Source organism: Oncorhynchus clarkii, chromosome 7 (assembly GCF_045791955.1).
Source record: "Oncorhynchus clarkii lewisi isolate Uvic-CL-2024 chromosome 7, UVic_Ocla_1.0, whole genome shotgun sequence".
In the NCBI taxonomy this organism is placed as follows: Eukaryota; Metazoa; Chordata; class Actinopteri; order Salmoniformes; family Salmonidae; genus Oncorhynchus; species Oncorhynchus clarkii.
The window spans coordinates 67230872-67362678 of NC_092153.1; the positions used below are offsets into that span (position 1 = coordinate 67230872).

Below are 131807 nucleotides of genomic sequence, written 5' to 3' on the forward strand. Positions count from 1 at the left end.
GATTTTTAAAATGCTTTTCGGCGAAAGCATGAGAAGGTATTATCTGATAGCATGCACCACCTGAAAATGCCTGAATGCGACGTAAACAAAGACTCTGCTTATCCGACGCAGCACAAAACGCAGAAATAAAATATAAAACATTCATTACCTTTGACGAGCTTCTTTCTTGGCACTCCTATATGCCCCATAAACATCACTATTGGGTCTTTTTTTCGTTTAAATCGGTCCATATATACCCAAAATAGCTTTCTATGGAAGCTGTGTCATTCAGAAAAAAACATCGTTTTTTAACGCTGCATCATTTTTTTAAATTAAAAAAGTCGACGATAAACTTTCACAAAACACTTCGAAATCCTTTTGTAATCCAACTTTAGGTATTAGTAAACGTTTATAATCTATCAAAATGATTACAGGGCGATGTATATTCAATAGCTCCTCGTCTGCAAATCAATGGCTGCCATTGTCCACATTTACAGCGTCCTGGTGGAGACTGGAAGAAACGGATGCCAGATACTTGGATTTTCCAACAAAAAATTCAATTGAAAATGACGACAATGGCGACATCGTGTGGAATTTGTATGAATTGCATGCAGGTCGATATTAAATTTTGTCCTCTTTTAACAACCCATGAAAGTGACTTATGGAAATTATTTTTAGCTTTCAGAGAGCAGTTTTTCTTGCGTTTTTCAATGAAACACACGATCTGTTATAGTCACAGCCGTGATTTAACCAGTTTTAGAAACTTCAGAGTGTTTTCTATCCACACATACTAATCATATGCATATACTATATTCCTGGCATGAGTAGCAGGACGCTGAAAAGTTGCGCGATTTTTAACAGAATGTTCGAAAAAGGAGGGGGTAGAAGTAAGAGGTTTTAAGTAGCAGCTGTCAGAGCAGCTCACATATTACTGCACCTGTACATAGCCCACCTATAATTTAGCCCAAACAACTACCTCTTTCCGTACTGTATTTAATTTACTTATTTATTTTGCTCCTTTGCACCCCATTATTTTTATTTCTACTTTGCACATTCTTCCACTGCAAATCTACCATTCCAGTGTTTTAATTGCTATATTGTATTTACTTTGCCACCATGGCCTTTTTTGCCTTTACCTCCCTTATCTCACCTCATTTGCTCACATCGTATATAGACTTGTTTATACTGTACTATTGACTGTATGTTTGTTTTACTCCATGTGTAACTCTGTGTCGTTGTGTCAAACTGCTTTGCTTTATCTTGTCCAGGTCGCAATTGTAAATGAGAACTTGGTCTCAACTTGTCTACCTGGTTAAATAAAGGTGAAATAAAAAAAATAAAAACTAAATGTTGAAGTAGGATAAAAGAAAACAGAATAGAACACTAAGTTAGTGGTGCGCGCTTAGTAATATTTGGTTTAAGAATAGAATAGAAAGGAATAAAATACGTAAAACCGTAAGTTAAACACAGTATTTAAAAACAATATCTATTTGGCATTCATGTAATGTGTTAGTAACTTATCTGAACAGAGTTTTCCTGCACTGCTTTTGTCCTTATCAAAACTGAAAAGTCCTCTGTCAGATTTGTCCTTGATAAATATGCATGTCCTAATGTTGCAGTGCTACGTGCAGAGAAGCAGCAGAGAGCACACAATGCTTCTCTCTCTCTTTCTCTGGGGAAGGAAGAAAGAGAGAGACACATTTGTCATGATAGGACGACTGATTCATGCATGTGTGCATGCTTTCTGGTATAAACAACTCATTTTGTGTCTGAATGAGATTGTATCTTCCTGACCTACAGAATGAGACTTGAGTGCCAAGGTCTGAATTCAAATCTGCAGTACTTCTAACGGTCTGGCTCAGTTCAATGCCAGCTAAGCTATGGAGAGGAAAGCCACACACATACACACTCACACAGTGCCAGATAAGCCACTGAGAGGACAGCAGGGTTCTCTAATGCAGATTTCATTAACCTATCGCTGCGCACCTCCGCGGGTCTCCCCACAACCACCTGGCCAGGCCAAGACTGACCACAATGCAGTGCTCCAATCTGCTAACAGCTAACAGCATGCTAGCATACAAGGGGATCACTGAAAGAGAGGCCATATGGCCCAAAACATTGTGAGGGACTCCGATAAGATGGTCGGATGGACCAACACACATATAATGTACACAGAAACAAAGAAGCACATATACAGCCAGTATGTGACTGGGGTTTGGGCACCTGCTTGTGTAAGTGGTAAACACACACACAGTTTCTGGATTTGACTCTCAGACTGGAATCAAACACAGAGGATATGTGAGGTAATGGTGGTGAACCATCTAGCATGTACCTACTCACTACCCTGGGGAGCAGGGATAATGTTTGACTTGCTCGAGTTCAGATATCAGCCATCAACATTCAAAAGCCATTCAGCAGAGACTAGAGAAGTTCTGACACCAGTAGAGAACAACACTGTTCAGAAAATGAAACAGCAGCACTTGGTGGTGAAACATGTGTACTGCAACACAGAGATAAATCCTCATCAACAATAAGATCACAAGACCAACAACCACTCGACCCTGGTCGTTGCCAAATTCCAAATTAACTCCTAGTCCCTACTCACTATGTGTATAGATCTGACCTGATTTGGTAGGTGTTAGCAATATGGGATTAGCTCCACCTTGCCCTCTGACAACTACTGTTGCTACGGAGTTTATAGACCGACATGACATATCTGGGGTTATAGGAACTGTGACTGATTTGGACTCTTACATGTCTTTAAAGCCTGACAACACATCTGCCATTGTCTCCAAATCATCACACGCATCTCTCCTTCTGTTGTTAATCAGAGGAAACCCACAGCCTGCCGTCAAACAGACCACATCCGAATTCAAGGGTTCGATTTCCCTTGTTGATGAGGCATTGTTTGTGTGTGTGTGTGTATGTGTGTGTGTGTGTCTGTGTGCATGTGTATTCATATGTGAAAGGGTCCTCTTGATCTATAGGCTAAGAGAAGGACTGACAAAATGTATCCATAAAGGGGTTGATGACAGATCCATATCCCCACACTAAAGACGGTCTCTCCATAGCTAGAAGAGAGCCCAGCTCCAGTTCACAGTCCTGGCTGGCTACCATTCAAACCTGGCATCTTTCATTCATAACCAAAATAATATGGCAGAGGATCAGTTGAGTTGAGAAGCAGGGAATATAATCTTATTCTGATGGGTCTGTCTGTATGTTTGTAAAAAAACTAGAAGCTATGTATGTGGTCAGGCGAAATTAGTGGGGACAGAATCTTCTCTAGCCTACAGGAATAATGTTGAACTCAAATCTCTTCTTGACTTTTTTACTGGACTGATGTCTAAGTAATTCAGTTAGTTCAGACCAGGATCCTTCGTCCCTTACTTTCTGACTCCCAATTCAGACCAGGATCCTTCGTCCCTTACTTTCTGACTCCCAATTCAGACCAGGATCCTTCGTCCCTTAATTTCTGACTCCCAATTCAGACCAGGATCCTTCCTTAATAGACCAAAAGCAAAATGTTGGCATCTTATTAGATAAAGATATTATCATGTTAATTCCATCTGTCTGTCTGTTTGTTGTAAGGGCTATAGAGGGAAACATCTGTCTGTCTGTCTGTCTGTCTGGCTGTCTGTCTGTCTGTCTGTCTGTCTGTCTGTTGTAAGGGCTATAGAGGGAAACATCTGTCTGTCTGTCTGTCATAAGGGCTATAGAAGGAAACATCTGTCTGTCTGTCGTAAGGCCTATAGAGGGAAACATCTGTCTGTCTGTCTGTCATAGGGGCTATAGAGGGAAACATCTGTCTGTCTGTCTGTTGTAAGGGCTATAGAGGGAAACATGTCTGTCTGTCTGTCTGTCTGTCTGTCTGTCTGTCTGTCTGTCTGTCTGTTGTAAGGGCTATAGAGGGAAACATATGTCTGTCTGTCTGTTGTAAGGGCTATAGAGGGAAACATCTGTCTGTCTGTCTGTTGTAAGGGCTATAGAGGGAAACATCTGTCTGTCTGTCTGTTGTAAGAGCTATAGAGGGAAACATCTGTCTGTCTGTCTGTTGTAAGGGCTATAGAGGGGAAACATCTGTCTGTCTGTCTGTTGTAAGGGCTATAGAGGGAAACATCTGTCTGTCTGTCTGTCGTAAGGGCTATAGAGGGAAACATCTGTCTGTCTGTCTGTTGTAAGGGCTATAGAGGGAAACATCTGTCTGTCTGTCTGTTGTAAGGGCTATAGAGAGAAACATCTGTCTGTCTGTCTGTTGTAAGGGCTATAGAGGGGAACATCTGTCTGTCTGTCTGTCTGTTGTAAGGGCTATAGAGGGAAACATCTGTCTGTCTGTCTGTCTGTTGTAAGGGCTATAGAAGGAAACATCTGTCTGTCTGTCTGTCTGTCTGTCTGTCTGTCTGTCTGTCTGTCTGTCTGTCTGTCTGTCTGTTGTAAGGGCTATAGAAGGAAACATCTGTCTGTCTGTCTGTTGTAAGGGCTATAGAGGGAAACATCTGTCTACTAATGTTGCTATCTCCATTGTGGTCCAAATCCATGCTCCTTTAGTAATTCTATTCAATAGGAATTTGTCAGTGTGCCAGTCAGTCAGTGAATGTGAAGGGGGTCTTAGTTATAGTTCCAGATGACATGTGCCCAGTTCTGCTGCTGTATTTAAGCTGTGCCAGAGACTGCCTGCTGGGAGTTTAGTTTATTAGGATCCCCATTAACTACTTCATAGGCAGCAGCTACGCTTACTGGGGTCCACATAAGATGTACAAATACATGACAGTACAGAGTACAGAACAGTAATAGACAAGAACAATGTAAGATACTCCATTAAAGGATATGTTTTCATTCTTACCACCAAATCTTTTGATGTAAATGGCATGTTATAGAAGGTTCCAGACACCTTTTGGTGATTTAACATTTTTGATAAAACCTACTCCAAACAGCAAATCACTTCCTTATCCTTGTTGTGTAGGGGCCCCAAAAAACTTGAACAAAGGCTCCAAAAACACCCAAATACATCATTTTAGTATAGTGATGCAGGTCTTTAGATGTTGTACTCATGAAATTGAGACATTCTTTATCCCCAATGGTATTTTCCATTTTGCGCGCCTCTAGCCATTTCCCTTATCCAGCTGTTCCATTGTGTAGCCTGCTGCTACAGATAACTGTCAAAATAAAGGACATTTTTAAGGTTAGGGTTAAGTTCAGGCTTTAACTCCAAATCTTATGGTTAGGCATTATTAACTCTGAATGGTTAAGGTAAGGGTTAAGGTTTGGAACAGGCTTAAAAAATAAATCACAAAAACGACTTTCTATTGCAACCTTTAGCACTTGAGGCAGATTGAAACGTCCATCTGCCATCCCCAAAGCCTTAGCAAAACCAAAACCTACATGAACGTAACAACACTCACTGTTGCCCCTAGTGGCCGTTTTCCACATCTTCTGATGGCCACAGACATGGATGGAATGCTGACTTGTGACAACACTGTATATGTATATATAAAGTGAGGGAAAAAAGTGTTTGATCCCCTGCTGATTTTGTACGTTTGCCCACTGACAAAGAAATGATCCGTCTATAATTTTAATAGTAGGTTCATTTGAACAGTGAGAGACAGAATAACAACCAAAAAATCCAGAAAAACACATGTCAAAAATGTTATAAATTTATTTGCATTTTAATGAGGGAAATAAGTATTTGACCCCCCTGCAATAATGACTTAGTACCTGGTGGCAAAACCCTTGTTGGCAATCACAGAGGTCAGACGTTTCTTGTAGTTGGCCACCAGGTTTGCACACATCTCAGGAGGGATTTTGTACCACTCCTCTTTGCAGATCTTATCCAAGGCATCAAGGTTTCGAGGCTGACGTTTGGCAACTCGAACCTTCAGCTCCCTCCACAGATTTTCTATGGGATTACGGTCTGAAGACTGGCTAGGCCACTCCAGGACCTTAATGTGCTTCTTCTTGAAACCACTCTTTTGTTGCCTTGGCCGTGTGTTTTGGGTCATTGTCATGCTGGAATACCCATCCATGACCCATTTTCAATGCCCTGGCTGAGGGAAGGAGGTTCTCACCCATGATTTGACGGTACATGGCCCCCGTCAATCGTCTCTTTGATGCGGTGAAGTTGTCCTGTCTCCTTGGCAGAAAAACACCCCCAAAGCATAATGTTTCCACCTCCATGTTTGACGGGGGGGGGGTGATGTTCTTGGGATCATAGGCAGCATTCCTCCTCCTCCAAACATGGCGAGTTGAGTTGATGCCAAAGAGCTCCATTTTGGTCTCATCTGACCACAACACTTTCACCCAGTTGTCCTCTGAATCATTCAGATGTTCATTGGCAAACTTCAGACGGGCATGTATATGTGCTTTCTTGAGCAGGGGAACCTTGCGGGTGCTGCAGGATTTCAGTCCTTCATGGAGTAGTGTGTTACCAATTGTTTTCTTGGTGACTATGGTCCCAGCTGCCTTGAGATCATTGACAAGATCCTCCCGTGTAGTTCTGGGCTGATTCCTCACCGTTCTCATTATCATTGCAAATCCACGAGGTGAGATCTTGCATGGAGCCCCAGGCCGAGGGAGATCAGTTCATTAGTGTTTCTTCCATTTGCGAATAATCGCACCAACTGTTGTCACCTTCTCACCAAGCTGCTTGTCGATGGTCTTGTAGCCCATTCCAGCCTTGTGTAGGTCTACAATCTTGTCCCTGACATCCTTGGAGAGCTCTTTGGTCTAGGCCACGGTGGAGAGTTTGGAATCTGATTGATTGATTGCTTCTGTGGACAGGTGTCTTTTATACAGGTAACAAACTGAGATTAGGAGCACTCCCTTTAAGAGTGTGCTCCTAATCTCAGCTCGTTACCTGTATAAAAGACACCTGGGAGCCAGAAATCTTTCTGATTCAGAGGGGGTCAAGTACTTATTTCCCTCATTAAAATGCAAATCAATTTATAACATTTTTGACATGCGGATTTTGTTGTTGTTACCTCTCACTGTTCAAATAAACCTACCATTAAAATTATAGACTGATCATTTCTTTGTCAGTGGGCAAACGTACAAAATCAGCAGGGGATCAAATACTTTTTTCACTCGCTGTAGATGTCTCAAGGGAGCGTTGAGGGAGTGTGCAATTGGCATGCTGACTGCAGGAATGTCCAAAAGAGCTGTTTAAGAGTATTTAATGTTAATTTCTCTACCATGAGTAGCCTCCAATGTCGTTTTATTTGGCAGTATGTCCAACTGGCCTCACAACTGCAGACCACCTGTAACCATGCCAGCCCAGGACCTCCACATCCGGCTTCTTCACCTGCGAGATTGTCAGAGATCAGCCACCCAGACAGCTGATGAAACTGAGGACTATTTCTGTCTGTAATAAAGCTCTTTTGTGGGGAAAAACTGATTCTGATTTGCTGGGCCCGGCTCCCCAGTGGGTGGACCTGGCTCCCAGGCCCACCCATGGCTATGCCCCTGCCCGGTCATGTGAAATCCATAGATTAGGGCCTCATGAATGTATTACAATTGACTGATTCCTTATATGAACTGTAAATCAGTCAAATTGTTGAAATTGTTGCATGTTGCGTTTATATTCTTGCTCAATAATAATTCCGGCACCGACAGAGATGGCCGCCTCGCTTCACGTTCCTAGGAAACTATGCAGTATTTGTTTTTTTTACGTGTTATTTCTTACATTGGTACCCCAGGTAATCTTAGGTTTCATACATACAGTCGGGAAGAACTACTGTCAACTCAACGTCAACGTCAACTCACCATCAGTACGACCAGGAATATGACTTTCCCGAAGCGGATCCTGTGTTCTGCCTTTCACCCAGGACAAAGGAATGGATCCCAGCCTGCGACCCAAAACAAAGACGTCGTAAAAGAGGGAAACGAAGCGGTCTTCTGGTCAGGCTCCGGAGACGGGCACATCGCACACCACTCCCTAGCATACTACTCGCCAATGTCCAGTCTCTTGACAACAAGGTTGATGAAATCCGAGCAAGGGTAGCATTCCAGAGAGACATCAGAGACTGTAACGTTCTTTGCTTCACGGAAACATAGCTCACTCGAGAGACACTAATGGAATCGGTGCAGCCAGCTGGTTTCTTCACGCATCGCGCTGACAGAAACAAACATCTTTCTGGTAAGAAGAGGGGTGGGGGCGTATGCCTTATGATTAACGAGACGTGGTGTGATCGCAACAAAATACAGGAACTCAAGTCCTTCTGTTCACCTGACTTAGAATTCCTCACAATCACATGTCGACCGCATTATCTACCAAGGGAATTCTCTTCGATTATAATCACAGCCGTACATATTCCCCCCCAAGCAGACACATCGATGGCCCTGAACGAACTTTATTTGACTCTTTGCAAACTGGAAACCACATATCCTGAGGCTGCATTCATTGTAGCTGGGGATTTTAACAAGGCTAATCTGAAAACAAGACTCCCTAAATTGTATCAGCATATCGATTGTGCAACCAGGGCTGGTAAATCCTTGGATCATTGCTATTCTAACTTCCGCGACGCATATAAGGCCCTCCCCCGCCCTCCTTTCGGAAAAGCTGACCACGACTCCATTTTGTTGCTCCCTGCCTACAGACAGAAGCTAAAACAAGAAGCTCCCGCGCTCAGGTCTGTTCAACGCTGGTCCGACCAATCTGATTCCACGCTTCAAGACTGCTTCGATCAGGTGGACTGGGATATGTTCCGCATTGCTTCCAACAACAACATTGACGAATATGCTGATTCGGTGAGCGAGTTCATTAGAACGTGCATTGACGATGTAGTTCCAATAGCAACGATTAAAACATTCCCAAACCAGAAACCGTGGATTGATAGCAGCAATCGTGTGAAACTGAAAGCGCGAACCACTGCTTTTAACCAGGGCAAGGCATTTAAACGTGTTAACCCTCGCAAGGCTGCAGGCCCAGACGGCATCCCCAGCCGCGTCCTAAGAGCATGCGCAGACTAGCTGGCTGGTGTGTTTACGGACATATTCAATCAATCCTTATCCCAGTCTGCTGTTCCCACATGCTTCAAGAGGGTCACCATTGTCCCTGTTCCCAAGAAAGCTAAGGTAACTGAGCTAAACGACTACCGCCCCGTAGCACTCACTTCCGTCATCATGAAGTGCTTTGAGAGACTAGTCAAGGACCATATCACCTCCAGCATACCTGACACCCTAGACCCACTCCAATTTGCTTACCGCCCAAATATGTCCAATCTCAACGCAATCTCAACCACACTGCACACTGCCCTAACCCATCTGGACAGCTCAGCATTTAACACCATAGTACCCTCCAAAATCGTCATCAAGCTCGATACCCTGGGTCTCGACCCCGCCCTGTGCAACTGGGTACTGGACTTCCTGACGGGCCGCCCCCAGTTGGTGAGGGTAGGTAACAACATCTCCACCCCGCTGATCCTCAACACTGGGGCCCCACAAGGGTGCGTTCTGAGCCCTCTCATGTACTCCCTGTTCACCAACGACTGCGTGGCCATGCACACCTCCAACTCAATCATCAAGTTTGCGGACGACACTACAGTGGTATGCTTGATTACCAACAACGACGAGACGACCTACAGGGAGGAGGTGACTGCCCTCGGAGTGTGGTGTCAGGAAAATAACCTCACACTCAACGTCAACAAAACAAAGGAGATGATTGTGGACTTCAGGAAACAGCAGAGGGAGCACCCCCCTATCCACATCCCCCTATCCACAGAACTTGTTCTCAACTTGCCTACCTGGTTAAATAAAGGTTAAATAAAAAAATTAAATAAAAAACATCGATGGGACAGTAGTGGAGAGGGTAGTAAGTTTTAAGTTACACATCACAGACAAACTGAATTGGTCCACCCACACAGACAGCACCGTGAAGAAGGCGCAGCAGCACCTCTTCAACCTCAGGATGCAGAAGAAATTCGGCTTGTCACCAAAAGCACTCACAAACTTCTACAGATGCACAATCGAGAGCATCCTGTCGGGCTGTATCACCGTCTGGTACGGCAACTGCTCCGCTTACAACCGTAAGGCTCTCCAGAGGGCAGTGAGGTTTGCACAACGCATCACCGGGGGCAAACTACCTGCCCTCCAGGACACCTACACCACCCGATGTCACAGGAAGGCCATAAAGATCATCAAGGACATCAACCACCCGAGCCACTGCCTGTTCACCCCGCTATCATCCAGAAGGCGAGGTCAGTACAGGTGCATCAAAGCTGGGACCGAGAGACTGAAAAACAGCTTCTATCTCAAGGCCATCAGAATGTTAAACAGCCACCACTAACATTGAGTGGCTGCTGCCAACTCACTGACTCAACTCCAGCCACTTTAATAATGGGAATTGATGGAAATTGATGGACAATATATCACTAGCCACTTTAAACAATGCTACTTAATATAATGTTTACATACCCTATATTACTCATCTCATATGTATATGTATATACTGTACTCTATATCATCTACTGCATCTTTTTGTAATACATGTATCACTAGCCACTTTAAACTATGCCACTTTGTTTACATACCCTACATTACTCATCTCATATGTAAATACTGTACTCGATACCATCTACTGCATCTTGCCTATACCGTTCTGTACCATCACTCATTCATATAACTTTATGTACATATTCTTTATCCCTTTACACTTGTGTGTATAAGGTAGTAGTTTATGAATTGTTAGGTTAGATTACTCGTTGGTTATTACTGCATTGTCGGAACTAGAAGCACAAGCATTTCGCTACACTCGCATTAACATCTGCTAACCATGTGTATGTGACAAATAAATTTGATTTGATTTGTTTTGTGTGCAGTTAAAGCAGCAATCAGCAGTAGAAACAATAACAAAGTGGCCTCCCCACCCCTGGTCAACAGCTGAGGAATGGAGCTGGAGAAATGTAATCACTCTCAAATTCATAGACAGAGCTATGGATGCAAGGATTGACCATCAATGATATCAAAATTATAGTTTTAACCATGTTTTGAAGCTATATAGTGTTTGTTTATATTTTCTTTGTTAACAAACATTGGCGTAAACAAGCGTATATTTGGGGTTCTGATGGGGTACGACAGTTGATGCATTTCTAAGTAATATTCTTCCAGAATCAATGGGTAAGTGGAGCAGCGGTCTAAGGCACTGCATCACAGTGCGAGAGGTGTCACTACAGACCAGGGTCTGATCCCGGGCTGTATCACAACCGGCCGTGATCAGGAGTCCCATAGGGCGGCGTGCAACTGGCCCGGCGGCGTCCGGGTTAGGGGAGGGTTTGGTCAGGGAGGCTTTACTTTGTTCATTGCGCTCTAGCGACTCCTTGTGGCGGGCCAGGTGCCTGCAGGCTGCCCTCGGTCGTCAGGTGAACGGTGTTAAGCATGCGGGTGTTAAGAAGCGGTTTGGCGGGCCATGTTTAGGAGGACGTATGTCCCGAGCCCGTTGGGGAGTTGAGACAAGATCAATGAGACAAGATCAAAATGGGATATGACAAAATCAAGGAGAAAAAGAGGGGCAAAATACTTTAAAAAATACATTATAATAATCAATGCAATCATGTCATTCATTTAGAAGTCCAAAAAGGGATGTAGCAACTGCTGATTGCCCCTTTAAGGGCAAGGCCAGCTGCTTCGTTTTGAGCCAGTTGCAGCTTTGTCAGGTCTACCTTTACTGCACCTTAACATATTACCAGACATTAATCCAGATGTATTTAAGACCCGTTTATTGTTAATTAACCATTAAATGTGTAGGCCTAGCTAATTTGTCTTTACAGAGAGGCCTAGCGGATGTATGAATCACAATCAGAATGCTGAATAGAAGAGCTATGGGCCGTGCGTAGCTCGTTTGGTGACATGACGTGATTCAGATAACCAAACGAAACCCCTGAATTATCTCTGCATGACCAGCCTCCCCAAAGACTCTATGTGGCGACAACACTCACATCCACTTCGAGGAGTGCTATCATCCTTCTATCTGTAGCATAAGTTACAGTACCAGCCACCCGCCCGCAGCTGCCGGCCTAACAAAACATCCATGCTGACAATCATTAAATAGCTATTGTCTCCTTCAATATTGTGTCAAACATCACAACTACCTATAAAGACATAAATGTGACTGGTGTGTGGAAATAAACGACTGTATACTGACCCTGTTTATAATCTGCGCAGAGCAGCAAAAAAGAACCCACCGCAGCATCATCCATCCATGCGCAGCGCATTAGGCTCGGCAACGTGAGAAGGCTGCACCCGGTCAAGAACGACTGCAGATGGCTGTACCGAAAACATCTACCATCTTTACCGAAGCTGCGGCATCCCTTCACAGCATAATTTAATCTCGACATCTTCAAATATTCATAAACCCGTTAGCCACTAGGCAATATGACACTATGCGAAAGTATGACCTATTATTAGAAGCCTGTTAGAGGAATGCTGTTGCTTACTTACCTGAGTGCCTGTGGCGTGACCGCAGATATTTCGCTGTTCCCTCTCTTTTCTCCGCTGTGTGTGTCAGCTCTGCAGTAGCATGTGTGAAAGTGTGTGCTTGTGCTCGTTATTTCGTGTAATGCGGTACAGGTCTCTCTCACTCTCTCTCTCCCTGTTCCTCCTCTCTCGCTATCCGTGAAGTCGCAATCACATCTTCGGCTGGTGCGCGCTCCCGGTCAGTGGGTCGATGTGAGTACATGGCGCGGGCGTCCTGGGGTAGCGCTGGACAGGTGTTGAGGGGCGGGGAAGGAGAAAAGAGAGGTTGACTGGTGACAGTAAAGACTGCTGGTGCGGTGCTATTTCTTTAAGGAGAGGTGGAAGTTACAGAGGAGTTATTGTTTTCTTAAATTTGATTGTTTTCTGGTACTCATATGTATTGAGTTACAGACAGAGAGCTGTGGATTACTCCATGCAGCCACCATATCTGTTCCCTCATTGCCCCAAACCCATTCTATCTCTCACAAAGCTCTTCTGTCAAAAAGACAGTGTGGTCTTTGACAGCCAGAAGAATCCATATATCAGCCACACACTGGCACTTCTCGGTGTGTGTGTGTGTGTGTGTGTGTGTGTGTGTGTGTGTGTGTGTGTGTGTGTGTGTGTGTGAGTGAGTGAGTGAGTGAGTGTGTGAAGATGAAGAAGAAGAAGAGACGCCTTCAGGAACGCTTAGCGGAACACAAGTATGCCATACGGGTAGGTAATGAAGACTACCCCATGGCTAAGCACTACAAGTCCCTACACCATGGCAACCCTGCCTCCCTACAAGCTATGGGTATTGATCATGTTCCGGCCTATTGGAAAAGGGGACCTTCTTAAACAGTTAAACCAAAGGGAAAGTTTGGGGATTTACAAACTACAGGCCACTAAATACCCTGGTTTAAATGAAGATATGGATTTACAAACTACAGGCCACTAAATACCCTGGTTTAAATGAAGATATGGATTTACAAACTACAGGCCACTAAATACCCTGGTTTAAATTAAGATATGGATTTACAAACTACAGGTCACTAAATACCCTGGTTTAAATGAAGATATGGATTTACAAACTACAGGTCACTAAATACCCTGGTTTAAATGAAGATATGGATTTACAAACTACAGGCCACTAAATACCCTGGTTTAAATGAAGATATGGATTTACAAACTACAGGCCACTAAGTACCCTGGTTTGAATGAAGATATGGATTTACAAACTACAGGCCACTAAATACCCTGGTTTAAATGAAGATATGGATTTACAAACTACAGGTCACTAAATACCCTGGTTTAAATGAAGATATGGATTTCTCACCCTTCCTGTAGGGTCGTGATGGGTCCATTTGCTGTCATCTAGTGGACATTTTGCTCAACTGCTCTCAGCTATGGTTCGACTGTTGTTCATGTTTTGCTGTGTTCTAGTGTACTATGGAATATATAGCTTTCTTATTCTTGACACCTCTCCCAGGCATATTTAAGGTTAGAACTACCTGTTAGTGTTCTGATACTTCTAGTTTGGAGTTGTATTTTTATGACAACATTGCAGTATTTCACCTTTTAATGTGTATAGTATTGCTTACTAGGTGTGTCCAATCAATTGTGAAACCACTCCTTCTTCCAATTAGTGCTAATTGAAAAGCTGTTCAAAAGAGGACAATGTATTCCTTCATTTTGGTTCTCCCTGACGAAGGCCATGCAGCCGTAACGCGTCGGTTTTTAAAAACGTTGTTTCTATTGAACATGCCATACTAATAAAGGCATTTTAATCAATTATATGAAGAGTGCCTTGGTCCTCCTTTCTTTTTGATGAGTAAATCAACTTTGTATGGCCTAACCGACATTGACACACAGTGTTAGTGGTGGCTGGGGGCAGACAGAGAATTACCCTTTCCTCCATACTCCCTCCCATCTTTCAAGAATTCCAAATCTGCCTTTTTTGATTATGGTGGCAGCCATGGGGGGCTGTGGTGGGTGGTGAGGGGTTCCTGGTGGAGCTTTAAGCCCTAAAAGCTTTCGCTACTGGAGGCCTTTGGTCTGTCGTTAATCTGATACCCCTTACAAAGGATGGGTCTCTCTCTCTCTCTCTCTCTCTCTCTCTCTCTCTCTCTCTCTCTCTCTCTCTCTCAATTTCAATTTAAGGGGCTTTATTGGCATGGGAAACATATGTTTACACTGAAAAAGCAAGTGAAATGTATAATAAACAAAAGTTCTAAAAGATTAAAGATGTTTTTCTCTCTCTCATCTATCTCCTGCTTTTGCTTTCTCCCTCTCTTGCTATCTCTGTTTCTTTCTCTCTATCATTCTGACACCTCAATTAGGAAAATGTGAAGAAGTCCAGCTGAACGCAAATGAAAAAAGTGAGGCACAGAAGAACGAGTCTGTTCTGATGTTTAATTATTCTCAAAGTTCATCTGAGCTTTATGTTGATGTTGAACTGGTAATATTAGAAAGGTAGACGGGGAGAAATAGAGAGGAGGAGGTGAGGGAAAGGAGATGGAGAGATAGAGAGAAGGAGCAAAAGAGAGGGGGAGGAGAGTCATGGGTGGGATACATTGAGAGTGAAAGGAAAAGCTGACAGAGAGGAGTTGTTGGATCAGATTTTAAGACATCATTAACCGGTTAACCTACTTTTACTCACTGGTTTCCCCAACATCTGTACAGTAGCTATAGCACAGTATGTGGTCTCCTTATCTCCCCATATGCGTTGTGGTTTACACCCCCTCATGCTTCTTGACTTAAACTGCTAAATCGTAAACCCAAAATATAAATATTTGCAAATAACATGCAAACTCTTTCTCTGTGTGTGTGTGTGTGTGTGTGTGTGTGTGTGTGTGTGTGTGTGTGTGTGTGTGTGTGTGTGTGTGTGTGTGTGTGTGTGTGTGTGCGTGTTTGGGGGTCTTATTGTAATCTTCAAACGTGAACTCTACATGTTGAAAAAGGGAGCTCATCTAAATGAATATGTTACCATAAGCTTTGCTATACACACCCAGTTCTGTCTTTCAAATGCATTCGTAGAGGACTAAGTGGACACGTACATAATAATATATTGTATCTACTGTACATGTTTCCTGTTGAAGATTTGACTCCTTTCGGTTAATATTTTACTGCTCACTGGAAGTTCTTACGGTACCTCTGCATTCTATACGGTTCTCTCTGCAATGTAAGACCCAGATGCAGACATGTCGAATTGACAATGGTTTAATATTCCAACAGGGGGAGTCAATAGACAGGTCAAGGCAGTCAGGGGTTAGTAAACCAGAGGTGGGGCAACGGTACCAGATGGCAGGCAGGCTCAGGGTCAGAGTAAGCAGAGGTCAACAATCCAGAGGTGGGGAAAAGGTACAGGTTGGCGGGCAGGCTCAGGGTCAGGGGCAGGCAGAGTGGTCAGGCAGGCGGGCTCAGGGTCAGGGGCAGGCAGAGTGGTCAGGCAGGCGGGCTCAGGGACAGGACAGGCTAGGGTCAAAACCGGGAGGGCAAGAAAAAAAAAGACTGGGAAAAGCAGGAGATGATAACAAAAACGCTGGTTGACTTGACAAGCAAGACGAACTGGCAACGGACAAACAGAGAACACCGGTATAAATACACAGGGGATATGGGGAAGAAGGGTGACATCTGGAGGGAGGTGGAGACAATCACAAGGACAGGTGAAACAGATCAGGGTGTGACACTTTCAAATGGTTAGAACTGTAGCTAAAGGACATTCAACATGTTGAACGGCCATAACGCTGACATACTATGTGATAAATATAGAAATATGATATAAATGCGCTAAATAAACTCAGCAAAAAAAAAAATGACCCTTTTTCAGGACACTGCCTTTCAAAGTTAATTCATAAAAATACAAATAACATCACAGATTTTCATTTTAAAGGGTTTAAACACTGTTTCCCATAAACAATTCATGAACATGCACCTGTGGAATGGCCGTTAAGAAACTAGAGGTTTACAGATGGTAGGTAATTAAGGTCACTAAAGAGGCCTTTCTACCTGCTCATCTGCATGAATGTGCCTTAGGCATGCTCCAAGGAGGCATGATGACTGCAGATGTTGCCAGGGAAAGAAATTGCAATGTCCGTACTGTGAGATGGCTAAGACAGCGCTACAGGGAGTCAGGACGAACAGCTGATCGTCCTCGCAGTGGCAGACCACGTGTAACAACACCTGCACAGGATTGGTAAATCAGAACATCACACCTGCGGGACAGGTACAGGATGGCAACAACAACTGCCTGAGTTACACCAGGAACGCACAATCCCTCCATCAATGCTCAGACTGTCCGCAATAGGCTGAGAGAGGCTTGACTGAGGGCTTGTAGACCTGTTGTAAGGCAGGTCTTCACCAGACATCACCGGCAACAACGTCGCCTATGGGCACAAACTCACCGTCCTTGGACTAGACAGGACTGGCAAAAAGTGCTCTTCACTGACGAGTCGCGGTTTTGTCTCACCAGGGGTGATGGTCGGATTCGCGTTTATCGTCAAAGGAATGAGCGTTACACCGAGGCCTGTACTCTGGAGCGGGATCGATTTGGAGGTGGAGGGTCCGTCATTGTCTGGGGCGGTGTGTCACAGCATCATCGGACTGAGCTTGTTGTCATTGCAGGCAATCTCAACGCTGTGCATTAACAGGGAAGACATCCTCCTCCCTCATGTGGTACCCTTCCTGCAGGCTCATCCTGACATGACCCTCCAGCATGACAATGCCACCAGCCATACTGCTCGTTCTGTGCGTGATTTCCTGCAAGACAGGAATGTCAGTGTTCTGCCATTGCCAGCGAAGATCCCGCATCTCAATCCCATTGAGCACGTCTGGAACCTGTTGGATCAGAGGGTGAGGGCTAGGGCCATTCCCCCCAGAAATTTCCGGGAACTTGCAGGTACCTTGGTGGAAGAGTTGGGTAACATCTCACAGCAAGAACTGGCAAATCTGGTGCAGTCCATGAGGAGGAGATGCACTGCAGTACTTTTTGCAGCTGGTGGCCACACCAGATACTGACTGTTACTTTTGATTTTGACCCCCCCATCCCCTTTGTTCATGGACACATTATTCCATTTCTGTTAGTCACATGTCTGTGGAACTTGTTCAGTTTTTGTCTCAGTTATTGAATCTTCTTTTGTTCATACAAATATTTGCACATGTTAAGTTTGCTGAAAATAAACGCAGGTGACAGTGAGAGGACGTTTCTTTTTTTGCTGAGTTTATGTGATGAAAGTTCAAAAGTAACAGAGATTAACATGCACAAATCCTAATCTAGAACCAGAATGGTAGATGGCAGAAGAGTGAACAAAAAAAACAGGTAGAATTCATTAGCAGATCAATTAAATCCACTCATCTAATTAGTATTCAACCCCTTTGATATTGTAAACATATTAAGTCCTTTAGAAATGTTTCATAAACAATCAGTATACTTTAGCTGTCAGATCACAGGGTGTGAGATTATATTATATCCACAGATCTGTTAAGAAATACAGATTTATTTGAGGAAAAAAATAGCTATGTCTATTTTTTTAATTTTTATGGATCACGTGTTGATTGTTTTGTATTGCTAGGTATTACTGCACTGTTGCTGCTAGAAACAGAAGCATTTCGCTGCACCTGCGATAACATCTTAAAATCTGTGCATGTGACCAATAAACTTTGCTTTGATTTGAAATACTGATTGATGCACAATCTTATCCAGACCAATTTGTTACAGTATTATCCAAATTACAGTCAATATGTAACATTCTCAGAAATGTTTTTTTTTTTTAAGAAAAAAAATAATTATGGGGTATTGTGTGTAGATTGAGGAGGGAAAAAACGATTTAATCCATTTTAGAATAAGGCTGTAACGTAACAAAATGTTGAAAAAGTCAAGGGGTCTGAACACTTTCCGAATGCACCATTTACCGTGTCGGATCATATCCAGCCCATGCTCTTCTGGCACAAACTTCTCTCCCATCTTTCCTGTATAACTCCACCCCTGTCACGACTTCTCCCGAAGTCGTTGCCTCTCCTTGTTCGGGCGGTGCTCAGCGGTCAACGTCACCTGGTCTTCTAGCCATCATTGATCCATTTTTCATTATCCATCGGTTTTGTCTTGTCTTCCTACGCACCTGGTTTCAATCCTATTCATTACCTGTTGTGTATTTAACCCTCTGTTTCCCCTCATGTCTTTTTCAGAGATTGTTTTATGTCAGTGTTGTTTTATGGTTGTATAGGTGCGCGACAGGTCCTCGTACCAATGTTTATTTATGTATGTACATATTAGTGTTTGGAGCATGTTAAGTGGGCATTTATTAAAAGACTCCATTTACACTCCGTTTGACTCTCCTGCGCCTGAATTCCCTGCCACCTATACACACGACTCTGACAACCCCCAAGAGATGACAGATTATTGCATGCCAGACTCTATCTTCACACTGTGCCCAACAGCCTGAGGGTGAGGTTTGGACCAAAATAGTGGGCTGCACAGCTCTAGGTCTCGTGGCAACCATGCTCCTGCTGATTTTAATTGGATAACTATTTTGATCCTGAGGCTCAGATCAATCCTCTTCTCTAATTGGGTGTTAATAAGAGAGGAAGAAATATTGTGTCACGCAATATTGATATAAAGACTATTCATTTCCTCGATTGCTTCATATTATGTCAGAACACATCTAATTAACAACCCAATCCTCATCACCCAGACTTCTCCCGTCGGTCTGCAGGTTACCAAAAGTGTTCCCACCCCATATCATCCTCTCTTCGTCCCCCCTCATTGAATCTTTGTCCTGCTCCTGATCTCCCATTGCCATTGTGGTTCACCAATAGATCTAGGACTGAATCTTTCAGATACTACATACCGTTCTTCTAGCAGTAGAGAGAATACATTCTTGCACCTTTCCTCAGTCTATTGTTAATTATCCGGACTCATACACAAAGAGCTATTTGAGAATAAGTGACCCATTCATACTCAAGTGAATATATATCGAAAAATATGATGTGACTCTCCGCCAATAATTACATATAGAGGATTCTAAATGAAAACCAAAAGCCGCCTCATGGGACTCCCGGTGGCTGCTGGCACAGGTATCGAAGCTGCATCTGTAGCAACGCATTTTGTACTGCGCCACTCGGAGGCCCCATCCACAAAGTATCAAAATAAAGAGAGGTGTTGGTAAAGGTATATTGTCCTGCTAATAGACCATAATGGGCTATTATAATACTGTACATGGTGTCCAGGTCAGGATAACCAAAACATTTCTTTATTAAATATTATCAAAATAACATTGGTATTCCACCTTTCCAGAAATAAGTCCTTGTTATGGGCCCCCTTCAGCTAGTTAGCTGGCAACTAGCTGACTAGCTAGTGGGGGTTCCGGTTCTAAAGTATAAAAATAGCAGATCCATACCACATTGTGTGAGGCGGGTTGCAGGAGAGTATATTCAGTCCATAGCTGGAAAGTGAGATTAAAATATATCCGAAATATATACGGGGAAAAAATTAGGACAATTATTATTTACACGGGACAAGACGGGACAAGACAAAACACACGTCCGACTGCTACGCCATCTTGGATTAGAGTGGCCTATGATAGAAAAGGTAGATCAATTAAGAATTAAAAGTGACTCCAACACACAAATGCTGCGTACACATTTTAAGAATCTAGCAAAACTAACCGCTTTCTTGGCCACCATGCGTTTTTTCTGTATGGCCTGTTGTCCAGCACTTTGTACACTGATCTCCACAGATGGTTGTCGGCATGGTTGTACTGTATACTCTGCAAAAACACATTCATGTTTTTAGTACACAATTATTTTTATTTTTATTGAACCTTTATTTAATTATCGATTTTATTACACAGTATGCCTACACATTGATAGGCTATATCGATTTTATTACACAGTGTGCCTACACATTGATAGGCTATATCGATTTTATTACACAGTATGCCTACACATTGATAGGCTATATCGATTTTATTACACAGTGTGCCTACACATTGATAGGCTATATCGATTTTATTACACAGTGTGCCTACACATTGATAGGCTATATCTATTTTATTACACAGTGTGCCTACACATTGATAGGCTATATCGATTTTATTACACAGTATGCCTACACATTGATAGGCTATATCGATTTTATTACACAGTGTGCCTACACATTGATAGGCTATATCGATTTTATTACACAGTGTGCCTACACATTGATAGGCTATATCTATTTTATTACACAGTATGCCTACACATTGATAGGCTATATCGATTTTATTACACAGTATGCCTACACATTGATAGGCTATATCGATTTTATTACACAGTGTGCCTACACATTGATAGGCTATATACATTTCTATTTTAGAAAATGCACTGAAACCAAAATATATTTAGTTTTGGTGATCCTCTCAGCTCCGGCTTATTTTCAAGTCCTCTCGTGGTTATGGTCCTAACGCTGGAATGGGTAGCACCATAGAAAGAAGCTGGCTTGATGAAAACAATGTCCATTTTGTCTGTTCTCTTAGATCGCAATGTCATTTTTTTTAGATAAACAGCTCGTTTTTGTTTAACTGCGTTAAGGGTGGTGTTTGGGGCAGGTGAGGTTTACTGGAAAGGTATGACTTTCACACCTATGGTAGCCAGGCTATAAAGAGTCTAGTGTCCTGTTAATCGGGCTACAAGTGTTTGAAAACCTCTTTTCAAAATGCCCCCAGCTGTCCATCACCACTGTAAATAAAAACACAGCATCTTGTTTACATCTTGTTTACATTCTTTAATGTAACCACAATGTCACAAATAATCAGTATCTACCTTTCCAATTACTTTTATAGTTTGGCATTTACAAATGTGTGCTTTTCATGTCATTTTTCATTCAATCCAAATCTGATTTAAGTGCAACTTTTAAGTGACGCCTTTAGTGCGAGGTCTAATGCTTTAATATTTAATCATATCTGCCCTCCGAATTCATATCAAAAGGGCATTTTTAGCGCCATTATTAGTCACATTGTTTTAGTTTGAACGTGCAGACTGGCACTAAGAACTGCGGGAAGTTTCCTTAGTAAGCTCCATTATTAGTGCAACACCCCTTAAAGTGTTGCTCTGTGCTACCCAGCGGGGCTGGGTGGGGGTCCACCCCTCCTCCCCCTTCCTCCTCCTCCCTTCCCCAGGGGCTAGGTCCATCTTCTGTGCGAGGCTCTGTGGCCCATCCCATGCCCCCTGCCCTCCTGCCTTGAACCTCACGTGCCCACTGCTATTTCAGTGGATACAGCTGGAGAACTGCAAGGCAATCCCATGGTGAGCCACTCAGGAGCCACGACCAATATGATCATTATCAAATCAAATCAAATGTATTTATATAGCCCTTCGTACATCAGCTGATATCGCAAAGTGCTGTACAGAAACCCAGCCTAAAACCCCAAACAGCAAGCAATGCAGGTGTCGAAGCATTATATATTGTCCTGCTAATAACAGGGTTAATATATGTGTGAATATCCAAGGGGCTTTTATATCATTCTAAATTAATTATAATAATACTTGCTTTGTTTAAAAAGTAACAATATTTTGGAGATTATTTTGTTTTCAAATTAAGTAAAATGATCGAGAAAAATACCATTCTTGAACAAGGGGTGAGACATTGTTACTAATTTGTAAATTAAGCCAGTTTGTTATTTAGAATGATTTATTTCTGTTTTTAGAGGGAGAGAATCCAAAAACCTACAATCATCTCATGGGTTTCCCAGTTGAGGCTTGGCATGGATATTGAACCAGCATACAATACTACAGAGACACAGTAGTGCCTTGGGATACAAAAGGATAATCAGTGCTCTAACACCCCTTGCGCTGGTCTGGAGCAATAAAGTTGTGACTCGGGGTACCGTACTAAACCACAAATGACCTCTAAGTCTCACAGCATAATTGCAGTGGAGCAACCACTGTAGGGACACCCCATCCTCTCCTGGAAGTTTTCACTATGCTAAATCTTAATCAGCAACACAAAAGTTTTAATTACAGACCAAATAAAACATGATACATTCTGTTCACCGGGAGTCCACTGTCCACCCTCCATTCATTAATCATTTGTGTTTTCATCCATCCCGATGTCTACAGCATATTCTATTACCAATCTCCATTGGACATTCCCTATTTGCTTCACAATTCCTTAATGTCTACTATTTTAAGATTAATTTGCACTGAATCAGAACAGATCAACTTTTTTGGCCCATTGTAGTGGAAGCAGTTTTATGCAAACCCATTTATTTAGCCTGTACCACCCTCCAGACACGGAGTCATTCCTCTCACCACAGAGTCTAATGATTCACTCCAGTACATGACTGGTCTCTTTTCCCCCATGATTTTGTATAACCACTGCACTACAATGCCCTTCTTACTCATGAACAACATTTATTAAGGTCATTTTAGGTTTGGTAACCCCAATGCTGATGCTTGACAGAATTGATTTTTTAAACTCTACAATTACAATTGTTTCTTTAACTCTACAAACAATTCCTCACAATATTATCTCCACTCTAATTTCTCATGATTGTGTATGTGAGTGTGTGTGTGTGTGTGTGTGTGATAGTTCATGTGTGTGTGTTTTGTGAGTGTGTGTGTACATCACCTGGTGGACGGCTAGTGATGGCTGTTGGCCTGCTAATAGAAGCTGTTCAACAGTCTGATGGTCTGGTAATAGAAGCTGTTCAACAGTCTGATAGTCTGGTAATAGAAGCTGTTCAACAGTCTGATAGTCTGGTAATAGAAGCTGTTCAACAGTCTGATAGTCTGCTAATAGAAGCTGTTCAACAGTCTGATAGTCTGGTAATAGAAGCTGTTCAACAGTCTGATGGTCTGGTAATAGAAGCTGTTCAACAGTCTGATAGTAATAGAAGTTGTTCAACAGTCTGATAGTCTGCTAATAGAAGCTGTTCAACAGTCTGATGGTCTGGTAATAGAAGCTGTTCAACAGTCTGATGGTCTGGTAATATAGGCTGTTCAACAGTCTGATAGTCTGCTAATAGAAGCTGTTCAACAGTCTGATGGTCTGGTAATATAGGCTGTTCAACAGTCGGTCTGGTAATATAGGCTGTTCAACAGTCTGATAGTCTGCTAATAGAAGCTGTTCAACAGTCTGGTAGTCTGCGAATAGAAGCTGTTCAACAGTCTGATGGTAATAGAAGCTGTTCAACAGTCTGATGGTAATAGAAGCTGTTCAACAGTCTGATGGTCTGGTGATAGAAGCTGTTCAACAGTCTGATGGTCTGGTAATAGAAGCTGTTCAACAGTCTGATGGTCTGGTAATAGAAGCTGTTCAACAGTCTGATGGTAATAGAAGCTGTTCAACAGTCTGATGGTCTGGTAATAGAAGCTGTTCAACAGTCTGATGGTCTGGTAATAGAAGCTGTTCAACAGTCTGATGGTCTGGTAATAGAAGCTGTTCAACAGTCTGATGGTCTGGTAATAGAAGCTGTTCAACAGTCTGATGGTAATAGAAGCTGTTCAACAGTCTGATGGTAATAGAAGCTGTTCAACAGTCTGATGGTCTGGTGATAGAAGCTGTTCAACAGTCTGATGGTCTGGTAATAGAAGCTGTTCAACAGTCTGATGGTCTGGTAATAGAAGCTGTTCAACAGTCTGATAGTCTGGTAATAGAAGCTGTTCAACAGTCTGATAGTCTGCTAATAGAAGCTGTTCAACAGTCTGATAGTAATAGAAGCTGTTCAACAGTCTGATGGTCTGGTAATAGAAGCTGTTCAACAGTCTGATGGTCTGGTGATAGAAGCTGTTCAACAGTCTGATGGTCTGGTAATAGAAGCTGTTCAACAGTCTGATAGTCTGGTAATAGAAGCTGTTCAACAGTCTGATGGTCTGGTAATAGAAGCTGTTCAACAGTCTGATGGTCTGGTAATAAAAGCTGTTCAACAGTCTGATGGTAATAGAAGCTGTTCAACAGTCTGATGGTCTGGTAATAGAAGCTGTTCAACAGTCTGATGGTCTGGTAATAGAAGCTGTTCAACAGTCTGATAGTCTGGTAATAGAAGCTGTTCAACAGTCTGATGGTCTGGTGATAGAAGCTGTTCAACAGTCTGATGGTAATAGAAGCTGTTCAACAGTCTGATGGTGATAGAAGCTGTTCAACAGTCTGATGGTCTGGTAATAGAAGCTGTTCAACAGTCTGATAGTAATAGAAGCTGTTCAACAGTCTGATGGTCTGGTGATAGAAGCTGTTCAACAGTCTGATGGTCTGGTAATAGAAGCTGTTCAACAGTCTGATGGTCTGGTAATAGAAGCTGTTCAACAGTCTGATAGTCTGGTAATAGAAGCTGTTCAACAGTCTGATGGTCTGGTAATAGAAGCTGTTCAACAGTCTGATGGTAATAGAAGCTGTTCAACAGTCTGATAGTCTGCTAATAGAAGCTGTTCAACAGTCTGATAGTCTGCTAATAGAAGCTGTTCAACAGTCTGATGGTCTGGTAATAGAAGCTGTTCAACAGTCTGATAGTCTGGTAATAGAAGCTGTTCAACAGTCTGATGGTCTGGTAATAGAAGCTGTTCAACAGTCTGATGGTCTGGTGATAGAAGCTGTTCAACAGTCTGATGGTCTGGTGATAGAAGCTGTTCAACAGTCTGATGGTCTGGTAATAGAAGCTGTTCAACAGTCTGATGGTCTGGTGATAGAAGCTGTTCAACAGTCTGATAGTAATAGAAGCTGTTCAACAGTCTGATGGTCTGGTGATAGAAGCTGTTCAACAGTCTGATGGTCTGGTGATAGAAGCTATTCAACAGTCTGATGGTAATAGAAGCTGTTCAACAGTCTGATGGTAATAGAAGCTGTTCAACAGTCTGATGGTCTGGTAATAGAAGCTGTTCAACAGTCTGATGGTCTGGTAATAGAAGCTGTTCAACAGTCTGATGGTAATAGAAGCTGTTCAACAGTCTGATGGTCTGGTGATAGAAGCTGTTCAACAGTCTGATGGTCTGGTAATAGAAGCTGTTCAACAGTCTGATAGTCTGCTAATAGAAGCTGTTCATCAGTCTGATAGTCTGGTAATAGAAGCTGTTCAACAGTCTGATGGTTTGGTAATATAAGCTGTTCAACAGTCTGATAGTCTGCTAATAGAAGCTGTTCAACAGTCTGATAGTCTGCTAATAGAAGCTGTTCAACAGTCTGATAGTCTGCTAATAGAAGCTGTTCAACAGTCTGATGGTCTGGTAATATAAGCTGTTCAACAGTCTGATAGTCTGCTAATAGAAGCTGTTCAACAGTTTGATGGTCTGGTAATATAAGCTGTTCAACAGTCTGATAGTCTGCTAATAGAAGCTGTTCAACAGTCTGATAGTCTGCTAATAGAAGCTGTTCAACAGTTTGATGGTCTTGTAGTAGAAGCTGTTCAACAGCCTGATGGTCTGTTAATAGAGGCTTTTTTTTAGTCTCTCGTCTAAGCTTTGATGCACCTGTACTGTCTCCGTCTGTCGGACCATAGCCGAATGAACAGTCCGTGGCACGGATGACTGAGTTACTTAATGATCTTTTTGGCATTCCCTTGACACTGAGTGAACTATATTTCCTGGAGAGCTGGCAGCGTACCACCGGTGATGCTTTGAGCAGACACCACCATCCTCTCGAGAGCCAAGTTGAGGGCGCAGCAGGGCGCTGCAGTTGCCGTACCAGGCCAAGAAGTAACCCGACCGAATGCTCTAAATGGTGCATCTCTAGACGTTTGTGAGGGTCTTAGGTGCCATGATGAATTTCTTCAACAGACTGAGATTGTAGAGCCTTCTTCACCACGTCAGTGTGGTGAGACCATTTCAGTTTCTCAGTGATGTGCAAACCGAGGAACTTAAAGCTTTTGACCCTGTCCACTGCGGCCCCATCGATGAGGATGGAGGCGTGTTCCCTTTTCTGTCTTCTGTTGTCTACGATCAGATCCTGTGTCTTGTTGATGTTGACGGAGTGGTTATTTTCCTGGCACCACTCCGCAGGGCTCTAACCTTCTTCCTGTAGGCTGTCTTGTCATTGTTGGTAATCAGGCCTACCACTGTTGTGTCGTCAGCAAACTTAATGATTGAGTTGGAGTCGTGCTAGGCCTCACAGTCATGGGTGTACAGGGACAGTAGGAGGGGGCTGAGCACACACCCCTGGTGGAACCTTGTGTTGAAGAGGTGTTGTTGCATACCTCATCAGTGCCAGCAGTATGCCGCCCTGCATCCCACTGCTGGCTTGCTTCTGAAGCTAGGTAGAGTTGGTCCTGGTCAGTCCCTGGATGGGAGACCAGATGCTGCTGGAAGGTGTGTTGGAGGGCCAGTAGGAGGCACCCTTTCCTCTAGTCTAAAAAAATATCTCAATGCCCCAGGGCAGTGATTGGAGACATTGCCCTGTGTAGGGTGCTGTCCATTGGATGGGATCTTAAACAGGTGTTCTGACTCTCTGTGGTCACTAAAGATCCCATGGTACCTATTGTAAAAGTAGGGGTGTTAACCCTGGTGTCCTGACTAAAATCCCAATCTGACCATCATGGCCACCTAATCATCCCCAGTTTACAATTTGCTCATGCGTCTCCTCCTCTCCCCTGTAACTATTCCCCAGGTCATTGCTGCAAAAAAATGAGAATGTGTTCTCAGTCAACAGATTAAATAAATCACCTGGGGTCAGGCTGTCAGGAAATATAGGTCCCAGTTGCACAGGGAGGAGTTCAGACCCAAGGCCCTGAGCTTAGTGACAAGCTTGGAGGGCACTATGGTGTTGAAAGCTGAGATGTAGTCAATGAACAGCATTCTCACTTAGCTATTCCTCTTGTCCAGGTGGGAAAGGGTAGTGTGTAATGCAATGGCAATTGTGTCATCCATGGATCTGTTGGGGTGGTATGCAAATTGTAGTCACTGGTACATAGAATCTCTGGATAACAGTCACTGTTTGTGGCTGTGTGATTGTTATCCAATAGTCAGCCTTGGGAGACAAAGTGCACTGCCTTTGTGTGTGAGGGAGGGAGAAAGTATCCTCTTCCGCCACCTACTGGTCATAAAGTGTAAATGCAGGGATTCATTTGCCAACCAATAATGATGTCACATTTAGGTCAGGGTTCCCTAACTGGCGGCTCACAGGCCAGGTGGTTTTATGAGAAAGAAAAAAAATAACTAAGTAAAAAAATACATTTGTGTAGAATTTTCATTGTTCCAATCCAATCAAATCACATTTTATTGGTCACATACACATATTTAGCAGATGTTATTGCGGGTGCAACAAAATGTGTGTGTTCCTAGCTCCAACAGTACAGTAGTATCTAAGAATTCACAAAAATACACACAAATCTCAAAGTAAAAGAACGTTGGGCATAAAAGACTGTAAAAAACACTAGGAAATCAGCTCCAAGTGATTTTAATTTAAGAAATCTGATCCCAAGTATGGCCATGCATACACATTTAAGCTAGGTTTGACATTATTATGTTTTAGTCACACATTATTTCTGTTTGGGCTTCTTGCAGTCAATTTGTAGTCTACAAATTATTTGTAATTATGTTCCGGACCCCCTAACTTCCACTTAAGAAAATATCGTCCCGCAACTGAATCTAGTTGATGATCCCTGCTTTAGGCAGTACTCAGCTGTCTGTGTCTTGCATTGTCTTATGTGTCATAGATAATTGTTTGTTATAAAAGTAAGTAGCCGCATAATGTATTGCCATAATGCCTTTTTAAGAGTAACATATTTCTTGTCAAATCCATAATAACCAAGATTTTATTAGCCGATTTGATGTAATATCAGAATGAGACAACAGCTCTGCTAAACCACAGCTGCACACAATGGCTGTATTGAAGCCCCCTCGGAGCTGTATTGAAGCCACCTCGGAGCTGTATTGAAGCCCCCTCGGAGCTGTATTGAAGCCACCTCGGAGCTGTATTGAAGCCTCCTCGGAGCTGTATTGAAGCCACCTCTGAGCTGTATTGAAGCCACCTCTGAGCTGTATTGAAGCCACCTCTGAGCTGTATTGAAGCCACCTCTGAGCTGTATTGAAGCCACCTCGGAGCTGTATTGAAGCCACCTCGGAGCTGTATTGAAGCCACCTCGGAGCTGTATTGAAGCCATCTCGGAGCTGTATTGAAGCCACCTCGGAGCTGTATTGAAGCCACCTCGGAGCTGTATTGAAGCCACCTCGGAGCTGTATTGAAGCCACCTCTGAGCTGTATTGAAGCCATCTCGGAGCTGTATTGAAGCCATCTCGGAGCTGTATTGAAGCCACCTCGGAGCTGTATTGAAGCCACCTCGGAGCTGTATTGAAGCCACCTCGGAGCTGTATTGAAGCCATCTCGGAGCTGTATTGAAGCCACCTCGGAGCTGTATTCAAGCCACCTCGGAGCTGTATTGAAGCCACCTCTGAGCTGTATTGAAGCCACCTCGGAGCTGTATTAAAGCCACCTCGGAGCTGTATTGAAGCCATCTCGGAGCTGTATTGAAGCCACCTCTGAGCTGTATTGAAGCCACCTCGGAGCTGTATTGAAGCCACCTCGGAGCTGTATTGAAGCCACCTCGGAGCTGTATTGAAGCCACCTCGGAGCTGTATTGAAGCCACCTCGGAGCTGTATTGAAGCCACCTCGGAGCTGTATTGAAGCCACCTCGGAGCTGTATTGAAGCCACCTCGGAGCTGTATTGAAGCCACCTCGGAGCTATATTAAAGCCTCCTCGGAGCTGTATTGATGCCACCTCGGAGCTGTATTGAAGCCACCTCTGAGCTGTATTGAAGCCACCTCGGAGCTGTATTTAAGCCCCCTCGGAGCTGTATTGAAGCCACCTCGGAGCTGTATTGAAGCCACCTCGGAGCTGTATTGAAGCCACCTCGGAGCTGTATTGAAGCCACCTCGGAGCTGTATTGAAGCCACCTCGGAGCTGTATTGAAGCCACCTCGGAGCTGTATTGAAGCCACCTCGGAGCTGTATTTAAGCCCCCTCGGAGCTGTATTGAAGCCACCTCGGAGCTGTATTGAAGCCATCTCGGAGCTATCTTGAAACACCTCCATTGTAAATGCATTTATTAATTTCTATATTTGTACAGACACCTTAATGTATACTTTTAAATTATATTATGTGAGCTAAACATAAAAAAAAAAATATATATATATATAACCATTTTCCTTAAAGCATATTTTTTTAGACTCCTAATGTTACTGTCCCCACTACAACAACAAAATACTGAAATACATGTTATTTTGTCCTTGAAACATTTAATGTAAATACTGTAGAATTCCATTCATTCCTATGGAGGACTGCTCCTACGGGGGTGTGCCGATATGGTCGACCGGTGGCTTCAAATCCTCTCAATGACCAATACCAGAGAGGAAGAGGAAGAGAGAGGCCCAACCGGGCGAAAAATCTATCTCCCTCCAGCACCTGGTGTTTTTTAGTTTCGCACACCAAGCAAGGAGTATTGTATGGAGGTCAATGAAATTGTCGATTTTGGGCAACAAAAAAATGAATGGTTTCGTAATGCTTAAGTTGTTACCAGTGTACTGATATAAGTAGGACACGTGACATCCCTGCAATTTTGAGAAAAAACACATTATATCGGAGTTGTCTCGAGATGGCTATGCATATTAATGGCATGAGGCTGTTTGCTAGCATAGATTCTCTCTCCAATGAATACAGGTGGTTGACATCAACAACCCTCATCAAGTATTCAAAAAATAATTACAATAATGTGAAGTGTCCACCAATACAAAGAAAGGACAGGCTGACAACACTACTGCACAGCCTGAGAGAAGGGGAGGGAGGAGATAGGGAGAGAGAGAGAGAGAGAGAGAGAGAGAGAGAGAGAGAGAGAGAGAGTGAGGGAGAGAGAGAGAGAGAGAGAGAGAGAGAGAGAGAGGGAGGGAGGGAGGGGGGGGGGGTAGGTAGAGATTCTCTGTGGACTCAACTCATCTCAGTTGTGCCTGTCTGTATTAGATAGGGAGAGAGAGAGAGAGAGAGAGGCAAGAAGGGCATTCTATGCCATCAAAAGGAACATAAAATTCAACATACCAAATAGGATCAGGCTAAAAATACTTGAATCAGTCATAGAGCCCATTGCCCTTTACGGTTGTGAGGTCTGGGGTCCGCTCACCAACCAAGACTTCACAAAATGGGACAAACACCAAATTGAGACTCTGGATTCTGCAAAACGATCCTCCATGTACAACGTAGAACACCAAATAATGCATGCAGAGCAGAATTAGGCCGATACCCACTAATTATCAAAATCCAAATAAGAGCTGTTAAATTCTACAACCACCTAAAAGGAAGCGATTCCCAAACCTTCCTTAACAAAACCATCACCTAATCAAATCAAATCAAATGTACTAATATAGCCCTTCGTACATCATCTGATATCTCAAAGTGCTGTACAGAAAGCCAGCCTAAACTACACTCAATCCTATGACCCACTGAAGAGATGAGTCTTCAGTAAAGACTTAAAGGTTGAGACCGAGTTTGCGTCTCTCACATGGGTAGGCAGACCATTCCATAAAAAAATGAGCTCTATAGGAGAAAGCCCTGCCTCCAGCTGTTTGCTTAGAAATTCTAGGGACAGAGATGAACCTGGAGAAGAGTCCCCTAGGCAAGCTGGTCCTGGAGCTCTTTTCACAAACACAAACAAACCCAACAGAGCCCCAGGACAGCAGCACAATTAGACCCAACCAAATCACGAGAAAACAAAAAGATAATTACTTGACACATTGGAAAGAATTAACAAAAAAACAGAGCAAACTAGAATGCTATTTGGCCCTAAACAGAGAGTACACAGTGGCAGAATAACTGACCTCTGTGACTGACCCAAACGTAAGGAAAGCTTTGACTATGTACAGACTCAGTGAGCATAGCCATGCTATTGAGAAAGGCCACCGTAGGCAGACATGGCTCTCAAGAGAAGACAGGGTATGCGCTCACTACCCACAAAATTAGGTGGAAACTGAGCTGCACTTCCTAACCTCCTGCCAAATGTATGACCATATTAGAGAGACATATTTCCCTCAGATTACACAGATCCACAAAGAATTTGAAAACAAATCCAATTTTGATAAACTCCCATATCTACTGGGTGAAATTCCACAGTGTGCCATCACAGCAGCAAGATGTGTGACCTGTTCCCACAAGTGTGTTGTTACAACACTGTATATATACATAATATGACATTTGTAATGTCTTCATTGTTTTGAAACTTCTGTATGTGCAATGTTTACTGTTAATTTTTATTGTTTATTTCACTTTTGTACATTATCTACCTCACTTACTTTGGCAATGTTAACACATGTTTCTCATGCCAATAAAGGCCATTGAAATGAATTGAATTGCGAGAGAGAGGTAGAGATTCCCTGTGGACTCATCTCATCACAGCTGTGCCTGTCTGTATTCGATTTTCATATTTCATGGAATAGTTTTATTTACATAATGCTGTAAATGTGCTCACTACAGAATACATACAATACATACATAAATATATTTAGCTCCTACTGTATAGTGTTCTCTAGTCTCCATTTGAGCACCTACTCATAACAGAGTCATGTCTGGGTCATGTCATGCAAACTCCATTTTAATCCTGTTTAATACCAACTTTTTGCCACATTGCATTCAATGGCCTAAGCAACCTATTTACGAATGTTACTTGGAATTGATGAGCACAGCTAAGGCGAGTAAATGGGCTAATGGGTTCTTAAAAATACCTGCTAACTTTCTCTTTCTACGTTTGCTAAGCAACAGTCAGTGTGAATAATTTATATGTGAGAACACAAGCAAGTCAGGCCAATAGTGTGCAACTGCATGACTGATGACTCCTTGCTGTCCCCAGTCCACCTGGCCGTGCTGCTGCTCCAGTTTCAACTGTTCTACCTGCGGCTAGGGGAACACTGACCTGTTCACCGGACGTGCTACCTGTCCCAGACCTGCTGTTTTCAACTCTCTAGAGACAGCAGGAGCGGTAGAGATACTCTGAATGTGATCGGCTATGAAAAGCCAACTGACATTTACTCCTGAGGTGCTGACCTGTTGCAGCCTCGACAACCACTGTGATTATTATTATTTGACCCTGAACATTTGAACATCTTGGCCATGCTGTTTTAATCTCCACCCGGCACAGCCAGAAGAGGACTGGCCACCCCTTGCTGTTTTAGGTTTTAGGCAGGGTTTCTGTACAGCACTTTGAGATATCAGCTGATCTAAGAAGGGCTTTATAAATACATTTCATTTGATTTGATTTGCAGAACGCAATTCGGGGCGTTCCTGTATGTGGACATTCCTACATCTGCACAAACAGCCCCCCTCGAGCATCCCATTGGTTCCTGCTTGAACAGCCCCCCCCCCCCAAAGCACCCATTGGTTCCTGCTTGAATGCCCACCCCTCGAGCACGACATCTCCATGCTTGTGACACTTTTGATTGTGGGTCAAAAAGGAAATAAAAGTATTATCTGAGCTTTTGCTTTTTAATTAACAACCCAATCCTCATCACCCAGACTTCTCCCGTCGGTCTGCAGGTTACCAAAAGTGTTCCCACCCCATATCATCCTCTCTTCGTCCCCCCTCATTGAATCTTTGTCCTGCTCCTGATCTCCCATTGCCATTGTGGTTCACCAATAGATCTAGGACTGAATCTTTCAGATACTACATACCGTTCTTCTAGCAGTAGAGAGAATACATTCTTGCACCTTTCCTCAGTCTATTGTTAATTATCCGGACTCATACACAAAGAGCTATTTGAGAATAAGTGACCCATTCATACTCAAGTGAATATATATCGAAAAATATGATGTGACTCTCCGCCAATAATTACATATAGAGGATTCTAAATGAAAACCAAAAGCCGCCTCATGGGACTCCCGGTGGCTGCTGGCACAGGTATCGAAGCTGCATCTGTAGCAACGCATTTTGTACTGCGCCACTCGGAGGCCCCATCCACAAAGTATCAAAATAAAGAGAGGTGTTGGTAAAGGTATATTGTCCTGCTAATAGACCATAATGGGCTATTATAATACTGTACATGGTGTCCAGGTCAGGATAACCAAAACATTTCTTTATTAAATATTATCAAAATAACATTGGTATTCCACCTTTCCAGAAATAAGTCCTTGTTATGGGCCCCCTTCAGCTAGTTAGCTGGCAACTAGCTGACTAGCTAGTGGGGGTTCCGGTTCTAAAGTATAAAAATAGCAGATCCATACCACATTGTGTGAGGCGGGTTGCAGGAGAGTATATTCAGTCCATAGCTGGAAAGTGAGATTAAAATATATCCGAAATATATACGGGGAAAAAATTAGGACAATTATTATTTACACGGGACAAGACGGGACAAGACAAAACACACGTCCGACTGCTACGCCATCTTGGATTAGAGTGGCCTATGATAGAAAAGGTAGATCAATTAAGAATTAAAAGTGACTCCAACACACAAATGCTGCGTACACATTTTAAGAATCTAGCAAAACTAACCGCTTTCTTGGCCACCATGCGTTTTTTCTGTATGGCCTGTTGTCCAGCACTTTGTACACTGATCTCCACAGATGGTTGTCGGCATGGTTGTACTGTATACTCTGCAAAAACACATTCATGTTTTTAGTACACAATTATTTTTATTTTTATTGAACCTTTATTTAATTATCGATTTTATTACACAGTATGCCTACACATTGATAGGCTATATCGATTTTATTACACAGTGTGCCTACACATTGATAGGCTATATCGATTTTATTACACAGTATGCCTACACATTGATAGGCTATATCGATTTTATTACACAGTGTGCCTACACATTGATAGGCTATATCGATTTTATTACACAGTGTGCCTACACATTGATAGGCTATATCTATTTTATTACACAGTGTGCCTACACATTGATAGGCTATATCGATTTTATTACACAGTATGCCTACACATTGATAGGCTATATCGATTTTATTACACAGTGTGCCTACACATTGATAGGCTATATCGATTTTATTACACAGTGTGCCTACACATTGATAGGCTATATCTATTTTATTACACAGTATGCCTACACATTGATAGGCTATATCGATTTTATTACACAGTATGCCTACACATTGATAGGCTATATCGATTTTATTACACAGTGTGCCTACACATTGATAGGCTATATACATTTCTATTTTAGAAAATGCACTGAAACCAAAATATATTTAGTTTTGGTGATCCTCTCAGCTCCGGCTTATTTTCAAGTCCTCTCGTGGTTATGGTCCTAACGCTGGAATGGGTAGCACCATAGAAAGAAGCTGGCTTGATGAAAACAATGTCCATTTTGTCTGTTCTCTTAGATCGCAATGTCATTTTTTTTAGATAAACAGCTCGTTTTTGTTTAACTGCGTTAAGGGTGGTGTTTGGGGCAGGTGAGGTTTACTGGAAAGGTATGACTTTCACACCTATGGTAGCCAGGCTATAAAGAGTCTAGTGTCCTGTTAATCGGGCTACAAGTGTTTGAAAACCTCTTTTCAAAATGCCCCCAGCTGTCCATCACCACTGTAAATAAAAACACAGCATCTTGTTTACATCTTGTTTACATTCTTTAATGTAACCACAATGTCACAAATAATCAGTATCTACCTTTCCAATTACTTTTATAGTTTGGCATTTACAAATGTGTGCTTTTCATGTCATTTTTCATTCAATCCAAATCTGATTTAAGTGCAACTTTTAAGTGACGCCTTTAGTGCGAGGTCTAATGCTTTAATATTTAATCATATCTGCCCTCCGAATTCATATCAAAAGGGCATTTTTAGCGCCATTATTAGTCACATTGTTTTAGTTTGAACGTGCAGACTGGCACTAAGAACTGCGGGAAGTTTCCTTAGTAAGCTCCATTATTAGTGCAACACCCCTTAAAGTGTTGCTCTGTGCTACCCAGCGGGGCTGGGTGGGGGTCCACCCCTCCTCCCCCTTCCTCCTCCTCCCTTCCCCAGGGGCTAGGTCCATCTTCTGTGCGAGGCTCTGTGGCCCATCCCATGCCCCCTGCCCTCCTGCCTTGAACCTCACGTGCCCACTGCTATTTCAGTGGATACAGCTGGAGAACTGCAAGGCAATCCCATGGTGAGCCACTCAGGAGCCACGACCAATATGATCATTATCAAATCAAATCAAATGTATTTATATAGCCCTTCGTACATCAGCTGATATCGCAAAGTGCTGTACAGAAACCCAGCCTAAAACCCCAAACAGCAAGCAATGCAGGTGTCGAAGCATTATATATTGTCCTGCTAATAACAGGGTTAATATATGTGTGAATATCCAAGGGGCTTTTATATCATTCTAAATTAATTATAATAATACTTGCTTTGTTTAAAAAGTAACAATATTTTGGAGATTATTTTGTTTTCAAATTAAGTAAAATGATCGAGAAAAATACCATTCTTGAACAAGGGGTGAGACATTGTTACTAATTTGTAAATTAAGCCAGTTTGTTATTTAGAATGATTTATTTCTGTTTTTAGAGGGAGAGAATCCAAAAACCTACAATCATCTCATGGGTTTCCCAGTTGAGGCTTGGCATGGATATTGAACCAGCATACAATACTACAGAGACACAGTAGTGCCTTGGGATACAAAAGGATAATCAGTGCTCTAACACCCCTTGCGCTGGTCTGGAGCAATAAAGTTGTGACTCGGGGTACCGTACTAAACCACAAATGACCTCTAAGTCTCACAGCATAATTGCAGTGGAGCAACCACTGTAGGGACACCCCATCCTCTCCTGGAAGTTTTCACTATGCTAAATCTTAATCAGCAACACAAAAGTTTTAATTACAGACCAAATAAAACATGATACATTCTGTTCACCGGGAGTCCACTGTCCACCCTCCATTCATTAATCATTTGTGTTTTCATCCATCCCGATGTCTACAGCATATTCTATTACCAATCTCCATTGGACATTCCCTATTTGCTTCACAATTCCTTAATGTCTACTATTTTAAGATTAATTTGCACTGAATCAGAACAGATCAACTTTTTTGGCCCATTGTAGTGGAAGCAGTTTTATGCAAACCCATTTATTTAGCCTGTACCACCCTCCAGACACGGAGTCATTCCTCTCACCACAGAGTCTAATGATTCACTCCAGTACATGACTGGTCTCTTTTCCCCCATGATTTTGTATAACCACTGCACTACAATGCCCTTCTTACTCATGAACAACATTTATTAAGGTCATTTTAGGTTTGGTAACCCCAATGCTGATGCTTGACAGAATTGATTTTTTAAACTCTACAATTACAATTGTTTCTTTAACTCTACAAACAATTCCTCACAATATTATCTCCACTCTAATTTCTCATGATTGTGTATGTGAGTGTGTGTGTGTGTGTGTGTGTGATAGTTCATGTGTGTGTGTTTTGTGAGTGTGTGTGTACATCACCTGGTGGACGGCTAGTGATGGCTGTTGGCCTGCTAATAGAAGCTGTTCAACAGTCTGATGGTCTGGTAATAGAAGCTGTTCAACAGTCTGATAGTCTGGTAATAGAAGCTGTTCAACAGTCTGATAGTCTGGTAATAGAAGCTGTTCAACAGTCTGATAGTCTGCTAATAGAAGCTGTTCAACAGTCTGATAGTCTGGTAATAGAAGCTGTTCAACAGTCTGATGGTCTGGTAATAGAAGCTGTTCAACAGTCTGATAGTAATAGAAGCTGTTCAACAGTCTGATAGTCTGCTAATAGAAGCTGTTCAACAGTCTGATGGTCTGGTAATAGAAGCTGTTCAACAGTCTGATGGTCTGGTAATATAGGCTGTTCAACAGTCTGATAGTCTGCTAATAGAAGCTGTTCAACAGTCTGATGGTCTGGTAATATAGGCTGTTCAACAGTCGGTCTGGTAATATAGGCTGTTCAACAGTCTGATAGTCTGCTAATAGAAGCTGTTCAACAGTCTGGTAGTCTGCGAATAGAAGCTGTTCAACAGTCTGATGGTAATAGAAGCTGTTCAACAGTCTGATGGTAATAGAAGCTGTTCAACAGTCTGATGGTCTGGTGATAGAAGCTGTTCAACAGTCTGATGGTCTGGTAATAGAAGCTGTTCAACAGTCTGATGGTCTGGTAATAGAAGCTGTTCAACAGTCTGATGGTAATAGAAGCTGTTCAACAGTCTGATGGTCTGGTAATAGAAGCTGTTCAACAGTCTGATGGTCTGGTAATAGAAGCTGTTCAACAGTCTGATGGTCTGGTAATAGAAGCTGTTCAACAGTCTGATGGTCTGGTAATAGAAGCTGTTCAACAGTCTGATGGTAATAGAAGCTGTTCAACAGTCTGATGGTAATAGAAGCTGTTCAACAGTCTGATGGTCTGGTGATAGAAGCTGTTCAACAGTCTGATGGTCTGGTAATAGAAGCTGTTCAACAGTCTGATGGTCTGGTAATAGAAGCTGTTCAACAGTCTGATAGTCTGGTAATAGAAGCTGTTCAACAGTCTGATAGTCTGCTAATAGAAGCTGTTCAACAGTCTGATAGTAATAGAAGCTGTTCAACAGTCTGATGGTCTGGTAATAGAAGCTGTTCAACAGTCTGATGGTCTGGTGATAGAAGCTGTTCAACAGTCTGATGGTCTGGTAATAGAAGCTGTTCAACAGTCTGATAGCTGTTCTCTGATGTAATAGAAGCTGTTCAACAGTCTGATGGTCTGATGTAATAGAAGCTGTTCAACAGTCTGATGGTCTGGTAATAAAAGCTGTTCAACAGTCTGATGGTAATAGAAGCTGTTCAACAGTCTGATGGTCTGGTAATAGAAGCTGTTCAACAGTCTGATGGTCTGGTAATAGAAGCTGTTCAACAGTCTGATAGTCTGGTAATAGAAGCTGTTCAACAGTCTGATGGTCTGGTGATAGAAGCTGTTCAACAGTCTGATGGTAATAGAAGCTGTTCAACAGTCTGATGGTGATAGAAGCTGTTCAACAGTCTGATGGTCTGGTAATAGAAGCTGTTCAACAGTCTGATAGTAATAGAAGCTGTTCAACAGTCTGATGGTCTGGTGATAGAAGCTGTTCAACAGTCTGATGGTCTGGTAATAGAAGCTGTTCAACAGTCTGATGGTCTGGTAATAGAAGCTGTTCAACAGTCTGATAGTCTGGTAATAGAAGCTGTTCAACAGTCTGATGGTCTGGTAATAGAAGCTGTTCAACAGTCTGATGGTAATAGAAGCTGTTCAACAGTCTGATAGTCTGCTAATAGAAGCTGTTCAACAGTCTGATAGTCTGCTAATAGAAGCTGTTCAACAGTCTGATGGTCTGGTAATAGAAGCTGTTCAACAGTCTGATAGTCTGGTAATAGAAGCTGTTCAACAGTCTGATGGTCTGGTAATAGAAGCTGTTCAACAGTCTGATGGTCTGGTGATAGAAGCTGTTCAACAGTCTGATGGTCTGGTGATAGAAGCTGTTCAACAGTCTGATGGTCTGGTAATAGAAGCTGTTCAACAGTCTGATGGTCTGGTGATAGAAGCTGTTCAACAGTCTGATAGTAATAGAAGCTGTTCAACAGTCTGATGGTCTGGTGATAGAAGCTGTTCAACAGTCTGATGGTCTGGTGATAGAAGCTATTCAACAGTCTGATGGTAATAGAAGCTGTTCAACAGTCTGATGGTAATAGAAGCTGTTCAACAGTCTGATGGTCTGGTAATAGAAGCTGTTCAACAGTCTGATGGTCTGGTAATAGAAGCTGTTCAACAGTCTGATGGTAATAGAAGCTGTTCAACAGTCTGATGGTCTGGTGATAGAAGCTGTTCAACAGTCTGATGGTCTGGTAATAGAAGCTGTTCAACAGTCTGATAGTCTGCTAATAGAAGCTGTTCATCAGTCTGATAGTCTGGTAATAGAAGCTGTTCAACAGTCTGATGGTTTGGTAATATAAGCTGTTCAACAGTCTGATAGTCTGCTAATAGAAGCTGTTCAACAGTCTGATAGTCTGCTAATAGAAGCTGTTCAACAGTCTGATAGTCTGCTAATAGAAGCTGTTCAACAGTCTGATGGTCTGGTAATATAAGCTGTTCAACAGTCTGATAGTCTGCTAATAGAAGCTGTTCAACAGTTTGATGGTCTGGTAATATAAGCTGTTCAACAGTCTGATAGTCTGCTAATAGAAGCTGTTCAACAGTCTGATAGTCTGCTAATAGAAGCTGTTCAACAGTTTGATGGTCTTGTAGTAGAAGCTGTTCAACAGCCTGATGGTCTGTTAATAGAGGCTTTTTTTTAGTCTCTCGTCTAAGCTTTGATGCACCTGTACTGTCTCCGTCTGTCGGACCATAGCCGAATGAACAGTCCGTGGCACGGATGACTGAGTTACTTAATGATCTTTTTGGCATTCCCTTGACACTGAGTGAACTATATTTCCTGGAGAGCTGGCAGCGTACCACCGGTGATGCTTTGAGCAGACACCACCATCCTCTCGAGAGCCAAGTTGAGGGCGCAGCAGGGCGCTGCAGTTGCCGTACCAGTCCAAGAAGTAACCCGACCGAATGCTCTAAATGGTGCATCTCTAGACGTTTGTGAGGGTCTTAGGTGCCATGATGAATTTCTTCAACAGACTGAGATTGTAGAGCCTTCTTCACCACGTCAGTGTGGTGAGACCATTTCAGTTTCTCAGTGATGTGCAAACCGAGGAACTTAAAGCTTTTGACCCTGTCCACTGCGGCCCCATCGATGAGGATGGAGGCGTGTTCCCTTTTCTGTCTTCTGTTGTCTACGATCAGATCCTGTGTCTTGTTGATGTTGACGGAGTGGTTATTTTCCTGGCACCACTCCGCAGGGCTCTAACCTTCTTCCTGTAGGCTGTCTTGTCATTGTTGGTAATCAGGCCTACCACTGTTGTGTCGTCAGCAAACTTAATGATTGAGTTGGAGTCGTGCTAGGCCTCACAGTCATGGGTGTACAGGGACAGTAGGAGGGGGCTGAGCACACACCCCTGGTGGAACCTTGTGTTGAAGAGGTGTTGTTGCATACCTCATCAGTGCCAGCAGTATGCCGCCCTGCATCCCACTGCTGGCTTGCTTCTGAAGCTAGGTAGAGTTGGTCCTGGTCAGTCCCTGGATGGGAGACCAGATGCTGCTGGAAGGTGTGTTGGAGGGCCAGTAGGAGGCACCCTTTCCTCTAGTCTAAAAAAATATCTCAATGCCCCAGGGCAGTGATTGGAGACATTGCCCTGTGTAGGGTGCTGTCCATTGGATGGGATCTTAAACAGGTGTTCTGACTCTCTGTGGTCACTAAAGATCCCATGGTACCTATTGTAAAAGTAGGGGTGTTAACCCTGGTGTCCTGACTAAAATCCCAATCTGACCATCATGGCCACCTAATCATCCCCAGTTTACAATTTGCTCATGCGTCTCCTCCTCTCCCCTGTAACTATTCCCCAGGTCATTGCTGCAAAAAAATGAGAATGTGTTCTCAGTCAACAGATTAAATAAATCACCTGGGGTCAGGCTGTCAGGAAATATAGGTCCCAGTTGCACAGGGAGGAGTTCAGACCCAAGGCCCTGAGCTTAGTGACAAGCTTGGAGGGCACTATGGTGTTGAAAGCTGAGATGTAGTCAATGAACAGCATTCTCACTTAGCTATTCCTCTTGTCCAGGTGGGAAAGGGTAGTGTGTAATGCAATGGCAATTGTGTCATCCATGGATCTGTTGGGGTGGTATGCAAATTGTAGTCACTGGTACATAGAATCTCTGGATAACAGTCACTGTTTGTGGCTGTGTGATTGTTATCCAATAGTCAGCCTTGGGAGACAAAGTGCACTGCCTTTGTGTGTGAGGGAGGGAGAAAGTATCCTCTTCCGCCACCTACTGGTCATAAAGTGTAAATGCAGGGATTCATTTGCCAACCAATAATGATGTCACATTTAGGTCAGGGTTCCCTAACTGGCGGCTCACAGGCCAGGTGGTTTTATGAGAAAGAAAAAAAATAACTAAGTAAAAAAATACATTTGTGTAGAATTTTCATTGTTCCAATCCAATCAAATCACATTTTATTGGTCACATACACATATTTAGCAGATGTTATTGCGGGTGCAACAAAATGTGTGTGTTCCTAGCTCCAACAGTACAGTAGTATCTAAGAATTCACAAAAATACACACAAATCTCAAAGTAAAAGAACGTTGGGCATAAAAGACTGTAAAAAACACTAGGAAATCAGCTCCAAGTGATTTTAATTTAAGAAATCTGATCCCAAGTATGGCCATGCATACACATTTAAGCTAGGTTTGACATTATTATGTTTTAGTCACACATTATTTCTGTTTGGGCTTCTTGCAGTCAATTTGTAGTCTACAAATTATTTGTAATTATGTTCCGGACCCCCTAACTTCCACTTAAGAAAATATCGTCCCGCAACTGAATCTAGTTGATGATCCCTGCTTTAGGCAGTACTCAGCTGTCTGTGTCTTGCATTGTCTTATGTGTCATAGATAATTGTTTGTTATAAAAGTAAGTAGCCGCATAATGTATTGCCATAATGCCTTTTTAAGAGTAACATATTTCTTGTCAAATCCATAATAACCAAGATTTTATTAGCCGATTTGATGTAATATCAGAATGAGACAACAGCTCTGCTAAACCACAGCTGCACACAATGGCTGTATTGAAGCCCCCTCGGAGCTGTATTGAAGCCACCTCGGAGCTGTATTGAAGCCCCCTCGGAGCTGTATTGAAGCCACCTCGGAGCTGTATTGAAGCCTCCTCGGAGCTGTATTGAAGCCACCTCTGAGCTGTATTGAAGCCACCTCTGAGCTGTATTGAAGCCACCTCTGAGCTGTATTGAAGCCACCTCTGAGCTGTATTGAAGCCACCTCGGAGCTGTATTGAAGCCACCTCGGAGCTGTATTGAAGCCACCTCGGAGCTGTATTGAAGCCATCTCGGAGCTGTATTGAAGCCACCTCGGAGCTGTATTGAAGCCACCTCGGAGCTGTATTGAAGCCACCTCGGAGCTGTATTGAAGCCACCTCTGAGCTGTATTGAAGCCATCTCGGAGCTGTATTGAAGCCATCTCGGAGCTGTATTGAAGCCACCTCGGAGCTGTATTGAAGCCACCTCGGAGCTGTATTGAAGCCACCTCGGAGCTGTATTGAAGCCATCTCGGAGCTGTATTGAAGCCACCTCGGAGCTGTATTCAAGCCACCTCGGAGCTGTATTGAAGCCACCTCTGAGCTGTATTGAAGCCACCTCGGAGCTGTATTAAAGCCACCTCGGAGCTGTATTGAAGCCATCTCGGAGCTGTATTGAAGCCACCTCTGAGCTGTATTGAAGCCACCTCGGAGCTGTATTGAAGCCACCTCGGAGCTGTATTGAAGCCACCTCGGAGCTGTATTGAAGCCACCTCGGAGCTGTATTGAAGCCACCTCGGAGCTGTATTGAAGCCACCTCGGAGCTGTATTGAAGCCACCTCGGAGCTGTATTGAAGCCACCTCGGAGCTGTATTGAAGCCACCTCGGAGCTATATTAAAGCCTCCTCGGAGCTGTATTGATGCCACCTCGGAGCTGTATTGAAGCCACCTCTGAGCTGTATTGAAGCCACCTCGGAGCTGTATTTAAGCCCCCTCGGAGCTGTATTGAAGCCACCTCGGAGCTGTATTGAAGCCACCTCGGAGCTGTATTGAAGCCACCTCGGAGCTGTATTGAAGCCACCTCGGAGCTGTATTGAAGCCACCTCGGAGCTGTATTGAAGCCACCTCGGAGCTGTATTGAAGCCACCTCGGAGCTGTATTTAAGCCCCCTCGGAGCTGTATTGAAGCCACCTCGGAGCTGTATTGAAGCCATCTCGGAGCTATCTTGAAACACCTCCATTGTAAATGCATTTATTAATTTCTATATTTGTACAGACACCTTAATGTATACTTTTAAATTATATTATGTGAGCTAAACATAAAAAAAAAAATATATATATATATAACCATTTTCCTTAAAGCATATTTTTTTAGACTCCTAATGTTACTGTCCCCACTACAACAACAAAATACTGAAATACATGTTATTTTGTCCTTGAAACATTTAATGTAAATACTGTAGAATTCCATTCATTCCTATGGAGGACTGCTCCTACGGGGGTGTGCCGATATGGTCGACCGGTGGCTTCAAATCCTCTCAATGACCAATACCAGAGAGGAAGAGGAAGAGAGAGGCCCAACCGGGCGAAAAATCTATCTCCCTCCAGCACCTGGTGTTTTTTAGTTTCGCACACCAAGCAAGGAGTATTGTATGGAGGTCAATGAAATTGTCGATTTTGGGCAACAAAAAAATGAATGGTTTCGTAATGCTTAAGTTGTTACCAGTGTACTGATATAAGTAGGACACGTGACATCCCTGCAATTTTGAGAAAAAACACATTATATCGGAGTTGTCTCGAGATGGCTATGCATATTAATGGCATGAGGCTGTTTGCTAGCATAGATTCTCTCTCCAATGAATACAGGTGGTTGACATCAACAACCCTCATCAAGTATTCAAAAAATAATTACAATAATGTGAAGTGTCCACCAATACAAAGAAAGGACAGGCTGACAACACTACTGCACAGCCTGAGAGAAGGGGAGGGAGGAGATAGGGAGAGAGAGAGAGAGAGAGAGAGAGAGAGAGAGAGAGAGAGAGAGAGTGAGGGAGAGAGAGAGAGAGAGAGAGAGAGAGAGAGAGAGGGAGGGAGGGAGGGGGGGGGGGGTAGGTAGAGATTCTCTGTGGACTCAACTCATCTCAGTTGTGCCTGTCTGTATTAGATAGGGAGAGAGAGAGAGAGAGAGAGGCAAGAAGGGCATTCTATGCCATCAAAAGGAACATAAAATTCAACATACCAAATAGGATCAGGCTAAAAATACTTGAATCAGTCATAGAGCCCATTGCCCTTTACGGTTGTGAGGTCTGGGGTCCGCTCACCAACCAAGACTTCACAAAATGGGACAAACACCAAATTGAGACTCTGGATTCTGCAAAACGATCCTCCATGTACAACGTAGAACACCAAATAATGCATGCAGAGCAGAATTAGGCCGATACCCACTAATTATCAAAATCCAAATAAGAGCTGTTAAATTCTACAACCACCTAAAAGGAAGCGATTCCCAAACCTTCCTTAACAAAACCATCACCTAATCAAATCAAATCAAATGTACTAATATAGCCCTTCGTACATCATCTGATATCTCAAAGTGCTGTACAGAAAGCCAGCCTAAACTACACTCAATCCTATGACCCACTGAAGAGATGAGTCTTCAGTAAAGACTTAAAGGTTGAGACCGAGTTTGCGTCTCTCACATGGGTAGGCAGACCATTCCATAAAAAAATGAGCTCTATAGGAGAAAGCCCTGCCTCCAGCTGTTTGCTTAGAAATTCTAGGGACAGAGATGAACCTGGAGAAGAGTCCCCTAGGCAAGCTGGTCCTGGAGCTCTTTTCACAAACACAAACAAACCCAACAGAGCCCCAGGACAGCAGCACAATTAGACCCAACCAAATCACGAGAAAACAAAAAGATAATTACTTGACACATTGGAAAGAATTAACAAAAAAACAGAGCAAACTAGAATGCTATTTGGCCCTAAACAGAGAGTACACAGTGGCAGAATAACTGACCTCTGTGACTGACCCAAACGTAAGGAAAGCTTTGACTATGTACAGACTCAGTGAGCATAGCCATGCTATTGAGAAAGGCCACCGTAGGCAGACATGGCTCTCAAGAGAAGACAGGGTATGCGCTCACTACCCACAAAATTAGGTGGAAACTGAGCTGCACTTCCTAACCTCCTGCCAAATGTATGACCATATTAGAGAGACATATTTCCCTCAGATTACACAGATCCACAAAGAATTTGAAAACAAATCCAATTTTGATAAACTCCCATATCTACTGGGTGAAATTCCACAGTGTGCCATCACAGCAGCAAGATGTGTGACCTGTTCCCACAAGTGTGTTGTTACAACACTGTATATATACATAATATGACATTTGTAATGTCTTCATTGTTTTGAAACTTCTGTATGTGCAATGTTTACTGTTAATTTTTATTGTTTATTTCACTTTTGTACATTATCTACCTCACTTACTTTGGCAATGTTAACACATGTTTCTCATGCCAATAAAGGCCATTGAAATGAATTGAATTGCGAGAGAGAGGTAGAGATTCCCTGTGGACTCATCTCATCACAGCTGTGCCTGTCTGTATTCGATTTTCATATTTCATGGAATAGTTTTATTTACATAATGCTGTAAATGTGCTCACTACAGAATACATACAATACATACATAAATATATTTAGCTCCTACTGTATAGTGTTCTCTAGTCTCCATTTGAGCACCTACTCATAACAGAGTCATGTCTGGGTCATGTCATGCAAACTCCATTTTAATCCTGTTTAATACCAACTTTTTGCCACATTGCATTCAATGGCCTAAGCAACCTATTTACGAATGTTACTTGGAATTGATGAGCACAGCTAAGGCGAGTAAATGGGCTAATGGGTTCTTAAAAATACCTGCTAACTTTCTCTTTCTACGTTTGCTAAGCAACAGTCAGTGTGAATAATTTATATGTGAGAACACAAGCAAGTCAGGCCAATAGTGTGCAACTGCATGACTGATGACTCCTTGCTGTCCCCAGTCCACCTGGCCGTGCTGCTGCTCCAGTTTCAACTGTTCTACCTGCGGCTAGGGGAACACTGACCTGTTCACCGGACGTGCTACCTGTCCCAGACCTGCTGTTTTCAACTCTCTAGAGACAGCAGGAGCGGTAGAGATACTCTGAATGTGATCGGCTATGAAAAGCCAACTGACATTTACTCCTGAGGTGCTGACCTGTTGCAGCCTCGACAACCACTGTGATTATTATTATTTGACCCTGAACATTTGAACATCTTGGCCATGCTGTTTTAATCTCCACCCGGCACAGCCAGAAGAGGACTGGCCACCCCTTGCTGTTTTAGGTTTTAGGCAGGGTTTCTGTACAGCACTTTGAGATATCAGCTGATCTAAGAAGGGCTTTATAAATACATTTCATTTGATTTGATTTGCAGAACGCAATTCGGGGCGTTCCTGTATGTGGACATTCCTACATCTGCACAAACAGCCCCCCTCGAGCATCCCATTGGTTCCTGCTTGAACAGCCCCCCCCCCCCCCCAAAGCACCCATTGGTTCCTGCTTGAATGCCCACCCCTCGAGCACGACATCTCCATGCTTGTGACACTTTTGATTGTGGGTCAAAAAGGAAATAAAAGTATTATCTGAGCTTTTGTCGTACCTACCTCCCGTAATCCTTGTTAGCTAGTATCCTTCACTCCCGCCTGGCGAACACCTGCCCTCACCGTCGTTAACAGCCAGGGTGAGGACACTGTCTACCAGTCGACTCCCGCTAGCACAGCAGGCGGGAGGCTGGGGTGACACTGTGTGCTAGCTTGCTAGTTAGCGCAAGGTGCCCCTCCCTCCTGCAGTGTACCGGACTAGCTGGCTTCCCATCATTAACAGAACTGCGGGAAAACAATGCCCTACAGGCAGCCCCCCTGTTTTTCAGCATAAGGAATGCCCACACGGCAGATAGGGGAAATGCCATGGCAGATTAGGAGACAGCAGCTGGCGATAAATTATTGGGTCAACCTAAAGGGACATGGGGTGTCTCATCCTGCAAAAGGGATTTTGCAGGCATGCTGGGAACATGAGCGAAGACAACACAACCTTTGGGTGGGTTGGTAATATGCAGGCGAAGGAGATGGGACTGTATGGAAGGGAGTTTAGTCCAACGGTAGCTATCCCTGTGAATCCACCATGGCTCCTCCCACCTCCACTAGTAGATCTAGAAGTGTTGGAGAGACTACAGAAAGATAGGGAGGGTGTTGATCCATCTGATTGGTTTAAGAGACGTCTGGATACTGTGTATCAGGATGTTGTGGCCATTTACACAGATGGTTCAAAAGATCCAATGACAGGACGTACTGGGTCAGCATTTGTAGTGCAGGAATGTGACGTAAGAGTCAGGAAACGTATTACAGATCATCTGGCTGTATATACGGTGGAGATGATGGCCATACTGTTGGCTTTGCAATGGGTGGAGGAAGTTAAGCCAGACAGAGTAGTTATTTACTCTGATTCATGTGCAGTGTTAAGGAGTCTCCAGTCCTTTATATCACGTAGCAGACAAGACCTGCTTTATGAGGTGCTACAAACCCATGGCAGGAGTAAACAAATGGGTATACAGATAGTATTTACATGGGTCCCAACTCACGTGGGAGTGGAGGGGAATGAGGCAGTTGATGTACTGGCTAAACAAGTAGTGGGGATGTTGATGTGGTAGTTTCAATGAGCAAGGCAGAGGCAAAAAGCATGATTGAACAGTGATGGAGGAGAAATGGCAGGAGCAGTGGAATAGAGATACTAAGGGCAGGAGCATTGGAATAGAGATACTAAGGGCAGGCATTTATTTCAAGTACTGAGGACAGTTGGGGAGGGGAGAACGTCAGGAAGGTACAGAAGAGAGGAGGCTATATTTACAAGCGTATGGGTGGGACACAGGCAGTTGAATAAGACCTTACATGTGATAGGAAAGTTTCCAACAGGAAAATGTGAGTATTGCCAGGAAACAGAGACAGTGGAGCATGTACTGATACAGTGTGGACATTATTGGAGGGAAAGAGAGAAGATGAGATCTAGTATGAGGGAGAAGGGATACAGGAAATAAGTTTAAAGAGTATATTGAGTAGAACGTCATTAGATATAGTCTCAAATATGTTATATTTTTTAAGAGCAAAGGGGCTGGCAGGTAGTATTTTGTTTCTCCCCGTCTGGCCCACACTCCAGTACAGTAAATTGCGGTAATGCATCATAACGTTGGATGCCTAGAAAAACCCCACCGAAGAAGAAGAAGAAGAAGAAGAACGCACCGAATTTCCTCCCGCAATTGCACCCTTCTCAGTCAGGCAAAATAGAAACAAGCAAAAAGGTTGTTGTTACATAAACTGTCCGCCAGAGGTCACGTTTCTCCAAGTGATTCTCACTTGCCGCTCCGGCCCCACACACGCGGATGAGAAGGCGATGAGCACCCGATCAGCAAAACAAAAAAAAGGCTAAATAACCGGTTTATAGTGAAGAGGGGCTGGCTGGATTATTCAACAATTAGGGACGCGTGTACGGATTTTCGCCTTTAATCACGTTAATGCGTGATATATCAACAATATCAGACACCGGAAATTGTTGGATACATTTTGGAATCAACAATATTTTGAATCAATATTTGAGCAGCCTGAAAGCAGAATAATTCGGATATTATGGCACCAGCTCGTTGGCGGCCATAAAGCTAAAGCAGGTAAGGGGGGTTTTCACCAGGAATTAATAATCCAACCATGTCAGATGGAATATTGTGTTTTGTTGCATTTCAAATGAAGTTGGTGAGCAGTGAAGTTGGTAGCTCGCTCGTGTCTACTTGCAGTAAAATACAGATTGCGCTGTTGCTGGTCGCCTGAACAGAATGACGCTGTTCGGTGGCAGACCGAGGCACAGGCGGATAGCCCACGACTATTTTCTACTTTTCTAATGATCTGATAATACGAAATAAGAAATAGGCCCAGAGTGTGGGCAACAACTCACTATTCAGGATAGGCTATCGCTTTATATGTGTTGTGTTACAATGTATCATAATCAAACCTCGGTCATGCCATTTCTGACCGTTTAGATAGGCGTTACAGTGTAACCATGTCGTGGTTGCACCAGTAAAGTATTTGCTGTGGCATTGTTTTGAAGTCGAAAGCTGTCAGGTTGGTAGGTTGAATTCAGTCGAACATGTCATGAAATAGCCAACAAACCGCGACATCAAACAGCCAGGTTGCTGGGCTAGTGGAGAAAATGTATAGTAGTAGGGTTTCGACTTTTAAGCAGGTGACATTCTTGCCTAGAAACCCGACGTTGAATTGCATTTAATTCTATGTCGGGCAGAAATCAGCGTTTGAATCATGACCTGTACGAGCCAATGTTGAATAAAATGATATGTTCACGTACTTTACCGGTTGTCAGTGGCCTTTTTGGCGGTAGAAATGTGAGACAATAATGTTATATCCACAGGAATGTAATAATTACATACATTTTTCAAAGCTCTGGTAGTGCTTCAGATTTATATAACCTGAAGCATGATCACAAGAACTTGCTGAGCTCTTGCATATATTTACATGGTTCTGTGCATGCTTCAGGTGATACAAATCCGAACGCACTACCAGCCCTTTGAAAGGTTTATGTAATAAGACTGGATATATTGTCTCACATTCCTACCGCCAACAGGACCAACCTCATGGACAACTGGTAAAGTACATTAAAATATACTTTTATTCAACATTCTGGCATGTACAGCCTTTGAGTAAACTTTTCTGATTCAAATGCTAATTTCTGCCTGATGTAGAGCTCAATGCAATTCAATGTCGGGTTTCCAGGCAAGTGACATTTGACATTCTTGAGAAAAGGGCATGGCACATGTGACATTGTGCACATGGTGGGCTTATAGCAAGCAATTAACCAAGTATAAACAATTAAATCTGCCAAGATGTCATCAAGTTGTAAATTAGAGAGACAAAGAGGGAAAGAGATTGACAACCTTCCTTTTGCTATCTCACACATCCTCACACACCTTTATAATATTCTCCTGTCTTTAGTATACTCATGAACACATGCCCCTGACAGTCTGGCTGCCTATACTCAGAGCTATATGATCATGAACACATGTCCCTGACAGTCTGGCTGCCTATACTCAGAGCTATATGATCATGAACACATGTCCCTGACAGTCTGGCTGCCTATACTCAGAGCTATATGATCATGAACACATGTCCCTGACAGTCTGGCTGCCTATACTCAGAGCTATATGATCATGAACACATGTCCCTGACAGTCTGGCTGCCTATACTCAGAGCTATATGATCATGAACACATGTCCCTGACAGTCTGGCTGCCTATACTCAGAGCTATATGATCATGAACACATGTCCCTGACAGTCTGGCTGCCTATACTCAGAGCTATATGATCATGAACACATGCCCCTGACAGTCTGGCTGCCTATACTCAGAGCTATATGATCATGAACACATGTCCCTGACAGTCTGGCTGCCTATACTCAGAGCTATATGATCATGAACACATGTCCCTGACAGTCTGGCTGCCTATACTCAGAGCTATATGATCATGAACACATGTCCCTGACAGTCTGGCTGCCTATACTCAGAGCTATATGATCATGAACACATGTCCCTGACAGTCTGGCTGCCTATACTCAGAGCTATATGATCATGAACACATGTCCCTGACAGTCTGGCTGCCTATACTCAGAGCTATATGATCATGCGCTGCAGCTACTTTTGCAATAAACTTTATGTAGGCTGGTGTTTTCCTTCTATCCATACTGTAATCCATTTGTCTTTTGGAATATGGGAACCAGATCCCAGAACACACTCACACACTCTCTCCCTGTCTCTCAATTTAAGGTGCTTTTTTTGGCATTGGCAACATATGTTAACATTGCCAAAGCAAGTGAAATAGATAGCACAAAAGCTCCAAAAGAATAAAGACATTTCAAATGTCATTGTCTGTATACAGTATTGTAATGATGTGCAAGTGAAAATAAATTAACATAAATATAGGTTGAATTTGCAATGGTGTTTGTTATTCACTGTTTGCCCGTTTCTTGTGGCGACAGGTCACACATCTTGAGAGTTAATCAAAATTGGATTTGTTTTCGAAGTCTGTGTAATCTGAGGGAAATATGTGTCTAATATAGTAAAACATTTGACAGGAGGTTAGGAAGTGCAGCTCAGTTTCCACCACATTCTGTGGGCAGTGTGCACATAGCCTGCCTTCTCAAGAGAGCCAGGTCTGCCTACAGTGGCCTTTCTCAATAGCAAGGCTATGCTCACTGAGTCTGTACATAGTCAAACCTTTCCTTTCAGTCACAGTGGTCTGTTTTTTTTTATAAATCTTTCCAATGTGTCAAGTAATTATATTTTTGTTTTCTCATGATTTGGTTGGGTCTAATTGTGTTGCTGTCCTGGGGCTCTGTAGGGTGTGTTTGTGAACAGAGCCTCAGGACCGGCTTGCTTAGGGGACTCTTCTCCTGATTCATCTCTCTGTAGGTGATGGCTTTGTTATAGAAGGTTGGGTATTTCTTCCTTTTAGGTTGTTGTAGAATTTAGTGGCTCTTTTCTGGATTTTGATCATTAGCGGGTATCGGCTCTGCATGCATTATTTGGTGTTTTACGTTGTACACAGAGGATATTTTTGCAGAATTCTGCGTGCAGAGTCTCAATTTGGTGTTTGTTCCATTTTGTGAATTCTTGTTTGGTGAGCGGACCCCAGACCTCACAACCATAAAGGGCAATGGGTGCTATAACTGATTCAAGTATTTTTAGCCAGATCCTAATTGGTATGTTGAAATTTATGTTCCTTTTGATGGCATAGAAGGCCTTTCTTGCCTTGTCTCTCAGATCGTGCACAGCTTTTTGGCGCTGATGTTTAGGCCGAGATATGTATACTTGTTTTGTGTGCTCTAGGGCAATGGTGTCTAGAAATAATTTGTATTTCTTGTCCTGGACACTGACTTTCTTTGGAACATTATTTTTGTCTTACTGAGATTTACTGTCAGGGCCCAGGTCTGACAAAATCTGTGGATAAGATCATCAGCAAACAGTAGGCATTTGACTTCAGATTCTAGGAGGGTGAGGCCAGGTGCTGCAGACTGTTCTAGTGCCCTCGCAAATTTGTTGATATATATGTTGAAGAGGGTGGGGCTCAAGCTACCTCCCTGTCTCACCACACGGCCCTGTGGAAATAAATGTGATTTTTTCTCATTTTAACTGCACCCTTGTTGTTTGTGTACATGGATTTTATATTGTCGTATGTTTTTCTCCCAACACCACTTTCCATCAATTTGTATAGCAGACCTCATTCCAAATTGAGTCAAAAACTTTTTTGAAATCCATAAAGCATGAGACTTTGCCTTTGTTTGTTTGTCAATTAGGTTGTGCATGGTGAAAACATGGTCTGTCGTATGGTAATTTGGTAAAAAGACAATTTGACATTTGCTCTGTACATTGTTGTTACTGAGGAAATGTATGAGTCTGCTGTTCGTGTTAACGCAGAGGATTTTCCCAAGGTTGCTGTTGACACATATCCCACAGTTGTTATTGGGGTCAAATTTTTCTTCACTTTTGTGGATTGGGGTGATCAGTCCTTGGTTCCAAGTAAGATGCCAGAGCTAACAATGATGATAGTTTACGCTTAGCCAATTGGAATTTATGGTCTGTATAATTTCATCAAAATCTCCTATGGAAGAACTTTATGGTGATAAGACGATTGGAATCATTTCCCTGTTTGACCGCTAGGTTTTCTGGGTATTATGAAACCTCTACTGTAGAGAGTTTTTGACGCCCCCATCGTTGTGGTATAGAAATATGTTGTCCCCTCCCCGCCCCCACCCACTTTATTTAACCAGGTAGGCAAGTTAACTTCTTGCTCCTACTTGAGACGCAGATGTCTCAAGTAGACACCTGGAAATGCAAATGCGCTACGCTAAATGCTAAATGTACTCGTTAAAACTCAAACGTTCATCCAAATGCACATGCAGGGTATTGAATTAAAGCTACACTCGTTGTGAACCTAGCCAACAAGTCAGATTTTTAAAATGCTTTTCGGCGAAAGCATGAGAAGCTATTATCTGATAGCATGCAACACCCCAAAATGCCTAATGCCCAAGATTTAGCGTAGCCGGCGCTACACAAAACGCAGAAATAAAATATAAAACATTCATTACCTTTGACGAGCTTCTTTCTTGGCACTCCTATATGCCCCATAAACATCACTATTGGGTCTTTTTTTCGTTTAAATCGGTCCATATATACCCAAAATAGCTTTCTATGGAAGCTGTGTAATTCAGAAAAAAACATCGTTTTAAAATGCAGTGTAATTTTTTTAAATTAAAAAAGTCGACGATAAACTTTCACAAAACACTTCGAAATACTTTTGTAATCCAACTTTAGGTATTAGTAAACGTTTATAATCTATCAAAATGATTACAGGGCGATGTATATTCAATAGCTCCTCGTCTTCAAATCAATGGCTGAAAATGTGCACCTCACAACATCCTGGCGGAGACCGGAAGAAATTGAATCCAGTTAGTTGGATTTACCAACAAAAAAGTCCCTGGAAAATGACGACAATGGCGACATCGTGTGGAATCTGGAGGAATTGCATGCAGGTCCATAATTAATTTTGTGCCCTTTTAACAACCCATGAAAGTGACGCATGGAAATTATTTTTAGCTTTCAGAGAGCAGTTTTTCTTGCGCTTTTCGATGAAACACACGATCTGTTATAGTCACAGCCGTGATTTAACCAGTTTTAGAAACTTCAGAGTGTTTTCTATCCACACATACTAATCATATGCATATACTATATTCCTGGCATGAGTAGCAGGACGCTGAAAAGTTGCGCGATTTTTAACAGAATGTTCGAAAAAGGAGGGGGTAGACTTAATTAAGAACAAGTTCTCATTTACAATTGCGACCTGGACAAGATAAAGCAAAGCAGTTAGACACATACAACAACACAGAGTTACAAATGGAGTAAAACAAACATACAGTCAATAATACAGAGGAAAAGGAAGTCTATATACAATGTGAGCAAATGAGGTGAGATAAGGGAGGTAAAGGCAAAAAAAGGCCATGGTGGTGAAGTAAATACAATATAGCGAGTAAAACGCTGGAATGGTAGATTTGCAGTGGAAGAATGTGCAAGGTAGAGAGATAATGGGGTGCAAAGGAGCTAAATAAATTAAATACAGTAGGGGGAGAGGTAGTTGTTTGGGCTAAATTATAGATGGGCTATGTACAGGTGCAGTAATCTGTGAGCTGCTCTGACAGCTGGTGCTTAAAGCTAATGAGGGAGATAAGTGTTTCCAGTTTCAGGGATTTTTGTAGTTCGTTCCAGTCATTGGCAGCAGAGAACTGGAAGGAGAGGCGACCAAAGGAAGAATTGGTTTTGGGGGGTGACCAGAGAGATATACCTGCTGGAGCGTGTGCTACAGGTGGGTGCTGCTATGGTGACCAGCGAGCTGAGATAAGGGGGGACTATACCTAGCATGGTCTTGTAGATGACCTGGAGCCAGTGGGTTTGGCGACGAGTATGAAGCGAGGGCCAGCCAACGAGAGCGTACAGGTCGCAGTGGTGGGTAGTATATAGGGCTTTGGTGACAAAACGGATGGCACTGTGATAGACTGCATCCAATTTATTGAGTAGGGTATTGGAGGCTATTTTGTAAATGACATCGCCGAGGTCGAGGATTGGTAGGATGGTCAGTTTTACAAGGGTATGTTTGGCAGCATGCGTGAAGGATGCTTTGTTGCGAAATAGGAAGCCAATTCTAGATTTAACTTTGGATTGGAGATGTTTGATGTGAGTCTGGAAGGAGATTTTACAGTCTAACCAGACACCTAAGTATTTGTAGTTGTCCACGTATTCTAAGTCAGAACCGTCCAGAGTAGTGATATTGGACGGGTGGGTAGGTGCAGACAGCGATCGAAGAGCATGCATTTAGTTTTACTTGCATTTAAGAGCAATTGGAGGCCACGGAAGGAGAGTTGTATGGCGTTGAAGCTCGTCTGGAGTAGAGGTCGACCGATTAATCGGAATGGCCGATTAATTAGGGCCGATTTCAAGTTTTCATAATAATCGGAAATCTGTATTTTTGGGTGCCGATTTGCCATTTTTTAAAAAAACCTTTATTTAACTAGGCAAGTCAGTTAAGAACACATTCTTATTTTCAATGACGGCCTAGGAACGGTGGGTTAATTAACTGCCTCGTTCAGGGGCAGAACGACAGATTTTTCACCTTGTCAGCTCGGGGGATCTAATCTTGCAACCTTACAGTTAACTAGTCCTACGCAATAACGACCTGCCTCTCTCTCGTTGCACTCCACGAGGAGCCTGCCTGTTACACGAATGCAGTAAGCCAAGGTAAGTTGCTAACTAGCATTAAACTTATTGTTTTTTATACAATCAATCATAATCACTAGTTAACTACACATGGTTGATGATATTACTAGATATTATTTAGCGTGTCCTGCGTTGCATATAATCTGACTGAGCATACAAGTTTTGCCAGAAGCTCTTCGTTGTGCGTCAAGCATTGCGCTGTTTATGACTTCAAGCCTATCAACTCCCGAGATGAGGCTGGTGTTAGTGCACGCTAATAGCGTTTCAAACGTCACTCGCTCTGAGCCTTCTAGTAGTTGTTCCCCTTGCTCTGCATGGGTAATGCTGCTTCAATGGTGGCTGTTGTCGTTGTGTTGCTGGTTTGAGCCCAGGGAGGAGCGAGGAGAGAGACTGAAGCTAAATTGTTACACTGGCAATACTAAAGTGCCGATAAGAACATCCAATAGTCAAAGGTATATGAAATACAAATGGTATAGAGGGAAATAGTCCTATGATTCCTATAATAACTACAATCTAAAACTTCTTACCTGGGAATATTGAAGACTCATGTTAAAAGGAACCACCAGCTTTCATATGTTCTCATGTTCTGCGCAAGGAACTGAAACGTTAGCTTTCTTACATAGCACATATTGCACTTTTACTTCTCCAACACTTTGTTTTTGCATTATTTAAACCAAATTGAACATGTTTCATTATTTACTTGAGGCTAAATTGATTTTATTGATGTATTATATTAAGTTAAAATAAATGTTTATTCAGTATTGTTTTAATTGTCAATATTACAACAAAAAAATAAAAATAATCGGCCAATTAATCAGTATCAGCTTTTTTGGTCCTCCAATAATCGGTATCGGTATCGGCGTTGAAAAATCATAATCGGTCGACCTCTAGTCTGGAGTTTGTGTCCTGTTAACAGTGTCCAAAGAAGGGCCAGAAGTATACAGAATGGTGTTGTCTGCGTAGAGGTGGATCAGAGACTCACCAGCAGCAAGAGTGGCATCATTGATGTATACAGAGAAGAGAGTCGGTCCAAGAATTGAACCCTGAGGCACCCCCATAGAGACTGCCAGAGGCCCGGACAACAGGCCCTCCGATTTGACACACTGAACTCTATCAGAGAAGTAGTTGTGCTGTGCTGTGCTGTGCTTCAAGCATTGCTAAGACCTGCTGGCAAATGAAGTAATGTTTGAATGAATGGTTACAAGCCTGCTGCTGCCTAGCACCGCTCAGTCAGACTGCTCTATCAAATATCAAATCATAGACTTAATTATAATTTAGTAAACACAGAAATACGAGCCTTCGGTCATTAATATGGTAAAATCCGGAAACTATCATTTTGAAAACAAAACATTTATTCTTTCAGTGAAATACAGAACCATTCCGTATTTTATCGAACGGGTGGCAAACCTAAGTCTAAATATTGCTGTTACATTGCACATCCTTCAATGTTATGTCATAAATATGTCAAATTCTGGAAAATTAGTTTGCAAAGAGCCAGGAAGCCGGCCCAAACTGTTGCATATACCCTGAATCTGCATGCAATGAACGCAAGAGAAGTGACAGTTAGTTAATTAACATTAAAGTTAATTCGTTAATATTGCCTGCTAACATTAATTTATTTTAACTAAATATGCAGATTTAAAAAAATATACTTCTGTGTATTGATTTTAAGAAAGGCATTGATGTTTATGGCTAGGTACATTCGATTGTGCTTTTGTTAAATCATCACCTATTTGGTGTTATTCGATGATAAATTAACAGGTATCACATTGATAATATGCAATGCAGGACAAGCTAGTTAACCTAGTAATATCATCAACCATGTGTAGTTAACTAGTTGTGAAGATTGATTGTTTTTTTTTTATAAGATACGTTTAATGCTAGCTAGCAACTTACTTTGGCTTCTTGCTGCACTCGCGTAACAGGTGGTCAGCCTGCCACGTAGGTTCCTCGTGGAATGCAATGTAATCGGCCATAATCGATTCATTGGTCGACCTCTAGTTTAAAGCAAATTTCTTGCAATTCTACACATTTTGACATGCACCGAGAGAAAATATTGCAGTTTTAAAGCTAATTTCCTGAAAAAATGAACTTTGGCTATCTACCTGGGAGTCTCGTGAGTGAAAACATCTGAAGTTCATCAAAGGTAAACAATTTCATTTGATTGCTTTTCTGATTTGTGACAAGGTTGCCTGCTGCTAGCAATGCATAATGCTATGCTAGGCTATCAATAAACGTACACAAATGCTTGTCTAGCTTTGGCTGTAAAGCATATTTTGAAAATCTTAGATGACAGGGTGATTAACAAAAGGCTAAGCTGTGTCTCAATATATTTCATTTGTGATTTTCATAAATAGGAATATTTTCTAGGGATATTTATGTCCGTTGCGTTAGGCTAATTAGTGTCAGGCGATGATTACGCTCCCGGATCCGGGATGGGGAGTCACGAATTAACTGTACTAGAATACTTAAAAGGCAGCAAAACAATGTAATATTGGTTATCGGTATAATTTTTTTGGGGGGAGGGGGCAAGGAAAATATCGGAAATCGTCCAAAAATGTAATATCGGTGCATCATTACCTAAGTGTCAAGTACACCATAATGCAAGTACTTCCTAGTTTGTTACAATGTGTAGCACAGGTTACTTCATTGCTAGATCCTCTATTATAAAGCTTATGTGGTATACCATGTGATTGACAGACATCACTGTCACTGATATTAGATCACTGAGGGCTACCCTTCCAATTAACCAAACAATTAACCAAAGAGGTTAGGACCTAACATTAGCAAACGTTGCTGTAATGTTGTTGACACATCCAGTAGGATTTAGGATCAGCTGTCAGACCAGTTAGTCTGGTTGTGGTCAGGTTGTTGTTTTATCGACTGTGGATATGGGACCATTATTTCTAATATAGGTATGCACTGCAGAGAACCAACAGAGAATAGGAAAGGGATTGTTTATGAATTGGGATGTGTGGATCATTTCAAATTTCTCTGAACAGATTTTTTTTCGAGGCAGTTACCCTACCTCACATGACCTCTGCCAAGGATTATGTCCTGTTATGCCGTTTTATGTCATGATCTGGCAGAGATCTTTTGGCCATTAACAGCCTTGGGTGATATAAAGTAGGTAGAAAAGATAATGGACCTATATAGTTTTTTAATAATATTATCTATTATTTATATTATAAATAATTTATATTATATAAATGTACAATCACCAAAATAAAAGTGAGGGAGAATTGAAAGTAAAAAAAAAAAAAAAAGAGACTCTAAAACTGAACAAAAATGTAAACACGACATGCAACAATTTCAAAGATTTTACTGAGTTCATATAAAACACAAACTGTTTATAAGACTAGGATGTCTGTAGTCTCGTGTCTGTGTGTGTATTTCCATCTGTGTTAACGTTTGTGTCTATGCAAACAGAAAAGAGTGAGTGGGATGTCATGACGTTCAGTCTGTGGGAGAGGTGGAGGGAGGATGTGAGGGATGATGGGGGATGAGAGAGGGATGTGTGAATGTGTGACATCTCTGTAGTGTCATTAGTCTGGCATCAGCTGGCTGTAGCAGTAAGGGGTGCTGCAACTGTTGTTGTATACTTAAGCGGTTTAGTGTGTGTGTGTGGGTTGGGTTGGTGGGGGAGGGGTGTGGGTGTGGTGATGACAGCGGCCCCTTTGTCTCTGGACTGCCAAGCTGTGTGAACAAATCTGAGTCTGACCCTCCTCACGTGACACACACACAGCCCCCCTCCCCATCCTTTGTTCTTTCAGTCTGTGAACCCCACCTCTAATTGAATGGGATTATATGCCTCTGGGGGAAAGATTCCAGGGGGTTGGATCTGGCCTTGGTCCCCACATCCCCTAACCACCCCCACTTCATCCCTCTCCAACAATGTGGCCCCTCCATCTCCACTTCTTCCCTCCCCTCTCCTCGGCCCCACTCTGGGTTGCTCCCCCCGGGCTACTGGCCAGGCCCTGCCATCTCTCCTGCACTGGAGCTTCCTCTCCGTAGAAACCAAATGGCTGACACTAAAGGAGATTGACTGTTATTCAATGTATGGATAGTGTTGCCTGGTTACAGAGAGAGCCAATACATCCGTCTTTTCTTTTGTGTGTGTGTGTGTGTGCGTGTGTGCATGCGTGATTCTTCATCTTGTAGGCCGTCATTGTAAATAAGAATTTGTTCTTAACTGACTTGCCTGGTTAAATAAAGGTAACATAATAATAATCTGTTGGCGTCTGGAGCTGAGCCTGTGTTTATAAACATGTCTGGGTCTTGGCTGGCTAATTTATTAGAGGAGACACACACACAGTCTCACGTCTTGGCAGTCTTGTTCATTAAAGTTGTGATGTTCTGTCTCTCTAATGTATTCCTGACATCTCATCTCACCACAACCCAGAAGCTTAGAATGGAACAGGGTGTTGAAATGGAAGCTGATTGACAAAGGTGCTGATTGATGTGATCAGAATGTTTGTTTTTTTACATACCTCTCACTTTCCTCTTAACTTGTCCTTTTCACTCTCTTTCTCTCTCTCTCTCTCACACACACTTTGTTGAAACAGGAGGGAGGAAACACACTGTATTGTTAATTATCTGCTGGTCAAATGTCCCATAAGGGTTCTACTCTGAGTTGAGTCAGTATATTCTCTCCCTGGGCCTTGGTTTGACTGTTTGGCTGGGAAAGGGTTTGTGTAATAATCTCTTTTCCATTCCATAGGAAATAAAAGCTGCCTGCTATAGAAGCGCCACAGAGCTACAGTAGGCCTGACATACACGTTTCCCCATCAGTTGTGTCAAGCTGTCAGCCAGGATAAAGGAGGTCAGAGTCAGGAGCACCATAAGGCTCCAACTGAACAGATGATAGAAAGCTGTCTGCTTTCCCTCTATTTTTGGGGCATTCCACCATGCACACGTGCACACACACGAATGCAAACACACACCCTGTGAGAACTTCCTGGAGGAAGGTATTCTGAGCGGGAGGTCACACTCTGGGTCTCAGTGGGAGTGGCAGGCCTGGTCTCCATGGTAACCGGGTCAGGAGAGGTCATAACAGAGGCAGAGGGAACCAGATGTATTGTCTCAGAGACCAGACTGTATTTTATAAAACATTTTAATGGGTAGATCAGCTATAATATTAATATTAATAAGTATTTAATCAGCCACCAATTGTGCAAGTTCTCCCACTTAAAAAGATGAGAGCCTGTAATTTTCATCATAGGTACACTTCAACTATGACAGACAAAATGAGAAAAAAAATTCCAGAAAATCACATTGTAGGATTTTTTATGAATTTATTTGCAAATTATGGTGGAAAATAAGTATTTGGTCAATAACAAAAGTTTATCTCAATACTTTGTTATATACCCATTGTTGGCAATGACAGAGGTCAAATGATTTTCTTTTGATGTCAATCAGAGGCACTGAGTTTGAAGGTAGGCCTTGAAATACATCCACAGGTACACACACCTCCAATTGACTCAAATTATGTCAATTAGCCTATCAGAAGCTTCTAAATCCATGACATCATTTTCTGGAATTAATTTTCCAAGCTGTTTAAAGGCACAGTCAACTTAGTGTATGTAAACTTCTGACCCACTGGAATTGTGATACAGTGAGTTGTAAGTGAAATAATCCGTCTGTAAACAATTGTTGGAAAAATGACTTGTGTCATGCACAAAGTAGATGTCCTAACCAACTTGACACAACTATAGTTTGTTAACAATACATTTGTGGAGTGGTTGAAAAACTAGTTTTAATGACTTCAACCTAAGTGTATGTAAACTTTCAACTGCATACATACATGCATACATACATACATACATACAGTCAGTCAGTCAGTCAGTCAGTCAGTCAGTCAGTCAGTCAGTCAGTCCCAGTCAAAGGTTTCAAATTATTTCTACTGTTTTCTACATCATATAATAATAGTGAAGACATCAAAACTATGAAATAACACATGGAATCATGTAGTGACCAAAAAAGTGTTAAACAAATCAAAATGTGTTATTTTCAATTCTTCAAAGTAGCCACCCTTTGCCTTGATGACATCTTTGCACACTCTTGGCATTCTCTCAACCCACTACAGCTGGAATGCTTTTCCAACAGTCTTGAAGGAGTTCCCACATGCTGAGGACTTGTTGACTGCTTTTCCATCACTCTGCAGTTCACCTCATCCCAAACCATTTCAATTGGTGTCCTTTAGTAGTGGTTTATTTGCAGCAAATCGACCATGAAGGCCTGATTCTCGCAGTCTCCAGATTCACGCAGTGATGTTGATGTGTCTGTTACTTCAACTCTGTGAAGCATTTATTTGGGCTGCAATTTCTGAGGCTGGTAATTCTAATGAACTTATCCTCTGCAGCAGAGGTAACTCTGGGTCTTCCTTTCCTGTGGCGGTCATCATGAGAGCCAGGGTCATCATAGCTTGACACACAGTGCTTGGTAGGAATGCTGTGTTGCATGTGTAGGTATGCACATCAGAGATGTTGGCATTTTTAGCTAATATCGGCTGATTCCGATATATCGTGCATCCCTATATACAGTGAGGAGAACAAGTATTTGATACACTGCCGATTTTGCAGGTTTTCCTACTACAAAGCATGTAGAGGTCTGTAATTTTTATCATAGGTACACTTCAACTGTGAGAGACGGAATCTAAAACAAAAATCCAGAAAATCACATTGTATGATTTTTAAGTAATTAATTAGCATTTTATTGCATGACATAAGTATTTGATACATCAGAAAAGCAGAACTTAATATTTGGTACAGAAACCTTTGTTTGCAATTACAGAGATCATACGTTTCCTGTAGTTCTTGACCAGGTTTGCACACACTGCAGCAGGGATTTTGGCCCACTCCTCCATACAGACCTTCTCCAGATCCTTCAGGTTTCAGGGCTGTCGCGGGGCAATACGGACTTTCAGCTCCCTCCAAAAATGTTCTATTTGGTTCAGGTCTGAAGACTGGCTAGGCCACTCCAGGACCTTGAGATGCTTCTTACGGAGCCACTCCTTAGTTGCCCTGCCTGTGTGTTTCGGGTCGTTGTCATGCTGGAAGACCCAGCCACGACCCATCTTCAATGCTCTTACTGAGGGAATGAGGTTGTTGGCCAAGATCTCGCGATACATGGCCCCATCCATCCTCCGCTCAATACGGTGCAGTCGTCCTGTCCCCTTTGCTGAACAGCATCCCCCAAAGAAGGCTGTTTCCACCTCCCTTCTTCACGGTTGGGATGGTGTTCTTGGGGTTGTACTCATCCTTTTTCTTCCTCCAAACACGGCGAGTGGAGTTTAGACCAAAAAGCTCTATTTTTTTCTCATCAGACCACATGACCTCCCATTCCTCCTCTGGATCATCCAGATGGTCATTGGCAAACTTCAGGCGGGCCTGGACATGCGCTGGCTTGAGCAGGGGGACCTTGCGTGCTCTGCAGGATTTTAATCCATGACGGCGTAGTGTGTTACTAATGGTTTTCTTTGAGACTGTGGTCCCAGCTCTCTTCTGGTCATTGACCAGATCCCTCACCTTCCTCATGATCATTGATGCCCCACGAGGTGAGATCTTGCATGGAGCCCCAGACCGAGGGTGATTGTCATCTTGAACTTCTTCCCTTTTCGAATAATTGCACCAGCAGTTGTTACCTTCTCACCAAACTGCTTGCCTATTGTCCTGTAGCCCATCCCAGCCTTGTGCAGGTCTACAATTTTATCCCTGATGTCCTTACACAGCTCTCTGGTCTTGGCCATTGTGGAGAGGTTGGAGTCTGTTTGATTGAGTGTGTGGACAGGTGTCTTTTATACAGGTAACAAGTTCAAACAGGTGCAGTAAATACAGGTAATGAGTGGAGAACAGGAGGGCTTCTTAAAGAAAAACTAACAGGTCTGTGAGAGCCGGAATTCTTACTGGTTGGTAGGTGATCAAATACTTATGTCATGCAATAAAATACAAATTAATGACTTAAAAATCATACAATGTGATTTTTATTTTGTTTTAGATTCTGTCTCTCACAGTTGAAGTGTACCTATGATAAAAATTACAGACCTCTACATGCTTTGTAAGTAGGAAACACTGACGATTTTGCAGGTTATCAAATACTTGTTCTCCCCACTATATAACATTATATTGGTTGAAAGAATTTTGTGTAATTTAAATGGAAAAATTTGAAGTTTTGAATACAGCTTTGTTTTGCGTATTAATTTGTAAACCATGTGCCATGGAATCAGTGCATCACATCTCATCCAAACTATTTTGCAATCCATATGGCACAGCTGTCCATTTTTTTGGTCCTTAAATGAAACTGTTATATATTTTTATTAATCACAATTTTCTTAAACAAATTTTAGTCTTTAATGCAGGGTCGATAGGCAAGTTCCTTACATTTGAGTGTTAGCTTGTCTGATTCAGGACCATGAAGGCTTTCCCATACACAACTCGGGCCTCTCACACAGAGAGAGAATAGAGCGGGATGTAGGGAAGAGAGCAGTCACATGACAGAGAGACAACCTGTAATATACAAGGTCTGAGGTCATCTGCCTTTGGCCTAAAGAGCAGGAACCCAGACTTCATCAAATAAATTTGAAAGACCGTCATTGTCATCCTATAAGAAACATGGTATAGAGGAGACGGGCCCACTGGTTGTCCTCTAGGTTACAGAGAGCTGGTAGTCCCATTCACCAAACTACCAGGTGTGAAACAGGGAAGAGACTTGGTATGCTAATTTAGTATAGAGCAGATCTAACCCACTCTATTAAATTAGTCAAAACAGGAACATTTTACAACTGGCTAGAAATTAATTAGGGAATTATCTCAACAGAGAAAAATGTCCTTGTGGGCTACCTATACCCCCCACCCCATCCCCCACCCCATTAGAATCCCCATACTTTAACAATGACAGCTTCTCCATCCTAGAGGGTGAGATCAACCATTTCAAGGCCCAGGGACATGAGCCAGTCTGTGGCAACTTACATGCCACAGAGTTTCACCATGCTTATAGGGAAGGACACTCAACAAGCACAGCACTTACACAAATGAGAAATTGATGATAAAATGATTGTGGGGGATGTCTTGTTAGACTTTAGTGTAGCTGTTGACATTATTGATCATAGTCTGCTGCTGGAAAACATTTGTGTTATGACTTTACACCCCCTGCTATAATGTGGATAAAGAGTTACTTGTCTAACAGAACACAGAGGGTGTTCTTTTAATGGAAGCCTATCAAATATAATCTAGTTAGAATCAGGAATTCCCCAGGGTAGCTGTTTAGACCCCTTGCTTTTTTACTAACGATATGCCACTTGATTGAGTAAAGTAAAGTAGAGTTTCTATGTATGTGGATGACTCAACACTATACACGTCAGCTACTACAGCGACTGAAATGACTGTAACAAAGAGCTGCAGTTAGTTTTAGAGTGGGTAGCAAGGAATAAGTTTGCCCTAAATATTTATAAAACTAAAAGCATTGTATTTGGAACAAAACACTCACTAAACCCTAAGCCTCCCTCAACTATAATCTTGTAATAAATCATGTGGAAGTTGAGCAACTTGAGATGACTAAACTGCTTGGAGTAACAGTAGTTGGTCAAAACATATTGATGCAGTAGTAGTTAAGTTGGGGAGAAGTCTGTCCATAATAAAGCGATGCTCTGCCTTAACAACACTATCAACAAGGCATGTCCTACAGGCCCTAGTTTTGTGGCATCTTGACTACTGTTCAAAATTGCCATTGGCTCAGAACAGGGCAGCACGGCTGGCCATTGGATGTACACAGAGCTAATATTAATAATATGCATGTCAATCTCTCTTGGCTCAAAGTGGAGGAGAGATTGACTTCATCACCACCTTTATTTATGAGAGGTACCGTAATTTCCGGACTATAAGCCGCTACTTTTTTCCCACGCTTTGAACCTCGCGGTTTATACAATGACGCGGCTAATTTATGGATTTTTCCCGCTTTCACAAGATTCATGCCGCCAAAAAACTGAGAACCGTCACATAATGTGACGTAAATCGAGCGCGCTCAAACTTCCCATCATTCTGATTACGGTAGTCATTTTGTCACCCTCATCATGGCAAAGACTCGGAGAAATGCATATGATGCAGCTTTCAAGTTGAAGGCGATCGATCTGGCTGTTGGAAAAGGAAATAGAGCTACTGACAGCGTGGAGCATTGTCAAAAAATCCACTATCATCAACGGGTTTCGAAAGGCTGGACTGCTGCGTGTTGAAGAGGGCAGCGATCCAACACCGGATGAAGCAATTCTGAGGCTATTCAACTCCGACACCGAAGGAGATGACTTCAGTGGTTTCAGTGCACAGGAGGAGGAAGATAGTGACCAATGACTTTCTTGGTAGGCTACTGTTTACAGCTATTTTTTACATTTTTGTTACAAGCCGTGTTTCGTTAAAGCCTATTTATTTTTGTTACAAGCCGTGTTTCGTTTAAAGGCTGTGTAAAGTTCATTTGTTTCAATGTACCGGTAGGCACCTGCGGCTTATTTATGTACAAAATACATATTTTTTAATAATTCAGTGGGTGTGGTTTATATTCAGGTGCGCTTAATAGTCCAGAAATGATGGTATTTACATGTTGAATGCACTGAGCTGTCTGTCTAAACTATTTGCACAAGGCTCGAACACCCATGCATACCCCACAAGACATACCACATGAGGTCTCTTGACAGTCCCCAAGTCCAGAACAGACTATGGGAGGAACACAGTACTACATTGAGCCATGACTACATGGAACTCTATTCCAAATCAATTAACTGACGCAAGCAGTAAAATTAGATTTAAAAAAACAGATACAAAAAACACCTTATGGAACAGCGGCGACTGTGAAGCAACACAAACATTGGCACAGACGCATGCATACACACACACATACGATAACATACGCACTATACATACACATGGATTTAGTCATGTAGATATGTGGTGGAGTAGGGGCCTGAGGGCACAGTGTGTTGTGAAATCTGTGAATGTATTGGAATGTTTTAAAATTGTATTAACTGCCTTAATTTAGCTGGACCCCAGGAAGAGTAGCTGCTGCTTTGGCAGCAGCTAATGGGGATCCATGATAAATACAAATGCAAAAGCCAGAACTGGACAAGAACCTGTCACTCTTAGCAAACAGGGGGACAGACACCTACCTGGAGGTGACAGCATTTCCTCCCAAATATGCCTCCCCCCTAGACACAACTATGACAAAACAACCAACAAAAACAAGTCACAGCTCCTGCAGTTCTGTCGCGTGCTGGGTCTGTACATAGTCAATGGCAGGTTTCGAGGGGACTCTTATGGTATGTACATGTAACGGATGTGAAACGGCTAGCTTAGTTAGCGGTGCGCGCTAAATAGCGTTTCAATCGGTGACGTCACTTGCTCTGAGACCTTGAAGTAGTAGTTCCCCTTGCTCTGCAAGGGCCGCGGCTTTTGTGGAGCGATGGGTAGCGATGCTTCGAGGGTGACTGTTGTTGATGTGTGCAGAGGGTCCCTGGTTCGTGCCCAGGTATGGGCGAGGGGACGGTCTAAAGTTATACTGTTACATTGGTGCCGTGACCCGGTTCACTGGTTGCTGCGGAAAAAGGAGGAGTGTAATGGATGTGAAACGGCTAGCTTAGTTAGCGGTGCGTGCTAAATAGCGTTTCAATCGGTGACGTCACTTGCTCTGAGACCTTGAAGTATTAATTCCCCTTGCTCTGCAAGGGCTGCGGCTTTTGTGGGAGCGATGGGTAACGATGCTTCGTGGGTGACTGTTGTTGATGTGTGCAGAGGGTCCCTGGTTCGCACCCCGGTATGGGGATTGAGGGGCTTTCTGGGGTGTGCTTTGGCATATGATTGCTGTAAATAAGGTTGTTAGCTAGCATACACCGATGTAATGGTCACATAAGCCACTGCTAACACAGTTGTCTTCATGCTACAGAATTTGCCACCGACAGCCATCGATACCGCTAAGCCCTGCACAACTAACGTGCTGTTTCCCATTTAACAACAGGTATTGTATTTTTGTATTTTGTTCGCCCAGTTTGAAAATGTGATGCAAGGGATTTTGCCATCGACAGCCATCAATACCGCTAAGCGCGCACCGCTAACTAAGCTAGCGTTTCACATCCGTTACATACACCTACAGCTCATCCCTTGGCAGTAGTACTGTACTTTCACTGACCTCAACCCAGAGTCTCTCAGAGTGTTCAGTCAGCCCACTGACACCCCTATCAGATCACAGCAAAATCATAGTCTACTTGAACAGAGCAATACTCAATCATGAGGCATCAAAGCTAAAGGAACTGCATAATATTCAGAAATGCTATACATGGAAGGAAAGTAGTGTAGAAACCTACCAAAAAGCATTTAACTTCTTCGGGCTAGGGGGCAGTATTTGGAAGTTTGGATGAATGAGGTGCCCAAAGTGAACTGCCTGTTACTCGGGCCCAGAAGCTTGGATATGCATATAATTAGTAGTATTGGATAGAAAACACTCGAAAGTTTCCAAAACTGTTAAGGGACACATCAACAGAATTAGACTCAGACAAAAAAATTGTGACTTGACAAATTGGAAAGAATTCACACAAAAAACAGTAAACTAGAATGCTATTTGGCCCTAAACAGAGAGTACACAGTGGCAGAATACCTGACCACTGTTACTGAAAGGAAATCTTTGACTATGTGCAGACTCCGTGATCATAGCCTTGCTATTGAGAAAGGCCGCCGTAGGCAGACCTGGCTCTCAAGAGAAGACAGGCTATGTGCACACTGCTAAAACATGTGGAGGGAATTGAGCAACACTTCCTAACCTCCTGCCCAATGTATGACCATATTAGAGACATATATTTCCCTCATATTACACAGACCCACAAAGAATTTGAAAACAAATCACATTTTGATAAACTCCCATATCTAGTATGTGAAATACCAGTGTGCCATCGCAAGCAGCAAGATTTGTGACCTGTTGCCACAAGAAAAGGTCAACCAGTGAAGAACAAAGACAAATATGGGTATTTTCCCTTTTCTACTTTTTGCACATTGTTATAAAACTGTACATAGCAATAACATGACGTTTGAAATGTCTCGATTCCTTTGGAACTTTTTTCAGTGTAATGTTTACTGTTAATGTATTATTGTTCATTTTGCTTTTGTTTATTATCTATTTCACTTGCTTTGGCAATGTAAACATATGTTTCCCGTGCCAATAAAGCCCTTTGTATTGAGAGAGAATGCTGACCCAGCCTCTCCCTCAACCATGTTTTCCTCTGCTGTGTTTTTTGTGTGTCATGGCCTGTGTGTCTGTGTGCGTGCATGTGTGTGAGGCCATATTATGGGTTAAACATGCACATGGGGGTAGTTAAAGAAACTAGGCTGTGATTCTACTGAGCTGCAGTTGCCTGTTCGAGGAATAATATGTTCATCTTCTTTACATAAGACTTGTCCAATATAATACATTTTGTTCCTTTATGATGGTTTATAAACTGTCCCTGCAGCCCTTTAAAGCTGTGATATGTAACTTTTTGGCTGACCTGACCAAATTCACATAGAAATCTGTTATAGGTCTATCATTCTCATTGAAAGCACGTCTAAGAAGCAGTAGATCTGTTCTATGTACACTATTTCTATGCTTCTCGTACTGAAGTTTGTTTTTGCGTTTTTTACTTTTGGTTTTGAAAATGCAATATTTGTACATTTGTAAAATCTATTTCACAGCTGTTTAGATGGTACAATGATTCTCTACACTGTTCATTCTTCTTTTGTCACATACACTGAAATTAGGCAAACTATTCTAATTTTAGCAACCAGGAAATGTCGGAGCAATTTCTGCGTAGTGCATCTTTAATGTTACAGAGAAAATTGAAGATTCAATTAAAGGGGGTGGGTAATAGCTGTGGAATACACATTGAACTGAGAGCATTTGGCGTCTTTGGCAGAAGAGAAACATATCCCTCATTCTCCCTTTGACTTGAATTACTTTTTTTATTACTCTTTCTGATAAACTCTCTCTCCACAGAGCGTATTCTGAGCCCAATGTCTCTTCTCTGGAAGCCCTAGCACCGGTGTTTTCCTCTCCTGTCAGTGGTGGCGCCCCCTGTAGGAGCATGTCGGCAGCACAAACTCAGAAGGATAGCGAGGGTCCCTGGGGACTGGATTCCCTGGGCTTGAGCCAGAGAGAGCTGGTACTGGCTGAAGCCCTACAGATGGAGTATGATGCCCTGTCCAGACTCAAACAGGACAAGGGGGGGGACAACCAGGGGACCAGCAGCCAGGGTGGTGGGAAGGTACCTACCCTACCACCCTGGGAGGGCCAGAGGCAGGTCGATCGCCCCCTCCCACCCCGCCCCAGCCTTAGTCCTCCTGGAAGGAGTTTGCTAAGAGGATTATCTGGCTCAGACCTCTCCCTCCACCACCTCCAGCCTGGGGGGTCCCACTCCCCACAGCCCTCCCCAGCCAGGGCCAGGGAGCCCATCTACATCCTGGATACTCCAGGGAAGGGAGACTACTTGAGTTCCAGCTATGGGGAGTCAGGGTCTAGCTTTGGTTCTTCTCTGACTCTGCCTAAAGGCTTCCCCCCTCGTCCTGATGACCCTCCTCCTGCTGTACCCCCCAGGACCCCTCTACTCCCTTCCTCTGAGCCCTTCCTGCCCCCCCGACCCACTACGACTCCCCGAGATGTCAACCTGTTCACCCCTGAGGTGGACCAGCCCAAACTGTCGTTAGGGGAGACGCTAAACTACGAGAGCCTCAACGACGCTCTCTCCAAGCTCAATGGGGAGTTGCCATCGCCAAGGGGTAGGCGGGCCAACGGGGACCAATCAGGGAAACCGTTGGCTCGGAGCAAGACGCTCCCCCCTCAGGTGCCCCCCCGCACCTACGTACCTATCCAAAAGAGCAACAAGAACCAGCACAGAGTGTCGGCTGACCCGGTAACTACTCACCCTGTGACAGGGTTACAACAGGTTCACGACAGCTTCATTACGTGACTTAGCATGACATAGCATTAATCCCCATCTAACGTTGTTACCTCATACCCTCATTCCATTTTTCCATAAGGAAACCTAGAAACAAATAAAGAGGCCTTGAAATGTCTAGTTTTTTTCTATCCCCAGTTTACTTCAATCCAGTCAAGTCCAGCACAGCTGTTTTTCATTACTTTGAGTTCTGTTACTCTGAATGTTCCATTACCTTCAGTTGTGACTCTGATCGTTCCTGTGTCTCTGTGTGTGATTGACAGGTGTCTCTGTGTGTGATTGACAGGTGTCCCTGGGCACCAGGCTCAATGGTTTTGGCTATGAGCTCTTCCAGGTGTCAGAGGAGAGAGACGAGGAGGTGGCCGCCTTCTGCCACATGCTCGATGTGTAAGTGTTTGGCCCAATCCCAAATCGAACCCTATGTACTTGTGTAGGATTTGATTGATATAAGCCACATGGTGAAACTTCCACCCACAGTATTAGAATGCAAGATGGAGCTATTGCCATATTGCCTACACCTGTCAAATCCTCTCAGAACTCCACATAGGGCGTATTGTTTAGGGGTTGATTTGGGATTGGGCCCAAATGTCACCCTCACCCTCAGTCAGGCTGTTTAGAAACATTGCTGTGTGGTGGTTTTGTTGTGATTGTATTGTGGTCAGGTTGTGGTGACTGTGTGTTGTCAGGCTATTCATTACCTGTTAATGATCATGACTGTGTGTTGTGTTCAGATTGCGGTCAGCATATCCGTGCAGTGACCAGTCTAAGAACACAGGGTTTGTGTGGACACCCTCAGTGGGGCCTGAAGAGCTGCAACAGGGGTTAGGGGTCAGCGTCAAGGTTACGGTCATCAGCGACCACTTTAGAGAACCACTCACCTTCACCTGCGATGGTAAGACACACACACACACACACACACACACACACACACAATGCTGACACCACAGGTTCAACAGCACAGAGATCTCACCCCTATTCTCATACACACCCTTAGTGAATGTAATGTGTGCTGGCCTCAGTCCTGTCCAGACCACTGTGGTTCTCCAAGATCAGGGATCCGGGATAAGGGATTAGGAAAAGCCTGTTGTTGGAGATCCCTTGATGTAATTATGCTGACCTCTCAATTAAACATGACTGACTCATTCATCTGTCTGATAGGGAGAGAGATTTAAGGGATGTTTCTTTCTCTGTTTCTCTCTCCAGCTCACCCTTTCTCCATTAGTGTGTAAGACTATGTGCTGTGGGTACCGTCAGGCAGAGAGTATGTTTTCTCTCACTCAGAGAGATCAAACTGGCCAAATGAACAGTCACTCTATTGCCTCATTCTTCGGTCTCTCTCTCTCTTTCTTTCTCTCTCAGGGTCATCTACCGTAGACCTGTTGATCTACCAGACGTTGTGTTACGCTAATGAAGACCTCGACCACATTGATGTCGACCACTACCTCCTCAAAATCTGCGGTCAGGCCGAGTTCCTACAGAAGTAAAGACAACCATCTAGACTTTGGCTACACACTCCTAGACTTTGGCTACACACTCCTAGACATTGGCTACACACGCCTAGACTTTGGCTACACACTCCTAGACCTTGGCTACACACTCCTAGACTTTGGCTACACACTCCTAGACTTTGGCTACACACTCCTAGACTTTGGCTACACACTCCTAGACTTTGGCTACACACTCCTAGACCTTGGCTACACACTCCTAGACTTTGGCTACACACTCCTAGACTTTGGCTACACACTCCTAGACCTTGGCTACACACTCCTAGACTTTGGCTACACACTCCTAGACAGTGGCTACACACTCCTAGACATTGGCTACACACTCCTAGACCTTGGCTACACACTCCTAGACATTGGCTACACACTCCTAGACCTTGGCTACACACTCCTAGACCTTGGCTACACACTCCTAGACATTGGCTACACACTCCTAGACCTTGGCTACACACTCCTAGACTTTGGCTACACACTCCTAGACCTTGGCTATACACTCAAATCAAATGTTATTGGTCACATACCAATGGTTAGCAGATGTTAATGTGAGTGTAGAGAAATGTTTCACAACAACTACCTAACACACACAAGTGTAAAGGAATGAATAGGAATATGTACATATAAATATATGGATGAGCGAAAGCCGAACGGTATAGGCAAGATGCAGTAGATGGTATAGAGTACAGTATATACATATGAGATGAGTAATGTAGGGTATGTACACATTATATAAAGTGGCATTGTTTAAAGTGTCTAGTGATACATTTATTACATGTAATTTTTCATTATTATAGTGGCTAGAGATTTATGTTGGCGGCAGCCACTCAATGTTAGTGATGGCTGTTTAACAGTCTGATGGCCTTTGATACACCTGTACTGACCTCAGCTCATAGTCTCAGCTCTGTGTTTGTGTGTGTGTATGCATGTCTCAACCTTACATTTCTGTGTTTGTGTGTGTGTATGCATGTCTCAACCTTACGTTTGTGTGTTTGTGTGTGTGTATGCATGTCTCAACCTTACGTTTGTGTGTTTGTGTGTGTGTATGCATGTCTCAACCTTACGTTTGTGTGTTTGTGTGTGTGTATGCATGTCTCAACCTTACGTTTGTGTGTTTGTGTGTGTGTATGCATGTCTCAACCTTACATTTCTGTGTTTGTGTGTGTGTATGCATGTCTCAACCTTACGTTTGTGTGTTTGTGTGTGTGTATGCATGTCTCAACCTTACATTTCTGTGTTTGTGTGTGTGTATGCATGTCTCAACCTTACATTTCTGTGTTTGTGTGTGTGTATGCATGTCTCAACCTTACGTTTGTGTGTTTGTGTGTGTGTATGCATGTCTCAACCTTACGTTTGTGTGTTTGTGTGTGTGTATGCATGTCTCAACCTTACATTTCTGTGTTTGTGTGTGTGTATGCATGTCTCAACCTTACGTTTGTGTGTGTGTATGCATGTCTCAACCTTGTGTTTGTGTGTGTGTATGCATGTCTCAACCTTACGTTTCTGTGTTTGTGTGTGTGTATGCATGTCTCAACCTTACGTTTCTGTGTGTGTGTGTGTGTATTTCAGAGGCCCAGACTATAGGAATGTGTGTGTTTAGGTTTTGTCATGAATGACAGGGCAGTGAGTTGGGGGTAGACTGTGGGAGGGAGAGAGCTGAAGTGTGTGTGTGTTTGTGGTCCAGATATACACACAAATTTAACTGAAGGACTCAGTTGTGGTAGTTTTTAACAAGCTCTGCTGATGTCTGTGGGCCGACCTAAACCGCCCCTAAAACACAGACTCTTCTAGACCCTTTTCCCACACATACACACAGTCAGAAACTCACAGACAGAAACGGTATGTCTGTGGGCCAGCTTAGCCACAGTGGGTTTCCCCTAAAACATGTCCTTTCCCCCCGCACCTCACACATACCCTGACACACACACCCTGACATGCACACACCCTCCCTCTCACTCCCCTATGAAGTCTTCTTTCAGAGGAATGCAGCCAGACAGGGTTGAAATGTATTGGACAGCAAGCTTCATTCCCGTCCAGTGCAGCTGAACGTGTGTGTGTGTGTGTGTGCATGTTTTCTGGCTCTGTGCACCTGTGTGTTTCATTTCTGTCTCAGGGCAGCGGCACATATACAGTCGTGGCCAAAAGTTTTGAGAATGACACAAAGTCTGCTGCCTCAGTTTGTATGATGGCAATTTCCATATACTCCAGAATGTTATGAAGAGTGATCCAATGAATTGCAAAGTCCCTCTTTACCATGCAAATGAACTGAATCCCCAAAAAACATTTCCACTGTATTTCAGCCCTGCCACAAAAGGACCAGCTGACATCATGTCAGTGATTCTCTCATTAACACAGGTGTGAGTGTTGACGTGGACAAGGCTGGAGATCACTCTATCAGGCTGATTGAGTTTGAATAACAGAGTGTAAGCTTCAAAAGGAGGGTGGTGCTTGGAATCATTGTTCTTCCTCTGTCAACCATGGTTAGCTGCAAGGAAACACGTGCCGTCATCATTGCTTTGCACAAAAAGGGCTTCACAGGCAAGGATATTGCTGCCAGTAAGATTGCACCTAAATCAACCATTTATCGGATCATCAAGAACTTCAAGGAGAGCGGTTCAATGGTTTTGAAGAAGGCTTCAGGGCACCCAAGAAATTCCAGCAAGCGCCAGGACCGTCTCCTAAAATTGATTCAGCTGCAGGATCGGGGCACCGCCAGTACAGAGCTTGCTCAGGAATGGCAGCAGGCAGGTGTGAGTGCATCTGGACGCACAGTGAGGCAAAGACTTTTGGACGATGGCCTGGTGTCAAGAAGGGCAGCAAAGAAGCCACTTCTCTCCAGGAAAAACATATAGGGACATACTGATATTCTGCAAAAGGTACAGGGATTGGACTGATGAGGACTGGGATAAAGTATTTTTCTCTGATGAATCCCCTTTCCGATAGTTTGGGGCACCCGGAAAAAATCTTGTCCGGAGAAGACAAGGTGAGCGCTACCATCAGTCCTGTGTCATGCCAACTGTAAAGCATCCTGAGAACATTCAGGTGTGGGGTTTCTTCTCAGTAAAGGGAGTGGGCTCACTCACAATTTTGCATAAGAACACAGTCATGAATAAAGAATGGTACCAACACATCCTCCGAGAGCAACTTCTCCCAAACATCCAGGAACAGTTTGGTGACAAACAATGCCTTTTCCAGCATGATGGAGCACCTTGCCATAAGGCAAAAGTAATAACTAAGTGGCTCAGGGAACAAAACATCGATATTTTGGGTCCATGGCCAGGAAACTCCCCAGACCTTAATCCCATTGAGAACTTGGCGGGTTGACAAACAAAAACCCACAAAAAACTCCAAGCATTGATTATGCAAGAATGGGCTGCCATCAGTCAGGATGTGGCCCAGAAGTTAATTGACAGCATGCCAGGGTGGATTGCAGAGGTCTTGAAAAAGAAGGGTCAACACTGCAAATATTGACTCTTTGCATCAACTTCATGTAATTGTCAATAAAAGCCTTTGACACTTATGAAATGCTTGTAATTATACTTCAGTTTTCCATAGTAACATCTGACACAAATATCTAAAGATACTGAGGTAGCAGACTTTGTGAAGTTAAATATTTGTGTCATTCTCAACTTTTAGCCATGACTGTTCATGTAAGAGTGTGTGTCTCATTCTTTCCGTTTGTTTGTTTTTCAGGCCCAGAGCAGCTGTGTGTTTCTTTCTCTCTCTCTGTGTGTGTGTGTGTGTGTGTGTGTGTGTGTGTGTGTGTGTGTGTGTGTGTGTGTGTGTGTGTGTGTGTGTGTGTGTTTCCGGCCTGCAGCAGAAAGTGTGTTTTCCCCTGATAATCTGCGGCTGTTAAAAGTTGGCGGGACTTGCTCTGTGTGTTGAGGTCATTGCTTGTTACCCAGCTGTCAATCACAGGGCTGGACAGTAGTAGGGTTTTAGCTCTCTCTCTCTTTATTTGCCCTCGCTTCTCTCGCTCTTATTTATGAAGCAAAACAATCACCTCACAATGAACCCCCAGGCCCATATTGTAGTGGGTTTTCCCCTGTGTGTGTATTCACTAAGTACAGCTGCATCACATCATTGTGTAGGGACATGGCTTATCCTCTTGAATGGCATACTTGTCCTACAAATGTTTTTATTTTTATGAATAATGTCTTTGTTTTTCAATGCTTTGTTATTTGTATTGTTGGGGGAGGGAAACTTTACAATAACATTTGTCTCTCTGTCTCTGTCTCTGTCTGTCTGTCTCTGTCTGTTTGTTTCTCTGTCTGTTTGTCTCTGTCTGTTTGTCTCTGTCTGTTTGTCTGTCTCTGTCTCTTTGTCTGTTTGTCTCTGTCTGTTTGTCTCTGTCTGTTTGTCTCTGTCTGTTTGTCTCTGTCTGTTTGTCTGTCTCTGTCTGTTTGTCTCTCTGTTTGTCTCTGTCTGTCTCTCTGTCTCTGTCTGTCTCTCTGTCTCTGTCTGTCTCTTTGTCTCTGTCTGTCTGTCTCTGTCTCTCTGTCTTTCTCTGTTTGTCTCTGTCTTTCTCTGTTTATCTCTCTGTATTTCTCTGTTTGTCTTTCTGGCTATCTCTCTATCTCTGTTTGTCTCTCTCTCTCTGTTTGTCTCTCTCCCTGTGTGTGTCTCTCTGTGTCTCTCTGTGTGTCTCTCTGTGTGTCTCTGTGTGTGTCTCTCTGTGTGTCTCTCTCTGTGTCTCTCTCTCTCTCTGTGTCTCTCTCTCTGTGTCTCTCCCTCTCTCTGTATGTCTCTCGCTCTCTCTCTCTTTCTCTCTCTCTCTCTCCCTCTGTTAGTTCCCAGACATTGACAGGGTTGGAGCATATCCAGCTGTGTGTGAAGTTTGACTGGGACATTCGCCTCTTCCTCACCAAGAGAGGCTCTGTCAACACAGAACTGGGCCGCACGGTGAAAACACACACACACACACACACACACACACGGGCGCGCACACACACGCATGCAGTAGCAGAGACGCACACACTCTTGTTTGATTATGTGGTTGTGTTGTGCTTGACAGGAGGAGGATGATGAGACGGCCTCTACGATGAACCACAGCATCCTGCTGCAGGAGCGACCAATCAAACAGACAGTTACTAGGTGAGGGTAGGGGCCTATAGCTCTCACGCCACTGAACACATTAGAGATGCAACCTTTATCAAGGTGATTCATAATCTGATTGGATAACTTGGATGATTGGAAGTAAAATAAATGTGATCTGGCTACCAAATTGGAAGGATTAGTCAAGTCTTTTTGGAATATGTGAAAACTTCTTTAAAAAGCAACAGAAGGCCTTAGGCTGGGACTTTGATATCAGTGTTGTTGATATTTCCTTGTTTGAACAGGGAGGCTTTGACTCTGCTCCTGGACACCTTTCACAACGAGGCTGAGTCCTTTCTTCTATCAGAGGTAACCTTATACATACGCACACATAAAAACACACAAGAAGGAACACAAACATTTTTATTCTTAAAATTAATGTGTAAGGTTGAATTCTCTATGTTCTTTCCCTCCTGCCCTCTGTAGGTGGAGCTTGTATTGCACGTGGAACGGCTCGTCCAATCAGTGAAGGCTCTCTGCAGCTCGCTGGCTGCTGTGGAAACGCCTGACATCACTTCCGCTCTCAACCAGCTTCCAGCATGCCCCTGTCGTCTGCAGCCCAGAGTCCAGAAGGTAAACACACACACTCACAGTTTACCCTCCCCAATCATAGCCATAAACATTATGTTCTAAATACTAAACTGATCTTAGACCGGTACACAAGGATAACGTCATGAATTACTGTACTCCTGTAACTCCAGAACCAAAGGTTGGTTGATTGGATTCTGTAACTGTGTGTGTCTCTTCACAGGATTCATCAGTGCTGGCCATCAGAGAGAACAGAGGTAAGTTCCTTACTAATTGAATGTCCTACAATAGCACTGAATAATCCACACATAAATACTGGCTGGTAGGGGATGACAGAGATGACAGACAGAAGCGGGGAAGGAGGATAGGAAACAGACAGGGGGATAGGAGACAGACAGAGGGGAAGGAGGATAGGAGACAGACAGGGGGATAGGAGACAGACAGAGGGGAAGGAGGATAGGAGACAGACAGGGGGATAGCAGACAGACAGAGACGGGACAGAAGAGGAACTGAGGATAGAAAAAGAGGAGTGATGAGATACTGTAGATGGAAGAGAGGAGCAAGGGAGGAAGAGTACAGATGGAGAGAAGTGAGAGAGGAGGGACACTTGGTTATGGGGTCCAGGTCAGGTCTGTACAGTAGTGTAATGCAATAAAGATAAGCTCCACAGCTGAGTTGCTAGTACGTTGTAAAGCGGGCGGTCACGTGTGTTTGCGAGGCAGAGGAATCTGGGTTGAGCCATTGTACAGACAGTGTACCCAGATAGGGAAGAAGCTATACTGCTAAGCAGGCACACTGGTCCGTCACAGTAGCACTACCTCATGTCAGAGCGGAAGTGTCCTTGACTTGTTGTGATGCACATCCGTGATGTATGATATCCCCACTCTCTACCTCCCTGTCACACTCAAACAAACAGGAAGGATGGCTAACTTCGTACAGGATACACCAAGCACCAACTCCATCCATCCGCCAAGCTCTATCTGTCCGTCTGCCCTTGAAAAGAGAGGGATAACATTTCAGAGAGTTGGGATGTTGTTTCCCGTGTAGGGCTGAGCTGCTGCTCCAATGGATGTATAAAGAGACACAATGTAAACAGTGGAGCCCAGTCAGCTGAGCTGTGTTGACATGGAGCAGCCATGTTCTGTGTCCCAAATGGCACCCCTAAGAGCCTTGGTCAAAAGTAGTGCACTATATAGGGAATAGGGTGCCATTTGGGGCACAACCATGGCATGATGACAATAACTGATGTTTGATGTTTGACATTCCTCTGCTTTGAGAGACAGACGTCTCACAAGTCCTCAACTGGCAGCTTCATTAAATAGTGCCCGCAAAACACCATCTTAATATTTTATTTTTATTGGCTAGTCTGAGATATGGCTTTTTCTTTGCAACTCTGCCTAGAAGGCCAGCATCCCGGAGTCACCTCTTCACTGTTAACGTTGAGACTGGTGTTTTGCGGGTACTATTTAATGAAGCTGCCAGTTGAGGACTTGTGAGGCGTCTGTTTCTCAAACTAGACACACTAATGTACTTGTCCTCTTGCTCAGTTGTGCACCGGGGCCTCTCACTCCTCTTTATATTCTGGTTAGAGCCAGTTTGCGCTGGTCTGTGAAGGGAGTAGTACACCTCGTTGTACGAGAGCTTCAGTTTCTTGAAAATTTGGAATGGATGGAATAGCCTTTATTTCTCAGAACAAGAATAGACTGACGAGTTTCAGAAAAAAGTTATTTATTTCTAGCCATTTTGAGCCTGTAATCGAACCCACAAATGCGGATGCTCCAGATACTCAACTAGTTTAAAGAAAGCCTGTTTTATTGCCTCTTTAATCAGCACAACAGGTTTCAGCTGTGCTAACATAATTGCAAAAGGGTTTTCTAATCATAAATTAGCCTTTTAAAATTATACATTTTTAAAAAATTAAAATTATAAACTTGGATTAGCTAACACAACGTGCCGTTGGAACACACGAGTGATGGTTGCTGGTAATGGGCCTCTGTACGCCTATGTAAATATTCCATAAAACATCTGCCGTTTCCAGCTACAATAGTCATTTACAACATTAACCATGTCTACACTGTATTTCTGATCAATTTGATGTTATTTTAATGGACAACATTTTTTTGGGAGTTTCTAAGTGATCCCAAGCTTTTGAACGGTAGTGTATGTATATGGGGCAGCAGCCTCTAAGGTGCAGGGTTGTGTAACCGGGTGGAAGACGGCTAGTGATGGCTATTTAAGTCTTATGGCCTGATGGCCTTGCAGTACAAAACAATACATACGTAATCCAAAAAATACGTTTTATATAGGATGAACCATGACTAGATTACAGTATATATAATGAGTTGACGTTGAGGAAGAGGTTATTTTCCTGGCACCACTCTGTTGTCATCAGCAAACTTGATGAATGATTTGGAGACGTGCGTGACCACTCTGTCATGGGTGCTCAATTCTGCACCCTGATCATTACTAACATTCAGAAAGTTGAACTTTTAATGCTTGTGTTAAGTGGTTGTTTAGCCCTCCTTAATTGAATGCACTTAGTGTAAGTCTGTCTGGATAAGAGCGTCTGCTAAATGAAGGTGAATCTAAATGGTTTCTGAAAATGTTGCAGAGAAAGTGGTGGAGAAGCTGACGGTGGCCATTTTAGATCTGGTGGAGCTGTACTGCAGCACATTCAACGCTAACTTCCACACCACGGTGCAGAGCAACCGGCACACGGCGCCCACACAGGAAGCAGGCCTGGTCACCAATGTCCTATCCTTCAGCGTCTACGCTGCTCACCGCATCCCCATCACATGGGCGGCCAGGTAACACACACACACACAGGCAGCTGTTCAGGCTGGATTTCCCTAGTATAATCTATGAGGATGACATTGTGTTATCCCTCTCCCTCCCTCTCCTTCTCCATCCCTCTCCTTCTCCATCCCTCTCCTTCTCCCCTGTGGTGGAAAAAGTACCCAATTTTCATACTTAAGTGAAAGTAAACATACCTTAGAGAAGTAAAAGTAAAAGAGAAAGAGAAGAAAGAGAAGAGAAGTAAAGTGAAAGAGAAGAGAAGTAAAGTGAAAGAGAAGAGAAGTAAAGTGAAAGAGAAGAGAAGTAAAGTGAAAGAGAAGAGAAGTGAAAGAGAAGAGAAGTAAAGTGAAAGAGAAGAGAAGTAAAGTGAAAGAGAAGAGAAGTAAAGTGAAAGAGAAGAGAAGTAAAGTGAAAGAGAAGAGAAGTAAAGTGAAAGAGAAGAGAAGTAAAGTGAAAGAGAAGAGAAGTAAAGTGAAAGAGAAGAGAAGTAAAGTGAAAGAGAAGAGAAGTAAAGTGAAAGAGAAGAGAAGTAAAAGTGAAAGAGAAGAGAAGTAAAGTGAAAGAGAAGAGAAGTAAAGTGAAAGAGAAGAGAAGTAAAGTGAAAGAGAAGAGAAGTAAAGTGAAAGAGAAGAGAAGTAAAAGTGAAAGAGAAGAGAAGTAGAAGTGAGTCACCCAGTAAAATACTACTTGAGTAAAAGACTAAAAGTATTTGGTTTTAAATAAATGTAATTGCTAAAATATACTTAAGTGCCAAAAGTAAAAGTATAAATCATTTAAAATTCCTTATATAAAGCAAACCAGATGGCATCATTTTCTTGTTTTTATTTATTTACGGATAGCCAGGGCCATGGTCCAACACTAAGCATGTGTTTAGTGAGTCCACCAGATCAGAGGAAGTAGGGATGACCAGGGATGTTCTATTGATAAATGTGTGAATTAGACCATTTTTCTTTCCTGCTAAGCATCCAAAATGTAACGTGTAACGAGTACTTTTGGGTGTCAGGGAAAATGTATGAAGTAAAAAGTACATCATTTTCTTTCGGAATGTAGTGAAGTAAAAGGTGTCAGAAATATAAATAGTAAAGTACAGATACCCCCCAAAACTACTTAAGTAGTACTTACAAGTATTTCTACTTTAGTACTTTACACCACTGCTTCTCCTTCTCCCTCTCTTATTCTCCCTCTCTCATTCTCTGCCCTTCTATTTCTCTTTCCTATTCCCTTCATTCCCTCTCCACTTTCTATCTCATTTTCTCTCCCTTCTCCCTCTTCTCCCTATCCTTTCTCCCTATCCCCCCTCCCCTTCTCCCTCTACGTCTCTCTTTTCATCACCCTCCATTCCATTTTCACTTCTCTTACTTTTCCCATCCTCTCTTCCATCTTCTACCCTTTTTTCTCCCTTTCCCTTCCCATCACATCCCTCCCTCTATATTGACCTGAGTGAATTCAGGTCAGGCCAAACCCTCCCCCTGAATCTCCATGAATCTGTCTTCTCTCAGCACCTGCCCTTTCTTCAACTCTCCTCTGGCACTGCTACATACTGTATGCAGGGGTATATGCACTGCCATCCCACCATTCCCATACATTCTATACTCAACTCCTTACCCTACCCATTCCCCCACACTCACCCTGCAGCCCTATTGCCCTTACCATTGTCTCTGCTCCTAGACTTCCCCCTGTACCCTCCCTATCCCCACCGCTGTGTGTGGCCCTCCTCCACTCCCCCCACTGCCTTCCAGCCACATGAAGGGTCCGCTCTGCTTCACCCCCCCCCCCCCCTCCAGCCACATCCAGCCACATGAAGGGTCCGCTCTGCTTCACCCCCCACCCCCCTTCCAGCCACATCCAGCCACATGAAGGGTCCGCTCTGCTTCACCCCCCCCCCCCCCCCCCCCCCTCCAGCCACATGAAGGGTCTGCTCTGCTCTGCTTCACCCCCCCCCCCCCCCCCTCCAGCCACATGAAGGGTCCGCTCTGCTTCACCCCCCCCCCCCCCCCCTCCACCCTGAACCCCCCCCCCCCCCCCCCCCCCCTCCAGCCACATGAAGGGTCCGCTCTGCTTCACCCCCCACCCCCCTTTCAGCCACATGAAGAGTCCGCTCTGCTTCACCCCCCTCTCCAGACCCCAGTTGGCTGGCTCCTTTGTCTCCCTTGAAACTGATGCTGGCACGTGATTGATTGACAGCCTGGGAACCCTGCCTGACCTTTAACCCAAAGGGGCGGGGCAGAGCTCTGGCTGGTCACTCGGCACCTGTCCGGCGGTTTCACATGCCATCTGTGTATGTGAAGGTGTGTCTTTGTGTGCAGGAAGACAGATCAATTGATACCAAAATATCAGCTAATCTCCCACACAATGGATATCATCTGTATTGATAAGGTTTTCAGATAGGGATTTAGTTAGCAATTAGGTGCATGTGCATATTCCCCTTTCAAGACGATTGGATATGTATAGATACATGGACTCCGTCACGATACAGGAACGATATGTTTTAGTTGGAATCGATTCGGTGCCATTTGGTTTGATTACAGAACCAATCAATGCAATGTGGTTCGATGCGATACGATTCGATGCACTAACATTTTTTGCATAAACACATTCATTTTATATAAGTCCTTACCCTAACCATTCCCCCACACTCACAGGCTATAGCCAGATCAGAGTTGTCTCCGGTAGCTTAACTTTTATTCTGGTAAAACACCATGTTCAACATGGTAGAGATAACAATAACCTAATAAGCCATTTTTGCATTTGAATGCTGAAGGTGCAGATGCACAAGATCTGGAGCAGGCCGACTACCTGCCGTTGGTCAGTGTGCAAAGCTGTGCTCAGTTTGACTAGGCTACTGATATTCCCTAGGGTTATTCGGCATGCAAAATGACTTGTAGATCAATGGCTCAACATAGTTACATGCTTAGTTCCACACTGAAGGAAAGGCCGCATCAGTTGTCAAACTATGAGGTATTTTTGGAAGGTAGAAAAAAAGTAATATGAGCAAAAGTTTTATCAGTTTGGGTCCGATGGAGTCCTGTCTTAAACATTTAGAACGGGCGCTGATGGGTATCGGGCACTGATGGGTATCTGGCGCTGATGGGTATCTGGCGCTGATGGGTATCGGGCGCTGATGGGTATCGGGCGCTGATGGGTATCGGGCGCTGATGGGTATCGGGCGCTGATGGGTATCGGGCGCTGATGGGTATCGGGCGCTGATGGGTATCGGGCGCTGATGGGTATCGGGCGCTGATGGGTATCGTGTAATTGTTACTTCCCTTAGTAGCAATAGCACTCTACTGTAAGACAAATTACATGGTAACATTGTTAACCAATGTTATTACCCTTTAATTACTATTCAGTCTTGGGGATTAATAATATAAAAAATTACAGCTAAATAAGTTATTACCAAGTTGCTAAAATACCAGATTTATAGTCCTGTAAAATAAAATGCTATGAATTTGTGAATATTGCTAATTCTATGTAACATTTAGAGTTTCCCTGCCTGGTCCCAGTGCCTCACTGGTCTACTCTTCCTTTTATACCTCCTCTCTAGAGACCAGCCTCCTCATTCCCCCTTTATATAAGGGAGGGCAAGGTGCTCAGTTACTTGTAATTATAGCAGTTCCAGGCGTAGTCATTATGAAACTCCATTGGCCTATCATCTACACTGAGTGTACAAAACATTAAAACACCTTCATAATATTGAGTTTGCATTTAACCGGTCACCTCCCCTTCGTCTACACTGATTTAAGTAGATTTAACAAGTGACGTCACTAAAATGATCATAGCTTTTACCTGGATTCACCTTGTCATTGAATTGGCTGATCTCCTCTCTGTTATCCCATTGGCTGATTTCCACTTCCTCTTCCTATCAGCTACGAGGGCTTTTTCCTGTCATGCTCTCTGACCCATGGAGGGGCGGAGCTTTGTGCCCCCCAGCACACCAGCAAACAGCAGGTCAGCAAGTACCTGTTTCACCTGGTAGTCTGGGACCAGAGGTACGTACCCAATCACAGCCTGTCACAACAGACCTTATAGGCACCTCAACCAACCTCACAGAGATGTTCACCAATCAGAGTCTATGTATCCTAATATTACATGATGCTTATCATTTAAAGGCAATATAGATATTTGCAATCCAAACTACCACTTCTAACAACATGTACTCATAACGTACACAACGTACACATGGCTTCCTAAAGCATGTTAGGGTTCAAGCCATCCCACTCTAGTACCAGGTGTTCTGTTTGTCCACCTACTGTCCCCTATATGTGTCCACTGGAACGAGCTGTCGGTCGTGCATGTGGGTGTGTTTGTGTGGGAGGACATGTGGGTGTGTTTATGTGTGGGAGGACATGTGGCTGTGTTTATGTGTGGGAGGACATGTGGCTGTGTTTATGTGTGGGAGGACATGTGGCTGTGTTTATGTGTGGGAGGACATGTGGCTGTGTTTATGTGTGGGAGGACATGTGGCTGTGTTTATGTGTGGGAGGACATGTGGGTGTGTTTATGTGTGGGAGGACATGTGGGTGTGTTTATGTGTGGGAGGACATTTGGCTGTGTTTATGTGTGGGAGGACATGTGGCTGTGTTTATGTGTGGGAGGACATGTGGCTGTGTTTAGGTGTGGGAGGACATGTGGCTGTGTTTATGTGTGGGAGAACATGTGGCTGTGTTTATGTGTGGGAGGACATGTGGGTGTGTATGTGTGGGAGGACATGTGGGTGTGTTTATGTGTGGGAGGACATGTGGCTGTGTTTATGTGTGGGAGGACATGTGGGTACTTATTGAAGCAGATGGAAAGTGTTTACAGTGGGTTGTTACTTGTGGGTTGTAACTAGTCTCCTTGGCTATGTATGCATATCTATTTTCTGATCTCTGTACCTCCTGACCTTGATGCGTGGTCCCTGGGGTTATTTTAAAGATACTATTGTTGCAATATTATTTTTGCCTCTATTGTAATAATATTTTTAGTCCTCCGGTATCCGGGTGGATTTATAAAGTGTTGTAGAGAAACATGTTTTGGCAACCCGTGTAGGCCTGCCTAATGGTTCCTTCAATTTTGCAAAACCTTGACTCTAAAACAACACTTACCGAGAAGACTGCTTGACAGTGTCCAACACAAATAGACCTGGCACAAATACCAAATAGGTCATGTTTCATTATGGCTGGAGTACATTGGAGTCTGGACAGGGAGTGCAGCAGGCTACAGCCTTGTACGGTAGCCTTCCTCTAACTGTTCATGGTTTGTTGGTTGTGTGTAAGCCTTCAATGTAAATTTTTGTCTTTTTGGCTGGACGACTCATCTTAAAGTCCTACTCCGTTCTCCTTTTCACCTCATTTATCACCTCATTTCTTTAACAAAAGGCACATCTCAATAGGTGGTCCATGTGTCCTCATGACCTCATGTGTCCTCTGGGCTTCCAAGTGGCACAGCGATCTAAGGCACTGCATCTCAGTGCTAGACACGTCACTACAGACCCTGGTTCGATTCCAGGCTGTATCACAACCGGCCGTGATTGGGAGTCCCATACTGTGGCGCACAATTGGCCCAGCGTCGTTAGGGTTTGGCCAGGGTAGCCCGTCATTGTAAATAAGAATTTGTTCTTAACTGACTTGCCTAGTTAAATGAAGGTTACATAAAATGACATGGCACAAGTTGGGGGGTGAGCCATTCCTTTTTTGTTCTCTAATGTTCTTCAAGTATCTATTCCGTGACTCCCGCCCATAGTGTACAAACAGGCCCCATAACTGAACATGTTGTCTTAGTTAGCGAAGCATGCTAGCAGGTCCACCAGTGGGGTTTAGCTCAGAACCAATGGTGTTTGTTCATCACACTATTATTTTTAGTTGACTCGATGCTAGCTTCTTTCATGCTAACGAGTCTTTGAAGTTTTAGGATTCCAACAGAGTTCTTAATGTGTTATTCTCTTTCATGTGGGAGACGTGTTGAAAGCACACGGGTCCCATGTGGATGACAGAGGGCTAAATATAAATGGAGGGCTTGTTTACTAGCTCTATAACGTTACTCTGCTCTTCAGTTACAGTGAGGGATCGTTTACTAGCTCTATAACTTTACTCTGCTGTTCAGTTACAGTGAGGGATCGTTTACTAGCTCTATAACGTTACTCTGCTGTTCAGTTACAGTGAGGGATCGTTTACTAGCTCTATAACGTTACTCTGCTGTTCAGTTACAGTGAGGGATCGTTTACTAGCTCTATAACGTTACTCTGCTGTTCAGTTACAGTGAGGGATCGTTTACTAGCTCTAACGTTACTCTGCTGTTCAGTTACAGTGAGGGATCGTTTACTAGCTCTATAACGTTACTCTGCTGTTCAGTTACAGTGAGGGATCGTTTACTAGCTCTATAACGTTACTCTGCTGTTCAGTTACAGTGAGGGATCGTTTACTAGCTCTATAACGTTACTCTGCTGTTCAGTTACAGTGAGGGATCGTTTACTAGCTCTATAACGTTACTCTGCTGTTCAGTTACAGTGAGGGATCGTTTACTAGCTCTAACGTTACTCTGCTGTTCAGTTACAGTGAGGGATCGTTTAGTAGCTCTATAACGTTACTCTGCTGTTCAGTTACAGTGAGGGATCGTTTACTAGCTCTATAACGTTACTCTGCTGTTCAGTTACAGTGAGGGATCGTTTACTAGCTCTATAACGTTACTCTGCTGTTCAGTTACAGTGAGGGATCGTTTACTAGCTCTATAACGTTACTCTGCTGTTCAGTTACAGTGAGGGATCGTTTACTAGCTCTATAACGTTACTCTGCTGTTCAGTTACAGTGAGGGATCGTTTACTAGCTCTAACGTTACTCTGCTGTTCAGTTACAGTGAGGGATCGTTTAGTAGCTCTATAACGTTACTCTGCTGTTCAGTTACAGTGAGGGATCGTTTACTAGCTCTAACGTTACTCTGCTGTTCAGTTACAGTGAGGGATCGTTTACTAGCTCTATAATGTTGCTCTGCTGTTCAGTTACAGTGAGGGATCGTTTACTAGCTCTATAACGTTACTCTGCTGTTCAGTTACAGTGAGGGATCGTTTACTAGCTCTATAACGTTACTCTGCTGTTCAGTTACAGTGAGGGATCGTTTACTAGCTCTATAACGTTACTCTGCTCTTCAGTTACAGTGAGGGGTCGTTTACTAGCTCTATAACGTTACTCTGCTGTTTAGTTACAGTGAGGGATCGTTTACTAGCTCTAACGTTACTCTGCTGTTCAGTTACAGTGAGGGATCGTTTACTAGCTCTATAACGTTACTCTGCTGTTCAGTTAGTGAGGGATTGTTTACTAGCTCTATAACGTTACTCTGCTGTTCAGTTACAGTGAGGGATCGTTTACTAGCTCTAACGTTACTCTGCTGTTCAGTTACAGTGAGGGATCGTTTACTAGCTCTATAACGTTACTCTGCTGTTCAGTTACAGTGAGGGATCGTTTACTAGCTCTAACGTTACTCTGCTGTTCAGTTACAGTGAGGGATCGTTTACTAGCTCTATAACGTTGCTCTGCTGTTCAGTTACAGTGAGGGATCGTTTACTAGCTCTATAACGTTACTCTGCTGTTCAGTTACAGTGAGGGATTGTTTACTAGCTATAACGTTACTCTGCTGTTCAGTTACAGTGAGGGATCGTTTACTAGCTCTATAACGTTACTCTGCTGTTCAGTTACAGTGAGGGATCGTTTACTAGCTCTATAACGTTACTCTGCTGTTCAGTTACAGTGAGGGATCGTTTACTAGCTCTAACGTTACTCTGCTGTTCAGTTACAGTGCCACTCCCAGACTACTCTCTTCTAAGAAAATGTGTATTTATATTATAGCTACTGCATTTCACAATTCAACTACAACTGAATCTCTCTCTCCCACTCTCTCAACCCCCCACGCTTTCTGTCCTTCTCTATTCCTCTCTTCCCCTTCAATCCTTCTCTATATCCTCCTCTCTCATTGCATTTCCCTCCCTCCCTCCCTCCACCCCGCAGGGTGTGTTTCCCAGTGCAGATCAACCAGTTGCCAAGGGAGACCCAGCTGACAGTGACTCTGTATGCCAGTGCTCTGCCACCCCCTGGAGGAGTGGAAGAGAAGGGTAGTAAGCAGCGCCGCAGCATCGAATCCCTGGGCTGGGTCACCATGCCCCTCTTCAACTTCAGACAGTGAGTATTAGTCCACAGGAGGGTGGGTGGGTGTGTGTGTCTGAGATTATGACCCTCACCCTCTCCCTCAGCATCCTGACATGTGGGAGGAAGCTACTGGGTCTGTGGCCTTCCACCCCAGGAAGTAATGCTCGCTCCAGCTTCCCCAACTTCAGCCAGCCTGACAGCGTCATCCTGCAGGTAACTGACCTAGTCACACACACACACACACACACACACGGCATATGTGCGCACGCGCACACTTTTTTCCTCCTCTTCCTTCCTCTCTTTCTCTTATTTCCCTCTATTTATTTTTCAAGGTGTAGTTCCCTATTACCTAGTGTCCTCCTTTTTCACTCCCTCTCTTTTTCTCTATATCCATCTGTTACAGCTTTCCTTCCTTTCCTCTCCGCCCTCCCTCTTCCTCACTCTCTCCGCCCTCTTTCCTCTCCAGACTGGCCTGTTTCAATAAACATACACCGTTGCTCCTGGTTAAAAGAACAGCCTATAAAAGGCTTATTCACAGGCTACAGGTACAGTAGGTTTCCTGCCTCCGTGTCTAACATGAACGTTGTCTGTCTTTAGACCCGTTTTAGAGCTGTGGCGCAGATGGGGGTTTGGACTTCCAAAGTGCTCGATCTGTCTCTATGACCAGAATACTCTCCACACATGTTAAAGCATAGGCAGAGGGACTCTCACACACATTGGTAGTCATGCATGTAGTACACACACTATAACTGCTATCTGCAGAAGGGACCTGAAAGTAGGTCAGTTGGATCTTCTCTGTCCAAAAAACTCACCCTGGATATTAGAGTGCCCTGCTGTCTGTCTGCCCTCCCTTCTGACACACACGTCCTCCTCGCTCTCACTCACTCATTCTCTCTCTCACGCACGTAGACACAGGGTTTCTTCTCAGCAGTATTGTATTGTAAACCCAGTCCCTCATGCAGGGCCAGCCCAGTGTGTGGCAGTGCCAGCTGGCCCGTGGCACTGGTTCCCAGTTGCTCTTTGTCTCAGTGCTGTGGGCTGCGTTAAAATGGGATCTGTGTGTGTGTTCTATTGCAGTCGGTCTCCTCGTTAACGTGGCGACATCATTTGAGGCTTCATACTTCATCACTGATGGCAGAACAACAAATGCTTACACACATACACACTCCCCCAGCATCGCATAGGACACATCTGGGGCCTGGCATATATCTGTCACTCATTAATCTGAATCTCTCTCTCACTCTCTCTCACTCTCTCACTCACACTCACTCACTCTCTCATTCACTCTCTCATTCACTCTCTCACTCAGTCAGTCACTCACTCACTCACTCACTCACTCACACACACACTCCCCCAGCATCGCATAGAACACATCTGGGGCCTGGCATACATCTGTCACTCATTAATCTGAATCTCTCTCTCACTCTCTCACTCACTCTCACACACACTGCCCCAGCATCACATAGGACACATCTGGGGCCTGGCATACATCTGTCACTCATTCATCTGAATCTCTCTCTCACTCACTCACTCACTCTCTCTTACACACACACACACACACACACACACACACACACACACACACACACACTCCCCCAGCATCGTATAGGACACATCTGGGGCCTGGCATACATCTGTCGCTCATTAATCTGAATCTCTCTCTCACGCTCTCACTCACTCTCACACACACTGCCCCAGCATCGCATAGGACACATCTGGGGCCTGCCATACATCTGTCACTCATTAATCTGAATCTCTCACTCACTCACTCACTCTCACTCACACACACACACACACACACACACACACACACTCCCCCAGCATCGCATAGAACATATCTGGGGCCTGGCATACATCTGTCACTCATTAATCTGAATCTCTCTCTCACTAGCTCACTCACTCACTCACTCACTCACTCACTCACTCACTCACTCTCTCACACACACACACACACACTGCCCCAACATTGCATAGGACACATCTGGGGCCTGGCATACATCTGTTACTCATTAATTACGAATGTAACCCCCTCTCTTTCTCACACACATTTTCTTCTGCACACCGTCAAACATTTCATTGCCAAAACAAACTGACTGGATGATACATAAGAATTGATTTTCTATCTGACCTAGTTTTGGTTATATTCCTCTCGGCCTTCCTTCTTCCTAAAGGCTTTCCCTCAGTGGCCTGCCATGACTTTACATTTCTTCTCTCTTGGCTTTTCATGTTATTTTTCCCCTCCTACTAACCTTGTTAATTCTTCACTTCATTCTGTTCCTCTCCTCTCCCCAAATCCCCCCTTCCATTTATCCCATACACCTTGTCCAGTTGCTTTATAACAGTCAGTATTGTTACTCTCCATACACACGTTACCTTGTCCAGCTGCTCTATAACAGTGTTGGGAAAATTATGATTAAATGACTGAACAAATCATTTTAAATGGAACTGTAACTAAGTAAACTTATACTCTGTTTTATTATATCTGATTAACAATATGAGTTCATACGATGGGATTGTGTGACACAGACAAGGAGTAATTAAAGTTAATGAACACCATTCCAACTAGGAAGAAAGAAGTGGACTGTGTAAACAGATAAGGTCGTTAACCTATGGTTGAACCGACGAAACTGAGCTCTGGGGTTTTTAGATAAGACAGTGAGTTCATTCCTAGGTTTTCTGTTAATTAGAACTGTCAACTAAGTGGTGATCGATAATGTTGAGGGGTCAAATGTTACCTGGGAGTGTGTTAGTAAGTTAGAATGAACTTTTCACCTCACTTTGTCCCTGTCGAGAGGAGGGGTTTCTGTTAAGCAATGAAATGACGGCATGTTTTGTATATAAACTGTTGATCGTGGTGAAGTGGCAGCGCGCTCCGAGAATAAGTTCTGTTACCTATTATTGAAAAGACTAGTCTCCGTCTATTTTATGCAAACAAGAATCATACAAATTCTCATAAAATAGATTAAGGGTTTTCAATTAATGAAAACACATCGGCATAATTAAATTACAGTAACAAACAGTCAGTATTGTTACTCTCCATACACACATTACCTTGTCCAGTTGCTCTATAACAGTCACTATTGTTACTCTCCATACACACATTACCTTGTCCAGCTGCCCTATAACAGTCAGTATTGTTACTCTCCAAACACACATTACCTTGTTCAGTTGCTCTATAACAGTCAGTATTGTTACTCTCCATACACACGTTACCTTGTCCAGCTGCTCTATAACAGTCAGTATTGTTACTCTCCATACACACATTACCTTGTCCAGCTGCTCTATAACAGTCAGTATTGTTACTCTCCATACACACATTACCTTGTCCAGCTGCTCTATAACAGTCAGTATTGTTACTCTCCATACACACATTACCTTGTCCAGCTGCTCTATAACAGTCAGTATTGTTACTCTCCATACACACATTACCTTGTCCAGCTGCTCTATAACAGTCAGTATTGTTACTCTCCATACACACATTACCTTGTCCAGCTGCTCTATAACAGTCAGTATTGTTACTCTCCATACACACGTTACCTTGTCCAGCTGCTCTATAACAGTCAGTATTGTTACTCTCCATACACACATTACCTTGTCCAGCTGCTCTATAACAGTCAGTATTGTTACTCTCCATACACACATTACCTTGTCCAGCTGCTCTATAACAGTCAGTATTGTTACTCTCCATACACACATTACCTTGTCCAGCTGCTCTATAACAGTCAGTATTGTTACTCTCCATACACACATTACCTTGTCCAGCTGCTCTAGAACAGTCAGTATTGTTACTCTCCATACTCGATGTGTATTGCGTATATACTTATCTGTGAGAGTAACAATGATTATAAATCAAAACATATTTAGTTATTGAAGTACGTTTGCCTCATCACAACCCTTCATGCAGAATATTGGTGTTGTTGTTAGAGTGACCTCTGACCTCTTTCTCTAGGTGGACTTCCCAATGTCGTCATTTCAGGTGCGTTTCAGTACCCCCCCTCCTGCAGAGTTCAGTCCCCAGTATGACTTCTCCAGACTGGACCAGCACAGCCAGAGACAACTACAGGACGTTCTGCACAAGAAGTCACTTTTCTGGTGAGACAATTATTCTGACTGGCTGGCCGTCTGGCTGGCTGTCTGTCTGTCTGGCCGTCTGTCTGGCTGTCTGTTTGGCTGACTTGCCGTCTGTCCATCAGTCTCGCTCTCTATCACGCTACCTTTCTACTCTCTTTCCATGAGATGACAGAACAGTCCTGTCAGACTAACAAGTCACTCTTACACTGCATTAGAACAGTAAGAGTTGTTGTGTACTGTATGTTCCTGTGCACGTGTGCAAACCTAACATCGTAGCATTCAGCTGTATAAGTTCTTTAAGGGTGTTAATGGGTTCGTAGTGGACAGAACAGGAAGAGAGACAGGATATGTGGGCAGTGTGATGCTCTGGGGATGGTATTGGGAGGGGGGATGGGGAAAGAGGAGTGGGTTTTAGTTGATGTCATAGCAGCAGCTGGTGGTGAATCTGCCCCAGGTTATATTATACACCCATCCTTTCTCCTCTCCCCTCTATTCTCCCCATCCCCCTTTCTCTCCCCCTTCTCTCCTCTCTTGTCCCCTGTGTGTCTCTCTGTGTGTGTGTGTGTGTGTGGGGGGGGGGTTACTTTCCTTGTGGGTATCAGAAGTCCTCAAAAGGATAGTAAAACAAGGGAAAACCAGACAAGTGAGGACATTTCACCAGTCCCCAAAAGGAAAAAACATTAGCATTAGAAATAGCATTACAATTAGAGTTAGGAGTTATGTTTAAGTTATGGGTTTAAGGTTAAGGGGTGGGTTTAAGGTTAGGAAAACAGGACTTTGAATGTGAATGCATTTTTTGGTCTCCACAGTGTAGTGTTTAGTCCATTAGACGTTGTCATAGTTTATGATCTTTCTTGTGTGTTGTAAGAGAGATAAGCGAACCATGTTTATCTTGGACCAGTGTTTTGATGTTTACTTCCAAGCATGATTCTGTAAATGGGCTTTGGAGCGTGCCTTTGAAAGATGGAAGGGAATGTGCTGTTTGTGTTTTGATGTTTGTTCAATGTTTACTTTGTGCCTTTCCCTCCACTCTCTTGACCTCTAAATAACCAGGAATGTCTTAATGTCAACCTATGAGGCTTTTGACTAGAATGTGCACTAGGGCTGGACGATATGGCCAAAATATCATATCACAGTATTTTTCACATTTTTGACAGTATTTCATGTTTTTGAATAATACAAGTTTTAAATGTGCTTGTGTGTGACCCAAGGGTGCTAACACATACATTGTAAGTGATATCGATGGGTCTTTCTCCATTCTGGTTGTTTTATACTGTTCAATTAAACTTCAACCAACTTTTTTCTGCATTTTCATCCATTTCTGCATTTCCTACGCTAATTTAAGGCCATTAATTTAAGGTCATTTCCCCACGTAGGGCTGTGTGATATGGGCAAAAAATCTAGGCCTTATTTTTTACCGAATGTCGCAGTTTAACCAAAACTTGCTTAGATAAGACAAACTAACTGTTTTCAGATGTAGGAAACACAAACTAATAGTGTTAGTCTGTGGGGCGGGACTAGGTCTGTGGGGCGGGACTAGGTCTGTGGGGCGGGACTAGGTCTGTGGGGCGGGACTAGGTCTGTGTGGAAAGCGGCATGGAACGAGAGCAGAGAGAGGTGACTCAAGTAGCAGAGTAAACTATAAAAATGGACATTCCACACAGCGTGTCACATTTAACAAGTGAAACATTCAAATACCGTTATAGAAGGCAAACTAAAAACCAAAACTGGTCCGTGCATCAATACCGGTATAAAGGAAAATACGGTATACCTCCCAGCCCCAATGTGCACACATTCAAAAACTTCAACAAATGATGATTAATGGTCAGGATCAGTTTAATATTATATTGAAAAACACTAGATTTATCATTGTTGATGAATAATTAATTAAAGTATTTCCATCCAATATCAGGCTCCAAGCAGGAAGTTGATCAGATGAGCTCATTCAGTAGCAGCAACTGTTGTCCAGCTGGATCAACCAATCCCAACAATAACACAGTATATTCAGCCAATGGAAACAACCGTACCAAGGATAACCCATCCTATAGTAACAAAGACAAGTCTTTTTCCAGCCCTTTGCTCTGTGTTTCTGCTAGAACTTTTGGAGAACAAAAACCTGTGTCTGTTGATTGAGACAGGGATACAAACATACACATATGAACCTGTGTCTGTTGATTGAGACAGGGATACAAACATACACATATGAACCTGTGTCTGTTGATTGAGACAGGGATACAAACATACACATATGAACCTGTGTCTGTTGATTGAGACAGGGATACAAACATACACATATGAACCTGTGCCTGTTGATTGAGACAGGGATACAAACATACACATATGAACCTGTGTCTGTTGATTGAGACAGGGATACAAATATACACATATTCCACTAGATTCCACAGCCACAAAGTCAAAATAGGCTGAAATTCCTGAAAACAGAATCTTTGGCCATGATAAACATGGGTGAAATTAACGGAACAGAGAGGTTTGTCCGATTTAGTTTCCATTTCCTTTCTTCACACAAAGGTAATCACAATTGTTAACGGCATTCCCCCAGAAGTAAAACAGGAAATGATAAACTTTTATTTTTACTTTATTTTAAATTTTACTTCTGGGTAACCAAGATTATCTATCTCTTTATTACAGTGGAGAGAGGCCATCTAATGCTGCTGAGAGCAACACCAAAATATACAGTATTTCCCCCTTTTATTTCCAACCTTTCACTCTTTTTACCCCTCCCTTCTCTCTATATCCCCCTCTCTTTCCTCCACTCTCAAGCTCAATATTAATGTCAGCTTAAATTTATTCTCTCTCTCTCTCTCTCTCTCTGTGTCTCTCTCTCTGTCTCTCTCTCTATGTCTCTCTCTCTGTGTCTCTCTCTCTGTGTCTCTCTGTCTGTCCAGGTTGACTCCAGAGGACAAGCGTCTGTTGTGGGAGAAGCGTTCGTTCTGCCAGTCAGAGAGTGGTGCCCTGCCCCTGGTGCTGGCTAGTGCCCCCCGCTGGGAGTGGGCATGTCTTTCAGATATTTATGCCCTGCTCCGTCAGTGGGCATGTCTCAACCACCACCACGCACTGGGCCTGCTGCATGCCACGTAAGGGGGCTGTGCGTTTGCATGTGTGTATTTGTGGTTGCCAGGCAATGGTTTCTGGGGCAACACTTGTCAGTGAAACGGTCACTGGGCAATTGTCGCCAGAAGACCTGTGGTCACAATTCAACCTTGTTGAATATGTTCAGGCTGGAGGTGTTCGTGTGGACCACAGACATGCTGGCAGTTTGGGGTCATGGTCAGAGATGGGAGTGGACCTGACAGGCTTAGAATCCTGTTCTGGAACATAAATACCATGAGTTCACAACCAGCGTGGCAACATACATGACATCACATGCATCATCCTCTTTTAAAAATGACAGTTCAGTGATTAATGAGGTCCAAGCATTTGTTTGATCTCTCAAATATTGATTTATTTTGGATTGAAACAATGTAATAATATAATGCCAAATGTATTGAATGTGTATTAGGTTTCCTGATCAGGAGCTGAGGCATACTGCAGTACAGTGGATGGACTCTATCTCTGACCCTGAGCTGCTGGACTTCCTACCACAGCTGGTGCAGGTAACACTGTACCAATGCCTTATGATTACCATACAAACACCTCATTAGAGGGCTATGTGGAGCATCTAACCAACTCTCTCAATCGGTCTCTCTCACCCTCACGCTTTCTCGCAGGCTCTGAAATATGAGTGTTACCTGGACAGCCCGTTGGTGCGTTTCCTGCTACGGAGAGCCATAGGGGACATGCGCATCGCACACTATCTCTTCTGGTGAGACTTACACACATATCAGCTCATGCATCAAGACACACTCAGCCTTCCTTTTGTCTTCACACACAACCTGATGTAGGCTCACAGACACACACAAACCTGATGTAGGCTCACAGACACACACAAACCTGATGTAGGCTCACAGACACACACAAACCTGATGTAGGCTCACTGACACACACAACCTGATGTAGGCTCACAGACACACACAACCTGATGTAGGCTCACAGACACACACAACCTGATGTAGGCTCACAGACACACAACCTGATGTAGGCTCACAGACACACACAACCTGATGTAGGCTCACAGACACACACAACCTGATGTAGGCTCACAGACACACACAACCTGATGTAGGCTCACAGACACACACAATCTGATGTAGGCTCACAGACACACACAACCTGATGTAGGCTCACAGACACACACAACCTGGTGTAGGCTCACAGACACACACAACCTGATGTAGGCTCACAGACACACACAACCTGATGTAGGCTCACAGACACACACAACCTGATGTAGGCTCACAGACACACACAACCTGATGTAGGCTCACAGACACACACAACCTGATGTAGGCTCACAGACACACACAACCTGATGTAGGCTCACAGACACACACAACTAAAAAGTAAAGTACAGCATTCCAGACATGACACTGCTATAATGTAGGACAATGTCATTGATGCTTTGTCTTCAGTAGGGCAAACATGTTTCCACCTGCTGGACAGATTGGGAAATACTTAAACAAACTCACTGGATGATGAATAAAACATATTCTTAAAAATGAGTTAACACGATTACATCAGGGCCCATATTCATAAGAAGTAGGATTGCTGATCTAGGATCAGGTCCACCCTGTTAACCATTATGATTTAAAGGCTAAACTGATGCTAGAGGAGCACTCAGAGATGCTTCATGAATACTGGGCCTGAACACAAAGTACACATTTGTTAAATACTCACATGAATAAATGTAAACAGTACTGCACAGTGGACCACATGAACAATAGTCAGATACATTTCCTCTCTCTCCCAGGTTGTTGAAGGACACTCTGCAGGACAGTCAGTTCAGTGGGAGGTACCAGCACCTGTTAGCAGGCCTGCTGTGCTGTGTTGGTCGGGGTCTCAGGGAGGAGTTTGACAGGCAGTGCTGGCTGGTCACCATCCTGGCTAAAGTAGCCCAACGTGTCCGGGACACCTCTCCCTCCAGCAGACAGGCCATCCTTCGAGAGGGACTGGAGGAGGTCAGGCAGTTCTTCTCAGTCAGTAGCAGCTGCCGTCTCCCCCTTAACCCTGGCATGCTGGTCAAAGCCATCAACATACAGGTACTTGATTGTGTTAGTGTGTGTGTGTGTGTGTGTGTGTGTGTGTGTGTGTGTGTGTGTGTGTGTGTGTGTTTTTACTCCTGTCTGTATGTGAGCTCGTGTCTGTGTGTGATCTCTGTCTCCAGTTGTGTTCCTACTTCAACTCCAACGCCGTGCCCCTCAAACTGTCCTTCCAGAACCTGGATCCTCTGGGAGACAACATCAATGTCATCTTCAAGGTAAACATTTCAAACACCACAGAATCAGAGAGCCACTTAAGACTAATGAGATGCAGCCACTGTTGTGCACATTTAACTCTACTGAATCAACAAACCACTTAAATGTGCCTTTCTGAACCCTTGTTGACCTTCGACCTCTGTGACCGCTGTATCTTCTGACCTCTGCTCTCAAGTCAGGTGACGACCTGCGCCAGGACATGCTGACCCTGCAGATCATCCGCATCATGAACAAAATCTGGATCCAGGAGGGGCTGGACATGAGGATGGTCATCTTCAGATGTTTTTCTACCGGACGAGGCAGAGGTAAGGAGGGAGGGGGAGAGAGCGAGAGGTTCCTGTTTTGATTGATTTAATAAAGTCAGTTAGGTCTGCTCTATACCAAATTAGCATACCCCCTGAGTCTCTTCCCTGTTTTACTTCTGGTAGTTGGGTGGATGGGACTACCAGCTCTCTGTAACTTAGAGGGCAACCAGTGGGTCCATCTCCTCTTTACCATGTTTCTTGTAGGTTGACAATGTCTATAGGATGACAATGTGTGTATTTCTGATTTCTTTGGGGAAAGTAGAATAAGCTTTTTCAGGCACTCCATTGAGTGCTGTGGCCTGCCTTTCCTGCTGTGCTCTCATGTCATTTTTGCCTGTGTGTATTATTATCAAATTTTATTTGTCACATGTGTCGAATACAACAAGTGTAGACTTCACCGTGAAATGTTTACTTACAAGCCCTTAACCAACAGTGCAGTTCAAGAAGAAAATATTTACAATTTAGACTCAAATTAAAAAGTAGCACAATAAGAATAACGAGGCTAAATACAGGGGGCACCGGTACCAAGTCAGTGTGTGTGGTACAGGCTAGTTGAGGTAATCTGTATGTAGGTGGGGGCGAATTGACTATGCATAGTTAACAAACAAATAGTGAGTGTACAAAAGGGAGGGGGGGGGTCAATGTAAATTTTCCAGTGCCGATTTTATTAATTGTTCAGCAGTCTTATGGCTTGGTGGTAGAAGTTGGTGAGGAGCCTTTTGGTCCTAGGCGCTCCGGTACAGCTTGCCGTGCGGTAGCAGAGAAAACAGTCGATAACTTGGGTGACTGGAGTCTCTGATAATTTTATGGGCTTTCCTCTGACACCGCCTATTATATACAGTTGAAGTCGGAAGTTTACATACAGTGCCTTGCGAAAGTATTTGGCCCCCTTGAACTTTGTGACCTTTTGCCACATTTCAGGCTTCAAACATAAAGATATACAACTGTATTTTTTTGTGAAGAATCAACAACAAGTGGGACACAATCATGAAGTGGAACGACATTTATTGGATATTTCAAACTTTTTTAACAAATCAAAAACTGAAAAATTGGGCGTGCAAAATTATTCAGCCCCTTTACTTTCAGTGCAGCAAACTCTCTCCAGAAGTTCAGTGAGGATCTCTGAATGATCCAATGTTGACCTAAATGACTAATGATGATAAATACAATCCACCTGTGTGTAATCAAGTCTCCGTATAAATGCACCTGCACTGTGATAGTCTCAGAGGTCCGTTAAAAGCGCAGAGAGCATCATGAAGAACAAGGAACACACCAGGCAGGTCCGAGATACTGTTGTGAAGAAGTTTAAAGCCGGATTTGGATACAAAAATATTTCCCAAGCTTTAAACATCCCAAGGAGCACTGTGCAAGCGATAATATTGAAATGGAAGGAGTATCAGACCACTGCAAATCTACCAAGACATGGCCGTCCCTCTAAACTTTCAGCTCATACAAGGAGAAGACTGATCAGAGATGCAGCCAAGAGGCCCATGATCACTCTGGATGAACTGCAGAGATCTACAGCTGAGGTGGGCGACTCTTCCCATAGGACAACAATCGTATATTGCACAAATCTGGCCTTTATGGAAGAGTGGCAAGAAGAAAGCCATTTCTTAAAGATATCCATAAAAAGTGTTGTTTAAAGTTTGCCACAAGCCACCTGGGAGACACACCAAACATGTGGAAGAAGGTGCTCTGGTCAGATGAAACCAAAATTGAACTTTTTGGCAACAATGCAATGGCGTAAAAGCAACACAGCTCATCACCTTGAACACACCATCCCCACTGTCAAACATGGTGGTGGCAGCATCATGGTTTGGGCCTGCTTTTCTTCAGCAGGGACAGGAAGATGGGAAGATGGATGGAGCCAAATACAGGACCATTCTGGAAGAAAACCTGATGGAGTCTGCAAAAGACCTGAGACTGGGACGGAGATTTGTCTTCCAACAAGACAATGATCCAAAACATAAAGCAAAATCTACAATGGAATGGTTAAAAAATAAACATATCCAGGTGTTAGAATGGCCAAGTCAAAGTCCAGACCTGAATCCAATCGAGAATCTGTGGAAAGAACTGAAAACTGCTGTTCACAAATGCTCTCCATCCAACCTCACTGAGCTCGAGCTGTTTTGCAAGGAGGAATGGGAAAAAATGTCAGTCTCTCGATGTGCAAAACTGATAGAGACATACCCCAAGCGACTTACAGCTGTAATCGCAGCAAAAGGTGGCGCTACAAAGTATTAACTTAAGGGGGCTGAATAATTTTGCACGCCCAATTTTTCAGTTTTTGTTTTGTTAAAAAAGTTTGAAATATCCAATAAATGTCGTTCCACTTCATGATTGTGTCCCACTTGTTGTTGATTATTCACAAAAAAATACAGTTTTATATCTTTATGTTTGAAGCCTGAAATGTGGCAAAAGGTCGCAAAGTTCAAGGGGGCCGAATACTTTCGCAAGGCACTGTACACCTTAGCCAAATACATTTATACATTTATATTAATACATTTATTTACAATTCCTAACATTTAATCCTAGTAAAAATTCTCTGTCTTAGGTCAGTTAGGATCACCACTTTTATTTTAAGAATGAAATGTCAGAATAATAGTAGAGAAAATGATTTATTTCAGCTTTAATTTCTTTCATCACATCCCCAGTGGGTCAGAAGTTTACATACACTCAAATAGTATTTGGTAGCATTGACTTTACATTGTTTAATTTGGGTCAAACGTTTTGGGTAGCCATCCACAAGCTTCCCACAATAAGTTGGGTGAATTTTGGCCCATTCCTCCTGACAGAGCTGGTGTAACTGAGTCAGGTTTATAGGCCTCCTTGCTCGCACACGCTTTTTCAGTTCTGCCCACACATTTTCTATAGGATTGAGATCAGGGCTTTGTGATGGCCGCTCCAATACCTTGACTTTGTTGTCCTTAAGCCACTTTGCCACAACTTTGGAAGTATGCTTGGAGTCATTGTCCATTTGGAAGACCCATTTGCGACTAAGCTTTTACTTCCTGACTGTCTTGAGATGTTGCTTCAATATATCCACGTAATTTTCCTTTCTCATGAAGCCATCTATTTTGTGAAGTGCAACAGTCCCTCCTGCAGCAAAGCACCCCCACAACAGGATGCTGCCACCCCTGTGCTTCACGGTTGGGATGTTGTTCTTCGGCTTGTAAGCCTCCCGGGACCTCACTCATTTTACTGTGGATATAGATACTTTTGTACCTGTTTCTTCCAGCATCTTCACAAGGTCCTTTGCTGTTGTTCTGGGATTGATTTCCACTTTTCGCACCAAGGTACGTTCATCTCTAGGAGACAGAACGCGTCTCCTTACTGAGGGGTATGACGGCTGCGTGGTCCCATGGTGTTTATACTTTCGTACTATTGTTTGTACAGATGAACGTGGTACCGTCAGGCATTTGGAAATTGCTCCCAAGGATGTACCAGACTTGTGGAGGTCAACCATTTTTTTCTGAGGTCTTGGCTGATTTCTTTTGATTTTCCCATTATGTCAAGCAAAGAGGCACTGAGTTTGAAGGTAGGCCTTGAAATACATCCACAGGTACACCTCAAATTGACTCAAATGATGTCAATTAGCCTCAGCAGAAGCTTCTAAAGCCATGACATAATTTTCTGGAATTTTCCAAGCTGTTTAAATGCACAGTCAACTTAGGGTATGTAAACTTCTGACCCACTGGAATTTTGATACAGTGAAATAATCTGTCTGTAAACAATTGTTGAAAAAATGACTTGTGTCATGCACAAAGTAGATGTCCTAACTGACTTTCCAAAACTATAGTTTGTTAACAAGACATTTGTGGAGTGGTTGAAAAACACGTTTTAATGACTCCAACCTAAGTGTATGTAAACTTCAGACTTCAAATGTAGGTCCTGGATGACAGGAAGCTTGGCCCCAGTAGCGCCGTACTGCCAGATGCCAAGCAGTTGCCATTGTTGGGGTTCGTTTCCTTGTTCCTTGTCAATCATTGGTGAAATTAGCATTATGACAATAATAAAACCTTTAATAATGCATTTGCAGACAGAAGTTGAAAACAGGAACATAACGCATGTTTCCGAGTAAGTTCTGCATCAAAGAAAGATCCCATGATATTTTATCAAACCCGAAATCCAGCACTCGTGATGTCACTGCCTACGTCATTATATTTTACTCATGAGACCAAAACAATACCTACAAAGCTATATAAACACGGCTTTTAGTGTGTTATCTAAAAGCTTAGCAGTAAATGTCCAAGTTGATTTATAGTGGAATGTCTGAGTAGTCTTGTCTCCTACACTCCCCTGCAGAGTTCTGTCTCAGTCACACATTTCTCAGAGGGGTCTCTTTATAAGAGAGAGAGAACTGGAAAACAACTGTGGAACAATATTAAAACCTCATAATGTATATATATTGTTCATCTGTAGTCTAGGTCTTATAACCCCTCCCCTTCTATTAATACAACATAAGCATAATCATTTATTCTAATACATCAATCATTTGGTACAGCCCCAATCATGACCCCTAGGTCCACTTCTAACACCATACCAGGCAGTGATGCAACCGGTCAGGATGCTCTTAATGGTGCAGCTGTAGAACCTTTTGAGGATCTGAGGACCCATGCCAAATCTTTTCAGTCTCCTGAGGGGGAAAAGGTTTTGTCGTGCCCTCTTCACGACTGTTCTTGGTATGTTTTGACCATTATAGTTTGTTGGTGATATGGACACCAAGGAACTTGAAACTCTCGACCTGCTCCACTACAGCCCCGTCGATGTTAATGGGGGCCTATTTGGCCCACCTTGGTCTTGCTCACATTGAGGGAGAGGTTGTTGGCCTGCCACCACACTGCCAGGTCTCTGACCTCCTCCCTATAGGCCATCTCATCATTGTCGGTGATCAGGCCTACCACTGTTGTGTCGTCAGCAAACTTAATGATGGTGCTGGAGTCGTGTTTGGCCACACAGTCGTGGGTGAACAGGGATTACAAGAGGGGACTAAGTACACACCCCTGAGGGGCCCCAGTGTTAAGGATCAGCGTGGCAGACGTGTTGTTGCCTACTCTTACCACCTGGGGGCAGAGGGAGTTGTTTAGTCCCAGAGTCCTTAGCTTAGTGATGAGCTTTGTGGTCAATATGGTGTTGAACGCTGAGTTGTAGTCAATGAACAGCATTCTCACATAGGTGTTCCTTTTGTCCAGGTGAGAAAGGGCAGTGTGGAGTGCGATTTGAGATTATGTGGCTGGTTGACCAGAGTTGGTGCTCAGATTTATTTTTGTATAATTTATTTATAATTTATTTTTCTTCTTGGCTTTAAAAGTATTTTCAGACTAAATATTATTTTCAGGTTTCTGTTTTTCTTCTTTTGCTGGTCATTAGTTTGCCAGAGCAGTTGCCGTCCTTGGGATAAGAATCTTTGGTTGTAATTTTGTCCAAAATCAGATTGTAGGTTTGGAGTTTTGATTTGGAGTGAAGGTTATGTTGTGGAGGGTAGTATCCTGTTTATGTACTTGTGGAAAAAATCCAAGTTTATCCAACTCTAAATCTATCTTTTTGTAAAAAAAAAAAACATGCAGAAAAATTCAGGAGCTCATCTGCTCATGACCGATCTCTCTCTCTCTCTCTCTCTCTCTCTCTCTCAATACAAAGGGCTTTATTGGCATGGGAAACATTTGTTTACATTGCCAAAGCAAATGAAATAGACAATAAACAAAGGGAAACATTACACTCTCAAAGGTTTTTTGACATTTCAAATGTTGTATTATTGTCTATGTACAGTGTTGTAATGTGCAAGTAGTTGAAGTATGAAAGGGAAAATAAACAAACAGATAAATATAGGTTGTATTTACAATGTTTGTGCTCCTCTGGTTGCCCTTTGCTCATGGCAACGGGCCACACATCTAGCTGATGTGACTGCACACTGCGGTAGTTTATCAATGTTTGTGCTCCTCTGGTTGCCCTTTGCTCATGGCAACAGGCCACACATCTAGCTGATGTGACTGCACACTGCGGTAGTTTATCAATGTTTGTGCTCCTCTGGTTGCCCTTTTGTCATGGCAACGGGCCACACATCTAGCTGATGTGACTGCACACTGCGGTAGTTTATCAATGTTTGTGCTCCTCTGGTTGCCCTTTTGTCATGGCAACGGGCCACAAATCTAGCTGATGTGACTGCACACTGCGGTAGTTTATCAATGTTTGTGCTCCTCTGGTTGCCCTTTTGTCATGGCAACGGGCCACACATCTAGCTGATGTGACTGCACACTGCGGTAGTTTATCAATGTTTGTGCTCCTCTGGCTGCCCTTTTGTCATGGCAACGGGCCACAAATCTAGCTGATGTGACTGCACACTGCGGTAGTTTATCAATGTTTGTGCTCCTCTGGTTGCCCTTTGCTCATGGCAACAGGCCACACATCTAGCTGATGTGACTGCACACTGCGGTAGTTTATCAATGTTTGTGCTCCTCTGGTTGCCCTTTTGTCATGGCAACGGGCCACACATCTAGCTGATGTGACTGCACACTGCGGTAGTTTATCAATGTTTGTGCTCCTCTGGTTGCCCTTTGCTCATGGCAACGGGCCACAAATCTAGCTGATGTGACTGCACACTGCGGTAGTTTATCAATGTTTATGCTCCTCTGGTTGCCCTTTGCTCATGGCAACGGGCCACAAATCTAGCTGATGTGACTGCACACTGCGGTAGTTTATCAATGTTTGTGCTCCTCTGGTTGCCCTTTGCTCATGGCAACGGGCCACAAATCTAGCTGATGTGACTGCACACTGCGGTAGTTTATCAATGTTTGTGCTCCTCTGGTTGCCCTTTGCTCATGGCAACGGGCCACAAATCTAGCTGATGTGACTGCACACTGCGGTAGTTTATCAATGTTTTTGCTCCTCTGGTTGCCCTTTGCTCATGGCAACGGGCCACAAATCTAGCTGATGTGACTGCACACTGCGGTAGTTTATCAATGTTTGTGCTCCTCTGGTTGCCCTTTTGTCATGGCAACGGGCCACACATCTAGCTGATGTGACTGCACACTGCGGTAGTTTATCAATGTTTGTGCTCCTCTGGTTGCCCTTTTGTCATGGCAACGGGCCACACATCTAGCTGATGTGACTGCACACTGCGGTAGTTTATCAATGTTTGTGCTCCTCTGGTTGCCCTTTGCTCATGGCAACGGGCCACAAATCTAGCTGATGTGACTGCACACTGCGGTAGTTTATCAATGTTTGTGCTCCTCTGGTTGCCCTTTGCTCATGGCAACGGGCCACAAATCTAGCTGATGTGACTGCACACTGCGGTAGTTTATCAATGTTTGTGCTCCTCTGGTTGCCCTTTGCTCATGGCAACGGGCCACAAATCTAGCTGATGTGACTGCACACTGCGGTAGTTTATCAATGTTTGATTTGTTTTCAAATTCTTTGTGGGTATGTATGATCTGTGGGGAAATACACTTTATATACAAAGTTATGTGGACACACCTTCAAATTAGTGGATTCGGCTATTTCAGGTACACCCGTTGCTGACACGTGTATAAAATTGAGCACACAGCCATGCAATCTCAATAGACAAACATTGGCAGTAGAATGGCCTTACTGAAGAACTCAGTGACTTTCAACGTGGCACCGTCATAGGATGTCAACTTTCCAACAAGTCAGTTCGTCAAATTTCTACCTGGCTATAGCTGCTCCGGTCAACTGTAAGTGCTGTTATTGGGAAGTGGAAACGCCTAGGAGCAACAATGGCTCAGCCATGAAGTGGTAGGCCACACAAGCTCACAGAATGGGAGCCCCGAGTGCTGAAGCGCATAGCGTTTAAAAATCGTCTGTCCTCGTTTGCAACACTCACTACCAAGTTCCAAACTGCCTCTGGAGCAATGTCAGCACAATAACTGTTCGTTGGGAGCTTCATAAAATGTGTTTTCATGACCAAACAGCCGCACACAAGCCTAAGATCACCTTGCGCAATGCCAAGCGTTGGCTGGAGTGGTGTAAAGCTCGCCCCCATTCGACTCTGTAGCAGTGGAAACACGTCCTCTGGAGTAATGAATGACCATTTGGCAGTCAGAAGGACGAATCTGGGTTTGGCGGATGCCAGGAGGACGTTATCTGCACCAATGCATGGGGCCAACGGTAAAGTTTGGTGGAGGAGGAATAACACTTTGTTCCAGTTAAGGGAAATCCTAACGTTATAGCATACAATGACATTTTAGACGATTCTGTGCTTCCAACTTTGTGTCAAAAGTTTGGGGAAGGCCCTTTCTTGCTTCAGCATGACAATGCCCCTTTTGCACAAAGCGAGGTCCCATGGAGAAATGGTTTGTCGGTGTGCAAGAACTTGATTGGCCTGCACTGAGCTCTGACCTCAACCCCATCGATCACTTTTGGGATGAATTGGATCAACGACTGAGAGCCAGGATTACTCGGCCAACATCAGTCCCCGACATCACTAGTGGCTTAATGGAAGTAAGTCCCCGCAGCAATATTCCAACATCTAGTGGAAAGCCTTCCCAGAAGAGTGGATGGAGGCTGTTATAGCAGCAAAGGGGGGACCAACTCCATATCAATGCCCATGATTTTGGAATGAGACGTTCGACGAGCAGGTGTCCACATACACCACACCACATAACCAAAAAGTATGTGTCTCTCTCTCCTCTCTTTCTCGTCTCTCTCACTCACTCTCAGGTATGGTGGAGATGATTCCCCAGGCAGAGACTCTGAGGAAGATCCAGGGGGAACACGGAGTGACTGGTTCCTTTAAGGACCGCCCCCTGGCTGACTGGCTACAGAAACACAACCCCACAGAGGACGAGTATGAGAAGGTACAGTCAGACACATGTGCATGCATGCACAAACTATCATTCACTCAAGCACACACACCCACTCGCCCACTCTCTCAACCTCACACCAACACTCTCTCGTTGTACACACGTTGACCTGTAACCTCTGACCCTGTGCTGTGTCCTGCTAGGCTGTGGAGAACTTTATCTACTCTTGCGCAGGCTGCTGCGTGGCCACCTACATCCTGGGTATCTGTGACCGTCACAACGACAATATCATGCTGAAGACCAGCGGTCACATGTTCCACATCGACTTTGGCAAGTTTTTAGGACACGCCCAGATGTTTGGCAACATCAAACGGTGAGCCCGGGAGGGCGCTGTGAAATGTATACCCAACTTCAATTTCAAATCTCGATGTAATCCCTATTGCAAGGACAGAGGAACGCAACTTTTACCACTGTCTTTGTTTTTGGTTTAGTCTTTTTCTGATTGGCAGGCAGACCGATGGTTCTGTTCCTGTTGGTAGAGACCAATGGCCCTGTGTTCTGATTGGTATTTATCTGTGTGTATATGTGATTGGCAGGGACCGTGCTCCTTTTGTGTTCACCTCTGACATGGCCTATGTCATTAACGGAGGAGACAAACCTTCCAGTCGTTTCCATGACTTTGTGGACCTGTGCTGTGAGGCCTACAACCTCATCCGCAAACACACACATCTCTTCCTCAACCTACTGGGACTGGTACGTATACATACACACGTGTGTGTGTGTGTGAGTGTGTGTGTGTGTGTGTGTGTACGAACGCACACACACTGATGTCTTCCTTTGTGTCCTGTATAGATGTTGTCGTGTGGCATTCCTGAGCTGTCAGACCTGGATGATCTGAAGTATGTCTACGACGCCTTGAGACCTCACGAGTCTGAGGCTGACGCTACAATGTACTTCACCAGGTACACGCACACAGTATATTCTATATATTTTTTATTTAACTAGGCAAGTCAGTTAAGAACAAATTCTTATTTATAATGACGGCCTAGGAACAGTGGGTTAACTGCCCTGTTCAGCTGCAAAACGACAGATTTTTACCTTGTCAGCTCTGGGATTCGATCTAGCAACCTTTTGGTTACTGGCCCAACGCTCTAACCACTAGGCTACCCGCTGCCCCTATATAGACTTACAGTATAAACCATACAGGCATAGACTGTCTGGTCTCTTGTCTGACTCCTCTCGCTTTCTCTCTCTTTGTCCCTCCTCTCGCTGTCCCTCTCTAGGTTGATAGAGTCCAGTCTGGGCAGTGTTGCAACTAAGTTGAACTTCTTCATCCATAACTTGGCCCAGATGAAGTTTGCCTCATCCGAGGAGCATCCTGTCCTCTCCTTTGCCCCTCGGGTTTACACCCTCAAGACTGATGGACTCATCCGCAACCTCTTTGTCTGCCGACACATACGAACGTACAGCTCCAGCAAAGGATACGTACGTCTACATATACACCTACAGGCCTCGTAAATTAAACCTATGTGTAAATCTACAGTTGCATGTTCATATAGGCCCAGCAAGGGATATGTCCACTCTACTACATACGCACATACAGCCCCAGAAAATGATTCAAGAATACGTAAGGCCACAGTCACACAATATACTACGTATACACACACAGCCCCAGAAAATGAATGCTATGTAAGTCTACAGTTAGCTACACACACATGCACCTACACTTTAGTATAAGCCCAGCAACAAATACAAAAGACAAACTGTCTCTCCCTAACCCTAACCCACAGCCTTCGTAAAGGATGTATCACGTAAGGCTGGAGTCATGTAAGATCAACTGTATAGTGTGTGTGTGTCTCTCCCCACAGGCATTTGTGGTGAAGGTGGAGCGAGAGGGCCAGCAGGGGTCAGTGTTGGTCCAGAGGAGCTTTGAGGAGTTCTATGAACTACACAGTAAACTACGCCTTGTCTTCCCCTCATCCAAACTACCCAGGTAATACACACACACACACACACACACTGATCATTTACAGAACATCACCCTTCTCTTGAAACAACAACAGTAACTACAACTAGTAATAGAGGAATAGTAATATTAGTGATAATCATTGGAGACTAAATAACTGTAGGAAAATGTGTCTGGACCTTGTAAACTGCAGTGAATAAACCCATAACTGATCCAAATGGTTTTTCCAATCAGGCAGGCTAGATGGAGTTATTTCTAAATGAACATACATTATATGGTAGAAAATGGCAAGATGATGTTTTAATACTGTTTATGCATCGAATAAGATTTCTCAGTACTGTCTCATCTGTGTCTGTGGGACTGAGTTGGGCCTCTGGGGGCTTGGCGCTAGCAATTGATTTATGATGGCTTGGTGATAGAGCCTCCAGTCCATTGAATGATTAGTGTCTGTGTAATGCTAACCTGTGTGCCAGGGCCAGGTGAACCGTCCCTCCAGTTTCTCTCTCACATGCAGATGAACACTGGACTTGTTGCATTAGTATCTGTGTGTTAAGGAGTGTGAAACTGAGAAAATAATCCAGTATAAACAAGCAGTAAATGACCTAGAGACAGAAACCTAGCGCAATGTAAATCTTGCTGTCTGTTGCTTGTTAGCACAATGTACCTTTGTATAACTCTACACATCTGTTGTTTGTCGTGAACATTCAGGAGGATGTACTTTGCTATAAAGAGCTGTAACCCAAATCTGCTCGTTGGGCTCTCAACGATTATCGATGGCGTTGACCAGCTCAATTATTGTAATTCTTAATCGATAATAAAGGTGGATTGTTTGAAGAAATAACAAAGTCTCTCTCACTTGGTTAGAATTTCCACCACAATATAAACAGGCTTTTGAGCAGTTATTCAAATGTCAGGCTATTCACTGCAGTTTACAGCCTAGACTAGAGTTTTGTTACTCACTTGAAAACAATAATAACATTCTTCATTACATTGTGTTGTAGTTTAGGTAGAATACATTACTTGTCCCTAAAAAACTGAAACAATGGAGTGTGTTTTCTAGCTGTTAGCTGGGGACTGGGAAGGAGCGCTCAGCACAGCCTCAGGAGCACACATAGTGTAGGCAGCTACCTAGGATTTCTTTATCTGAGAAACCTTTTTTACTTTCACTGTGTAAATTGACTGGATATATTCACTTGTAGTGTGAAGCCTAACATTGAGCTAATGAATTATTAGCTAATATGCATCCACGTCTAAGTTAGTCTACACCCTGTCTGTCTTCACTGTTCTGTTGCGCAATTATGCACCAGCTATTCCTTTTAATTATTGTAGAGTCCCAGGAAAGCCAGGCTACAAAAGCTTGTTGGACACATTTCAACGTATTTTCTTAAGCCTACTAATAGTCTATTGGAGGGGAGATGCAGGCTTGTTCTTGCTGGCTGAATATAAAACAGGCTACAGCATTCACAGGCAGGGAGTTGGAGAGGAGAAGACAATATTTTACTACAGTAGGCCTGTCTTAACACCAGGCTACATCCTGACAAAATACACAGTATGAGTCACCTGCTAATGTACCTTTCTAGACCTTCTAAACTGTCAAGAATAGACCCAAATAGTTGCATACTCAGGCCTAGGCTGTTGGCCTATGCAGTTATTTCGGCATGAGCAGTTATTCGAATTAGCCTACATCACATCAGTTTACAGCCTATGGACAATAATTGTGTATTCACTTGATAACAATAATACGTTCCTCATTGCAGTGTGTTGTTGTAGCCCAGGTATAATAATTGTATTGTCTAAAAACTTAGGCCACAGAGCACAGCCTGGAGGAACCCACTACAGATCTGCCATTTCCTAATCTGTCAAATGATTTGTCTTGCACTTTGACAGGTAAATATTTAGCCTATAGCCCTAATATTTAGTGATTATGTGATCACGTTTGGCCGGTTATGATTACATTGTTGCACTGATACATTGCAAATAATTGCACAGGACATACAGAGATGAGCACAGTGAAAAGGAAGAACCAAAGGAATTGACAACTATTAGAAAAATGGAAATCACTTCAAACCACTTGAGCAACAAAGCAAGGCACCTGCTGTAAAAGATGCACAGGCTAAACAGTTTGTTGAATTGCTACATTTCAATACAAGTTAGTATATTATTTTTCATTAGACCTCCATGTACATTGAAGTATTGTTTGCAGTTTTCACTATGACAATGAACACACCCTGAAAGCACTGAATTGTCTGAACCCGTATGTATATCTGTGTTAGAGACCCCATGTATGGTCTTGTTACCACCTCATTATAAGCAGTGGAATGTGTTGATCAGTTGATTGACAGGTGTAGGACTGTGAAATGATCAACTATAAAATGTCCTCTTGTGTGGATGCTCACCAGTGTTTTCTAGTTATGTAGCCTATAGTTTCTCATTACAATTATGATTATAGTTATTGGCTTGGTGTATGGCCCGGGCCTTAACTCTGACAACAAACATTATTATCACAACAGAACTAGCCTACCAGTAGGACTAGCGAACGATAGCGAACTTAAATTAAATCAAATTACACTTTAGTTTTATACTCTCTGGGCTCGGCAGGCAAAGGTCGAGTCATGGGTCTTCCTGAAACATGACCCACCAAACCGCGCTTGCTTAACCCGGAAACAGGAAACACTGTTCACCTGACAAACAAGGTCAGCCTACAGGCGCCTGGCCTGCCACAAAGGAGTCGCTAGAGCACGATGAGCCAAGTAAAGCGCCTCTAGCCAAGCCCTCCCCTAACCTGGACGATGCCGGGCCAGTTGCACTCCGCCCTATGGGATTCCTGATCACGGCCGGTTGTGATACAGCCCGAGAAGGAACCAGGATCTGTAGTGCCTTAGACCGCTGCGCCACCCGGGAGCCCCTCTTGTATTTTTTTTACGTTTACTGATAGCCAGGGCACACTCCAACACTCAGAAATCATTTACAAATGAAGCATGTGTGTTTTAGTAAATCCGCTTCCTCAGAGGAAGTAGGGATGACCAGGGATGTTTTCTTGATAAGTGTGTAACTTTGACCATTTTTTGTCCTGGTAAGCATTAAAAAAAAGCATTCAAAAACGAGTACTTTTGGGTGTTAGGGAAAATTTATGAAGTAAAAAGTACATTATTATTTTCTTTAGCAATGCAGTGAAGTAAAAGTTTGAAAAATATAAATAGTTGAGTAAAGTACAGATACCCCAAAAAATGACTTAAGTAGTACTTTAAAGTATTTTCCTTACTTTACACCACTGCCTTTGATGCCCCTCCCAGTTTCCCCAGCCGGTTTTTGATTGGGCGGTCTCGAGGAGAGGCGATGGCTGATAGGAGGAAAGATGAGCTCAACGGATACGTCTGGCATCTGGTGCACGCTGCGCCCGAGGTCGCCCAGGTAACCAGTCACCTCCGACCTTTGGTTCAGGCACTCAGTGACCCCTGTTGTGTATCTGCCATTCTATTTAAAGGTTTATTTAAAGCACTGTGCTATCACTATATTCACTAGACCAGTGGTTCTCAAACCTCTTGGTTCAGGTGTTGACTCTGTTCAATCAGGTGTGCTAACTCTGGAATAGATCAAATCCATGGAATGACTGGGTGTCCCAGAGTACAGGTTTGAAAACCACTAGACTGACCATGAATGTCATCCTAATTCTATATTAACAGTTAATTTTTAATGCAAATGACAATAGTTGAAATCTGAAGTTTACATACACTCTGGTTGGAGTCATTAAAACTTGTTTTTCAACCACTCTACAAACTTCTTGTTAACAAACTATAGTTTTGGCATGCTGGTTAGGACATCTACTTTGTGCATGACACAAGTAATTTTTCCAACAATTGTTTACAGACAGATTATTTCACTTATAACTCACTGTATCACAATTCCAGTGGGTCAGAAGTTTACATACGCTAAGTTGACTGGGCCTTTAAACAGCTTGGAAAATTCCAGAAAATGATGTCATGGCTTTAGAAGCTTCTGATAGGCTAATTGACATAATTTGAGTCAATTGGAGGTGCACCTGTGGATGTATTTCAAGGCCTACCTTCAAACGCAGTGCCTCTTTGCTTGACATCATGGGAAAATCAAAGGAAACCATCCAAGACCTCGGGAAATAAAATGGTAGACGTCCACTAGTCTGGATCATCCTTGGGAGCAATTTCCAAACGCCTGAAGGTACCCACGTTCATCTGTACAAACAATAGTACGCAAGTATAAACACAATGGGACCACGCAGCCGTCATACCGCTCAGGAAGGAGACGCGTTCTGTCTCCTAGAGATTAATGTACCTTGGTGTGAAAAGTACAAATCAATCCCAGAACAACAGCAAAGGACATTGTGAGGATGCTGGAGGGTACAAAAGTATCTATATCCACAGTAAAATGAGTCCTATGTCGACATAACCTGAAAGGCTGCTCAGCAAGGAAGAAGCCACTGCTCCAAAACCTCCATTAAAAAGCCAGACTACGGTTTGCAACTGCAAATGGGGACAAAGATCATACATTTTGGAGAAATGTCCTCAGGTCTGATGAAACAAAAATAGTACTGTTTGACCATAATGACCATCATTATGTTTGGGGGACACGGAGGCTTGCAAGCCGAAGAACACCATCCCAACCTTAAAGCACGGGGGTGGTAGCATCCTGTTGTAGGGGTGCTTTGCTGCAGGAGGGAATGTTGCACTAAATAGATGGCATCATGAGGCAGAAAAAATATGTAGATATATTGAAGCAACATCTCGAGACATCAGTCAGGAAGTTGAAGCTTGGTCACAAATGGATCTTCCAAATGGACAATGACCCCAAGCATGCTTCCAAAGTTGTGGCAAAATGGCTTAAGGACAACAAAGTCAAGGTATTGGAGTGGCCATTACAAAGCCCTGACCTCAATCCTATAGAAAATGTGTGGGCAGAACTGAAAAAGTGTGTGCGAGCAAGGAGACCTACAAACCTGACTCAATTCCCTAGCTCTGTCATGAGGAATGGGCCAAAATTCACCCAACTTGTTTTGGAAGGCCACCCGAAACGTTTGACCCAAGTTAAACAATTTAAAGGCAATGCTACCAAATACTAACTGAGTATATGTAAACTTCTGACCCACTGGGAATGTGATGAAAGAAATAAAAGCTGAAATAAATAATTATCTTGACTATTATTCTGACATTTCACATTCTTAAAATAAAGTGGTGAACCTAACTGGCCTAAAACAGGGAACTTTACCTATGATTAAATGTCAGGAATTGTGAAACTGTGCTTAAATAAATTTGGCTAAGGTGTATGTAAACTTTTAAACTGAATTGTTACTGTATTATTTATTTAACTGCCAGTTTTTTATGTGCACGGACACAGGCTCATTAAAGTGGAGGCAGAATGATGTATGTGGAGTCAAGTCTGTACGTGGTTGTGGTTTCACTATGACTGGAGAGTTTCTTACAATTCAGCCCTTCCTTTTCGAAGAAGCCGCATATCAGTGTTACAGCCTTAGACATACACACACAATCTGTCAGGGCGGGTACTGTAGTCACTTACCAGAACTTCCCTCTACTGTATCTCTAATAGAACAGTTTGACATCACACACACAGCTCAACTTCCATGTCAAATGTAAACACAAGCTAGAACTGCTAGCACTCCCATTTATTTTTTTCAGTTTGAAAATAGCGCCCACAGTATTGTGGTGAGTTGATGTTCCACCTAGGAATGAATTAGTTCTCGTGGAGGTGTCATGTTGTTTTCTGTCATTAACTGAATGTACCTCCTCTCTTCCACTTTCTTTCTGTCTCTTTCTGTCTCTCTCTTTCTGTCTCTGTGTCTATTTTTGTCTCTGTCTTTCTGTTTCTCTTTATCTCAGTGTGACCTCATCTACACTTTCTTCCATCCTCTGCAAAGAGACGAGAAACCTGGAACAGTGGTGAACACACTGCAGAGCAAACCTGCAGGTACACCCACCCACCCACAGTGTGTGATGCATCAGGTGACTCGCAGAGAGGAGATGGTTATCTATTGGAAGCCTGATTTTTAACAAGATGTAATGCACAGCATATAGCTACAGGGTTAACTTTATCACTTTCTAAAACAAACAGCCACACCAAGCAGAGTCCAGTGTATCGAGCCCGTGACACACTCTGTGTCCTTGGCCACCGGAATAGTAGCCTATGTGATAACCAATCATAGACATTTGACATTTTAGTCATTTAGCAACTTTCATGAGTTAGGGGTTAGAGGTTAAATGGAACTCCAGCTTTCAATCTGGCTGACTGGCGTTCTAATGAAGATGTATCTACAGCACATAGGTATACAGTCACCTATCTCTGTAGATCCAGCCCTCCTTGCTCCCTGGGCCGTCACACACATAAACACAGTACATGTACACACACCTCCTGCCACTATAAACACACACACATACACTCATACTGTATAACCTTATTAAAATCCTACATTGAGACAATAATTCTGCTATAATCAGATGCTCCATCTCTGTTTGTCTTTCTCCCCTACCTGCAGAGATCTGTTGGGCTCCGGTCTCAGGCAAAGTGGTAGGAGAGGTCAAGCTCTCCATCTCCTACAAGAGTGACAAGCTCTTCATCATGGTCATGCACATACGAGGCCTGGTGAGTGTGTGCGTGGGTACTTTCAGCATACTGATGCTAATTGAGAATGTAATGGTGTTGAAGACTTCTACTGTAGACTGTTATTTTAGATATATACTGACTATCATTCCTCCTGTGTATTTCCCAGCAACCCTTGCAGGAAGGGACAGACCCTGACCCCTATGTCAAGCTGTACCTCCTCCCAGACCCCCAGAAAACCAGCAAGAGGAAGACCAAGGCAGCGCGCCGCACTTGCAACCCCACCTACAATGAGATGGTGAGACCTAGTTGATGTGTGACTGTGTATGTAAATTTGTGTATCTCGACTGTTGTATAAACTCTGTTGTACAACTCTGTGTGTCTTCTCTCTCTCTCTCTCTCTCTCTCTCTCTCTCTCTCTCTCTCTCTCTCTCTCTCTCTCTCTCTCTCTCTCTCTCTCTGTAGCTGGTGTATAATTCTGTGTGTCTTCTCTCTCTCTGTGTACATGGTGTATAACTCTGTGTGTCCTCTCTCTCTCCCCTCTCTCTCTCTCTCTGTCTCTCTCTGTCTCTGTGTGGCTGGTGTATAACTCTGTGTGTGTCTTCTCTCTCCCTGTAGTTGGTATATGACCGTATCCCTCGTGGAGACCTGCAGCAGAGGGTTATCCATCTACGGGTACTCGGGGATGGTGCATTCTGGGAAAACACCCTGCTGGGCGAGGCCTTCATCCCCCTGAAGACTCTGACACCCGGACAGTGCTGGGCAGACTGGCACCAACTGGGCACGCCCAGCACCGACTCCACACATTGAGTGAGAGAGAGGGCGAGAAATTACTAATCAGGTTGGCGTGTGTGTGCACGCGCATAGGTCTGCTCAGTTGTGAGAGTTGGTCTGGTTTATTCCCCCAATGGGGGTGTGTGTTGACTTCTATCATGTCCAGTGGGGGTGTGTGTTGACTCCTCTCATGTCCAGTGGGGGTGTGCGTTGACTCCTATCATGTCCAGTGGGGGTGTGTGTTGACTCCTCTCATGTCCAGTGGGGGTGTGCGTTGACTCCTATCATGTCCAGTGGGGGTGTATGTTGACTCCTATCATGCCCAGTGGGGGTGTGTGTTGACCCCTATCATGTCCAGTGGGGGTGTGTGTTGACTCCTATCATGCCCAGTGGTGGTGTGTGTTGACTCCTATCGTGCCCAGTGGGGGTGTGTGTTGACCCCTATCATGTCCAGTGGGGGTGTGTGTTGACTCCTATCATGTCCAGTGGGGGTGTGTGTTGACTCTTATCATGCCCAGTGGGGGTGTGTGTTGACTCCTATCATGCCCAGTGGGGGTGTGTGTTGACCCCTATCATGTCCAGTGGGGGTGTGTGTTGACTCCTATCATGTCCAGTGGGGGTGTGTGTTGACTCCTATCATGCCCAGTGGGGGTGTGTGTTGACTCCTATCATGCCCAGTGGGGGTTTGTGTGTGTGTCTGTAGACTCACCAACGTTCAATCGTCACTGGACACTGTATCCATGGGACTGTACTATGTGGACCTATTGTTAGCCAGGCTGGCCTCTGACCACCATAAAAAGGGATAACTACGGACCCTGTGACCAGGAGGGAAGATTACCAATATGTATCTCTGGTGACTCTGACTACCAGAATACCTTTCTCTGGTAACAACATGGCCTCCCAAGACCAGATCATGAGGACCTATGGAAGGAAGCAGAAGGCATTGCTACTCATTGATAACAACCAATGGGTTTTGAGAAGGAGGTGAGGAAAGAGGACAAGAGGAGTATGCAATGGATATTCTCCCATGGACCACATCTTTATTTAGGGCCAACAGATAACCGTCCGTCTTATCGCCTGATGTAAAAGACTTTGAAACAGTTTTAGTCCCCTTGAAAGTAATTTCTTTAAAAAGAAAACCCTAAGTTATTTATTTTTCAAATGGGAGCCTTCTGTTAATGCAGCTCCATGTTGAGCTCTGTTTGGTTGTGTGGTATATGTATATTTTCATTTCTGTGTACCACAGATTTATGTAAATTGTGATATGTGAATTATATTGGGTCAGTTTTTCTGATTTGAGAGAGGGAATGAATGCTTTTGTACCCTAACACATGCTAACATGCTTTTGTACCCTAACACATTATGGTATGGGTCTACCCTAACACAGTATGGTATGGGTCTACCCTAACACATTATGGTATGGGTCTACCCTAACACAGTATGGTGTGGGTCTACCCTAACATATTATGGGATGGGTCTACCCTAACACATTATGGTATGGGTCTACCCTAACATATTATGGTGTGGGTCTACCCTAACATATTATGGTGTGGGTCTACCCTAACACATTATGGTATGGGTCTACCCTAACACAGTATGGCGTGGGTCTACCCTAACACATTATGGTATGGGTCTACCCTAACATATTATGGTGTGGGTCTACCCTAACATATTATGGTGTGGGTCTACCCTAACACATTATGGTATGGGTCTACCCTAACACAGTATGGTGTGGGTCTACCCTAACACAGTATGGTGTGGGTCTACCCTAACATATTATGGTGTGGGTCTACCCTAACACATTATGGTGTGGGTCTACCCTAACACATGATGGTGTGGGTCTACCCTAACACATGATGGTGTGGGTCTACACTAACACATGATGGTGTGGGTCTACCCTAACACATGATGGTGTGGGTCTACCCTAACACATGATGGTGTGGGTCTACCCTAACACATGATGGTGTGGGTCTACCCTAACACATTATGGTATAGGTCTACCCTAACACATTATGGTGTGGGTCTACCCTAACACATGATGGTGTGGGTCTACCCTAACACATGATGGTGTGGGTCTACCCTAACACATGATGGTGTGGGTCTACACTAACACATGATGGTGTGGGTCTACACTAACACATGATGGTGTGGGTCTACCCTAACACATGATGGTGTGGGTCTACCCTAACACATGATGGTGTGGGTCTACCCTAATACATTATGGTGTGGGTCTACCCTAACACATTATGGTATGGGTCTACCCTAACACATTATGGTGTGGGTCTACCCTAACACATTATGGTGTGGGTCTACCCTAACACATTATGGTGTGGGTCTACCCTAACGCATTATGGTGTGGGTCTACCCTAACGCATTATGGTGTGGGTCTACCCTAACACATTAAAGACTCTTTTTTGTCCACTCAGTCAGTTACTGTAGAACTTGTAGGACTGTGCGCTGTGTGTTTGTGTCTTCCATTGTTTAGTAGCTGTTGTTATCCAAGCTGTACCTAAGCTTAATTTGCCTATTTGATAATCGCTATTTGCATTTCAAATTGCTTTCAAATGTATTTTTTTTATCAATGCCTTCACAAATATTTTTTGAACTAGTGCTTCTACACAACACATACGTGGATGTTGGGGAAATCGAACTGTTTGCTGGGGCCAGAGATGTACTGTATATCACAAAGAAAATGCTCTTTCAAACACAAACTGAAACACCATTCAACTGAATCCAGTGGACATATTGCACTTGGATTTATTTCTCATGCATTTTTCACTTACATTGATTGGACTTTCATGTTGTTTCAAACTACAAAGGGATCCTGCCTATGTATTATCCAGTACTGTAGCTATAATAGAAAACACAACAGCACACTGACAGGATAAGTGCAAAACAAGGATTGTGTGTGTGATTTCATACATACCAGGAAAACAAACCTCAACTACATGTACCTACTACATGTACCAACTACATGTACCTACTACATGTACCAACTACATGTACCTACAGCAGCATTGCTCTACTCATTTGTATCTTGTCTTTGGGAAGTTCTGGGGTGTTGCACTGCAGTCTTTTTTTTGGAAGTGATTTCTCATTTTCTTCTGTAAGAGGCTTACACACTGGCCCTGTTTCACTCTGGCAGACAGACACTGTGACCTGTATGAATGTAAAAAGTCAATTTTCATTGGAGTAAAATGCTTGTGGGCAGTGTACTATATCCACACAGAATCAATGTCTTAATTCACAGGTGAGAGGGAAAGGTCAAGATGAACTCATGAATTAGGCCTAGGAGTTTTGACCTGACCAAGAAATGACCTGATCATGAACAATTGCCAATACCTAGGACCAGATTTATTCCTGGTCAAAGTCACTTGGTCTGGGAAAAAAACTACTTCTGGTCATATGTGGCTGTGAAGGAAGTTTCTCAAATGGAGCAGTTATTGGTAAGATATCATAACATCTTGGTGTCTGATGTTTTCAGGTCACAATACAATTACAGACAGGCTAATACAGGTTAAGGCTGGCTTTCATAGGTGCTGAAATGTAACATGTAAAATGTTATATTTAGATACTATTTGGTTTGGTTTCCTTTGACATCACATACTGTTCAGCATACTCTGCCTAGGAGTTACTGACCAGTTCACCAGCCATGTACAGGTATTTATTAATTTATGTCTGATTTAGCACATGAAGAATTGATATCTCTGAAGATGTTTATTTGCCAGTTCATTCATGATTCATAAAGAGCACAGTTTTAGAAACAGGGATAGGTAGTCTGAACAGGTGTGTGTTGAATGACTAGAGGTTAGCCTCCCTTGGGCTAAAGAGCAGCAATCAAACAGCACTGGTATGCCTAACCCGGAACAACCAGTTTAACCACTGAACTCATTCAAAAACAACACTTTATTTGACTGCCTTTTGAATGTGTCTGGTGGATATCTGCTTCTTTCCGTTTGATTTCTAGAACATGAACAACATTTCCTCTGAGTTTCACAGCAGTCTGGATGGCTGCACTGTAGCTTTAGGCTCTGCAGTGTGAAGTTACAAGGAAAACTATATGATTGAAAGATGACTTTCTCCATGTTGAGAGTGTAGGTGTTTGTTGTGTGCTATAAAGCTGATGACAGACATTGAAGTGAAAGTGTCTGATTTATTTTGTGTGTGTCAGTTGTACCACTTTGGGGGAAAGGAGGCTTCCTCCTTGTCTCCTTTCCTTTCTGGTCTTGATACTGTAGCTAAGAGGAGAGTCATATAGCTCTGGATCTCTATACAGTATATTACTCTGGGTAAAAGGGATATGATCAAAATATTGCTCTTGCCTCTCATGTTTAAATACAGACCAGTGATTATGAATGGAAGGAGACTGGGACAGGGGTTCATTTGAAGGCATTGGGACTCCCAAACCTAGCCCCAAGCCCTTAGCACCTAGCTGATATGTACTAAGTGTAGATCTGAAAGGATATGAAGCAATATGGTGATCATTTCACCTAGTTTACCAGGAGGTACCTGTCTAAATATTTTAGATCTATGTGAAGTGCCTATCTGGTAGAGGCTAGGGGTAGGGGTCTATTTGGGACTGGGTACGGGTTTTACCTGGTCAAGGGACTGAACTCTGACCTCTGTCATCCTGGGAAAATGGGACAGAATGTACATTTTTAAAATGAACTGGATCTTGTGTACTGTAAATACTGAGAATATCATGAATGTGACCTATTTCTTTAATTCGGTATATAGTTCTAGTTGTTGTTTTCTTAATTTTTGACCATGTTATGTAATATCATTTGCACTAAATAACAAAATAAACTTGAATTGAAAAGACATTTGTGTATTTTTGTGAGCGTAGCCGATGTGTGTTTAATTTGATGAAAGCACCATGTAAGATTAAACAGCCACTGACTCAGAAGCTTTTGTCAGTAACATTCCAAATCATTGCACCATCTTGTTTGTATTGACATAACATTGAAATATGTCTAATTACAATGTAAACATAACTATTTGGTTTATCTGTTCATCTCAGTGTAGCTCAATGGCCGAACCCTGATAATTATGTTTACTTTGAGGCAGGGAGGATTTGTCTCAGTCAGTTTGCATACCTCTGTGTCCCATCACACCCATCCACCCAGGCCTCTATGCTGTCCCCATACTGAGGTAACAATTACATTAGGTCAGGCTAAGTGTGAATCACCCTGGGTTAACCTCTATGTGGGGAAACAAGGCTCATCATTGCAGGAGTGTTGCTCAGACAAGATCTGCTGGCTAAAGTGGAGAGACCACAGATGACCACATAGAAACATAAATACAGGATGATGAGTAGAATTTGAACTACAGCAGGAAAACATGAATTATGTGGATTATAATTAATGGACATTTTTGTATGGGTTGATATATTTTCGTAATGGAAAATCAAACTTCTGAAGCCTTTTTATTATAAACCTCAAATACACTACAAATTAATATGTCCTGCAGGAAAGTTCTCCTGCAGCAGGGTGGTCAAATTAAGATCCTACATCTGTATGGAATTCGAGCACTAGGAGTCAATGCCCCATACCAGTGTTATACTACTTATGGGAAAGATTCAAATTACAGTCTGGTATCTAGGCACGCTTATAACAAACTAGGGCCCCCCAACTGAACCAACCAACCAACTGTCGTGTCTTTGGCATCATTAAAAGTAAAGACTGTTATTTTATGAAATCAATTCTCTGTAATTATTATTACGTGATTAAACTAATCATGTAAATGTAATTAATTAGGAAGTCGGCACCACGGAAAATCTTCAGATTACAAAGTTATAATTTTCAGAATATAACTCTTCAGATATTTTAATATCTGATCAATTAGGCTTCTATTATTGAATTATTATTTACCTCACGTCAGTCTCATTCCAAACCTCGTAAATTGTTGGTTATCTGCTTGAACCCAGCCTTTACAATAAATCGTCCATACACCAATTGGCTTAATCATTTATTTACTGACTAACTAAATAATCACAGAAATGCATAAACAAACAAAAACATATGTTACTAACAAATGATAGGTAAGATTCCCTAGTGGGCTAAGCCGATATGACGGCTTGGTGGACAAAGGGAAGAGGGTGTGGACAGAGAGAGCGGGAAAGACAAAAGGGATCACTACATACAGTTGATAATTATATTAGTTGAAATGCTATTCCTTTGCACATGAACGCTCACTCATTCGGGAATAATTGCAATCAATATATATTTACGCCCATGTGTCTTAATCTTTCCTATTGGAATCCGGTCCGTCTGCTGAAGAGTCAGTTCATCTGAGTCTCTCTCTTTCTGTTTCCCCGAAGAGCAAAGTTTTTTGTGGTTAGAATGGGTACTTCAGAGTACCATTCAGAAATGTTCTCATAGAATAGATGTTTCAGCAGTTGTCGGTATTCTCGTCTCAGGTTTACATCATTTCTAGCTGCAGACTAGTAATTAGTATCTAAGATTTGCTGTTATTCTGTAGGGATCGATAGTCTCAGAGTTTAACCATTTCCAGCCGTGTAGCCAATGCTCCACGTGGTATGGTTAGGAATTCAATAACTATTTGCAATCACAGCTCACGCGGTGGGTTTGCTTAGTCTAAACTAAAACCTGTGCTACCTTAGTTTACGCCGAGGTATGCGTGGTCTGAAGAGGATTTCCTCAGGAGGGGCTTTTATTCGTAACAGTAGAAAAGGTGGGTCTATGACACCTGATCATGTCTGTGCTCACGGGGGCGGGCCAATGACTTAGTTATACTTTAAAGGGAATACATTTCTCTCACATTAAAGGTTTAACATCACATTACACCATTTCACAAATAGTTTGATCTTTACTCATCCCTTTTATACAAGAATTAGAAACAAACCCCATAATTGAGAAATGTACCCATTCAGAGATATAGTTATGTGTGTTTCCTGTCCTCTTAGAGGTCACCAAATGAAACACACTCGTTATACCCATCTCTTAAGTGTCCACGGACCATTCCCACCTTCTTACAAGTGAACATTTTGTTTCATTTTCCCATTTTGGGGATTTAGGAGTTCGGCCACGTGAAATCCTATGTTCACTCTGTGGTCTCTCTGCATGAAAAGGGGGAGAGAGTCTCCTCCAGGAATTTACGACCTGAGATAACAGAACCTGGGTGTAGGAGAGAGTGAGGGGGGGAGCCATTATTTATACCCAGAAAGGACCACATCATGACACAACCTAGCATGAGACACTCTCATAAGTTTTAAAAGCTCAATCCAGGCACGAGGCACACACAAAAGCATTGACAATCAAGTTGGTCCAATCTTCTATTCTTAAGACATTCCCATGAGTTGTGCATTTGAACCAGTGGGGGCTGCTGAGGGGAAGATGGCTCATAATGGCATCAAACACATGGAAACCATGTGTGTGATGTATTCCATACCATTCCACTGATTTCACTCCAGCCATTACCACAAGCCTGTCCTCCCCAATTAAGGTGCCACCAACCTCCTTTGATTTGAACCATGCATTATACGATATACAATGCCTTGCAAAAGTATTCATCCCCCTTGGCTTTTTTTCCTATTTTGTTGCATTACAACCTGTAATTTAAATGGATTTTTAGTTGGATTTCATGTAATGGACATACACAAAATAGTCCAAATTGGTGAAGTGAAATGGAAAAAAATACTTGTTAAAAAAAATAAAAAAATAAAACGGAAAAGTGGAACATGCATGTGTTTTTACTCCCTTTGCTATGAAGCTCCTAATAAGATCTGCAACCAATTACCTTCAGAAGTCACATAATTAGTTAAATAAAGTCCACCTGTGTGCAATCTAATTGTCACATGATCTGTCACATGATTTCAGTATATATATATATACCTGTTCTGAAAGGCACCAGTCTGCAACACCACAAAGTAAGTGGCACCAAAAAAATATCCAAAACTTTGAACATTCCACGGAAAACCATTAAATCCATTATTAAAAATGGAAAGAATATGGCACCGCAACAAACCTACCAAGCGAGGGCCGCCCACCAAAACTCAAGGACCAGGCAAGGAGGGCATTAATCAGAGAGGCAACAAAGAGACAAAAAATAACCCTGAAGGAGCTGCAAAGCCGCCACAGGGGAGATTGGAGTATCTGTCCATAGGACCACTTTAAGCCGTACACTCCACAGAGCTGGGCTTTATGGAAGAGTGGCCAGAAAAAAGCAATTGCTTAAATTTAAAAAATTAGCAAACACGTTTGGTGTTTGCCAAAAGGCATGTGGGAGACTCCCCAAATATATGGAAAAAGGTACTCTGGTCAGATGAGACTAAAATTGAGCTTTTTGGCCATGAAGGACAATGCTATGTCTGGCGCAAACCCAACATCTCTCATCACCCCAAGAACACCATCTCCACAGTGAAGCATGGTGGTGGCAGCGTCATGCTGTTGGGTTGTTTTTCATCAGCATGCACTGGGAAACTGGTCAGAATTGAAGGAATGATGGATGGTGCTAAATACAGGCAAATTCTTAGGGGAAACCTGTTTCAGTCTTCCAGAGATTTGAGACTGGGATGGAAGTTCACCTTCCAGCAGGACAATGACCCTAAGCATACTGCTAAAGCAACACTTGAGTGGTTTAAGGGGAAACATTTAAATGTATTGGAATGTCCTAGTCAAAGCCCAGACCTCAATCCAATTGAGAATCTGTGGTATGACTTAAAGATTACTGTACACCAGTGGAACCCATCCAACTTGAAGGAGCTGGAGCAGTTTTGGCTTGAAAAATTGACAAAAATCCCATTGGCTAGATGTGCCAAGCTTATAGAGACATACCCCAAGCTGTAATTGCTGTAAAAGTATTGACTTTGGGGGAGTGAATAGTTATGCACCCTCAAGTTCTGTTTTTTTGTCTTATTTCTTGTTTGTTTCACAAAAAAATATTTTGCATCTTCAAAGTGGTAGGCATGTTGTGTAAATCAAATGATACAAACCCCCCAAAAATCTATTTTAATTCCAGGTTGTAAGGCAACACAATAGGAAAAATGCCAAGGGGGTGAGTACTTTCGCAAGCCACTGTAGATAGGCTATTACTATTAGCTATGTTTGGAGACAGTGTGTCTGTGTTATCATATGGACAATATTGCACAGTGAAATTAAAGGATTTCCACACAGTACCTGCTGCATTGTATGTTATACATCATGACTAACAACATAAGTATTTGGGGAATCAGGAGCAAAAGGGACAGTCTCTCACAACAATTTTGCTGTATACAGTGCATTCAGAAAGTATTCAGACCCCTTGACTTTTTCCACATTTTGTTACGTTACAGCCTTTATCTAATATGGATTAAATAAAAAAAAATCCTCATCAATCAACAAACAATACCCCATAATGACAATGTGAAAAACAGGTTTTTAGACAATTTTGTAAGTGTATTAAAATAAAAAAGCAAATACCTTATTTACATAAGTATTCAGATCCTTTGCTATGAGACTCGTAATTAAGCTGAAATGCATCCTTTTTCCATTAATGAAATTTGTCACATGCGCCGAATACAACAGGTACAAAAATGCTTACTTTACAAGCCCTTAACCAACAATGCAGTTTTAAGAAAATACAAACAAAAAAAATAAGAGATGAAAATAACAAATAATTCAAGAGCAGCAGTAAAATAACAATAGCGGGGCTATATACAGGGGGTACCGGTGTCGAGGTAATTGAGGTAATATGTACATGTAGGTAGACTTATTAAAGTGACTATGCATAAATAATAACAGAGTAGCAGCAGTGTTCCAGAGGAGGAGGGGGGGCAATGCAAATACTGGGTAGCCATTTCATTAGCTGTTCATGAGTCTTATGGCTTGGGGGTAGAAGCTATTTAGGAACGTCTTAGACCTAGACTTGGTGCTCCAGTACCGCTTGCCGTGCGGCAGCAGAGAGAACAGTGACTAGGGTGACTGGAGTCTTTGACAATTTTTAGGGCTTTCCTCTGACACCGCCTGGTATAGAGGTGGCAGGAAGCTTGTCCACGGTGGTGTACTGGGCCGTACGCACAACCCTAAGTAGTGCCTTGCGGTCGGAGGCCGAGCAGTTGCCATACCAGGCAGTGATGCAACCAGTCAGGATGCTCTCGATGGTGCAGTTGTAGAACCTTTTGAGGATCTGAGGACCCATGCCAAATAATTTCAGTCTCCTGAGGGGGAATAGGTTTTGTCGCGCCCTCTTCACAACTGTCTTGGTATGCTTGGACCATGTTAGTTTGTTGGTGATGTGGACGCCAAGGAACTTGAAGCTCTCAACCTGCTCCACTGCAGCCCCATCGATGAGAATGGGGGCGTGCTCGGTCCTCCTTTTCCTGTAGTCCACAATCATCTCCTTTGTCTTGATCACCTTGAGGGAGAGGTTTTTGTCCTTGCACCACACGGTCAGGTCTCTGACGACCTCCCTATAGGCTGTCTCATTGTTGTCGGTGATCAGGCCTACCACTCTTGTGTCATCAGCAAACGTAATGATGGTGTTGGAGTCGTGCCTGGACATGCTGTCATGAGTGAACAGGGAGTACAGGAGGGCACTGAGCACGCATCTTTACTTTAACTCAAGTATGACAATTGGGTACTTTTTCCACCACTGGTAGCCATGCAAAAACCTGTAACTGGAGAGCAACACAGAGTGGAACATGAACTTGATTCTCAACACACTAGTAGGCCAATATGATCCCAAGGGTTAATAATGTATATATATTTAGAAAGACTGCCAAATGCATTCATGCAATATTTCTAACTATTGAGAGTTTATCTTGAAACCCAGTATTGCGACATTATTTTGCATGAACGATCACCATCTCAAAACCTGTCACACTGAGCTTTTTCCATACACTGCAGTATGCTGCAGGAGTCAGGATATTCACTTTCATTATATGACAGGGACATTTCGTGTCATGTCATGCATAATCGCCATGTGGATTACTGACGACGGTAACTCTGCGACGGTCCCTAAACATTTCCACAATACCTCTTTCACGACGCCCCCTACATTTTCTGATGAAATCCTCTTCTGAAAAGTGGGCAGAGGAGTCGACCGACCGTACAAGGAAACGCAACCATGATTGTAAAAAACCAGAAGTATCGCATTGAAGTATTATAACGAGCTTGTCTATTTAGTTGATATCTATTGAATACTAAATTTCTCATGCGGATGCATTCCATGATTTTATTGTAATGAATTGTTGAGCTTCGTTGAAGTCTCGGATCAAGGTTTGCATCTGCACTGTCGCCGGGTGCTACGTGCGAGACTCTAACCAGCTTTTTCTCCAACCAAGACTAAAATGGATTGTATATTTTCGTTTATCCTGAATTTCTCAACATGCTATGACTCGCCAAGGCTTTGCTCACTTTCTACATTCACTACCCCTGTTTGTACGATGCTTACCGCGCGAAATAAGTCTAACCACCACTCGCAGGAAAATGTCTCCCATACCGCGGACAACATGGACGATGGTATTCACTTGAACAGGAGAGCTAACCGGTATGCTATTGCTAGCCTTTCGGTGTAAGAAGATGGATAAGGGACAACAGTAATGGATGTTTCACCTGCAATTATGGACAGTGCTCTGGAGTGCACACCAAGTTATTCTCAAATGTGTCGCTAGCAACTTCCAGCGAAACGAACAGCTCTCAAAATCAAGATTACGTTAGCTAGCCCGGTAACAGCTGCTCAAACTAGCATTATTAGCACTAGTTACCTAGATAACTAACGTTGGTTCTTGTTATCCTTTATTGCCAGACTAAAGTTTGATTGGCATGTTTATTTTGGCAGTCTAGTTAATACACGAGTTATTAATATATTGTGAACTAGCTACTATATGTCCGCGTGTTAAATTGTCCTACACGTGTACGTTAGCTAGCTAACTAACCAAAAAGCTTTAACAAACTTCCCAGCAGCAAGCTGTCAAGCGGTATTCTTGATCGAAACTTTACTAATGTATCTTACATAGTGACGATTTGTTAGCCACAAGCCAGTATTGAGAATGTTTAGAAACATGAATCGCGAGGAACACTTTTCTGGTGTGAAGACGCCTCCATCCACTCCCGCCGGGCATGGAGTGGCCTCTCCCCGACAACCAAACCAGGAGCGCTCGTGGATGGGCATGTTCTCCGCGGTTTCTAGGCCTGCCCTGTCATTTCTGCAAAAGTATATACCATGGCGCCCTAGTACTCCTGCCATGCCTCACAATGTGACAGGGTGGGTCAGTGGGAATTTCAAAGATAACTTTGTAGAGGCAGAAAGCACATTTTTAGGACAACTGGACGACGTCTTGCCTGGAACTCAACACCATGCACATCATCTATCGTACCTGCAATACCAGCATGGTAGCCCTGGGCTAGCAGCGTCAGGTAATAGTACTCCGAGTTGGTTGACAGCAGATTCTCTTTACGAGTTAGGGATTCAAAATGCTGCTGAAATGGACTTAAATATAAGGCAACAAACTTCGGTAGGATACCTCGCAATCGCGAGAGGTTTTCTCAGTCATGTTTTGTTGAACGCAGCGTCGGCTCAGGAAATGAAACACCCAGACCAAGGGCATGTACTTGGTGGGAACGGTTGGTCATCTGACGCGGTGTCAGCCAGAGAAAATAGTACCGCTGGTAACTGGTGGGGTGGGCTTTGGGGAACCAATAGTGCACAAGGGTGGCTGTCAAATTTGTCTTGGAGAAAAGAGGGCACTGGGGAAAACAACAGTAATGGTCATTGTTTTCAACCGGAGTGTGGTACAAAGGCTACGGTTACCAAGCCAACAAGGCTGTTTGTACAGTTTGATGATAACGAATCAATGGATGGCAAAAGCACTGGCGCCTCCTGCAACAAAGAGGAGCCAAATGACAATGGAAGCCTTCAAACAGCCACCTGGCCAGAGTCTCTCCCTTTCCCTGACAGTTTCTCATTAGATCACTGGGAAATAGTTGGTATCAGTGATCATCTTGTCAGAGTTGGAGCTGTCACTGCCTGCAGTGAGGTGGCAGTTTTTACCCCTGACCAGGATAATGGTTATTCCAGTCTGGAAGAAGAACACTTCACCTCCAGACTGTACATGTTAAGGCCTCCCATTGAAGAGCTACAGGGGATCACAGAGATGAAGGAAGAGACCATCACATCTGACACACCAACACAGGGGAGGTCTGGAGAGAGTAGGCCAGAGAGGGATGCATCCAATCATAGAGAAGTGGGTGAGACTGCTGCCACTGGAGGGATGGAATTAGAGGAGGAGGAAGAGATTGAGGACTCTGACTTCTCGGACTCTGAGGAAGAGGAAACGGCGGCTGAGGGTCCATCAGTGTCTACCACCGCTCTGCCCCCCTCCACCCCCCAGTGCAGTAACAAGGCCATCGCCTACATCATGGGCAGCCCCTGCAGCGACGACAGCCAATCAGACGACTCACTCAGTGAGGAGGATGACGATGGTTTCGACAGCGAGGGCTCGTCAGAATTCTCCAATTCCGAGTTGTTGGATGACGATGAAGAGGAGGATGACTCTGAGACTGAGAGACTGTGGAACTCACTGTGCCAAAGCAGGGACCCCTACAACCCCCAAAACTTCACCGCCCTCCTTACCAACCCCAGGACCATCCCCTCCACCTCTACAGCCACCACAGCCTGCTCCCCTCACACCTCACCCCCAGAGCAACCTCCCTCTCCACTCTCCTCTTCTTCCCCCTCTCCTGCGGAGGAGTTTGGCTCGGAGTCCAGCAGCAGTGAGGTGGATGAGGCTGAGAGCCTGAGGCTGTGGGACTCCTTCAGCACCTCCTCAGACCCCTACAGCCCATTCAACTTCCAGGCCCTGCTCAGGACTAGAGAGCCAGTCTGGACAAGGGCAAAAGCCGGGACAGGGGCGCGCTGTAAGAAGAGCAGCAAGACAACCCCCCGTCATGGACAGGGCCAGGGACAGAGCCACTCACCCCCCCAGTACAGGAAGGAGGAGGCAGAGGAGAGACTGGACAGTGGCTTCTCAGAGATCCCTCCCACCCCAGAGATCACCACCACGGGCTGCGTCACAGTCAAAAAGGTCAGTATTGGCGACTTTCTGGTAGGCCTAAAGAAAGCGCCACACACCTTGTTATTCATATGCTCCTCATTCTGTTTTTATAAAATGGTAGGTCTGTTCTTAAATAGTATCAGTCACATTGTATTGTCATCCATGGGCATTGGTCACTCACATGACTGAAGTAAAATGTAATGAACCTGGCAATGACTCCTAAAATGACTGATCTTCCCACTCAGCAGGTAACTGCTGGAGGCTGTTTGTTAATGAGTAGCTGAAGAGGAAGCATTGTTTTATCTCCTGTGGTGTACTTACATACTGCATCGACATAAGCCGCTGGCCCCGCCAGACTTTCCTGACCCCGTGACTGACGTGATGTGACCAGAGTTTTTCTACATCACTTCGGCTCATGTGGTCTGGAAAGACGTTCATTAAAAAATAACAAATAATTGGATCTCATTGTTCAAACTTCTTATCCGACGTGGTTATCACACCGTTTTTGGGCTGGGTTGTTGTGGGAAAATTCACACTTTACCACATTCTCTAACGGATGGATTTAGGACTTTGGAGTGGATTACTCACACAGCATACAGAAAGAGGAAGAGGGACTGACTGTCTATTAGCTGTTCTGTTTTTATCTGTTAGTATTCCTGTCTGACTGTGCAAGTGATGGAAACCTATGCAACAACCCTTTCCACCGCTCTCCTGTGATCAGCTTCCCATATTTGTACCATGGAGACCAGAGTCGGAGAGGCTGAGTGCACTTAGTGAACCTCTACAGCTCTGTATAATGTAATAAAACATTTTTCATTATAGACATTCCCATTGAAATGTGCTGAAATGCTATGACTGATCAGTCACTCATAGGGCTGTAGCTAAAGCAGCACATTGACTGCTGTTAGACAGATGTGAATGAAGGCTGTAGCTAAAGCAGCACATTGACTGCTGTTAGACAGATGTGAATGAAGGCTGTAGCTAAAACAGCACATTGATTGCTGTTAGACAGATGTGAATGAAGGCTGTAGCTAAAGCAGTAGTAAAACTGTATCAGTACATTGCTGTGAAACGTCTCTCCTAGTCAGTGGAATGGAAGATAATCACCATGAGAGTAGACCTAGTCATCCATGAGCCCAATCCAACGGCTGTCTTTGATATAGTCCGGCTGTATTTTCCATGCCCTTTGTATTACATTATCCACCTATTAGGAGCACACAACTGCCATGTTACTTAGCAACGGTGATAACTGAGTGAGACGGAAATCGAATTTCTCTGAAGCCCTTGTATTTTTATTTCTCTGGCTCGGCGCGCTGGCTCATAACGTTCTTGCAATGCTTCCACAACGTTCTCCCAACCCTTCAGCCCATGCCGAGCAGATTTCAGTGTCTTCCGTCTAATAACCTCCGCTCTGATGGTACTGGTGACCTTAGTAGGCTGCTGCTTATGGAGATGTATTGTCTCTGTGATGAGCTATGGGGCGTCCATCACACAGCCCATTTTCTCCCCTCTTTTTTTCTTCGCCTCTCCTTGTCTCTGCCCAAACGGTTGCAGCTCCAGACGTGTAGTGTTGCCTCCCAGTGATGAGCAATGGGTATAAATCTCAATTTCATAGTCACATGAAGAATGCTGCTTAGAGGGCCTAGTTGAGTTTCTTAAATGGATTGAGTGAAATTTGAAAAAATGCA

At 43.3% G+C, this 131807-nt stretch overlaps 2 protein-coding genes across 2 annotated transcripts in view; both read left to right on the forward strand.

Moving 5' to 3' along the window:
• Positions 1–48370: 48370 nt before the first annotated feature.
• LOC139413711 (phosphatidylinositol 4-phosphate 3-kinase C2 domain-containing subunit beta-like) lies at positions 48371–120945 on the forward strand. Its single transcript, XM_071161400.1, has 32 exons — positions 48371–48651; positions 69309–70221; positions 70553–70653; positions 70998–71158; positions 71626–71746; positions 76553–76664; positions 76777–76856; positions 77102–77165; positions 77283–77429; positions 77608–77641; positions 79996–80191; positions 84047–84169; positions 88157–88327; positions 88399–88507; positions 92244–92386; positions 95272–95460; positions 95886–95979; positions 96094–96188; positions 97233–97521; positions 97647–97739; positions 97913–98042; positions 106719–106855; positions 107005–107174; positions 107398–107554; positions 107654–107763; positions 108085–108286; positions 108670–108794; positions 112061–112178; positions 114635–114722; positions 115288–115394; positions 115522–115650; positions 115971–120945. The coding sequence occupies exons 2-32, from the start codon at positions 69397–69399 to the stop codon at positions 116160–116162; spliced, it is 4812 nt and encodes a 1603-aa protein (XP_071017501.1). The 5' UTR covers positions 48371–48651; positions 69309–69396; the 3' UTR covers positions 116163–120945.
• A 6183-nt stretch (positions 120946–127128) lies between these two features.
• The window catches only part of LOC139413712 (protein phosphatase 1 regulatory subunit 15A-like), an 8115-nt gene continuing 3436 nt past the window's right edge, over positions 127129–131807 (forward strand). Inside the window, exon 1 of the mRNA XM_071161401.1 lies at positions 127129–130149. Within this exon, the coding sequence (XP_071017502.1) occupies positions 128116–130149 (2034 nt within the window). The 5' untranslated portion in view covers positions 127129–128115. The remainder of the gene's footprint in view (positions 130150–131807) is intronic.

Bases quoted from the DNA above. Each gene is read 5' to 3' on its own strand.
- LOC139413711 (XM_071161400.1), top strand. From the start codon at position 69,397: ATGTCGGCAGCACAAACTCAGAAGGATAGCGAGGGTCCCTGGGGACTG. The intron at 77,430-77,607 runs GTAAACACACAC...GTCTCTTCACAG, and splicing joins TGCAGCCCAGAGTCCAGAAG to GATTCATCAGTGCTGGCCAT. The intron at 80,192-84,046 runs GTAACACACACA...TCTTCCTATCAG, and splicing joins CCCATCACATGGGCGGCCAG to CTACGAGGGCTTTTTCCTGT.